The following is a 133,878-nucleotide window of genomic DNA, read 5'->3' on the forward strand; positions in this document are numbered from 1 at the left end:
GTGAAGATCATTTCTGCCTTCCCTTTCCCTGCACTGCTTACCTTTTCACCATGACCACTCTCATTGAGGATTTCAGAGAAATGAGAAAAGAAGGCATAGGAGCTAGTAGTTGATGTGTTCTTGATCACCTTTTTTATGGGGGGTGGAGGTGGGGGCATTATTACTAGCTTTTCCAAGTATTTTGGAATCTATAATGCTTTGAAAATTGATCCTCAAAAGCCCTTAAAATTGTATCACCTTCTAGAATGAAATTCTTTAATAGTTAATTGGCCAGGTTCATCTGTGCAGTCCAACTTTCTTATATAGTATATGTGTGTGTGTATATACACCTGTATATATACATATACCTGTATATATACATATATATACTTGTATATACATATACCTGTATATATACATATATGTATATATCTCCTTCCCACACAAAAACTCCACCATGATGTTTCTCTATAGTATGGAGTTGACTTAGGGTTCTCAAAATACATGCCAATATAGTACATACTTTGGCATGTTCTACCAGGCTGAGAAAGATTTAAAGTATGGTTCCAATAGTAGATTATAACTGGGCTGAGGATGAGACTAAGTGTGGCTAGGCTTATTGCCAAAAGGTTGGCTCCCAGGTGATAAAGTTTTTGGTCATTGTGACTCAGAAAAGACATAAAACATACGACAGAGCCATTAGAACAGCACCGTTCCCTTCTGCTTTGGTAGTGATGGTGGCAGAAGGACAGAAGCAGAAGAGAGAGCAGGGGGTTCAAAGTATCACAGTTTTTAGACCATCTACGAACTTATTTAGCCAATGGTACAATAAATATGAGATCTTTGTTCAGTAATCAGTAACTTCTGGTGGAACTGACATTTGGTATATAAATGACACCAGAAGATAGAAAGTGTAGGACAGCCCCACACAAAGTTTGCAGTGATATCAAACATTGCTGCAGTTCCCCAAAGTGTTCTAAAAATACACATTTTCTTTGCTGGCTCTTAATCATGGGGTTGTAGAATGTTAGAACTGGAAGGTGACCATTAAGAGAAACTGAGGCCCAGAGATAGGAAGTGACTTGCCCAAGGTCTCCTTTGGTAGAGATGGTTTGGTCTTTGATATTTCTGAGCAAAATCTCCAGTTTGAAAGCCTGTATTTCTACTTTATTTCCTTCCCAGACCCTGCATGCTGATTTAGGTCATCCTCTTGATGCTGTTTGGCATATTAGAGTTTCTCAGGCCCATGTGGCTGATCTTTGCAGCAAGGAATAAATGCTTCAGTGAAGAATTATTGACCTACTGACACCTATGTTCCATACACCATTAAGATGAAATGAAAATATCTTATTAAAAGGCAAGTCCTTCATTTAAGAGGTTGAGTAAAATATTACTTAAAAATAATTCCGGCTGGTTAAATTTAGGGTGCTGAAAAAGTCCAGTCCAAGGGCTTGTCCAAGTCCAATCCAAGTCTGTATGCCTTGGCTTTGGGCTCAGAGTATTTTTATGTGACAGTGAATTAAATTGATTTTTTATTCATGTTGACTTCTTCTCAGTATTTGATTCTGAGATAGGCCAATATTGATGGACTTAATCATATTGGTTTCCCATCCCAAATACTCTCTTTCTGCAGGATTATTGATATGAAAAGACCTAATATTGTTGACATTTTCAATGTGAAACACCAGATCTTCCATCTTCTTTTCAATATTTTTGTGTCTGTCTCTTCTTCTTTTTTTTTTTTCTAGGCAGTTGGGGCTAAGTGACTTGCCCAGGGTCACACAGCTAGTAAGTGTCAAGTGTTTGGTCTGAGGCTAGATTTGAACTCAGTTCCTCCTGACTTCAGGGCCAGTGCTCTATCTTGTCTGTTCTTTTCCATTCCCATCGCTTGCATCCTAATGAACATCCTTGCCAACTTATGCCTAGATTTTTCAATTGCCTTCTAATTGTTACCACCAGATACAGTCTTAAAGGAGATTCAGACAAATCTTTGCCAGCTTCTCAGGAGCAGGGCAGTACCTCCCTGCTTTCTTTTCCAGAGCTCCGGGTTAACTTGTATGGTCTGGATCTGCTTTCCTGGAGGAAGACAGGAGTGGACTGGAATATGGAAAGGGAGCTACTGTATTACTCTGCATCTCACAAGACTCAGTGAGAGGTACTGAAACAAGTGGGGGGTCATACTGCCTGGGCTACTGGGGGAAGTAGGAGATGAATGGGATGGATTAATCTTAACTTGGAGAAGAATGGGAAACAAAGACTTGATTGAGTAGAATGAGAAGTATCAGAAGAGGGCCTTTGTTTATAAGGTAGGGGGACCTGCTATAAAAGAACAAAATGAGTCAATAGCTGAAAATCATTCTGGCCTTGGAAGTATGAAATTGTCAGCTGGGATGCCAGGCAATTTGCTTGCTAAGCAGGGTTGAGCCCAGCACTACTGATGAGGAGGACCATAATGCTGTTTGGGGGTGGGGAGCCATGACAGGTAAGGTGGAGTGCTGGATGCCTGCCAAGAGTGGAGGTGTCATAGTGAGCAATAGGAGGTACAACCTTAGCCTCTCCTCCAGTGAAGCTTGGTCCAAGGCAGCACTATGAGCTGTATCAACTGTACAGATTTCTGGGATGGGGGAAAGGGATCACCTTGCAGAGGAGGAAAGGGCTCTGACTTTGGTACAAACTTGGGTGTGAGTTTTATGTCCTTTCCTGTGCAAGGGTATCTGATGACTGACCACCTTTGGCCTTTACTTTGGTGGGGGCAAAGGAACTAAAGAAATTCAGAGGTCCCCAAAGTATACCTGGATCCTTCTGTCAGTTGTTGTTATTCAGTCATTTTTCAGTTGTGCCTCTTTGTGACCTCATTTGGAGTTTTCTTTTCTTTCTTTCTTTTTTTTAAGGCAGTTGGGGTTAAGTGACTTGCCTAGGGTCTCACTAGCTGTGTCACATGTTTGGTCGGAGGCTGGATTTGAACTCAGGTCCTCCTGACTCCAGAGCCGGTACTCTACCCACTGCGCCACCTACCTGCCCCAATTTGGGATTTTCTTAGCAAAGATACTGGAATGGTTCGCCATTTCCTTCTCTAGCTCATTTCTGCAGATGAGGAAACTGAGGCAAACAGGGTTAAGTGACTTGTCCAGAGCTATACAGCTACTAAGTGTCTGAGGCCAGATTTAAATTCAGGAAGATGAGTCTTTCTGCCTCCAGGCCCCAGGCTCTCTATTCACTGTGCTGTCTGGCTGCCTTCAACTTTAATTGTTCAAGAAAATATGCTTGTTTTTCAGTTATTCAGTCGTGTCTAACTCTTCATGACCCCATATGGGGTTTACTTGGCAAAGATGTTGGAGTAGTTTGCTATTTCCTTCTCCAGTGGATGAAGGCAAACAGTGGTTAAATGACTTGCCCAGGGTCACATAGCTAGTAAATATCTGTGGCTGGATTTAACTCAGGTCTTCCTGACTCCAGGCCACGCACTCCACTGTATATCCGCTGCTCTACCTTTGCTACCCCATATTGTCAATGCCTCTGACATAAGGGTTACATGTGCTTTTGTCTAGCGTCTTTAATGATCATCCTGGGCTCTCTAAAGCCACTGTAGGAGGTAAGGTCTTTGAAAATTCTGTCCCTTCTCTGAGCTTAGTATTTAGTGTAAGATTTATTTTTCTGGGTCGCAGGTTTGCTAAGTTCTTCTATTTGAAGTGTTCAAAATACAAAATCCAATGGGAGCTACTTTTTTTTCCTCCAGATCCACAGTTATAGTACAAAAATATTCTTGAATGTTGACTTAAAGTTGGGGGTGGTAATAAGAGAAAATAATTTTGTAGTAATTTCCATATAGTTTAGATACATTCCTGTAAAGTGGTAATAGTTGAAGGAGCCCTAGACTAGAAATAATAGCTACAGACTAATAGATTAATAATTATATATGCATAAGTGCACTTATGTATATATGCATGCATATGTATTTATCATATGTGTGATGTGTATGATATATATTTATAACTACAGAATGATTCCTGCAGATGAGGAGTCAGGAATTTTGAGTTCTGATTCCTCTTCAGCTACTTACAGTATGGTGTGGCAATGTCTCCTGCCTCTCTCTGGTCTTCTGTTACCTCATTTTTGAAGTAGGGATACCATCTGGTACTGGGCCCCTAAATCAAGAGATTCAGAGATCAGAGATCTCAGAGATCCCTCCCAGGGTCCTTAATTGCTGCTTCTTTCCTCCTAGGGGAAGGCTGGCTAGGGATAGTGATTTCTGGGGTCAGTGATTGCTGGCCTTGGCTGGGTGCCTAGTTAGGAGCAGTGGGGTGGAAGCAGCAGACAGGCCGTTGGAGCACTTTTCTGGCTGCCCAAGCCCTGGAGCACTGGTAGCCAGATCTGCTTTCATGCAGCTTTGGGCTGTGCTTCTACTTCTCCTCTTCATTGCCCATTTTACCTCGGGAGAAAAGGGAGCTTATATCTTTCAGAGAAGGAGCTCTTGCTGTTGTTGTTCATTCATTTAGTTATATCCCACTCTTTGTGACCCCATTTGGGGTTTTCTTGGCAAAGATACAGGAGTGGTTTGCCATTTCCTTCTCCAGCTCATTTTACAGATGAGGAAGCTGAGGCAAACAGGGTGAAGTGACTTGCCCAGGGTTTAGTGAGTGTCTGACACTATATTTGAACTCAGGTATTCCTTACTCCAGGTCTGGCACTCTATCCACTGAGCCACCTAGCTGCAGGAATTTTTCCCACATACAAATCTCTCCAGGGCTGTGCAGGCTTCTTGCTGTCAGGTAAGCACAAACACCATTTGGTTTCTTTTAATTGAGTGGTGACAGGATGTTGGTTTGGAATCAAAATGACCTTTTGGGATCCCAAAGAATGATCTCTTGGTAGCTGCCTGGGGACAGGGTTGCCAAAGGCAATAGAATTGTGAGGTGAACAGTTGCTCTTCCCAGGGAAATAGCAAGATTTGTGTTTCTCTTGCACTAGGGATTAAAGACCAGCAAGATAAACAGTGTGATTTCCTTTGGGATTAGGGGAAAGAGCAAATAAACAGAGGTTGGTAGGTTTGAGGGAGTTGCTCTGTGTGTGTGTGTGTGTGTGTGTGTGTGTGTGTGTGTGTGTTGGGGTGGAGTAAATTTGGCTACTTTACAGAGGTGAAATGTACTTCCTTAGGTCCAGGCTATGGCTACTGTCTTCTTGCTTCTACCTAGAGGTACTAACAACAGAAACAAAAATCCAAAGACCCCCTGCTTTCCATTGCTCTCTCAGGGGAGCCAGAGCTTGCTGAACTGTGGCTTCCAATACGGCATTCTTAGGTCTCTGAACCGACCTTGGCCTTATAGTTTTGTCAGGAGAGAAGAGAGAAAGTCATTAGACAGACCTGCTCCCAACTTAGCCCGATGGGCAATTTACTCTTGTAGAATGCAGAGCAATTCTGGGAATCCCAGTGTGCTGACTCTTACTAGCACTGACCCTTGACAAAAGAAGCAAACTTGATTTTTGCCACCCCTCCTCCCTTCAGATTCCCCATGCCCTCATGAAGCTTGGGTCTCCCCAGTTGTTGGAGAAAAGCGGATGATATGGAGAAGGCTAAAAGCTCGTGATAATAGAGGAATTTCAGGCACTGTGGTGCCTGGGGGAGGGAAGCATATGTAGCCCCCTTAAATCATGTCATACGGTGCACGACTACTCTTTATTCGACCTGTTCTCCAGGTTGGGCAGTCTTTCTGGTTGCAGTGCCAACTTTGCTCCAGCCTCCAGTTTCTTCCTGGAGAGATGGCTCAGTTGGAACAAAGAGAGGAAGAGCAGCTATCTGAAAGTCACAGGGGACCTGAGAGAATGGAGAGACAGGGCCAGGTACTTACTCTTCTCCAGGAGGGAAGAGAGCCAGAGGGAAGCACCAAGAGGAGGATCAGCCGCTTGCAAGTTGAGGGTGCAGGTATGTTGACTGTCTTGCTGGGGATGCTAAATAAAAAGGGGTCCTTTTAAAACTAGCCTTGCCCGTGAGAAGGGTAGAACTTGCCCAGTCTCTACTCCATGAAGTTTGCTGTTGCTCTAGTTGAAGGCCTGTTGTTAGAAAGCATACCCAAGTATTTAACCTGAGGATAATTTGCATCTCATTATGCATGTTTTAGTGTATAAACTTAATTGTAACAGCCAAATAAATTATATTCCTTAGCCTCTGTTCTTTCTCTATTAATCTGCCTTATATCCATTCTAACTGTTGCTGCATCAGTGGGGTCCAGCCCAGCCTGGGAAAATGCTGCACTGATCTTTGCCCTGCTGTCCTCTTCTTCTAATGGTCCGTGGCCCTAGACTGGCTTCCTTTGATGGGGTGGGGTGAGATCTGGAGTATTCTGTTCAGGTGTGGGCAGCATGGTGCATGAATGAAAGAGCCCTTGCTGTGCTGTGCGCCCCGAGCCCCAGGGGTACACGAAGAAGTGAGACCACCTCCGGGTTTGGGAAGGACCGGGATAACCTGGAGACTGTACGGAGGAGGATAGTTAGGGTGGCGAAGGGCCTTGAAGCTGCATCATGGGAGAATTGGTTAGAAGAACTGAGAATCTTTAGCCTGGAGAAGGCTCGGGGATGCGACGGCTGTCTGTAAGTATTTCAAGGGCTGTCATGTAGAGGGGGGAGTCAGACTTGTGCTGTTGGACCTCAGAGGGAGAACTGGGAGCAGCGGGTAGAAGTGGTAAAGAGGCAGATTTAAGCTTGATGTTAGGAAAAACTCCTTGACAATGAGAGCTGGGCAAAAGGGGAATGTCCACAGTCACACTGAAAAAGAGTTCTTGAATCTTTTTTTTTTTGGGGGGGGCTGGGCAATGGGATTAAGTGACTTTCCCAGGGTCACACAGCTAAAAAGTGTTATGTGTCTGGGGCTGGATTTGAACTCAGGTCCTCCTGAATCCAGGGCCAGTGCTCTATCCACTGTACCACCTAGCTGACCTCGAGTTCAAATCCTACCTCAGGCACTTAGCATCAGTATGGCCCTGGGCAAGTCATTTAACCTTCATGTGGGTTAATTTCCTCATTTGTAAAGTAGAGATAATAATAGCATCTGCCTCACAGTATTATTGTGAGGAGAAAATGATTTAATTTATGTAAAGTGCTTTGCAAATCTTAAAGCACTACATACATACTACCTATTACTATTGTTATTAATTTTCATATAATTTAGGTAGTTTCCTACATATGGTGGTATGTAGTGTAGTGGCATGAGTACTGGACTAGAAGTAATAGCTATGGACTAATTATACACACACACAGTGGCTATAGAATAATTCTTATAGAAAAGGAAATAAGAATCTTGGGTTCTAATTTCTTATACTTACTAGCTGTGTGGCCATGGGAACATGACCTATACCTCTCTGATCTTATTACCTCTTTAAATGGAGGGTCTGGGATATTCAGAGAGGACTAGCACCTCTGGTGTGAGGGCTTATCGAGCCCTTTTCAGGGCTGCTCAACCACCTTTGGTAGCACAAAACTCTCACCTGTGGTTCCAAGAACCTGTAGCATGCACAGCAGCCACTCCCCAGTAAAATTGTCTTGGCAGATAAATGAAACCAGGCTGAGGGTAACTGATGGGCCTCAAACCCATGGGTGAATTAGGGGGGTGTCTACCCCAACCATATGAAGACTTCCCCTGCCAGAAGGGGCGGATGAGAACAGGTTGTTCCAAATGCCATGAAGGATGCTGAAGCAGGTACTGTGGAGCGCTTTGAAGCTTGGTCCTATTTGAAAATGGAGGACAAACAACAGCCTTTTTAAATGAGGATACTAACATCTGGTAGTAAGCAGCTAGATCAGCTGATTGCTTGATAACCCTTCCAGATTATGTGATACTTAATGCCAAAATTTAGTGAAATACCCTAATCTCTGCTTCTTTCCCCTTGTTAAGAAAGGCTCATGATCTGTGGCCTTTATTTTTTACAGTGCCATGTTGGGCTTATTTGGTTTTGAAAACTTGGTCTGTCTTAAGAGATGGTGGATCCCTCCTCCTTGGAGGGAGCTGGATAACTGCTAGTCAGGAATGTTCTAGTAGGGATACCATTCATGTGCGGGTTGGACTAGATGGTCCCTAAGAGCCCTTCCAACTCTTAAATTCTGTAATTGTAAGTCTCCACTTTCCTGCTGCTTGGGACTTTTTCTTCAGAGGAATTCTTCTGGGACCCATCTCAAAGGAGAGGCATTTGTCAGTTACATTTAGGGAACAGGATGCCTGGGATCCTCAGAGGGCAAGCCTTTGTTTTTTTTCAGCAATCTCTAATAACTTGAAGTTTGATGATCATTGCTTCTTGGAGTTATGGTAGCTCAAGTGTTTATTCACAAAGGGCATGTCCTTCTCATTTTAGTTTCTTCACTCCCAGTAATGGGGGAAAGAGGGTGTTTTCATTGCGCTCCACTCCTCTGCTTCAATTGTAAGTCTTTGTTGTTGTCACATGCTTAGGGTACCTGCTAAAGGGTGCTCTAGATATTAAAAACCCCTCTCATTTTCTAAAAGGAGCCGCTCTTTGTTATCATTTTGTAAGAATTTATCAGAGTGGGAATTGATGAGGTTCAGAGAGGGTCACTGTGCATTGTGAGAATTTTTTAAATCCAGACTTGATAACTATTTCCATAAACCTCACTTTTAGAGAAGTTCATTCTTTTCTTCCTTCATCTTTCCTTTTTAGTGTCAGGCCTAATTATATGTCTGAGCTTCAAAGAATATCATAACCATTAGCTAATTGCTCACCATCCAGCAGAGGTGTGGAGCTTCCACAATATGTGTTTTGCTTTAATACAGAGGAAGGAATGAACGTCTTGAAGAAGGAGGAAATCTTCCTAGCAATATCACTGTGGCCACTTCACTCTACTGACATTCCCAGTTCCCTGGACATAGGAAAGATTGACCTAGTTAATGAGCAGGGAAAGCCAGCTGTAGAGGGTTTCTGCAGTTTCAGCCCCTGGGTGCGGCCTTTTCACAGGTGCTGTGCTCTGAACAGGTGCCTTGAGGGGAGGGAGCAGCATATTTGTGCAGTTCAGAGGGGGCATGGCTCCTCCCCCTCCTCTTTGGGCTGGGTGGAAACTTGTTTTCTCAGTCAGGTAGAAATCATCACTATTCAAACAACGTCATGGCCAATCACATTTAGGGCCCCTTGTACCCCGTTCAAATGAATGGCGGTTACAGCTGCCCTGCCTTCCCCAGAAACACTGCTGTGTGTATGCCGGGGTTGGTGGTGGAGGGAGTGATTTAACGGCTGCTTAGGTTACTGGAGAGCAACACAGAGGACTCCAATTACAGACTCCTTAGGAGGAGGAAGGAACAACCATGGAGCCAGACAACATACATCGAGTCTCCCTCTGTAGTAGAGATGCCCACTGGGACTCATCTTTCTACCTCACAAGCTTTGGTGAGTGCTTTCCCGAGTCTGGGGTACCCACATTGGCTCTCAGAAGGGAGCAGTCAGGATCCTGAGTCCGAGTCCCATAGGCCTATACACTCATGAAAGTGAACCTTTTTCCATTTCTCATCCCCAAGCCTCCAGATAGGTGGCTTGCTCCGGATTTTATTAGCAGCACTCTCTAGTTCACTCCCTCTCAATTGCTCCTGAGCTTCTTCCCTTGGAAAGGGGCTCAGAATTGTACACACCCAGGCATTCTGAACTGTTGAAAATCAACTGCTAAGGCCCTTTCATTAGCACCAAATCTGGTTGGTTCCGCCTCACTTGGCTGGAATAATGCACAATGTTCAGTCTTTCAGAGTTCAGAATTGCTATACAGAATGTTCTTTATTAGCTGGCAGTTCATGGAAAGTTTACGGTTAAAAAAGATGAAAAAACACAGGGTTTCCTGACTCAATTGGGGGATTTCTTGCCATTCCCTAAATTAGAGGGAATAAATGGCTAGGGAGGCAGTCTGCTGACTCTGTCTTGGAAGCTATAGCTCACCGGTGGAGGAGGAGGTCTTTGTTTCTGTACAGCTGGTTTAGGGACCATCCCAGATGGGGGAAGGAGCGGGCTGAGGCCAGGGAAAAAAGTCTGTCTCTGAAGGTAGATTGAGATTGGTAGGGTACTGAGGTGCCTTTCCACCACTGTCCATAGGGCTTGGAGCTAAAACAAAAGCCCCAAAACAATTAGGGGCAACAGTCAGTTGAAAAAACTTCATGGAAGCTAGCAGTAGTGCTGAATTCCTTTAGAGGGCAACTGGACATTTGTGGGGAGGTTGTAGGGATAAGCTGTCCCTTTTCCATCTGTCCAGTGGTGACAGAGGAAAGAAACAACACAGATAGACATGTGCAGAGCTTCAGAGTTGGAAGGGACCTTGGGAGCCAGTACCAGAAAAGGAAACTCCTCTACCTCGTCCTCAACAAGCCTGGGGAGTGAGGGACTCCTTGCCTCCTGAGGCAGCCCATCCCATTTATAGATAGTTCTTATTGCTAATAAGTTTTTCCTTATGTTAAGCCTAAATTTCTCTCTGCAATTCAAATCATTACTCCCAGTTCTATTCTCAGTGACCAAGTAGAACAAATTTAATCCTCTTCAAATTCCTGAAGTCAGTTCACATGCTCCTCCTACATCTTCTCCAGGCTAAACTTGCTCTTTTTCTTCAATTAGATCTCATAGAGAACTTGAGGCCCTTCACAATTCCTCAACAGAGGGCTAAGCCCCTGGGACTGATCAATGGCTTGATTTTTTGGAGTTTTTAGTAGCCAGCGTTGTGAGGAGCATTCAACCCTATTAAGCAATCATAGATTCGGGAGGTGGAGGACATAGATGAGCGTGAGGGATTCTGAGTCCTCAGCATCTAACTCTAGCCCTGCTAGTCTCTGCGTAGAGCCAGTTTTGCTTCCTAGGGATGTAGTGGCCTTGTCAGAAGCACCAGAGTGAAGTATATTGATGGATGCTGAAAAGGGGGAGGTGCTTCCTCTTTGATATCTGAGTTTGAAATACCCTGAAAAGTGGCCTTGGGCATCATTTTCATGGAGGTACTTTTCACTATCAGTGGCTTGTCCTGAAGCAGAGGGTTTGGGACTAATAATACATTTGGAAGGTGGTTGAAAGGTACATGTGCTGATTTCTCCTTCTGGACCTAGAGAATTAGTGTGCTCTCAGATTGAACAGTTTCCCCAGTTTAGTGTAGGGCAGCAATTAGTTCTCAAAGTGTGGTCCCCTTTCAAGGGGTCTGAAAGGTCAAAATATTTGTGTAATAAGACTAAGATATTTTAATCTTTAACATGGTAAATATAAATAAAAGCTTTGTGGGGTCCTCAACTAGTTTTTAATAGTATAAAGGGATCTTGAGGCCAAAAAGTAGTTTGAGAACCACTGGTGTAGGGCATAAACTGATTGTTGGAGGTAGGCAAAGACTGCACATTGCCTGGCACATAGCAAATGCATAATATAATGACTGACTGAACATAGGATTGTACATTATTGAAATAGGCTTACCAGTGGGATTGACTTCATCTAGAAGCTTTAATTGTCCTAGTGGGATAGAGCAGAGCCTGAGGGTCATTTTCCATTTAGTCAGAAACCATACTACCTTTCGTAGTAACCCAGCTCTGAGGGTCTCTAAAAGGCACATATCCTGAGCAAATGTACATTGATGACCCTAGTGGGCAAAAGACCCTGAAAAACTCCTGCCCTTCCTGCCCTGTTTCAACCTGGATGGTTCTGGACTTCTTTGGCACAGCCATTGTGCCCTTCTTGATCTAACACACTATTAAGTATGTTTTTCTTTTAAATTGAATCTATGGGTTTATCTGTGTAGGACATTTTTAGATACTTTCTCTTGCCGGTGCAAATTGACACCTTCTTTGCCAGTTATATAGAAAGTTATCTGGGGGCACTGAGAAGCTCAGGGTCTCACAGTCAGTTTGTGTCAAAGGTAAAACTCGAGCTCAGGTCTTCCTCACTCTGTGGTTGGTTATCTATTAGTTATACCATACTGCCTCTCATCAAGTGCATATAAGCATTTGATAAGTTCTTTTTGATGATGAGATTTTTAGTAGGCCTAGATTAACCCTTTCACATTATAATGAATGGAGGGGCAGCTAGGTGGCACAGTGGATAGAGCACCAGCCCTGGAGTCAGGAGGACCTGAGTTCAAATCCGGCCTCAGACACTTCAGACACTTAACACTTACTAGCTGTGGGACCTTGGGCAAATCACTTAACCCCATTGCCTAGCCAAAAAAACCAAACCAAACCAAACACAATATAATGAATGGTAGACTTTGTTCCCCCCGAAATGTCAATTTTTATAGCAAAAATAAATAAGTAAATAGTAACAAAATAGTTAATTTCTTCATTGTATATTTATTGAAATGATTGTATTTGCCATGTGACATTGATTTTCTTTGAAAAATATATTTAATAGTGGAAAAATAATCATTTTCAAAGTGAGGTTCTTTCTAATGAATTGCATAATATCATCATTAAACATGTGACAGGTCAAAATCATTATAATATATAGGGTTTTAAAATATAAAATTACTATTGCCATAATTTGTAAAATGCTCCTAAACTGCCAATTTTGGAGCAAAAACTAGAGAACTCTGAGCTCCTCTGTTAGATTGTAAGCTCCTTGAGAGCAGAGAATTATAGTGTTATTATCATCCCTGTTGAAGCCTCCTGTTTATTCTGCTTTTATTAGAGAAGGGATTCAAATGTTGAATTCCTATCTCCCAAAATAAGTCTTTACACTTGTCAAATTTGGTAGCAGTTGTTGGGAAAACTGGAAGACAGTGTGGCAGAAACTGAGCATAGACCAGTATCTTATATCATTTACCAAGATAATGTTAAAATGGATATATGACCTAGATATATAGAGAGCTATTACAAGAAAATTAGAAAAACATGGAACATATTACCTATTAGACTTATGGTAGGTGAACAACTTATGAATAAACAAGAGATAGGAAAATTAGGTATAAAATGGATAATTTAGATTATATCAAATTAAGAGGATTTTGTACAAATAAAACAAACGTAGCCAACATCAGGAGAGCAGAAAATTGGGAAAAAAATTTTATGGGCAGTTTCTCAGATAAAAGTCTCATATCTCAACTATATAAAGAACTTTGTCAAATCTATGAGAATGAGTCATTCCCCAGTTGATAAGTGGTCAAGGCATATGAATAGGTAGTTTTCCAATGAAGAAATCAAAACAAAATATGATTGGAGAAATACAAATTAAAACAACTTTGAAATATTTTGTACCTACTAGATTGGCTAAAATGATTGAGGGGGATGGTGACAAGTGTTAGAGGGGATGTGTAAAAATTGAGACCCTAATTGTTAGTGGAATTGCAAACTGATCCAGCCATTTTGGAGAGTGGTCTGGAATTATGGCCAAAGAGTTGTTAAGCTGTCTATACCATTTGGCCCAGCAATACCACTACCAGGTGTGGAATGATTGGGTAGAGGGGCGATAGTAGCATCAGGTGCAATTGGGGAGGCATTGAATAAAATTAAAGGGGAAGCATAAGGAAAGAGAAGAGAAGAAAACTTAAAAAAAATGTACATGTTTCATCTGTTATGTAATAGTTAAAATCATCGTGATTACATTATTTTCCAAATAAACACACAAAATGCAAGTTATAACTGATCAGTGGTCAAGTCTGCTGACAAGTCTTAACAAGAAAGTGTTGGCAGGTAAGCATGTTGCATGTGGTTCAGAAGTCTAGCACATATTGGCAGGAATATGTGTGTGTAATGAATTTTTTTTTTTTGGCTAGGCAGTGGGGTTAAGTGAGTTGCCCAGGGTCACATAGCTAGTAAGTGTCAAGTGTCTGAGGCTGGATTTGAACTCAGGTCCTCCTGACTCCAGGGAGTCAGGTGCTGTACCACTTACTATCAGGGATGTACCACCTACTATCAGCCTTCAGTGACAACTAAAATCTTCAACAATAAAGGACTTTTTTTTTTTCCTAGACATGTAATAATATTCCTGGAAAGATGTTCTGTAGGTAAGACTGATCTGGAATTTGGAGTGTGTAACTTTGGACTAACTTAGCTGCATCAAGAGATTAATGATAGAACTTGTTCATCAAAGAACCCAGCAAGTCAGCAAGCCTTTTAGCTCCTAAGCAAAGATATATTGAACCTTTTAAAAGAAATGAAACAACTACATCCTTTTCATAGAAGGCAGCTTCAAAATGCTAGTTAAAAATTTCCACATTTATCTTCTGAAAACATGCCATAGCAATTAAATTGGATGTTATCAATTTTTGAAAAGCCAACGGGGTTCAAATTTTCCATTTCTTTCAGCAAGTTAAATTTTTTTTTTCAAAGAAAAAAAAAAGCTAGGGCAGCAGCTGTGTTTCCCATGGCCATGGATCTGTGATTATCTAGAGCCAGAGGTGTTAAACGTGTGGCCCATAGGTTACATTTGGCCCACAATACTCCAGAGTATGTCCTGAACCAGATTAAAATGCAGTTCCTATCTGGCTTTGGTGTGTTGATAGAGTAATAAAAAATATAAACATGTGTGGTTTTCTAAGTCAGTATCAGCCTACAGGGGTCCTTATGTATGGGTTTAGTGGCCCCTATTTCTGTTTCTCAGAAATAACTATTGTTAGGTGCTAATTATTAATCTGACTAAATGGTTTCTCTGACTTTGGACATTTAGATGTGTTCCAGCCAGGACTGGGTTTATATTGCTAATGTTTTGGGACAATTTCCTTATACTGGAGAAGGCTATGAGAGGTCTAAAGAGATCCAATTGATGACTTCTAAAAATACATTGCTTTTCATAAACACATGAAACATTTTTGGGGGAGAAGAGTTTTTCTCAGCAAGCTTATGAACTTTTCAGGAAGTTTCTGTGAGGGTATTTCATAGATGGATACTAGATATCTTGGATTACTCTTACCCTTATTTTTTGATTGTATCTATTTTTTTTTTCTGACAAAATCTATGCTCAGAACCTCTGGTAAGTTGTAATGTTTGGAGTTAAATGAATGATTTTAACAAAGTACCAGATCAACATGAAACCTTTTGGGTTGGGGAGCAGAGAGGAATACCATGGCAATATACTGGTCTTGTTGGGCGTTTAACATGGGACCTTCCTTGGGCAATTAGACATTTGCCTGGTGGCCTGCCTGTAACTATACCTTTTCATTAGGGACAATGTGAGGGAGAATGGACAAATTATGACCTGCCACCCTTGGAAATGCTGTCTGAGGCCCTGGCATGGTGGAGCTTTATCTCATTTGCTTTGGTGAGGGCATCCTGTGTGAGGCAATAAAAGTATCTAATTGAGGTATTCTTATGTTGCTGGGATGTTGCTCATTGTATGTCATTACTTGTCAGGCATCAGTAACTAAGTAAGTGGGCAGGGTAGGAAGCTAGTCAATGAGCGTGTTTTAAGTGTAGAACATAACATCATAGCTCTTCAATGCTGTAGCTACTACAATCAATGAGAATCAGCTTCTTTCTCTTTTCTTGCCCCCTGCCCTGTCATTTCCCACCAGTTAACCATAGGTCCACCCTTGGATGGTGAGGATGATGTTGAAGGGATAAAAGGCATAAGTGTCCCCCATTCTTGTAGCTCAGAATGTTAAGGATAGTAAGCATAATACCTTTACCATTTTGTGTTTTTGCTGTGTCCTTGTTCAGTAACTGAAGGGTCTTGGCTGTGGGAAGTAGTAATTGCCTATACCTTCAGATAATAACACCGTGGACTTTTGTGATACCTTTCATCCAAATAGCTTAGAGTACCCTTTAGTATTATCTGATTAATCCCCTGGGGGTAAAGTAACCAGTATTATTATGTCTATTACATACCAATGGAAATTGAGGGCCAGAGAGGAGGAAGTGGTTGGACCAGTAAGTGGGTGAGTAGTGGAGTCCTTGGGACTGCTCCTTGACATTCATCCTAGGGCCAGTACTGAGACCAGAGATGCTTTGGATCATTCTGGCCCTGGATTGTCATGGGCAGGAGGGAAATTAGATTGATTTGAGAGCTGAATAGGTTTGTTATGTTCAGAATGTGCTAGGACTGTAGTTTGAAATCATAGATGCATCCATTTGTTCACTCAACATTTATCAGCCGTCGACCATAGGAATGTACTTTATTCTTCAAATGGGAGATGTATCTAACATGGAGGGGTCAAGAGGCCATCGGGGGCCTTGGCTTAGATTCCAAGGGGTTCCAGGCTCATTGAGTTTTATCAGTTGCAAAAAACCTTTGTTTTTGGCTGTGATTTTTGCACTCAAATCCTGCAGTAGAAGATGATACTGTCTTCATTGTATAGAAAATAGAGAATTTAGAATCTGAGCATTTTTCAGGGGGATATAGGAAGGACAGACTGGAACCTGACCCATGGAATCAAGGTGCAGAAAGGACTTGATTCCCATAGCTAGTTGATGCGCTGTTCTGCAACACTGTTTCCTTCTATTCTTCTCTCTCTGGTTGTGAGATCGAGGTTCTTCTTTGATTTTGCCTTATTATTGCTATCCCTTGGTGGAAGTCTTCAGCGGGAACTGCTTAGGAAGTCATATGTGGGTCTTGATTCCTTGGATGCATTATGCTTTGGAACTGTTTGATAAAAACAAATCACATCTATTACTAGCCATTTGATTTTTGGATTATACGTGGGATAAAATAGATTGCTTGTGTTTTCTCCTTAGGTCAGTTGAAACTGTCAATAGATAAACAAGACCGAGTTTTGCTTCTTCACAGTAAGTATGTTTTCACACATCTCATCCAGTAAGGGCTAGGCAAATCACTTCCATTGCTTGCAAACAATTACCCTTTTCTTTGCAGAGTGTTCTGTTGGTTTTTAACAAGTGTGGCTTTTACGTGAGACCTTTTGTAAGGCATTTTCTCTGCTTCTGTCTCGTATATGTATTCGGCTCCTATTCCAGGCCATTTTGCTCAGATAGGGCAGCTTTACACCCCGTAGGGCAGTGTTCTCTGCCTGCAATATTCTAGAATGCCTTAAAGCAAGCATACATTGGAAGGGCCTCTCCTAGCCCTCTTCTTCTTGCTCTTTATTTCTTGACTTTCTGCTTACGAGTGTTCTCAAGGACCAGGGGAAAGAGTTTTTTCAGTCACAGACCCCACTCTGACTGTGCAAACAATTTTTTAAAAAATTGACAGCATAAGTCCCTTTATTTGTATTGGAATTTTTTTCTTTGGCTCCACCTATGTTTCCACATGTGTTTCTGTCCTTCATGGTCATTCCTTCTCCTTTATGGTCATTCTCTCTCCTTTGTCTTGCTTTGTAGGGCCTTAGGCTAAGAATACAAGGCCCAGCCTGCAATAAACTCATGCAGAGTTTGCCTTCATCCTCCAGCTGAAACCCAATAGAGAGTGGAAATGAACAGCAAAATGGATTCTGGTTACTCGAGGCTTACTATTGGATTTCTTTTAGGCTTTTGCTACAAAAGCCAGGGCTTGGTTCCATGACTGCCTCTGTCTCTCCAGATACTCTTCTTCAGATTCATACGTGGTTACCTGACAGGGTTAGCCTTATCTGCTTGATCTAGTTTGTGCTTCTTCATTTCATCATGATTTGGCGTGGGTGGTGCCAGGGAAGGGGAAGGAGGGCTGTGACAGATTTGAGGAAAAGGATAATATCTCAAAGGAAAGGAGGGAATCTTGCAGATAAAGGGGCATAAGCATTTTCCATTATTAATCCTTTTATCAACTATGTACTTTTCTTTAGTCATAGAAGCCAGAGATCTCATGACCAAAGACTCTCGACCTTGTGATGCTTATGTGAAGGTATGTAATGGTGGGGGTAGGTGAGAAGGATGCCATCTAACATGACTCCCCTATTTCAGTGCTCTTAGGGCATTTAGAAATAGAATCTATTTCCGGGCTTTGGCTGTTAGGGTTTAGTCAGCACAAGTATTTATTTGAGTACCTACTGTATATCATACCCTGTGCTAGAATATCTCCATTTCCTTCATCTTGACTGGTTGCCATTCCATTATGTCAGCAGACATAGCTCACATGTACATAGTACTTTGTATAGTTAGAGAATGTTTTTACATCCATTATTTCATTTCATCAGTTCATAGCTTAGAGTTATAACCATCTCTCAGTAACACTAATGAATGATAGAACACGGATATTTAAAATTCACATAAAATTGGGGCAGCTAGGTGGCACAGTGGATAGAGCACCGGCCCTGAAGTCAGGAGGACCTGCATTCAAATCCGGCCTCAGACCAAACACTTGACATTTACTAGCTGTGTGACCCTGGGCAAGTCACTTAACCCCAATTGCCTAAAAAAAAAATTCACATAAAATCCAAGACTATTTTTTTTTAGTAGCAGCTTCAGTTATCTTTAACTAGAATCTTTAACTAGAATTATCAATTCAAACTGGCTAAAATTTAGGTAGTAGGAGAGAAGAGGAGAATTCTAAGGCCTGTTTAATCAGCCTTTAGATTAGTGGTCTCCAAACTGAGAATATGGCCTGACCCAAAGGAGTACATACTCCAGTTAGAGGGTGGAAAGATGGGTTACATTCCACTTTCCCTGTGACAGCCACCTGGGAAATTTGTCTCCAACACAAGCATACCTACAATTGCCCTCCAACAGTCCTTAAATCATCCCCCTCCCTTTGCTATTCGAGTTCCCATCCTCTTCCTTCTGAAGTGAAACTCAACTGTGAATACCTGGGCATTCACAGCAGCAGCTGTATAGATGCCATTGGGAAAGTTACCTTCTCCTGCAGGATACCTACCTCATGCTTGTGGCAGGTGCCCCTCCAGTGATGGCTCTATGATCCAGATTAGTGATTGGTGAGTAAGAGCGCCAGTTCTAATTTTTGTTTTTGAATGGGACAGTAAGTTGCCCAGAATGAGTAAGTGTGAGTAGATAGATTTCTTTACGTTATCTTTCCCTTCGAACCCATTACTTTCAAGGGCACCACCGTCCTTACGGTTTCAGGTTTACAATTTCAGTGTTATCTTTGACTCTTCACTCTTATTTCTCTCTTCACAATGTTTCTTGCATCTGTCCCCTCCTTTCTACTCACATAGCCACCACTTTAGTTCAGGCCTTTATCACCTTTTGCCTGAACTACTATGTTGTGCTCCATCTCTGGCACATAACTCCCTCTTAACTTTTGCCTCACAGAGTCCCTTTTCTTCCTTCAAGATGAAACTTATTTTGTATATGCTTAAATATGTCCTTGTTGTCTCCCTATTAGAAAAGCTCTTTGTGAGTAGGGATTCTTGCATGTATTGGATTTATATCCCTTGTGCCTGACAGAGGCACAACATAGTAGTTGAATAATAAATTGCTTGTCTCTGTCTCAACATTCTCTTCTTCAATCCCCTCTCTCAATTGATCAAATGATCAAGGATTTGTTTAGTACCTACTGTGTGCCAGGCACTGTTTTAGGTAGTGGGGGATACAATACAAAGAATTAATCCTATTCTGAGCAAACTTACGTTTGAATGAGGGTACATTTAATTTAAAATAAACGAAGTACCTTTTCTTGTACTTCATTAAATTAATATAACATTGTAGAACATTGATATAAAGTTAATAAATACAAATATATTCAAAATGGTTACATATAAGCTAGTTTGGGAGGGAGGAGGGCATTATCATTTGGCAGGTTCAAGAAAGGTTTCATGCAGAAGATGGTGCTTCAACTGTATCTTGAAGAAAGAAAGGGACTATTAGGCAGAGGTAATTAGAGAGTGCATTCCAGGCATGGGGTATGGCCAGTGCAGGGCATAGAGACAGAAGATGGAGTGTTATATGTGTGAGGAAAGAAGAGAAGGCTAGTTGAGCTGGATGGTAGAATGTGGAAGTGAAGTAATGTCTAGTGAATAGTGGAAATGGGTTTGGGGCCAGGTTGTGTAGGACTTTAAAAACTGAACAGAGATGTTTATAGTTTGTCTTAGTGGCAATAAGAAGTCACTGTGGTTGGTTGAGGAGGAAAGTCACCATCAGATCTGCACTTAAGGAAAATTACTTTGGCAGCAGTTTGTAGGATGGCCTAGAGTGGAGAGAGACTTGAGTCAGGGAGAACAAATAAAAGTCTCTTGCAACAATCTAGGTGAGAGATGATGAGGACCTCACCTAAGGTCCTAGTTGTGTGGGGTCTTATATGGGAGATGTTGTAAAGGTAGATATGGAAAGATTTCGCAACTACTTGGATGTGGAGATTGAGGGAGAGTAAAGAGTCCAGTATAAAGTCTGAGGAGTGGAAGGATGATGGTGCCTTTGACAGAAACAGGGAAATTTGGAAGAGGAGTGATTAGGAGGAAAGATAATGAATTTCACTTTAGACTTATTGAGTTTAAGCTGTTTCTAGGACATACAGTTTGGGATGTCCAATAGGCAACTGGTGATGTGGGACTGAAGTTCAGGGGGAAACACTCACGTTGGATAGATAGATCTTGGGCTCATCTGTAAGCAATGATAATTAAACTCATGGGAGTTGGAGTTAGCAAGAGAAAGGATATAGAGGACCTAGGACAGAATCTTAAGGAACAAACTAAAGGAGATGTGAGATGGATGGTGGGTCAGCAAAGGAGACTTTGCTCAGACAAACAGGAGGCAAACCAGAAGAGAGGAGTGTAACAAAAACCTAGAGGGGAGATATCCAAATGGGGGGGGTCAACAGTGGCAAATGCAGCTGATTAAGGATGAAGACTGAGAAAAAGGAGCACCAGGTGTGACAATTAAGAGATCATTAGTCACTTTGGAGAGAGCAGTTTCAGGTAAATGATGAGGTTGCAACCTGGACTACAAAGAATTAAGGAGTGAGAAGAGAGGAAATGAAGTTGGTGAGTACATACAACTCTTTCAAGGAATCTGGCTGAGAAAGGGAGGAGAAAATTTAAGGGGGTGTTAGATTCTAGTGAATTTTTTTTTTAAGAATTGGAAAATTGTGTGTTTAAAAGGAAGGAGCCAGTTAATAGAGAGAAGTTGAAGATTCAAGAAAAGGAAATGATTAAGTATGTAATCTTAGGGAGAAGATAGGATCAAATGTACATGGAGAAAGGTTGGTTTTGGCAAGAAGAAAGACCACTTCTTTGTCAGAGTGTAGAGCAAAGGAGGAGAGAGTGGGAGATAATGTCAAGGGGTTTTGATGAAAAGAGAGGAAGAGAATAGGAGCAGAGGCACTCATCAGATGGCCTCAATTATTTGAGGTGGATTGAAGGAGTATGTAATGAGACTCAAGGTGGTTGAAACATATTTGCATAAGTAGGAAAGCCCTGTATTAGGGAGTAGAGGCAGACAGTAAGCTGGGTGCTGGACTTCATGAGAAAGAACATAATTTTGATTGAGTGGGAAATTTTGATGGAGTGGACTTGAAAGGAGGAAGAGTGAAGGAGGTAAAGTGAGGGTCTGGAAGTGACAATGGGGAGGAAGAAATATTTTGATCTCTACTTATAAGACGAATGTGACAGTAGATGTGAGAAGGTACAGTCAGCTGGAGATGATAGCTAGGTAAGGATATTATGTCATCAGGAGGGACCCAGGTCTTGGTGAGGTCTAACACATGGAAAGAGTGTGATACAAAGAGGGCCAGGATAAAGAGGAGTTTGTTCTTTATGGAATAAGAATTCCAGAGGGTACAATGTAAAGGGTTGGTAAAGTTTGGATGGGACATGGGTGGGGAAGAATTGAGGGGAATGGGGATGAAATAACATGAGGAAGTGGCTGGGGACATTTTTCTCCTAAATGGCTCTTACAAGGATAGGGAAAGAAACAACAGAAGCCATAGGGGAAATAGTGGGCCATTGGGTAAGATAGCTCAGTCTCCAAGGGATGTTGGAGAAGGAGCTGGGTTGGGCATGGGTCTGATCCTTCACCTGGGTGGCTGGTAGAGGGGAGCAGAGAGCATTGAGGAGGAGGAGGGTAGGCAGTGGTTCCTGCTAGCTGATGAACTTAGGTGGGGTCTGCCAGATGCAGGTGCTTGCCTTTTCCAGGATGGCTAGTGGTAGGAAGTAAGAAGATCCCCTTTCCTCTTTTCCCATTGGAGACCTTGTCCATTACACGTGATGCAGAGGTGACTTTAGGTCTTGAAGCCTGTACCACAGGAGGACAAACCTTCTAGGTCCTGCCAGGGAATGTAAACTCTTACAGGTCCTACAAAGCTAGAAATGCTTTGAATCTGGGTCTAGCAATGATCTGTCAGCCTAACAAAGTTCAAAGTCTCATCACCAGGAAGTTGACTATCTGATGATGAATGTTTTGGTTATTGTAACTCATGAATTGTCTACTGAGGGATGGAGAGATTGTGATCTGGGTTGGTAAAATGAGTACCCATAATAGTAAAGATTAAAAAGAGTATTAAATTAGTTCATACCTGAGTCATGAGTCTGGACTCAGGAACAGAGTAGAGGTGTGGTCCTTGAACTAGGCATCAGACAGAATGGTGATAGATACTTCTGTGCTTTCTGACTGTTCACTGTCGCTCTGGACAGTTGTAAAAGTTCAGGGGTGAATTCCTTGTTGGAAGATCTGGAGAACAAATTAAGAACTTCATTTTTCCTGGTTTGGTTAAGAAGACTAAAAAGTAGAATTTGAACTAAGAGTCAAGGCCATCCTGACTCATCTCAGGCTTCTCTTTGACTTGAAACCTTTTGAGGAGCCATCTTGAGTTATGTATTCCTCTAATTGAGTGGTTATAAATAGTGAAAATAGATAATTGTATTTTTTTTTTAAAAAGTCAATTTTGCCTGAAGGCCTAACCAGGAGTCTAGAAGTCTTGTCCATTCTTTGGGAACAATTGTTTCTAGCATCGTCTGGGTCTGTCTTCTCTATAACATCCTAAGGCCCTGCACTGGCTTTTCTGAGAGCTACCTTTAACTTTAAGAAGTGATACCTTTATGTACCTTTTGATCAGTTTGATGGCGGGAGTCACTCTTGAAAGAGATAAGAGATACCACTGGGAAGGCTTTTAATATTTGGCTGCTGTTTGAATTTTTTGTTTTGCAACTTAGAGCTGGTGAGCAAAGCTGATTAATGATAATTGCAGTGGTTGGTAACAAGCTGCATCTGATTTGAGAGTGGGTACGATTAGCTAATACAAGTTTGTCTCCATTTCAAGGTGTCTGTGGTACCTGATAATGATCGAAAACGGAGACAGAAAACTCAGACCATCCCAGACTGTAAAAATCCAGCTTTCCATGAACATTTTTTCTTGTAAGTAAATCTATTGTAGTATAACTCAGTCCCATCCTGCCCTTCATTTCTTTGGTGGAAAAGCAAAATGGTAATTTAAGCAATCCAACTGAAAACATGCTTATTTCCAAAGGCCATCTATGTTTTTTCCATGCTTTTTTCCTTGTAGATCTGGCACAATACCTGATATATGGCAGTAGAATCAGTGTGCTAGATGTGATTTAGCTATTACTCATAATTGAAATGCCTTAGACTTAGGACTAGAACTGGAAGCTTAGCCACCTTTAGCCTCTGGAGAGAGTGAGTTTTAGGTGCAGAATGAGAGCTCTTCTAGGTCAAGTGGGATGATATAAAGGCCTCAGTATAAAATTTTGCTTGAAGGAACACTGGCCTAAGCATTGCTGAAGCAATTACTGAAGTTAACCATGAAGGAATCTTTCAAGCTAAGATATTCGTTGGTGGGCCTTTTGGCATATAAAAAGTATTTAGAATGAGATCTCTTTTCCCTCTGTTCTGATTTCTGGGCCCTTGTCGTTAGGTGAAAGAAGTCTTGGGTGCTCTGTTTTGTGATGGAACATCCTTCTCAGACAAACAGGAGAGTGTATATATACCTTTAGACTTGATTTCCCTTCCATGGGTCTCTGCATTTTTTCTCCCAAGTTAGGCTTGGTCACGGTGCTTTGGTAGCGTAGCCCATGTCGGTTTTATAACTCTTTGAGGTTTTTTAACCGTACGAGTTAATTTACCAGTACTTTATTCAGGTAGAACTTCTCCCCTTTCTGGGGGTCTATCCTTTGCTGAAATCTTTATCTCTGGGGTTTGAGTTTAACAAGCTAAGAGGAGTGGCCAGGGCTTCCTCTCTAAGCTTATATAGCACAGATAACTTGGGAAGAAAAGTTTTTTGTGTAGTGGCTGGTTTCCAAAGACAAAGGAGTTTTACCTAGAGCTCCTCAGCAGATGGTTGCAATTGGACAATGTGTATAAAGATGACTTAATGGTAATAATATTTATTTGATTCATCCTGGGGTCCTGTGTCAACTATGAAGGCTCTTGATGCCTTTGACTTACTTTACAGTCCCATCCAAGAGGCAGATGAGCAGAAGAGGCTTCTGGTTGCTGTGTGGAACAGAGAGAGAGACCATAGGTAAGAAGAGTTTCCTGGGTAGAAATGTGTTCCCCTACTGGGCCTTTGGGTAGAAATTAGGAGGGACATCTGCTGTTGCCCAAAATGCCATTCCTTTGGTGATTTCCAAACAGCAGAGGTCAGGGCTCCCCACCTACCCGCCTACCTTGTTCTTGGGTGCTGTCCTCTCTCACCTCAGTGACTGTAATGTTGATGCCTACAAGTCACTCATTCTAACCTAGTACTGGAGATGCAAAGAGGTTGAGGTCATAGGGTTCTGCCTTTAAAGAGCTTACAGTTTAGTTGGGGCAAGAGATTCCCTCCTCACCTTCATTTCCTCATATCCATCTTGCAAAATCCCTAGCTTCCTTTAAGGCTAAGCCACTTTCAACACCACCCCTTTCCCCGACCTCCCTGGCTGCTAGTGCATTTCAGGTCCAATTTACCGTGTATCTTTTTTGTATGTACCTATATGTACACATTATATTCCCTGCTAGGTGGTCAGCTCTTTTTGCTTGTGTTTTTGTATCCCTAGCACCTAACACGGAGGCTGGCACATAGAGAGTGGGATGGAATGGAAAAACATTTGTTAAATGCTGACTGCGTACCCAAGTACTGTGTTTAGTGTTGTAGATACAGATAGAAAACTGAGGCAGTTCTTGTTCTTACAGAGCTTAGATTCCGATTGGGCAAGACACTCTATAAAAGAGGGTTTGGTTTTGTGGCAGATGGAAAGATCAGGCACTGTTTAGGGGTTCTGGTGGGTAGAGTTGTAAGGCAGATGGAGAGGCCTAATGGACCTTGGCAGGTGCTTACTAAATGCTCATTGTTTGATATATTGATTGACACATAAAGCTAAGGGACAGTAATGGGGTGTATATGATAAACGTCAAAGTTGTATTTATTGCCTGCTGGAATTCAGGGGAGGGAAGGAACTTTGTGGGCTAGTGTTTTCAAGGAAGCCTTCCTAGAGAGGTGGGACTTGATTTGATTTGGGTTCTGAAGTAATGGGAAGGTTTGGAGAAATGGGAGGGAGAGCATTCTAGACAGGGAAAATGAGATGATAAATATATAAAGGCAAAAGCACACAGAAACATTAAATAGTGGAACAGTTTTAGGTAGAGTGGGAGGTTACCTTTCAGGGCTTCTTAAACTTTTTCCACTCTTGACCCACAGTTTAAAAAGTGCTAAATAAGGAGCTAGCTGTGAAAGGTAATCTGGAATGTTCTATGTAAAGATGTAGGCCATAGCAGCAACAGCAATATCCCAAGCACAGGGTTAACCTTATAGTGGTGGGGGCAGAGTAGCAGGGAGTGAGATGAGGCATACATTGGCAAGTTAAGAAGCTTCCATGGAAGCTGGCTACTGAGAAAAGAGGGTAGTTCTGTGAGGGAGAGAGTAAAATGAACGAAAAAAAAGAAAAGTCCACCAAATTGACAAAGAGGCAAAAAAGTATAGGAATTATTTCTTATCATTAGTATTGAAAATATGTCAGTAAGAGGCTCCTTCCATCTTTTTGAACTCACTGACACTTGACTCCCCATCCAGATGGCATAACATCCCTGTCCACCCATTTCAGCACTGGTTGCCCCTTCATTACCATGCCACTTCCCTACCCTCCCCCCTCCTTGATGTTTGTAGTGTGGGGAGTAGAAATACTTCTTGTTTCCCACTGTCACTTTCAAGCTCTACCACTATTGCCATCACTCAGTAACCTCTACTCCTTTGAGATTCACTAAATCCGTATCTACCATCCAAGCAAAATTCTGACTTCAGGAAACTGACCTTCCTTCCTCAGTGAGTACAGTGTCTGCCTCAGTCTTTCTCTATTCTCTAACTCCTGCCCTCATACTACAGGAATTTCACCATACTCCCTCAAATACCCTAACTTCCCGGTTCCTCAATTTACTTATTTCCCATAAGCTACTCTACCCTATCTCAGCTGCCCTTGATCTTGCCATTAACCACAACTGTTCTCTTTGAATCAAATTCCTTTATCTCATCATCATCTTTTATCATTTTCTCTTTCCCTCTGCCTTACAATTTATAACCGTGTTCTTGCTTCTCACTGTGACCTCTAGTCCCTCCAGTTATTTCTCAAGCCATCTTTCGTCTTTTGGTTACACTCTTTTCCCTTCCCCATCTTGATCCCTTGTCGAACCACTTCAACTCTACATTAATTTCTTCTATCAGGTTCTGTGCCTTCTATCAGGTTCCACTCATGCCATGCCAAATCCCATCGTGGTTTGCATGTTGTCTCCTCTATTAGAATGCTAGCAGAGACTGCTTTTGCTTTTCTTCATATCCCTAGCACTTAGCAGGGTGCCTGGCACATAATAAGTGCTTAACAAATGAGTGTTGACTGTTGTAACTGTTCTTGTACTCTCCTCTATTGATCAGTTGGCACTCCAGGACACCAAAACCTTGCAGGACTCCTGGAATGTCTGGACCTTTCAGAGCTCACAATGTCATCACAAGTCCAAGACATATCCACCATGGGATACTCATTTGCTTAAGATCAGGGAAGAACAAATGAAAAAGAAGCAGAGGTTACCATGTGCTCATGGCCACATGGAAGCTAAGTGGGAGACAGGGCAGCCACCTTCTCCCTAACCTGCCTCTTAGGACTAGCTTGAAATAGTCCACATGTTTCGCAGTGGGGCAAAAAAAGGAAAAGAGAGTTGGATATCTTAGTAATTCCCTTTTGTGTATTCCTTGATTTATCAATTCTTCAGGCTGAGGAGCCATTTAAGGGACTTTTCATCATCAAACAGTACAAGCCAGAAGTAGGTTTCCCCCCTTCCGCCTTCTCCCCACCAGCTTCCACATGGTGGACTGGAACAAGACAAGGAATATCTGTACGTGCTTCAAGGAATAGCTGCTATAGGCCAGTTTGCCCATGTTGCAGACACTTACTCTCACTTAGAGGCAGCTAGCGGCATAGTGGATAGAACACTTGGCCTGGAGTTAGGAAGACCTGAGTTGATATCTGAACTCCAGCACTTGACTAGCTGTGTGACCATGGACAAGTCACATCACTTCTGTCTGTCTCAGTTTTCCCAACTGTCAGCTGGAGATACTAGTAACACCTACCTCCCAGGGTTATAGTGAAAACAAAATGAGAGGGTGTTTATAAAGCACTTAGCGCAGTATCTGGCACATAGTAGGCACTTAATAAATTCTTCCTTCTCTTACTATATCCTTCCTTCTTCGAACCAAATAACTAGTAGGCAAGAGTGTAATATGAATGTAGATTTATCTCATTTACTATCAGATGAAAATATGTAGGCTTAGAGCCAGGGAATCACCCTGGATTAGATTTTTTTTTTGTATCCTAGGTTAACAAATTGGAATGCTTTTAAAAGTAGCATCTTCTTCAACATTTTGCCTCAAAATAGAAAATCTGTATGTCATCATAGTGGTATAAAATGGTGCCCTGGTGTTAACTTTCTTCTGTAGGCTGCTTGTTCAGTATATGCTTAACATTTTATTAGAGAGAGCATTTGTTCAGAGCAAGTTGGATGCAGAGATGTGTATTGAGTAGAGGAGCATTTAAGCTATAAAATTATTTTACTGTACTGGTTGCTCTATGATGAAAACACTTGGAGGTGCAGTTACTCACCTCTCTGTTTTACAACTAGAATTTCAGGACAGTAGAATAAATTAAGCAAAGTACAGTTTAAGAATGAGTGAGTAATGTTAATTCAAACTATTGGCAAAGAAAGGCATAGTAATGTTGGAGCGAATGAGTCAGCATCAAGTTGAAGCAATACAACAATGTACTGGGGGATGTTTCTTACATTCTTGCCTATTTTGGGAAAGTATGATTCCCTATTCAAAAAATCCATAATAGGCAGTCCAAATGAAAAAGCATACAAAGGAAGAGACACATATATTACTTTCTCAAATGGCTTTGAATTGTATTATCGACAGCCTTGCTAAAAAGCCATCAAGAGTTGTTGTTAATAAAGAGCACATCATCAGTGTTCGTTGGCATGACTGAAGGTATTGAACACAACCTTGGTGAATAATACTGAAGCATGTTACTGATCTGTCTAAGAGAAAAAGCCTTTATAGCTACATAATACATGAAAGGAAAATACTGTGAAAAATGCTACCCAGATTGATGCGTGTGTTCTTAAATCAAAGAGCATTTTTCTTAAGTATGGTCATCAGTCAATTTGAAAAGAAAATTTAATGAATTTACATCATGATTTTAAAAGAATACAGCTTTTTGGTCATTTTTGATAGCCTCTTGCAGCAGCCATGCTGTTTTTTCTAATTGTGCCTTGTATAGACTTACCTCTTTTTTGTCTGTACACTCTTGGGGTTCTAGAGTCTCCCTAAAAGTTTTTTCCCAGAAGCCACCCTGTCTGTAGTCTCCACTTCTCTGTTTATCTGAATTTTGCCTGTCCTCCAGGGTCTGGCCCAAACCCACCCTCCACCTTGAGCCCTCTCTTACTTTCTAGTGCTGCAGTGATCTTTCCTCAGATTGCTTTAGCTAATATGGTCTGTTCTGCTTTTTGGTACTTAATCAGGTACTTGCCTTGTAAGATTTGAAACCACAGACTTGGAGCAGGAGGTGAACATAGAATATTAGAAAATAGATTGTTACAACTGGAAGGAACCTTGGAGATCATGTAGTTTAACCTCCCTTATTTTATAAATGAGAAGACTTGTGACAGAGCTTAATTACAGGCAGAACTGAGGCTAGAACTTCTGTATCTTCTTTTCCAGTTTTGTCCTCTTTTTACCATGCCATATGACTTCTGTGGTATCATCTTGAACCACTTGAAAAATTATTGTATTGTTACTTTTCAAGTGTTTCTCCTATTTCACTGACACTTGTAATGAACTTGAAGAATTATATCTTTTATTTGTTGTGCACAGTAGAAACACAGTTTGTGAATTAAGTATAAACCAGGGATGGGGAACCTGTGACCTCAAGGCCACATGTGGCCCTCTAGGTCCTCAAGTGCAGCCCTTTGACTGAATCTAAACTTCACAGAACAAATCCCCCACCCCTGGTATAAACTTTTGAGTAGTATGTTTGGCATTATTTATCGACCTATAAACTGAGCTATACTCAGATTACCTATAAAAGAATTTTTAATAGCTTTAAGTGCAATAAGTAAGAAGTAGTCAGTTATAGAACACTTAAGAGATTTCTCCTTATGAGTGTTAATTGTGACAATTTACTGTACCTGAATGAATGTGAAATCACTGGCGCCTGAGTAGGAAGCAAAGCTGTGGGGAAGTTATTAACAATTTAGTACTTTTAGTTCATTTGGGAATGTGAATTCAATTTACCAAAGAATATTACAGAAGCCATATTCTTTAGGTCAAGGGAATGTGATTGTAGAAATATAGAAGTGTAAAATTTATAATCCCATAGCATATATTTAGTATACCAAGATTCAAACAGTACAGTGGAATACTTTGTGAATCCAAATATCAGATAGATTTCTTTTGGATGGGTTGCCATTTGGTGTTAAACAGGTATATAAGACCTTCACAGAGGCTGTATGGTTTTCTGGAGTAACATCTTAGGTCAGCCTTACAGATGTTATGATGGCCACTTTAACTTCTACAATGGCAAAAACTCTGTAGCATCCAGGGCAGCTTTCACATCAGGCCCCACAAAAGCTACCCCAGGTTCAACACACTCTGTGTCAGCTTTCATTTAAAACCATTGCTCATGAGCACCTACCAGTATGTTTGCTTTTACTAGTAAGCCAGAGGACACAATTAGTTGAAAGCAAAGGCATTTAATGAAATTTTGTAATAAGAAAAGGACCACCCTAACATTTTCTTCCATAAATCTAGACATGGTCTCTTACACGCCATCAGTGGGAAGAGAGTGGACATGCTTAGGGAACATATATGGCGAGGTGTGGCTAGGGAACACTTGTAGAGAAGTATACACACAAGAAACATTTATTCATTCATGAATAAAGAAATGTTTATTAAGCACTTACTGTGTGTCAGCACTGTGTTAATGCTGGAGATGCAAATAGAAGCAAGCATTTGGCATCAAGGAGCTCATTTTCTAATTGGGGAGGAAGACACATGAAGGAGAGCTAGGGTTACTTAGGGGGTTGTGCAGGTAGAGGAGGGGCAGCATGGTTTGAAATGGCCAGGAACTGGTGTGGTGGTTTGGTCTGAGGCAAGATAAAGTGAAAGCTCTCCTCTAAGAACCCAGGAGCCTTGAGCAAAGTCTGCATTCTGATGGGAGGAGGTAGAAGGCCAGAACACAGGCGGGCATGGCTTAGAAATGGCCAAACGGGTAATGCCTATCTCTGAGAGCATAAGCCAGATGCTAGTGGAGGGTTGCTGATGTCATCCAGTAGTGCTGTTGGACTGCTTCTGCTGGGCCTGTTCCTTGCTGGTGTTGTATGCTGTGGAGTCTCCACCAAATGGAACTTTGCTGGTTTTATAATCTCTGCCAAGAAATGGCTTAGTTGGACATATAGTTGTGTAGCCTCTCTTTGCTTTCAGGTTCTGACTTCAGCTGGGGTCTTTGTCTGAGCTGTTACCTCTTCTTCATTAGAGGATGAGTGGGCTACTTTCTCTTTTTCAGCTTAGAGCCTAGAAGCTTAGCTGTTAGCTTTTTTTTTTTTTTGGTGCCTCCTCCACCCTCCTGCGGCATGCTTTCCTGCTTGGCATGCAAATAGATTTGTACTAGAACAAAAACTAAGCCAATGAAGAGAGTTCATTGTCCTCCGAGCAAGTGGCCAATCGCTTTTCTGACTTTAAGCCTTCTAGGCTTTGAACCTCTGGTCTATCTATACCTCTCTGTATAGCCTCTCTGTCTATCTATGCCTCAAGAATGGTATGTATTTTTGGCTATAGATTCCGGAAATTGGACATTTAATATTTTAGGAATTCAGAATATTTGCAAATGTGAATAGATTATTGGTATGGTCATGTATTTGGGGAATTGAGCAATGAAGCAGGGACAGTAGGTGAAACTGAGGGTAAGGAACATTTATTAGGAGAACAGGAGAAAGTGGAAAAACATAATCAAGGTGTGGAGGATAAAGGGAGTAGGAAGGGTGTGTGTGTGTGTGTGTGTGTGTGTGTGTGTGTGTGTGTGTTTAAGAGCAATGACCTTAAAAGTAATTGTCCTTTGTGGTAGAGTTGTTATTGGCTCTTCTGGTGTATTGGTACACATGCAAAAAGAGCATAGCTATTGCTCTTTAACCAAAAAAAAGAACCTTAAATTAAAAAAAAATTTTTCCGCTCTGAATTCTCTCTCTCCTTCTACTCCTCCCCCACCTATTAAGAAGGCAAGAAATATAAACCCAGTTGACATAATCAGATTGAAATAGATCCTATTTACAGTTAATTGATTTTTGTCTTGTAACTGCCCAAGTCATGTTTCTTTGTCTCTGAACTTAGTTCAGAAATTCAGCTGTCCCGTAATGAGTCAAATTTAGAAATCCAGTTCTCTTTTAAATCACTGTTCTATTCTTGTGTGAAGGAAATTTGTTACCCTTGAAAGAGTCAAGTAGACACTAGGGAGTCTTGTCTAGAATCTTTACACCACCAAGCTATCCTTCAAGGATGTCTGGTTTGTTATCCAAAGCAGTCTGGTCCACTATCTCTAACTTTGCAGGTGGACTTAAACGATGAACATTTATTAGTCACAGGAGAGGAGAGGGTTGTTATTAGCCTGTTATTCCTAATTTCCAGCCTATCGTGTTGTCCCCACCCCATGATGCTGTCTACTCTGTAAACAATAGCATTTTTTCCCCATTTCCCCAACTCTGTTCTTTGTTCTCTTGTGCTTCCCAAAACTAAATGAAGGTTAGTAAGCTCTCGTCATTGAAAGAGGCCACTGACCCAGTTTACTGGTTCTGCTAGCCTAACTGATAAATTGATTATGCTTAGACCACTGTCTCTCAGTTTACCTTAATTTTCCCACATTGCACCACTGTACATATGAAGTCGTGCAAAACATTTTTACATGAGCCATGTTTTGAAGAACCCAAGAAAAATAAAGTGAAAAAAGTATGTTTCAGTCTTCACTCAGAGTTCATCAGTTCTCTCTCTGGAGGTGGATAGAATTTTTACATTGTGTATCCTTTGTTGTTGTTTGTCAGTGACATCAGTAAGACTTGCAAATGAATTGGATTTAAATGAGGGAGGGCTGTATAAAGTCACCAGCCTCATCCTCTTCTCCAGATTATCGTATTCATCAGAATAAACAAGTATTTCACAGTTTATTATTAAAATGCTACTGTTACTGTGTATAATAGTCTCTTGGTTCTTCTGACTCCTTTTGTGTCAGTTCATATAAATCTTCCCAGGTTTTTCTGAAACCACTTCCCTCCTAATTTCTCATAGCACAGTAGTATTACATCACCATCATATACTACAACTTGTTCAGCCATTTCCAAATTGATAGGCATCCCCTCAATTTCTAGTTCTTTGCTACATCAAAAAGTTGCTATAAATCTTTTTGTACATATGGGTCCTTTTCTTTTTCTTTGATCTCTTTGAGATATAGACTTGGTAGTGATATTGTAAAAGTGAGAGTATGCAGTTTTATAGACTTTTGGGCAAGTTTCAAATTATTCTCCAGAATAGTTGGACTAATTCACAGATAGTTAGTGTTCTTGACACTTTACCTCTTGGTTGGTATCAAGAAACTGCCTGAATGCACCTGCTTCTCACCTCTGAAGAGGGAAGGGAGCCTTTGCCAGTGCAAATTAGCATTTTGCTCTGGATTGCTAGATTGAGAGCTACCATACCTGAAAGAAAGTCCTAAATGCATGGTAGATAGGAGGATCTTTAATAAATTTTGAATACTTCTTATTCAGGATGAGTCAGATGTTCCCTGCTAGTTCTTAAATTTTATATTGCCCATCTTGACACTGCAGCACCAGTGTTATTCACCAAATGATGATGATGATAACTAGCATTCATATCATGCTACCATGCGCCAGGCACTGTGTTAAGTGCTTTACAAATATCTCATTTGAGTCTTAATAATAATCCTGAGAGGTGCTATTATTATCCCCATTTTACAGTTGAGGAAATGAAGGCAAATGGGTTAAGTGACTTACCTGAGGTCACACGGCTTTTAAGTGTCTGAGGCTGAATTTGAATTTGGTCTTCCTGGTGCTAGTAGGCCTGGCACTCTATCTACTGCTCTAACTGTCTATGCAGTTGATTCCACAGGCTGTATTTTTCTTTGTTGACCTTTATATTTCCATGATTGATTTATATCTTGGTAATCCAAAAGTGTTTCTATGATGCTTGTCACTGTTGAGAACTTGCATGTTGAGCCTGTGGCTGATCACTTTTCTCCATGTTCTGTCATTACTACTGACACAGGTGTTGACATCCTTCATGTTGATCTACTTGGAAGATACTGATTGACAGTAGAACTGTACAGGGTTTCTTTTGTTACTCTCATTGCTCTAGTTACAAGCGCAAAGAGTGCAGTGCTCTGACATAGAAGAGCTGTAAGACCTCCAGCAAGCCATTTCAGTTTTTATGCCTTAGTCACTTCATCTATAAAACAGGAGGAGCAGTACCCACCTTGTCTACTGTACAGGAAAGCTGTAAGGGTGAAATGAGGATGTGGATGGGAAAAGATCTTGAATGTTAAAAGCTGTAACAGTGCACAGTGATCTCATCATATCTTCATTTCCACTATGGGGCTCTGTAACTGAAGAGAGGGCCTAAGGGAGTATGGGGAAGATAATGGAGGAGTTGGAAAATGGCCAGTTCAGACATTTTTGGTTATGGGACCAATAATTCCATTTTCTTCCTACTAACTGCAGTTCCAGTGTTCATATCTTACTGGTTATAGATTATCTCTGGGATAATTGGCCAGATATCCCCCCTGAATAAGTAGAGCTTCATAACAAGCAATTTCAGTCCATCCTGGATTTTCTTTGTTATGTGGATTTGACTCCAAATCTATCTCCTACTTACTTAAAGTCTCTCAAAAGGCTAGTGAGTCCATTTTTTTTTTCTTTTTAGCCAGGGTACTGAGCTTTTGGAAAGGTTTTAATATCAAGTTCCATTATTCCTCCAGACAGAGTCAACTTATCGGCTGCATGAGCTTTGGGGTGAAGTCTCTGCTGGACCCTGACAAGGTAGGTCCCTAGGAGAGGCCTGGTGACATCATTACCTTGAGGGTGATGCAGGCCTGGGCAACTTTCTCTGGAAACTTTGCAGGGGGGAGGCAACTAAGTTCCTACCTGTCCAACAAAGAGACACAGTGGACAGAGTATTAAACTTGGAGTCAGAAGATCCGAATTCAAATGATACCCTAAATACTTACTAGCTTTGTGACCCTGGGCAAGTTATTTAGTCCTTCTCAATCTTGGTTCTTCATCTATAAACTGGGGTAATAGTAACACTTCCCTTACAGGGCTGTTGTGAGAATCAAATGAGATGACATAGGTAAAGCACTTTACAAACATTGAAGCACTATATATAAATATTATTATTATTTGCAGTGGAGTCAGTGGAATGAAGATATATCCGTTGCCAAGTCTGATTGAGCTAGAGCCAACCCCTTCTCCTTATCTAAATCCACTGGCCCAGAACTCTTCCAAAAGGAGCAGAATTTGGGAAAGAGATATTGTGTAAAAAGGAGAACTTTGGTGCATAGAAAGAACTAGGATATAAAATTACTGTCTTTCCTTGTGCTGGTTGATATGAGGTGGGTCGTGCAGATATTATTGCTCCTATTTTGCAGATGAAGAAATCAAGGCTTAATTGACTTTCCTAAGGTCATATTCCAGGTATTATTCACATTTATCCTGACTCTAGGTCCAGGATTAGAGTAAGCTCCTGTCCTTGGCTACCGTTTGCTTCTTTAGGATTTCTTGTAAGGTGGACTGACTAGAACAAGATTCAGCAAATTTTGATCTGTGAGTGAACAGACCAGTGTACTAGGGGACCTCTTCAAGATCTAAGGCAGGGGGAAAGGATAGGGAAAAGTAATAACAAAAATAACTCACATTTCTATATAGTTTGTTTTTTGGTGAGGCAATTGGGGTTAAGTGACTTGCTTAGAGTCACACAGCTAGTGAGTGTTATGTATCTGAGGGTGGATTTGAATTCAGGCCCTCTTGACTTCAGGGCCAACGCTTTATCCACTGAGCCACCTAGCTGCCCCTAGTTTTTGAGATTTATAAAGGAATATACCTGTTATCTCATTTGATCCTCACAGTAATTCTATTCCTATTTTATAGATGTAGGAAACTGAGGCTTGTCCAAAGGCACCACAGCTAGCAGGTTCCGGAGCTGGGATTAGAACCCAGACCCCTGGCTACCAGTTCAGCACTCTATATATACACTGCCTTAAGCCTTCTCTGTTCTGGAACCACCCTATTTGAATGCTATATGGCTGCTATCTGCCTATGGCTAAGTGGTGATGTGGCTTTCAGATTGTTTTTGTGAGGGTAAGAAGACACACTTTCCCTTGTGGCAGTTGCTAAATTCTCTTACTTGTTCTTGAAATGCTATCTAAATGTGGGTTGTTGTTATTATTTGATTTCCATTGCTGAGCCCCAGATCCCATGCTGCCTTCTGCTTTTCTCAACTTTCCACCTCTCATCTGCCTTAGTTAGGGGAGGCCTCACAGAAAAGGTGAAGTCTGAACTAGACTTTGAAACACGAGCAATACTTCACCAGGTGGAGATAAGAGTAGAGAAATAGGAAAGCATGGAATGTCTTTAAAGAAGGGCAAGTAGGCCCCTTTAAAGGGCTGGAGATAGGATGTGTGAAGGGGTAGCGGGATTTAAGGCTGACCAGGTACACATGGGCTAGACTGACCTTGAGGAAGCCCTTAAGTGCCAGTCTGTTGACCTTGTCCCATAGGCAATGGGAAGCCACCAGAGGCTTTTAAAGTAAAGGAATAATGTGATCTGTGTCGTGAGTCATTAATGTGGCAGTGTGTACACCACGGTTTAGGAGGGACCAGATTTCATGAGCTTTGTTATCCTGAACTGGAAGTGAAACTTAAAAGTCAACTCAACCAAAATTTATTAAACACTTACTGTGTGTATGATACCGTGCTCGGCACTGGGCATAGACAAAAGTGAAACCATTTCTGCCTTCAAGGAGCTTACATTCTACTTATCTGTAGTGTTGGAGAAGCAGAGGTGAGACTTTTTTTAAACTGGGTTCAAAATGTCTGAAGAACTCCAGAGAATGTGGAGGGGGCTGCTTCTTGTGCAGCTTATTTGGCTTCTCACTTCTCAGTGGAACCTGGGAGGGCAGGAGGACAACTTCTAGTTGTTCCAGAGGGATGTTGCTGCTCTTGAAACTGGGGATGTTTTCTTTATTTGAGGAGCCTCGTATCCATTTCTTCTCTTTCAGCCTCAGTAGCAGTAGCAGCAGCACCAGCAACCTCCTCAGTGCTTTCTCTGTGAGAGAACTGTCCAAACAGCCCAAGTCTCTCAGTGTCTTAACGGTGCATAGTACATCTTAGATACTCAGTAATGGTGGCCAGATCTGATAATGGCGTCTTTGCCATGCTGCTCCTTCCAAGTGATTTTGTTTCCTAACTCCAAACATGACCCCACTTCCTTACTGTTATTAATGCTTTTCCTGCCATAGGAGATCAGTGGCTGGTATTTTCTTCTGGGACGGGACCTGGGCCGCACAAAGCATCTTAAGGTGGCCACTCGGCGGTTGAAGCAGAGCAGAGGTATGTTTTCCACAGTTTTAGTCCCTAGTCTGGATCTTGACACAAAGTTATAAAGGAGTTTTATTTGGAGACCACTCTAATGACATTTCCTCCAGTACCTCTCCTGCCCCCACCTCCTTCCAGACATCTAGACAGTTCTGTCCCTGTGTTTGTATTAGACACTGTTAACCCTATATTTTGATTAAAGTGAATAGTATCTAGGGTCAGCCTCTCTCTTGACTGATGTGGTATTATTCCCGTGACAGGCAGATGGGCAGCTTTCCTAGGCAGTGAGGCTGTGAGGCCTTTAATTCTCTTGATTGAGTTTCCTTTTGGAGAGGAGGATGTTATTGGTTATGTGCTTTATAAGCTTAGGGGCAGGAGTGCACCATGCAGCCACACTAAGAAAATAATTCCCTAGGGAGCTTTTCTTGCAGTCCATCCCTTTGAGCAGACTGCTTAAATGATCTAGGGCTAGACAGTAACTTGAAACTAGTTGCATGTCCCTGTTGATGACTTGCTTCTCTTGGTTGCCTTTTAGATCTATTACTGAGAAAGCCTGAGCTAGCACTGAAACATGTGGACACAGAAAACATGCAGTTATTCAAGGTGGGTGAGTGGGAGACTTGTGTACCAACTGATAATGAGAAAAGCTGTCAGCCATCAGAACCCTTCTCAGGGCTTCATTATCTGTAGCTTGCTGGACAACCATTAATCCAAAAGTCAACTAGGAAATCTGTAATTCGCATAATTTTGGCTCTTTGTTACTAAAGTACCATGTCTAGTACTTGAAACGGAGCTCTATGGAGCTCAGTAAAGTAGGTGTTTTAGATACCTGGTGGGTTCCAGCCATCTAAGGATTAGGAGTCAATATGTGGAATCAAGTGAGACTTTGCTCAGAAACCTTTTTCTAGATTTGGGACCAGGGGTAACATTTGGGGCCTAGATAGATTCACTTCCCAGGAGGAGCGGAAACTCCAAATAGTCCTGTCCTGAGACAGCATGATATACTTAAAAGAACACTAGACTTCATTTTAGAGGATTGTTTATGGAGTTTCAAGCAACTCTCCGCGATCTCTGTCTGTGTTCCATTGACTAAATCATAGATTCTTAAAGTATTAATTAAAAGTACTTTTGGGGCCCAAGGACTTTTTTGAGAACCTTTGTCTACTGCCCAACCCCTAAGCCTTTCAACCTTACTATTGCTCTCACTAGAATCCCTAAGTTGCCAGCCACATCCTCTCTTCCCCTTGCCCAAGTTGCCTCTAACTTATCTATCCCTGCCAAGTCTGTGACGCCAGCTGCCACTTGAAGCTTGCTGGTGAGAGAGAATGCTGGAGACATGGAAGATTTCTAGTGCAAAGGGACGGATTTGTAACCGAGGATTCTGCCTCTGTGTTCTCTGCCTCTGAGCTAACTCTGTACCGGGTGCTTCCCCAAGTTGCTTTTTGGGGGAATGATCCATGCATTGGTGGAAATAGTCAAGTTCCACTCTGGAAATTCTCAAAGTTCTTAATGCAATGAATGCTATGTATCAAAAACATGGCTTGTGGTAATGCAAGAAAGACATTGATCACACATCTTGGAGAGGTAACTTGGTTTTATTACAGCCCTGGATTTAATAGGGATAGGGGTAAAGTCTTAGGGGCAGCGAGGTGGCACAGGGGATAGAGCACTGGGCTTCGAGTCTGGAAGACTCATCTTCCTAAGTTCAAATCTAGCCTCAGGTACTTACTAGCTGTGTGACCCTGGGCAAGGCTCTTAACCCCAATTGCCTAAAAAATTAAAAAAAAAGAAAGAAAGGCATAAATAACTTTGAGAAGTAAGGAGGTGATAGTCCTGCTGAATCTGTGGTAGTTAGACTGCATTTGAAATGTTCATGTTCAGTCCTCGGCATCATATCTGAGGAAGGACGTTGAAGAGCTGGAAGGAGAGCTTCCAGAGTTGTCAGGTGGAAGCAGTAAGCATTTATTAAGCTCCTACTATTGTCACATGTGGCACTAAGCGCTGGGAATCCAGATGAAAGCCAAAAGACAATTCTTCCCCTCAAGGAGTTTACATTCTAATGGAGGAACACAACATATATAGAGAAGCTGAAAAAGGGAGTTGGGAGTGTCAGCGGGTGATGAGCCCTGGCAGGACAGAAAGCAGCTGTGGAGGCAGCTCAAACTCTCTCTTGCTAGCTGTGTCTTATTTTAGGGGAAGGCAAATAGAACAGTGAAGGACCTTTGAGTACCTGCTGTCTGAATTATCCCACAAGCATTTATTAAGTATTTCTGTGGGTCAGAAATTGGGGTTACAAAGTCAAAAATGAAGAGTTTCTGCTTTTGAGGAAAGCAGCAGGAAGAATAACAGTAAAGACAAATAAGATACGAAGTAAATAGGTGGCAGCAGCGAGGTGGTGCAGTGGAGAGAGCACTGGCCCTGGAGTCAGGAGGATCTGAGTTCAAATCTGGCCTCAGACACTTGACACTTAACTGGCTGTGTGACCTTGGGCAAGTCACTTAATCCCATAGCCTAGCCAACAACAACAAAAAAGATATGAAGTAAATATAAGGTAATTTCAGGTGAGAGACCCTTGACCCTAGAAAAGGGATAGTGGATCAGAAAAGGCACTCCTTAAGAAGTGGCCAATTAGGAGGCTCTTGCATAGTCCAGGCTAGAGGGAAGGAGGGTCTGAATTAGGGTAATAGCTGAGTGAATAAACAGAAGGAGACAGAGCTGAGAAATGGTGTGGAAGGGAGAATCAGCAAGACTTGGCAACTGATTAGATATGATAGACAAAGGAGAACGAAGAGTTGAAGCTAACTCTTAGTTTGGGAGTGCTGAAATCCAGTTCACATGTAAGTTAAGACATCGCCCCATGATGTCACCAGTCCCCTTTGAAAACAAAGTACAACAGTAACAGAAATACGGAAGTTAACCCCAGTTAGCTGAAGATTGGCTGAGGGAACTGGGAATGTTTAGCCTGGAGGCTGGACATGGTAGCCATCATCAAACACTTGAAAGGCTTTGTTGGAGAAGAGAGATTAGTCTTGTTCTCGATTAGCCCGGAGCATAAAATTAGGACTAATGGGTAGAAATTTCAGAGGCATATCAGTTAGAATTATCCAAAAAAACAAAACAAGTTGCCACAGACATAGTGGGTTCTACCTGTCTTGGAGGCCTTTGGGCGAAGGTTGGATGAACACTGTGCTCGTGCGTGTGTGTGTGCGTGCGCGCGTGCGCAGCTGGTATGTGGGTGTGTTGTAGGAGGGATTTGTTTTTTATAGGCATAGATCTGACTAAGTGGCTTCTTGTAAGTGTGTGATTTGGTGATTCTGAAAGTTAGAGAAGCTGATTTTGAATCCCGGCTCTGCTATTCACTGATCATCTGTGGGCCTCGATTTCCTCCTTTGTAATGTGGGAGGTTTGGACTGGATGATTTCTCAGTGCCCTTCCAGCTCCAAAGGCCATGAAGCTGTGATTTCATTCTTCCACAGGACAACATGATTGGTGGTGACTCAGCAAGTAGCAGCTTCCTGAGTTTAAGTTGCTTATTATTTCTTGCCTTGACTGTAAGCCCTTCCCTATGAGCTAAGTGCTTTTCTCCCGTTTTTCAGCCTTTCTTCCTCCCAGTCAGTGCCTTAGTTCAACACTAAGGGAATGGGGAAAGACACAGCCCTAGCTTGTGAGGGAGGACCTTGTCTTGCTGATCTATGTGACCCTGGGAACCTTCCCTTCCCCCCCCATGGGCTCCCCCCCCCCCCCCCCCCCCCCCCCCGCACACTCTGCTTCATACAGTGGCTGAATGTAACCCATCATTCCACTGGTCAGTTTGGTGTAATATCTTAGGATGTTGGCAGCTGCTGATTTTTTGCTCCTAGCTCTGAGACTGGATAGTTAGGTGTATAGAAGCCCACCTAGGGGACATGGGGATTTGGGGAGAATTTCAGAAATTCTGTCTTTTTCTTGAATGGTATGTTATTAGAAGCATAGTAGCTAGTAGGTCATTAGTGAGGCTTTGCTTGTGCTCAGCACTGTGCTTGACATTACTAGAAGCACAAAGGAAGTATAGGCCTACCAGGAACTTTTATAGTCTAGTCAGGAAATTAAGCCAAAAGTAATTGTGGGAATAAGAGCACATATAGGGTGTCCCAAAAGTCTTGGTGGAGTTATAAGCTCTTAAAGTTTAAAAGTACACTGAGACTTTTGGGATAGCCTGTATAATAAAGTAGTAAGTATATAATAAAAATGAGTGCATTTGGAGTCATAAAAGGGAAAGCAACACCTTTCACTTCAGATATAAATATTTCCTCTCTACTGAATAATGAGACAAGCCTCTCACCCACTGCCCGTTTGGATGAATAGGGTGAGCTAGCACATGTGCTGCTCCTCTTTGGTCCTGTTACCAGAGTGAATGGACTGGTGTGGAAAGCATGAGAGCCACAACTTACACTCGTCAATATTAGAGTAAGGAGAGAGATTTTAAAGATGATCCGGTTTAATCGTTCATCCTGTGTATGCCATCCTGGTGTACTCATTTTAGAGATGAGGCTGCTGAGGCCAGAGAAATTAAATGACTTGGACAAGGTCATACAACTTTTTCTCTTATTGTAAAGATTTCTATTCTGTAGTGTTGGCATTGGCATTACAAACCATGGGTTCTTGATATCTCTTCTTTAGCTCACAGAGACCTTAGGCCTCTTCAGCCAAGTTCTAAAGGCTGACTGGTTGGATAGAAGTAGAGACATCAGGCCCTGAACTTGACATCGTATGAGCCCTTCCGTGGTATATGCAGGGTCAGGCTTTGTGTTGCCCCAGGGCAGATCTGCCTGGCCACAATCCAGTGCCCCAGCTGGATGTGACCCACATCGGGCTGGCAGCCATATCTTTTGAGTCTGTTCTCAGGCTAAAGGAGATGCCCCACAGGGTAGTTGCAATGCAAAAATTTAGCCTGGGCGCCAGTCCTGAAAACTGTATTTCCTCCCTGCAAAGAATTCTGAATGAATAGGGATACTGATTTGTAACTTTGGAGAGCTGTTTAAGTAGAATAAGGAGCTGTCTGTTCTATAGCTATGTAAGGCTAAGGAAAGGGTTGGCTCTTCTGATTTGAATATCTCTTCTATTAAGAGGTGCTGCTGTCTGCCCTCAGGTGGGAGCAGCCTGGAATTTGGAGTTGTGTCCTCTGACATAGGTCACCTCTCCTTGATTTGAATGATCAATGTAGATAGGGAACAGCCACACAACACTGGGCCCCAGTAGGAAGTCAGACTCAACGAGGCTGGTGATTTATCAGCATTCAATTCCGTTTGGCTGCTTTCCTTTGGCTACAATTTTACTCATTTATTTGAAACTGTAGGATTTTGCTGGACAAACAAACCCAAGGTCTATTCTCCCCTCCCTTCCTTTCGCACAGTCAAAACTGGCTCTGAAAGCTCCCAGGGTAGCCAGTTTGGGCTTGTGTGGAGTGTTACCCAGAGAGCAGCATGAAAGCAGGAGCGACTCTTTATACTCCTTCTAACGGGACATCTGCAAGGGCCCTCTTTCCCTGGACACTCGGGCAGAAATTTGGGCATAAGAGAGAAAGGAGTTATTGGGATCTTATTTGTGCTAAAGCTTCCAATATTGACTAACTATGGCCAGCTGGAATTCCAGCACATAGAAGGAGTTATCCTTCAAGCTAGCCTCCACAGTTCTGCCTTTTCTACCCTGCATGCAGAAGAGGGAGGCTTCAGTTTTTTTTAGCGAAGCGTGAAGTTAAATTTGGTCTTCTGAGAGGGGAAGGCTTTGGGGATGGTGTAGGTGACTTAAGGAGGCAAGAAAAGCTTTGAAACACAATTTAGGGAATGAGATAGGGAGTCATTTATGGAAGAAGTAAAGTATTTGGTGTGTAGCTTTAGGGCTTAGTTGAAATTGCACAACATAAATTTATAGTGGTCCCAGCCAACACATTTTGGATTGGGAGCTAAAAGATCTGACTTTTACTTCTGTCTTGGGTTGAGCACAGCTAGTTAGTGACAAAGCCAGCAAAAGTGACAAAGTTGATGACTTCTTGTAGTGGGATCTTTAGGTAGATTATAATACTGGCCCATGTCCCCAGGTTTTAATGGAAATGGAATTGGCTCTGTGCCTTTTCTCAATTTCCTTTCATTTTGGTTCCTCTGGGACTATATCTGGGTGGGAGACACCAAGTCTATTTGCAGTTTGGAGATGCTTGTGTTTCAGAAGTGGGAGGATCCACTCGGATGGCCATTCCTCCCTCGTCTGCCTGAGCGGCAATCAGGGGCACAGGCTTAGGTTACTACTGCTACCATTGTCTCTCTGGCTTCCAGTGATGGCATTGACCTGTATCTCCCAGAGAGACATGATGGTGTGGGGTGGAAAGAATTCTGGCCTGAAAGTCAGAGGATTTATACTCTGACCTTGGCTTTGCCACTAACTGGCTGTGCGACTTCCCTTCTTTACGCCCTCCCTTTCTATTTCTGTAAAAAGAGAGGGTTGCCCTTATCTGAAATGGTATTTTCAGCTATGATGCTGTGATTAGGATGGTCCAATTCAGCAAACATTTATTAATTGCCTATTATTTGAAAGGATATTTAAAGCCCTATCCAGCTTTAAATGCTGACTTTATGATTCAGGTACTCATGGTAGCAGGACTTCAGAGGCTAAGCCATACTTTTCTATTGCTCTGCCCATAAATGCCTCTCCTGCATCCTGTGAGTAGCATGGCTAACAGTCCAATAGGGTGAAGTAGCTTTCTCCTTGGCTTTGAGTCTTTAGTGCTGCTGCCTTTGTGATGACAATCCCAGACTCCAGCTCAGGTATATTTCTTTAGGCTAATGGGATGAGGACTAGGAGAGCTAAGGTGCTCAGGGAACTTTGGGAAAGATGATCAGGGCCAATGCCAAGCAGCAAAACTTACTCGTGTTAGAAACAGCTTATCAAGTCTTTAGTAGCTCAGATGTCCTTTGTTTAGATGGACTGGGCCCTAAAACCTTTTCTCCAATTTTGATGGAGGGATTGTACAGAAAAATTTTTCCTTTCTCCATCCTAACCTAACACAAGGATGAACATGACTAGAGGTTGTCTTTGAAAATTTGTGTGCATTATACAGAAATAGATCTGGTTTCTTCCTGGCTTGATAAAGACTTGGGGCTTTAGTGGCAAGCCCACCAGTCTCATTTGTCTTGCCTTTATTTTGGTCCATTAGAATTGTCCCTAGGAAAACTGTGTTGATGGTATGACTGCCTAGGGTTGGTGGTCTCTGAACAGCTTTGGGACTTGGAAACTGGAGCTCTGTCAGGCCTAGGAAAAAGAGACTCCAAAAGCTAGTGTTAAGTCATCATATCATAATGACTAGAATGAATTCCTACTTATGTAGTACCTTACAAAGTGTTATACTTACAACAGCCCTGCAAAAGAAGTAGTATAAAGATCACAGACATTTTTGGAAGTTCAGAGTCTGGTTGCACAGATGAAGAAGCTAATGCTTAGAGAAGGGAATTTGTTTGCCTAAAGTCACACACCTATTATGGTAGAGCCTAACTCCCCTTACTCCAAGCCCAGGGTTCTTTCTACTACATTGGGTATGCCTTCCTGATAAGCTTCCCAATCCCTTTCCTTACCCATCCCTCAAATTTGCATGTTGCCCTTTGGTGACTATTGTCTTTATTCCTATTCTAAGCTGCCCTGAATGTTCATTTTGAGCAAATTTCACACCAATAGAAACGTTGGGGTTAGGAAGGCACATATTATTATTTGTTTTGGATCCGGGGGGGGGGTAGCCCCTTTGCACATTTGTATTTTGTGCTTAACACAAACAGGATGGGATGTCATGATACAAACAACTGTAGGTCCTTCTTGGATTCCCCCAAACCAACTCTTCCTCCTTATCCCAGACTGGGCTGCCTCTGTACTAAATTGAAGGGAGGGGGAGTAGTTGCAATAGAGGAGAACTGTGTTTTCTGCCTGGGCTTCCCATCTAGGCAGTGTTTGTGAGAACACTGCAATAACAAAGTGCTCCATGCTCAAGAATGCAGCCAGAACAAAAGCAGCATCAATAGCGCAGGGGCTAGGGAATACTAAATAGTTGACAGGAATTTTCATATAAAAACTCTCTCTTCCTTGTCGTTCAGAGGTTTCAGGAAGCTCTCTGGCTTATCGTAAAGAGGCATACAGCTCAGACAGGGGCTGGGGAGGTGAAAGGTGATTTCCTGCCATTCTTCTGTGGAGCTGGGTTCCCATGGGCGGTCATGCCAGTTTCACTGTGGCTCAGTCCAAGCTGTCGTGCTCCAGGGTGACGAGGACTCCTACTGCTTTGGGGAATTGAGTTTTCATGGGGCAACAGCTGAGTTGGGACCTGTAGCTATGAATCGCTTCAATGGGCTCTGCAAAGTGTGCTCGGAGAGGCGTTATCGACAGGTGGGTGGAAACCCAGTTTCTGGAAATGTAAGAGTGTGGGGGTGGGGTGGGGGTGGTGGTTTGTTTGGAACTCAGTCTTACTGTGTTACCCCTTCACTCATTCTGCGTCCTGACTTCATCTTCTACACCTGCTTGGCAAATTTCTCTTTGACCTCAGCTCAGGGCAGTAGAGGAAGAAGGGGGAACTTGGGGCATAGGTTGGGGATCCTCCTAGGAAGCCAAGGGATTCAAAGGATCTCACTTCTTCTGTTCTCCTCTCCCTACTGTTAAGGTAACCTGTCTTATCTTGAAAATCCACATCTGATTCTAACAGTTGAGTAGGTTTTCCTTTTTAAAAACCACAATTTTATTCTCCTTTTTTTCCTGATCCTTTAAAGTTATTTTAAAATAATTTTTCATGAAGAGCAACTCCAGGTCTGAGAGTGACACAGGGCAGTATAGTGGAAAGAAAACTGAGCTTGGAGTGAGGACTGACCTGGTCTCAAATCCTGCCTCTGGCATTCCTAACTTGGTGACCCTGGACTTAACCACTGTAAGCCTCAGTTTCCTCATCTGCCAAGAGGCAGGAGATACTAATAATAGCTGTAGTTCTTACCTCACTGGGTTGTTGTGAGACTTTGTGGAAATAATGCTTTGCAAACTTTAAAGGCCTATGTAAATGACAGCTTTTATTATTAAGAAGAAAGGAGGAAGTTTAGGATAATAGGCTTTAGAATTAGAAGGGATTTTACTTCTGCCTTTGTCCGTTTTCCTCATTTTGCATATGGGGAAAGCTGAGGCCTAGAGAAATAAGGCAACTTAACCCTTGCCCAAGGTAGTAAGAAGGAGAGGCATCCTTTTCCCTCCTCCAACAGAATTGTTTTGGGATGGACCAAGATACTACAAGATTGTTGATGGACCTTGGAGCTTTTCTGACTGAGAGACAGCTCTTTAAATTCCAGGGTTAGAAGGCAGATATGACCTAGATAGACTCCTGAAATTAAGGGGATAGGTATTTGGATCTGGGCCGGGGGAAAGGAAGAGAAACAGAATGAAGTTTTTGTTTGTTTGTTTGTTCTTTTTTGGTAAAAAGAAGGCAGTGACAATATGAAAGCAAGGAGTATCTCTCTGAACCTAGGTAAAGCAACTTCTCCCTGAGGCAGCCTTGATTTGCTCCTCATGTTCTTTGACTCCTCTGTGACTTCTTTGGCAGGGGGCTAAACTGGTGACAGCACTTCCAGTTGTTGTGTATGGGCTCTGGGCTGGAGGGTGTCCATGGCCTTTAATGTAGCTTGTGCTTTTAGCATCTGAGCAGAAATTTAAAGCATAGTGCTCCCACCTCTTCTGCATCACCTCTTTGACCAATAGTTTTTGGCTTTTTGCTCTGTTTCCCACTCTCATTCACCCCCTTCTTCTGGCCCCTATCTTGGAGCTGTGTGAGTCAGCTGTTTGGACAATCAACACGGCTAGAAGTGTCTGTACTGTTGGGTGGCTATAGGGTATAGTGGGCACAATATTAGATCAGGAATTGATTTATTGTTTGGGGATTGGGGGCAGGAGTGAATCACAGAGATAGGGTGGGATGCTGGAACCAGGAAAACTTGGGCACACTTGAAGCTGGGAATGGGTATACCTGGTGAGTGCTCCAAAGCTGAGATCAGACATTGGCCTGGGAAGCCAAAGCAAGGAAACTAAATGGTAACAAACAAAACAAAATAGGAAACAGTAGAAATGAGGCATCATTGAGATCTTGAACTCAGTCATGAAGATGTTCACGTTTTCTGCTGGGGGTAGAAGTTTTGCCCAAGCCATGCTGTCCTGTAGGCAGTTCTATCATGACTCTTCCTGTGGTCTTGGGCCAGGCCATTTACCTTTTTGGGCCTTAGTTTTGGATTCTATGATCTTAAATATTCTTTCCATCTCTGGATCTAGAGTCTGTTGGTGGGAGTAGCTAAATCCCATTAGGGAGATGGTAAGTACATTAAGATGGTTGGAATGTGGTGTGAGAGATAAGGTCTCTTATCTCTCTGTATCTCACTTTGCCCATCTGCAAAATATGAATGAATAATAGATATAAATGTGCTTAGAAACCAAACTACTATATGAGTATTAATATAAATATATCATTATTTTTTACTTGGGAATTTTTAATGATCAGTATTCCCTAGACACTGAAAATAATTCTTTTGGATTTTAACATTTTCAGGATACAGCAAGAGAAACATAATAAGACCTAATGCCTTCTGCTTGTACCTTTATAGCTTAATGTATGGTAGAATAGAGTACTACTGTTATTAGACTCTGCTGCTGGTGTGCAGATCCTAGTGAAAACCAATTGACTCCTGCCTTTTTTTTTCTTCCACTCCCCTCATCCCTATCAATATCAGGATGTGTTTGTCCTCTGGTGCAGTGCATAGCTTCCGGAATCTACTGGGGCTAGCCTTTGGAGCTTGGACATGGGCAATGTCTGGTGTGTGTATGTGTGTGTGTGTTCTTTGCTGAAGTTTGTTTTTCTTTTTCTTTCCTTTTTTTTTTCTTCCTGCCTTGGCTTTGTATTTTCCCAGAATTCTTATGGGACTATGGTTCCCCATCGTACCACCCCTCCCTTCTTGTCTGTCAGATTTCCTGTTTTATAAACTTGCTTTGAATTGAGTTCCAGGGATGGTAGGAAACAGAACCTCCTGAGCTGCTGCAGCAGGGCCAATCAGTGAACTTCCCCACAGGTCTTGGGAACTCAGGGCAGCTAGTTTCTTTGAGATGTCCTGATCTAGTCTGGCCCTTGCAGTAGTCTCTGTGCAAATGCAAAACTTTCACCCAGGGTAAAGATCAACATTTTCTTTGTGTGACTCTGCCTCACATTTAAGGCCCTCCACAATTTGGCCCCTAGCCAACTTCACCTCTAACATACACCTTATGCTTCAGGCAGGCCAGTTTTCTCAACTTGCCTAGAATGCTCTAACCAGTTCTTCTGTGTCTGTCTGGAACCAACCCATTTTACTTCTCTACTTTTCTTTGTTTTTTACTTCTCTGCTTCTTTATGGAGCCTTCCCTAACCTCCAGTCTGTGCTGATTTTTCCTTTCGTTTAATTTCAATAGGTTGTGTTGGTATTGCTCACTTGGCATTTAATGCTATACATTAATTCTATAATTGCTATTTAACCATTTGTGTGTGACATCAAGTAAACATTTATTAAATGACTGCTAGGTGCCAGGCACTGTGCTAAGTGCTTCGGTTACTAGTATGAAAAAGAAAAACAGACCCTGCTCTAGAGGAGCTTGCAGTCTATTGGGGGAGACCACATGTAAAAGGAAGCTGAAAGGAGACGGCACTTGGCTCAGCACCCTGAGAAGAATAGAAAATGACTGGCTGTGGCCAGGGCCACCCTCTGTTCATGGGGCTCTTCCCTCCAACAAGGAGCAGAGGGCACTGACGAGACGTGGGTGCTGAGGCTGGGAAGTTCCTGATGATTGATGAGATTGTGGAGGGCTGTAGGGAGAAATGTAGTACAACTGGGTGGTAAATGAAAGAAGTTAGTGTGTGTATGTGTGCCCCTGTGTGTGTGTGTGTGTGTGTATTTTGTTTCCACAGCTAGGTTTTAAGCTTTCTGAGACCAAGAACTGTATCTACTTCTTTTATATCTCCTAGCATAGGGGCAGGCACATAAAGGGGTGTTCAATAAAGATTTTTTGTATTGGCTCCCTTTGTGTATTGACACATGCTTTCTTGTTGGTGAGGGCTTCTTGTAAGGGATGCCATTTAAGTCTTTGTTAGCGTTTTGAGCCCCAGTCCATGCCTGGGGTTTCTGGGTGGGGAGGCAGAGTTAAGGAGGTTAGCTCCTTCACTCTGTCAAAGAACCTGGGTTATGGAAAGAGGATGGGAGGGGCAGGATATGTTACAGGTAGGGAGGGATAGTTGGTCTACTAGCTTTGTCCTGCCAACCAAATTGTGGTTCTCTTGACCCGTAAACCATGTTCAGAAGTGTTAGCCAAGTGCTACAATTCATCAGCCTGGAGAATTTACTAATTGCTTTGTACAACTTGTAGGAATACTGGGAGATCACATAGGCTGAGAGCTGGTTGGCAAATTGAGTTCTCCCTGACATTGTACAACTTTGTCTGGCATTCAAGACCCTTTCTCTGTAAAGCTGGGGCTGCTCTTTAGCTTGTCTAGGGGTTGTAAGCTCCTTGATCCCCTTTCCCCAGGGAATGAAATTAAGGGAGCCTTCTGTTAAGGCTTCTGGCAATAACTGGCTGTGGGCATATGTTGTAGATCACCATCCCAAGGGGAAGGGACGGCTTTGGTTTCACCATCTGCTGTGACTCTCCAGTTCGAGTTCAAGCAGTAGATTCTGGTAAGTAAATGATTGATTCTGATGCAGCTTTTTGGTTCTAAGTTTTCAGGTCCAAGCTTTCTCTTCCACAGATTTGTTGCCTTGTGTAGATTGCAGATAGGGACTTGAATAGTGAAACAAAAACTAAAACATTGTACTGATTTTTAAAACCCTGAACCAAACATTAACTAAAAAAAGAACTGCACACAAAGCTGAAAACTTTTTTCTTAGAAAAAAATCAGTAACCAATTTGAACTAAAACTCAACATATTTAGTTTATAAAAAATATTCTCAGGGGCAGCTAGGTGGTGCAATAGATAGAGCTCCGGCCTTGGAGTCAGGACCTGAGTTCAAATCAAATCTGGCCTCAGACACATGACACTTACTAACTGTGTGACCCTGGGCAAGTCACTTGATTCTGATTGCCTCACCAAAAAGCAAAACAAACAAACAAATAAATAAATAAACATTCTCAGAATTTAACATCATCAAAATTCAATTTGTTTACAACCTCTAATGAACACAGAGATGAATGGATGAATTAGAGGATGTTAGAGCTTGAAGGTACTTCAGTGACCATCTAGCTTAGCATCTTCATTTTATAACAGAGGAAAACAAGGCCCAGAGAGGTTAAATAACTTGCCTGGGATTCCACAGCAAGTTGTTGGTAAAGCCAGACCTGTCCTCTTTCCCCGTATAATTGTTGCATTTTCTCTGAGGAAATAGATGGGGAAAGCAGGCAATAAAGTAGAGATGTCAAGGCATCTGTGAGAAGGAGTGAGGGAGAAGTAGAGGTCGCAGGGAAATGAGGGTGCCTCGAGAGGCAGGAATGGTTGGGGAGTGAGGGAGTCCAAGTTAGTGTTGAGTGACATTGGCGGTAGACACTTGTCTTTACCTGACAGTCCCAGAGAAGGGAGAGGGGAAACTTGGGTCATAACACTGAGTTCGGGTGAGGTGATAAGATAGCTCAGGGGATCTAGAGCTGGAAGGAATCATAGAGGGCATCTAGACCATTCCTCATTTTACATGCAAGAAATGAAAGAGTGCTTAAGTGACTTGCCGCAGGCCATCCATGTATTTGGCCCTGTGCCTGACCAGAGTGATGTGGGGCTTATGATGGTTTCCTTGAGGTAACCGAGTGGTGGTGGTCTCTCCTGCAGGCGGCCCCGCAGAGCGGGCAGGGCTGCAGCAGCTAGACACGGTGCTACAGTTGAACGAGCAGCCTGTGGAGCACTGGAAATGTGTGGAGCTGGCACATGAGATCAGGTGACTGGGGGGCAAGGGGACAGGGCCCCCCCAGGTTCACAGAACCTCTCCTTTGCTGAACCCTTTACGCTCTCTGAAGTTGCCATATCTTCCCAACCCCACTACCTTCCACTGTGCCCCCAAATGCTTCTGCACCTCCATTTGGGTTATCAGCAAACCTCTCCAAAGCTAATTGGTGTCTTCTCTCTCTCCCTTGTCTCCTTAACACTCTTTTAGGAACTGCCCTGGTGAGATCATCTTGCTGGTGTGGCGCATTATCCCTCAGATCAAACCTGGGCCCGATGGTGGTGTCCTACGCAGGGCCTCCTGCAAGTCAGCCCATGACCTCCAGTCCCCCCCAAATAAACGGGAGAAGAACAGCATCCTGGGTACCAGGCCTGAGCAGCGCCGCAGCTGTCACCTGGTGTGTGACAGCTCTGATGGGCTACTTGTGGGTGGCTGGGAGCGCTACAGTGAAATGGGGAAACGGACCCAGCACACTTTGCCCCCGTTGTCCCGGGCTTCAGCTCCCACTGACCCCAACTACATCATCTTGGCTCCTTTGAACCCCGGGAGCCAGGTGAGAATTTGTACTCTGCTTCTGTGATTATGAGGGCGGGAAGAAGTGTCTGAAGACGTGTGTCTTTTACCTGATGGGGATGTTATGTCCCAGAGAACAGCTCAGCTGTGGAGTTTGTGCAAGGTTATGGGGTAGATCTAGAGCTGGAAGGGGCCCCAGAGGGCATCTAGACTAATTCTTCATCTTACATGCAGGAAATTGAGGCTCAGGATGTGTAAGTGACTTGCTGCAGACCACATAGGTACCTAGAGGCAGGATTTGAACCCTGGCCCTCTGTTCTGGAGTCAGTGTTCTCTCCCTATTCCATGGTTATGTAATGAGATCTACCTGGGATCCCAACTCATGATTATTTGACCTATCTCACTTCTCTTCCCTTGACCGAGTCATTTGGTATTTTAGTGGGGTGTCTTTTTTTCTTTGAAGCTTTTACCCTAGGCTACGGAATCTCCTCTCAAGACCCTTGCCACTTTTCTCTTCATTCCTTAATTTATTCCACAGACATTTATTAAGTGCCTATTGTGTGCAGATAGTTGTGTTAAGTTCTAGCTTAGAAAAGACTTGGGTTCCTATTCTTGTGAAATTTAGAATTTAATAGATACATAGATAATTATAATACATATTACATGATAAGTGAGTTAGACAAATACAATGCAAAGTGCTATGTAGGGTCTATGGAGGAAGGTCTTTACTGACTGAAGGCATCCAAGGAGGTCCACCTAGATGCGATAGCATCTGGTTTGTGCTTAAAAGGATGGGTAGGAATTCAATAGGTGAGGAGGGGGGAAAGTGTGAACCAAGGCATGGAAGCTGGAGGGCCGGGAGAATGTTAAAGGGCAGTAGTGTCTGGCTCTAACTGATAGTACTTGGAAGGGAATCATATGAGAGAATGCTGGAAAGGCAGCAAGGTGGGTGACAAATGGTGTAGGGTCTTCGATGTCTGGCTAAAGAGTTTGAATTTTACTCAGCTAACAATAGTCCCTGAAGCCTTGTTTCTTTTTTAAAGCCCCAAAGTGCCATGATCCTATGCATAAGAAAGATTTCCTGGCAGTGATATGAAGAACAGAAGGGAGTAGTCAGGGTTGGGGTGGGTGGAAAGAAAACTGGGAGTTCAGAACACCTGTGGGGGCAGCCAGGTGGTGCAGTAGATAGAACACCGGCCCTGAAGTCAGGAAGACCCGAATTCAAATCTGGCCTCAGACCAAACACTTGACACTTACTAGCTGTGTGACCCTGGGCAAGTCACTTCACCTCAATTGCCTGGAAAAAAAAAAGGGAACACCTGTGAAAAGTGATTGCAGTAGGCCAGAGAAAGTGATGTTGAAGGCTGGGGGAAGAGAGGAGAGAAGGGATGGAGAAGATGTTGGAGTGAAGTAGACCCAAGAGGGACTTGCTTCAGTAGTTAAGCTAATGGTTCTGTGCTTTGTTTTGCTTTCCCCCCATAGCTTCTGAGGCCCTTGTATCAAGAGGACAGCATCCCAGAGGGTAAGTGTTGTCTGCCAATTTCTACCACCATAAAGGTTCTGGGGTTAGTCACTTCCCCTCTATGATTCTTAGGTTCCAGTTCATTATGGTGTGGAGAGCAAAATCATCTGGGACCTTCCCTTCTCTTACACCAACCTCTAATGGACCAACCATGGGTGAATGAAGGTAACAAAAGCATTGTCCAGGCAGTTACTAAATTTCTGTTGTTTCTTTGTAAATTCTCCCCGTCATATCGAAACAGACATCTCCACACATACACATGGTTTTTTTCTCCTCAAACAGAGGAGGCTTCCACCTCAACCCTTTCTTGGAGCAGCAGTTAAGATGACAGCAAGGGTGAGCCTCTCAAGAGGTTGCATCTTCAAGGTTTGAAATATTGCAGATTGAAGGCATTTGCTCTCCTTCATATCAGATCGCTCTTTTACTACCTTTGGGTGCTGTTGTGCTCTACAGTGTCAAACACTTTGCATCTCTGCTCTGTGTAGTGAGTGGAGAACCAGGACTATGCTGGAGTGATTGAAGTCTTGGATTTAGTGCTGGTTTGTTGAAGCAGCTGCTTCCGGGAAGCCGGGAGTCACTCCCAGTTAGTGTCTTCAAGTTCGGTCTCTGGAACTGTTGATTTCTCAAGTGCCATTTGCCTGGCCATTGTTGAGTGTGCAGGTCCCTCTGAGAAGTGTTGGAGTCTTTCTGTTTCCATGTGAACAAGCACAGGGCAAGAACAGAGAGTGTCAGGCTGATCCCAGGACTAGAGGCTGCTTCAGGGAACTGGTCAAATTAATGGCTTCAGTTGGAGCTGGGTGAACTCCCATGACTCTGCAGGTCATGACATGGCAAGGTACTGTGGTGTGGATAGAGCACCAGAGGAGGAGGGAGACACCTGGGTTTAGCTCTGACTCTGTTGCTAAGAAGCAATATGGCCTTCTAGAAGCTGCTATAATATCTCTGGGCTTCCATTTCCCTGTTGCAGAGGTTGGGCTAGGTGATCGCTAAAGGTCCCTTCCAGCTCTGACTTTATGAGGTTCTTTGATGAAAACAGTGCGCACAGCTTGACCTCAGATTTCCCCATAACTGCCTAGATTCTGCAACCCCTGATGAGGTTTGCTTTTGGTTAGGGAATGTCAAGGGGCCTTGATGGATACTTGGCTCTTTTTCCTGCTTACTCAGCAGACTTCATTCCCAACTCAAGAAAATATGGGTCCTTTCCATACTGGTGAAGAGGAGTCTGGTTCTTCTCAAGGTTATTCTAATCTCCTGAAACTGGGAGGAAGTAAGAGAGCAGATCGTTGAGCCCTCTCTCAGACTCTTCTTTGTGCTTAATATAGCAAGAATATGAGCAGAGTGTGTGTGTGTGTGTGTGTGTGTGTGTGTGTATGCATGCTGCTGACAGGAACTTGACAGAGAAGGTGAACCATGTGGTCCCTTATCCAGGTCTCCAGTGGGTTAGGTATTACAGTAACTATCAAGCCCCTTCTGGCCAACTTCAGGAAGTCAGGAAGCAGAGCAGAAATCTATCTGCTTCTTTGCTAGTTACTCTTTCTGACTTCTAGTCTTGCATTCTCTCTATTACACCGTGCTGCCTCTTACCTCAAGTTCGAAGTCCTGTTGTGATATGTCGTGCTGGGAAATCACATCATCTCTGCAAAGAGATTGTTTGACAAGCACTTTTAAGAGAGTAATTATCTTTCGCTTTTCCTGGGTGTTTGGCTACTAGCTGAGGATCTTTTAAAATTGTGCTGTCTGTTCCCCACCATAGAAATAGAACTAGGGCCTCCTGGCATCATGTTACTTACTGAGCTGGAGCCAAAGGGACAAATTTGGACTTGTTTTCTGTGTTCTGAAAACAATTGCTTTTTCCAGGAAGTCTAGGATATCAGTTCTTATATGGTGGAGAATTTGGCTAAGCTCAGGTCCAGGGATTCCAGCAGGGGTCATTGACTTATAGCCTCTTGTGTCTTTGGGAGAGAAAGTTGGCCTTTCCTTATATTGCTTTGGGAAGGGAGTCCTTAGATACAGTAGAAAGTACCTGGAATTTGGAGATAATCCCTACAAAATGAGCAGAGTGCCTAACTTCTTGGTTTGAAATGTTGAAGGCTTCTCAGAATGACCTTTGTCCTTCTTCAGAGCTGCCTTTGTCTTGTCTGTCACTGTTACTTGTCTTTTTCTCTCCCATGTATAAAATGAGGACAGTACTTCTTTCTAGATAACAGTTGGAAAATCTTTTCCAACTTATGGATGAAAGGTGTTAGGTCAATACAGAGTTGATCTCTAGTCTGCTATCAGCTGGTATTGTTCTATTCTTTTTCTTCTCCTGTCACCATCTGTTGAAAGACCCAATCAGTGAGGGCAGGAACCAGCTTCTGAACTCAAACCCCATAGGAGACCAAATGGGAAGAGTCCAGTTTGATTTGGTTCAGTTCAGAAAGCAAAAACTACCTTGGCTCACAGGGCATGAAAATTGGTAATAGTAGCCATTGTCTGCCCTTGGGCCACTTCCTTCTAAGATGGTGCCACTGTGCGCCTGAATCTAAGAGAAGTGAATTTTTGCTGGGTGTAGGAGGAGTAAAATATATATTTTGAAATGAAGAGATTAAAAAGTTTTGAGTAGCAAATTCAGTTCATCAGAAATTCAAATACCTAATATGTACAAAGCCCATGCTAGGCCCTGGGATGAAGCAGTCTCTTCCTTCAAGGAGCTTACATTCTACCAGAAAGGGAAAAGGATCTTGGTTGGGAGTTGAACAAAGCAAGAGAAGAGTTGTCTTCTCCCATCAGCAAAATAAGTTCTTTGTGCTGTGGTAGTGACTAATGCGATGCTTGTCTTGTGGCTTGTTGATGTGAGATAGAGGTGGGGCAGTTGCTGAAGAGCTCCAGAGTAAGATCCCCATTGCTCAGAGACATTTTCCCACCAACCTTTCCTAGCCACATAAATCTCTTTAGGAGACTGCCAACATCCAGCTCACCATGATTTGATTCCCTCCTGAAGATAAGGTACCTAATTAACTGCAAAATAATAAATATGATTCAAGTATTGGGGAGGAAGCTATCTATATGTTGAATTGCAATTGAGATGAGGACTCCTGGGTTCTAGTTCTGGTTTGGCTATTAGCTGACAACTTGGTGGCCACAGCTAGGTTACTTCCTTTCCCTGGCTTGCCTGGAAAATGAAACACAATCCTTGCCTTGGGAATAATGCTAAGTATCATAGAAGAATGGAAATAATTTATTGATATTGTTGCTAGTGGCTGAAGCAAAAGCCCCTGGATCTTAACTCTTATTGCTAGGAGCAGACTGTGATTGTTTGATAGTTCATTCACATTCACTCTGAAACTGGGGGTTGGAGTGGGACAGGAATCCCAAATCTTCTGGCCAGGTCAGCCCATGGTTAGATGAGAAGTATAGTGGACAGTCCAGGGCACTGGACTAGGAAATCCCAAATCCACCACTAAGTTGTGTATGATGTTGGACAAGTTGATTTATATCCTTTGGCCACAGTTTCTTCTGAAAAGTGAGAGAAGCTGGACTAGATAATCTTTAAGATCCTTTTTAGCTTTTGTCAGCGTCTAATATGTTGGAAAGGTTTTAGGTACAGAATGAATCTGAGTATTTGAGGACTAATTTGGCTTTGTGCACAGAGGCTTGTCACTAGAAGGCTGATCACAAAGTGATGACTTCTTTGGACCTGGCAGTACATGAAACAAAATAAGAAATGAACCTCAGTCATGTGTGGCTTCCTTGTGCTCCTGTGGGAAAGGGGTGGAATGGTGGAAAAGAAAGCAGAGAGTACTGAGAATCACATAGTTTTTAGACTGCTTGTAAATGTCTTAACAGGAGGTACCTTAAATGTGATATTTTTGTTTAGTGACATCTGTTGCAGAGGGTGAAGGCAAAGAGAAATCTATGAAGAACTTGATAAGATCACTTAACAGCTTGGTAAATCAAGCCAATATATACGTTGATACTCAGAGACCTTAATATGAAGGTGGGCACAGGGAGAGAATGGTGAAAGGTATGTTGGAAAACATAGTAGAGGTTTGGAAAAAAAAATAAGAGGCCAAAGGATTGTAGAAATACTTAGAGGCTTCATAACTTTGTCTAATTAATTCTTTCTTTTAGAAGAGACTTGGAAGGTGCTGGACCTTAATGAACCCAAAGCAGTATGGCAAAAGTGAAACTGATTCCATCTTAACAGATAGAAAATGATGAGTTACTGATAAGCAAGCCGTATAAAAAATAAGTCTTCTGTATTCAATCATATCATCAACTAATTAGAGTAAAGGGCAAAATCAGCATCAAACTTTACAAACTTATTTGTAAAACACTATAGAAGTAGATGGTAGAAGATTATAAGCATTATCTTCTTATGAACAGCAAAAAGCAGTGGAAACAAAAACAGATTCATAGAAAAGTTGGCTTGAAATCCAACTGAGCCACATCATTGGAAGAGCATTCGTAGATGAAATTGGCAGGAGAATAATAAATGGAACAAAGTTGTCAGTGTTTCTAAAACAATCTGTTTTCTCAGCAGTTACAGTAGAGCTATCAGAACACCTTAGTTCTTAATGTAGCTTACAAGAAAGTAGAAAGTAGGGGGCAGCTGGATGTTGCAGTGGATAGAGCACCAGCCCTGGAGTCAGGAGGACCTGAGTTCAAATGTGACCTCAGACTCATAATACTTCCTATCCATGTGACTCTGGGCAAGTCACTTAACCCCAATGGCCTCACTTAAAAAAAAAAAGTAGATGAAGTAGATGAAGTTGGGAAGAGCAGTGAGTGAGAAGTGGGACCAGCCTAAGTACACACTAAAGAAATCTGGGCCAGAGGTGCTACAGTTTTTTTTTTAATGAATTTTTTTTTTTTTAGTTTTCAACATTCACTTCCATAAGATTTTGAGTTTTAAATTTTTTTCCCCTTCCTCCTTTTCCGCCTCCCCAAGATGATGTTCGATCTGATATAGGCTCTACATATATATTCATATTAAACTTATTTTCACAGTCATATTGTAAAGAAGAATTAGAACCAATGGGAGGAACCAAAGAAGAAACAAAACAAAACAATAAAAAAAAAAAAGAGAGAGCAAATAGTATGCTTCCATCTGTATTCAGACTCCAAAGTTCTTTCTCTGGATGTGGATAGCATTTTCCATTTTGGAGTTGTCTTAGATACTTGCATTGCTGAGAAGAGCTAAATCTATCAAAATCATCACAGATTGTGGCTGTTACTGTATATGATGTTCTCCTGGTTCTGCTCATTGGTGATATCGTTTTGAAAGCATCGAGGGATCATTTTACAAGATGTCTTGGGAGAGGGGAAGATACCAAAGGAATGGAAAAAAAAAATCTGACATAATTGCCAACCCATATGCCTGCTTATATTATTTTTATGAGAATGACTTGACAAAAATAGGAGAAGACAGGCTTTTGCAATCAATTCACAACAGCTGATCACATTTCTATACTTGCAATTGGTTGAAAGGTTCAGAGAATACAAGACCCTGTTCTATTTATTGCTTATTGCCTGCCAAAAGAGATTTGAATTAGTAGAGCAAAATGGAATTTTAAAGCCTGCATTGCAACAAAGAGTCTGTCACGCACATGTTAGGACCATTAATGAGATTCCTTGATAAATACAACCATTCTATTCAGCAACCTTTTGAGTGTTGTCAGGTGAGGCATGTATCAGGGAAATGTGTGCTCAGCACTCTTGTGGAGGATGTCCTGTGAAAGATCCAAATGAAAGAGGAATTCCCTTCCAGATAGCATCTTCCAGATACTAATGTTTATGGATGATATTGTTCTGATTGCATCAAGTCCCAGAACATTTCAGGGTCCCCCCCACAATGAGATCTATTATTGCTAAGAGGTGATTGGCTTATCATTCTGTATAGGAAAAACTAAATGGACGAAAATTGTCTATTGTTTACATTATGAAGAATAGTTGGACAGTTGCTCCATTGAGTTGGTACTCCAGCACAGATATCTGGGAGAGGCACTGCAGATGAGTAATGAGTTGAGTCCAAAATTGAACAGGAGAAGATTGAGGAGGATTTCACTTTGGAAACTTCACATGTGAATCTTGGAGTAGCATAGTCCCTTAGGCGAGTCTTTTCTCTTCTCTGGTCCTTAGTTTTCTTGTCCATAAAACAAGAGGGCTGTGTCCCTTCTCCTTCTAAATCTATGTTTAAATGATCTGAAGAATCAAAGTTACTAGTGACCCAAAAGGACATGGAGTGATGCAGGGTAGTCACAAACTGGCTATAGCATGTATCCAGTGATGATGCAAGTACAAGTAGTGGCGTAAAGGCTATTGGGGAAATGTTTGACTGGAAAAAGAGAATGAGAGTGAGCAGAAACAGGAGAACGTTGTACATAGTAACAGCCACGTTATGCAAAGACTAATGTTGATAGACTTAACCCTTCTCAGCAATGCAAGGATCTAAGACATCTCCAAAGGCCTCGTGATGGTAAATGCTATCCACATCCAAACAAAGAACTATGGAGTTTGAATGCAGATCGAAGCAGACTATTGGCTAGTTTTTTTTCTTCTGTTAAGTTTTGTTTCCTCTTTCTGGTGGTTCCTCCTATTGGTTCTAATTCTTCCTTACAACATCACTAATGCGAAAATATGTTTAATAGGAATGTGTATGTATAGCTATTATGTGCTGTCTTAGAGAGAGGGAAGAGGGAGGGGGAGAAAAATTTTGAAACTTAAAAGCTTATGGAAGTGGCTATTGATAAATCAAAATAAATTAATAAAAAAAGAAAAAAAGAGAATGGGGCATGACATGTCCGACCTGAGAGTTTCCCCTGAAACCCAGAAAATTCAGAAAGGTCTAGAAGAAGGTTTCCAGCATCTTGAGTAATCCTTTATGAAGAATCTGTGGGAGAACATGGACAATAATCACAGAGGATGAGAGCACAGGGATCTTCCCTGACTGCGTCTCCACAGCAATGTGGTCACAGATTTCCTGAAGTTTGCAAGTTTGCTGAATCTGTAGTCAGAAGACTCGGGAGTGAATCCTAGTTGTGCTTACCGTCTGCCTGATCCAGGGGCAGTCATATAATCTCTCTGGGCCTATGTCTTCTTATCTAAGATGAGGTTGTTGGGCCATGTGATTTCTGGGGCCCCTTTCAACTCGAAATCTATGATTAGTTCCTTTAAGGGGACCTTTGTAGCCAAGGAACCAGTCCCTTCCCTGTCTATATACCTGTTATTTATATGAGCATCTTCAGGGCATTTGACAGATTTGATCTTGCTAATAATACAGAACCCTGAGGAGGGACAGTTTTGCCCTTGATTCATTTTATAGATTGTGGAAAGCTGAGGCACAGAATTTGAAAGTGGGCCTAAGTACTCCACTGTGAGGCTTGAACTGATAAATAGGCTCCTGAAAGCTAGATCCTCAATCTTCCAACTGGGTCATACCACATTCTTATGAATGTTAATTTAGGATACAGTATTGAGAGAGTCTTTGGGATGAACAGAGTCCCAAATTGTTCCATGGCACATGGACAGCATGCTGTTTGGCCATATTTCCTGGGCAGGGGAGGGAGAAGGGCAGCAGCATGCCCTCAGCATTGTCTGCTGACCTGAAAATGCCAGGTTTTAGGCTACCAACAATTGATTTAAGTATTGCTGCCAGGGTCAGACTCAGAAGCAGCAGGAGAGAAGTGTAATTACCGTGCATGGCCAGTGGAGCAGGTGGCGGGAAAGAAAGCCTTTTTGTAATCTGGGCTTTAAGGGAAGAGGAAGAGATTTCTAGAGTGAAAAGAGAACAAGCAGGAGCTGAATGAGCTAAGCTGTAAAGGCCGGATAGCTGTAGTTGAAAGTGACACACACAGACACAGACAAAATCAAACTTCAAACCCACAGTTTTAGAGCTTTGTATGCATGTGGCTCTTGGTTTAGGTGTATGCCAAGACTTAAAAATGGTGCTGTTTTGCGGGATAAATGGATGCCATCCTCCTTCCTCCTCTCCACAACTTGGACTCTTTATTCACTGGGTGACCTTTATGAAATTATTGAGCCTGTTTGGACTTAAGGTACTTCATCTGTAAAATGAGAATGAGAAAAGTTATCCTTCCTGAAGATGGGGGATTGGCTTACATGATTTCTCAAGGCTTTTTCCAGCCAGGAGGTAGCAGAGAAAAGGAATGTTTTTCCTTGGAATCAGGGAATTGAAGGCACTGACCCAAACTCTTTTTATTCATTCAACTATTAGCCAATCAGCACTTATTAAGCACCTACTACTATGTGCCAGGAACTGGGATAGCTGCTAGGAATACAAAGACAAAAATGAAAGAGGCTCTAATCTTAAGAAGATCCCATTATATAGAGAAAGACAGCACATACATAGTCAATTAAAAATGTATACAAAGTCATTTTGGGGAGGGGGTAGGACACTAGCAACTAAGAAGAACAAGATAGACTTCCTGATCTGAGCTTTGGAGGAAGTAAGGGATTCTTTGAGATGGTAGTAAGGAGGAGGGAGTGCGTACCAGACATGGGGGAACATCTTTCATGAAGGCACAGGGATGGGAGATATTGTTGTGTATGGGGAATGGAAAACAGGTCTGTTGGACCAGCTCTTAGAGTATGTGTAGTAAACCTGAAATGGCAGGCTGGAGTATGATTTAAAGGATTTTAGTAGCCAAAAGAAGGTGTTTCCATTTTGTCCTAGCAGCAAGAGAGAGCTACTGGAGCTACGTGATCAGACTTGTACACACCTTAGTAGCTGCATGAGAAGGGTGGATTAGAGAGGGGAGAGGAGAGGGAGAGAGACCAATTAGGAGGCTATTACAGTAGAACCAAGTGAGGAATGGTGAGGGCTGGAACCTAGGGCAGTGGTCGCAAAAATGGAGAGGAAGGCACGGATTTGAGATATGCCGTGGTGGAAGAATTGGCAAAATGACCGCTGATTGAAAATGAGGGATTAAGGTAATAATAATGATGAATTGGCATTTATATGGCACTTCAACGTTTGCAAAGTAGTTTACAAATATCTCATTTTATCCTCACAACAATGCTGTAAGGTAGGTGCTAGTACTATCCTCATTTTACAGATAAGGAAACTGAGGCAAGCAGAGGTTTAGTGATGTGCCCAGGGTCACAGCTAGTAAATATCTTAGGCCAAATTTGGACAAAGTCTTCCTGACTGACTCAATCCACAGTCCTACTTAGCTGCCTGTAGAGTTGACCATGACTCTGAAGTTGGGAACCTAGGTAGCTGGGAAATTTGTGGTAACTTCAACAGAAATAGGAAGTTGGGAAGATGATTTTGGGGAAAAACTAATGAATTAAATTTTGGAAATTATAAGTTTCAAATGCCTCTGGGACATTCAGTTGTAGACTGGTGTGTGTGTGTGTGTGTGTGTATAGAGAGGTGATAGTTGGACCAACAAAGGAAGTTGACAAGATAAGAGTACGCACAGGGAGGAGGGGGCACTAGGGTCAAATACAGCAGAGAAGTCCGTTTTGAGATCATTGATAGCTTTGGGAGTGCTGATAAGTAGAGTTGCCCTTTTGTCTTTCCAGCAAATGCACCATGGGTCTCTTTGTGGATCGTAATCAGTGGTTTTGGATTCTCTAGACTATATTCTCCCGGTTTAGAACAGACTCTTTCTTGTAGGATCTGGCTCTATGAGGAGATAATGCAGGTACAGTGTAATTTCAGAGATGCCCAGGGATTGACTGCCTCCAAATACTTTTCCTTTATCCCTTTCTGATCATGTAGTCAATGTAAGGAGCAGGAGAATGGGAATCTGAAGACTTAGGTTCTAGTCCTGCTTCTCCCACTGTCTGTTTGTGACTGGCCAAGTCGTTTCTTTCTAGGCTTCATTTCCTCCTCTTCAAAATGAAGAAATTGGGGGCAGCTCGGTGGCGCAGTGGATAGAGTACCAGCCCTGGAGTCAGGAGGACCTGAGTTCAAATCCGGCCTCAGACCAAACACTTGACATTTACTAGCTGTGTGACCCTGGGCAAGTCACTTAACCCCAATTGCCTAACAAAACAAAAAACAAAAAAACAAAAACAAAAAAAAACAACCCCCCCCCAAATACAAAATGAAATCATACTAGAGGATCTCAATGGTCCTTTCAAGTACAATGTTAGGATCTATGATTCTAGCTAAGTGAGTCCTAAATAGGTAAAAATACATCGGCATGGGGGCATTTCAGTTGGGGGTAGAGGGGAATGATGGTCAGAGATGCTGAGTTGCCAGTACTCTCTCTGGAGGGCTGCATTCTCTGGAGGGTAGCACTCTAGGGAAGGGCAAGACCAGGGGAATGGTGTATCCAAGAGCAGGCTTTGCTGGGGGAGAAGGGCAGAGAAGAGAGACTCCTAATAGACAAGTGCCCTTCACTCTTTCCTCTCCTCAATAACATTTTCTTTGTTGTTCTCATAGCTCCTTGTTGAAGATATGCAGGATGTGTTTTTTAAAATTGACTTTTATTAATGATTTCAATATTGTGCCTAGCCACACCTATCATAATTACTGGTCAGTTTTGGAGGGAAGCCAACTGTGTTTCTTAGCCAAACAATTTCCCCACCTCTGTGAGATGCGGCAGGATGGGTAAAGTAAGCAAACACAAAATCTTGTGTTTTGTAGTTAGGTTTCTCCCTCCAGGGTGTCGGGTGACAGTTTTGGTAGAGAACCACATTGTGATGCCTTAATGTCTCTGTTTCTTAGACGATAAACAAGCAGTGTGGGATATCTGGCCCTGCTTAGGGTTCAGGGGAAGAGAGAAGCAGCAACACGAGGCCAGGCTCCTAGCCTCAGAGGCCCACTGTGTGGTTTCAGTTCACATTGTTGAATGACTTACTAGCAGCAGCTAAAAGGCCTGTGGAAACCTTTTTGCGACACTTTGCCTTATATATGTGACCTGACTTTCTACTGAGTTGCATTGCTGTCTGTTATAGACCAATACTTGTCACTTTGCCGCAGTGATCTACCTGGTTAGTAGTCTCCACTGATATCTGAGCAGATGAAGGCAATAATACATAGTCAGGATTTCACCCCATGAGAATTCACTTCAGATATGGTGTCCAGGAACAAATTGGGTCTAAAAGTGGGGATCACCTGTATGTCTAAACAAAACTCAAAAATCACAGGACAGCCTATGGAATGAGAGAACATTCCTATCTCATAGTCACAAATAGTCAGTGAGATCTAGCATTTATTAAGCACTTACTATGTGCAAAGCCCTCTGGTAAGTGCTCAGGGTACAAATAGAAAAGTAAGACAGTCCCTGCTCTCAAGGAATTCACATTCTAATGGAGGAGACAACATATTGCAATGTTTCATCTGTAAGTTGGCAAGAAAGAAAGTCAGCAGGGTCCTTAGGGTGTGGCAGCAAAGCAGACAGCAGTGTCTCTTGTTTAATGTCATTATTTAATGTCACTTTTCCTAGAACTTTTGGGTTCAGCATCTGTCTCCATCAAGGTCTGAGGGAAGATGGTAGTCAAGTTGTTGGTGGTGGTTTGACTTGCCTGGCACATGCTGTCTCCTGTCTTTCCCTTAGGCTGCCTTGCTGCTCCATCTAGGTTGGCTTACCCTTCCCTGTGTGTTGGTTGGCAGTTGGTGGGATGGCTGACTCTTTCTTTGCTTCCATGGATGATGGCCATGAGGGCTGGGTCAGAAGCAGGAATGGTGGTCAGAGGTGGGAGGTACTGCCATTCCCAATGTTTCTGTGTCCATCTTCCTGTTGTTGGCAGTTGGTCAGCAATTGTTGCTGGTGGTGATGAAGAAGATGGGCCCCCTCTCCACAGTGATTTCTCTCCTTAATTATGGCTGTGGGCTATGAGCTAGGAGCAGGTCTAGTGTTTTGGGGAATGCTGCTATTCTCAAGACACTTGAGTTCAGGACCTTGGGCTATCCCCATTAGGCTCTGAAGGGAGATGGTGGTCAAGGTGGTGGTTGATGGTGATTTGACTTTTCTGGCATATGCTGCCTCCTATCTTTCCCTCAGGGTGCTCTGTTTCTTCAGTTAGGCTGTCTTACCTGCTTGGTGTGTAGCAGTTGGTGGAGGGATTGGCCTCTTCTTCACAAGAGTTGCTTCCACAGAAGATGACTATGAGGGCTTCTATGCTTGTACGCCTGTTAGTGGCGGTTGGTGAGCAGTTTGTACAACTACAGACTTGAGGTTTCTTCCTAAGAAATTCCTGGCCTGTTTTTTCTGGCTTATATTGCTTTTTTCTTACTTGATGGTGTGGGAAGTTACTCTTAGGATTATGGAATTTCTAAATCTTGAAAGGACCTCAGAGGTCATGTAGTTAAGTCTCTCATTTTATAGGTGAAGAAGTTGAGGCCCAGAGAGGTGAAATTACTGGGTCAAAGTCATTTAGACAGTAAGAGGCAGAGGCAGGTTTCAAACCCACTTTGTATTCAGATTCGAAATTCAGTTCTTTTGGCAGAACTGGAACAAGCAGTAACTACGACTTCATTCTGAACAGTAATTCAAGTGAATTCTACTGTACTACTGGAAAGTTATTTTAGTCTGTTTTTTAATATTTAGGTCTCTCTGTGACTCTTTTTTAGAGAGAATGCCATTGAAAAATGATAGTTATGAGGAAGAGAACACAGAGTTTTAAATTGAAAGGAATCTGACACTAAATAGTATGACCCATATCTGAACAAAAATCCCATTCATCATGTCCTCAAGTCATCATTTAGCTTTTGCTTAAATATCTGTAGTGAAGAGACTTCTGCAGTACCCGAGACAGCCCATTCCGTGTTTAGATGGCCCTAATGGTTAGGAAGTTTTTCCTTACATCAAATCTAATTTTGCTTCTTTGTAACTTCCACTCTCTGATCCTAATTCTGTTCTCTGGCAGCCAAGCAGAATGAGCCTAATCTCTCTTCTATCATGTCCCTCCCACCTCCTACCCCCAAGACATTAAAAAATAGATCAATAATCCAGTCCAATTACACAGACATTTATTAAACACCTACTAGGGGTCAAGAATACAAAGACAAATAGTTTCAGCTGTTAAGGAGTTTATACTGAGACATGGAATAGGTGGGTGCAATACAGCATGTCCCCAGATACGTAAGTACAAAGTAATTTGAGGAGGAAGAGAATATTAAAAACTGAGGGGTTAAGAAAAGTCTTTGCATAGGAGGTAGCACTGGAGCTGAACCTCAAGGGAAGCTAAGGATTCCAAGAGGTGGATGTAAGAAGGGAGGGCATTCTGGGCGTGGGGAACTGTCTGTGCAAAACCCTGGTGGTGGGAGATGGCACTGTCTTCCACCAGTTCTCCTATGAGTTCCAAATTCTCGCCCTTCTTCCCTCCCCCCATTGAGAAGATAAGCAGTTCGATATAGGTTATACATGTGTAATCATGCAAAACATTTCCATATTAGTCATGTTGTGAAAGAAGACACAGACACAAAGGAAAAAAAATACAAAAAACATAAAAAAAACCCCACAGAAAGTAAAAAATAGTATGCTTTGATCTGCATTCAGACTCCATCAATTCTTTCTCTGGAGGTGGATAGCATTTTTCATCATGAGTCCTTTGAAATTGTCTTGGATCATTGTATTGCCAAGAATAACTAAGGCATTCACAGTTGATCATCATACAATATTTCTCCTGTTTCTGTTCAATTCACTTTGCATCAGTTCATGTAAGTTTCTCCAGGTGTTTCTGAAACCAGCCTGCTCATCATTTCTTATAGCACAGTAATATTCCATTACAATCATATACCACAAGTTCTCACAAGTCTATCTTTTTAACATACAAAGCTAATTCACTCCCCTTACTTGTATCTATCCTTTTCCTTTTGAATAAGACATACCACCTTTCCAGAGTCATATTGCTATCATGGTTCTCGTGGTACCAGGTCTTACCAAGACCTGTGGAGTTAAATTTGCCTTGTGTTATGACCTCTAGTTTGCTTTGTTAGTTATCCACACTTTTCGAATTTGTGTATAGAATTTTAGGTTTCAGGTCGTTCTCATTCCTTCCCTCTTTGTTCCTACAGATACAGGGAACACTAGCAAAGGGAAATCCCACACGGGCCTGGGGAAGAAATCCAGACTGATGAAGACAGTGCAGACTGTGAAAGGCTATGGTAACTACCAGAACTGTACCATCATGAAGGCCCACAGCCCACACTCAAGCTATGGCACCTATGTGACACTGGCTCCCAAAGTCTTGGTGTTTCCCATTTTTGTGCAGGTGAGATGGTGGCTCTGAGTGGAATGGTGTGGTCATCCTGGGAGCTTGGTTTGGATTGTCCCTGAGAATTCCATTTTGAAAAGGATGAAATCATGGCTTAAGGCTGTAACAACTAGTGAGTGAGGATTCAGCACTGGACTGAGTGCTTCCATCCAAATATGTGAAATGTAATTTCAGATTTCAAGTAACTTACGGGAATTAAACGAGGTTTTCTTTATTGAAGTACTCATTATTGGGTGTGGGGACAGTCAGGCAAGAGCTATCAGGCAGGGAAAGTAGGACCTTGAATGGCTAAGGGGAGACTAAGGGAGGGTACTCCCTACTTTTGTCTGTCTGTTTCTGTCTCTTTTTTTTAAGGCTAGATATCCCTATCTCAACTACTTTGGAAATGCAGTTGCTACTGATGTGCTGAACCCTACCGCTGATCAGCATGGGGGCTTTATCCTTCTTAATTTCTGACCTGGGCCAGTTCATTACTCCCTAGGCAGCCTGGTGGCCCCTGCGCCTGAGAGTTCATCATCTTGGTGCCAGACTTATGCAGACACCTGATCAGCTCAGCCCACTATAGCTTAGGACTTTTGATCTCAAGCCATTCACCAGGCTCAGCCTTAGCAGGGATTGCAGGTGTGCACCACTGTGCCTGTCCCCTACTCCTCTCCTCTGGGGATTTTTATTTTTGTCCAGCAATTGTATTTTAAAGGTAAAGGGGCAAGCAGAGTATGATTTTATGCTTGTTTGGGAGCCAGTTCTTTGATATGTTTCTCATTGTAAATGTAAAAATCTCTCATTCCTCTGGCTTCCGTGCTGAACACAAGTAGTTTGCCTTTTAGAAATTCCTGATTAGGAGCCTTGACATCTTCATAATGTGATTGTTGCTCTGCTCTTCTCATCTGATCTGAATGCCCTGGCTTCCCCACATGTATTATTGTAAATTTGTCTTACTTGGGGTTTAGCCATTTTCCTTAGACTTTCTTAGGTTGTTGTCGAATTTCCCCCTTACCTCTGACTGAGGTGAGGTTGCTCCAGGCCCATTGGTTATCTATTTTGGAGCCAGTACCATCCAACATGCCTTACAAAACAACATGTTTTGCTGGCATATAGTTTATATCTGTCCATTGAACTTTGTCAGCCTCGAATATACATCTTTATATATATATATATATATATATATCTGAATGATCTTATTTTTTCATTTCTACGTGTCTGTCTTAGCATTAACTGTTTAGAGTGGAAGGTATAAATGTGGCTTTCTTTAAGAATATCACCCAGTGCTAAGCACCTGTCAATAAATCTCAATAAATATTGGTATGTGAGTATAAGTACACATTGTCCCTGTCTTATACAGCTCCATTTGGGCTGGATGAAAAGAGAACTTCAGAGGAGATATGGTGGAAGAAACTGGTAGGGGTTGCTTAGTGCTGGGATGCATTGGCCTAGAATACTATGGGAACTCCTGTGAGAATCAATCAGTTTGATCAAGAAAGTTTAGTGAAGGCAATAAAGGGCTTGTTGGAAGGCTTTGAACATGTCTTGGATCAAAGCCAGTAGCTAGTTGAGTATGAATCTGTTGGTTTGTGATCAGGGGATGTGAGGATAAAAGAACACAATAGGGATTACATACTGCCAGTCAGCCAGTGGAAGGAGCTAATCTGATTCCCAGAAAGATTCTCATTCTGACTCTCACTGTATGGGGTGAAAAGGTGTAGGAATGTATGTGGCATTAGGCCATTGATGGTGAGGGCAAAGAAGCAAGCAGGGTATGGGGGTGGGCCCAGAAAAGGGCTGAACTGTGTGGTTTTGCTTCCTGCCGAGAAAAAGCAGCCTCATCACCGTTGGCTCTTGGCTGTCTGTTAGGTTGAAGCAGTGTTATCTGCAGCAGCTTCACACAAGGACAGTGGCTGTTTTTTTCCCTCTTTTTTGAGGCTGTGGGACTGTGTAAGTGTTGAGCGCAAGAGGGTGGTTTCTCTCCTCTTCCGTTCTAGCCAACCAGTCAGCAACCTGTCCTCCACTGAGAGAGTTGTGTTCCCAGCTGGTTCAGCTAGCTCATATCTTCTCTAGGCTCCAGGGGGGCCAGCTCTGATCCTGGGCTTCTCTTCTCTCCCTCACCCCCGTCAGGATTCTTCATCCTAACCTGTGAGTTCAAGCTGTGCTTTGTTTTCAGCCCCTAGATCTCTGTAACACAGCTCGGACTCTGTTGCTGGCTGAAGAACTTATGCTTTATGAAGGGAGAAACAAAACCTCCAAGGTAAGATACTTCAGTGGGTTCTTAATTCCTCTTGTAAATTATCCAGGCACCTGACTCTTCCCCTCATTGCTAGACTTGGAGCTATTTTGTTGCTCTTTTATACCTTCAGAGACAGAGAAAAGAGGACAAACTAAGACCAACTCTGTTGAGAGGTTCAGGAGGAGGGAGAAATTGAAGTGATTGATTGATTGGGAGATTTTAGTTATCTAGGTACCTCCTGCCACATTAGCACAACTCTAAAATCTATTCTATACTTCTAGGCTCTGACTTCTGTTGGCCTCCGGTTCTGCCAAGTTAAGATTTATGACACTCTGTCTTGTGACTGTGTCCATCTCATCCTTTGTAGCTGAGCAGTTATTTCCATTTATTCTACACAATTTTCAGAATTGCTTCCATCTTCCATCTACCACAATTAGTGATACCTCTCTAAAAGGGAAATCCCTAGAATGCTGTTGGGCAAATGCCCCAGTGAGTTTCATCCTCAGTCCCATTTTCCGGGGCCCCAGCTTGTTCCACTTCAATCTCAACTGTCTGGCTTGATCTTGGCTACTAGAACAGAGCCTTTCTGGGAGCTGTAGATTTTGTGTCTACTTCACAGCGAACCTGGGAATCATCTGCCTTGGAGCCACTGTGGACTCACTACATGCTGGACTAACTGGATTTTCACCCCTGGAATTAGAGATGAAATTTAACCATACTTTCTTTTGTGGAGAGAACCTATTGTTCTGTATATTTCCTTTGGTGCCATTCAGGTAGAAATGGATTAAGAAAAACAAAACAAAGCAAAACCCAACAATCAGTCCATTCATCCAAATGAATTCAGTTCAAACTAGCCACTTTGGGAGGATAAACAAACATTTATCTCAATGATGAATTTCATCAAAACGTTTTGGACACTTTTCTTTAGAATGGCCTTTATGGTCTGTACAACACTGTTGTGAATACCTTTCATGAAAGAAAACCTCTGACTGTGGACTTGATTTTTGGAAATGACCATGAGCCAAGGCATTTAGTCTCTAGGCTTCAGTTTTCTCATTTTTAAAATGATGAAACTGGGCACTGGACTAGATAATCTCTAAGATACTCACCACCTCTAATATTCTGTGGTTTTATTATTCATTTGGACCTGGCTTTAGTGAATAGGATCAGATTGAGTTGTAGTATCTTAGTTTTTAAAAAACAGTATTTTTTTTTTCAATTACATGTAGAGACAATTTTCAGCATTCGTTTTTTTATAAGATTTTGAATTCCAAATTTTTCTCCCTCCCTCCTCTTCCCGCTCCCTAAGATGGCAAATGATCTGTATTATCTTAGTTTTTACAGTGAGCTGTGACAGGCTTATGATGTCCAAAGCAGGAGCACAGAAACATTTGGAAAAAGTGGCAGCATCTTTGTAATAAGCTCCTGTCTTCTCTCCAAGCCCCAAAGTGGCTATTTTGAAGGACAGCATTCATTTGAATGTGTAAGTTGTGTAGAATCAGTGGATAAAGAGCTGGCCTTGAAGTTAGGAAGATCTGAGTTCAAGTCCCACCCCTCACACATAACTAGCTGTCTGTGTGACCCCGAGCAACTCACTTAACTTCTCAGTGCTCTAGGCCAGTGGTGTCAAACTCCAATAGAAACCAGGGCTGCCAAGCCCCGCATGGAGAATCCCAGCTTGCTTATTTTATTAAGTGTCTCCCAATTACATTTTAGTCTGGTCTGGGGAGCGCTTGTGTCGGACGCCTCTGCTCTAGGCACCCAAGGCCGTGTTACAGAGAAGGTGCTGACTTGCATTGAAAAGGTAGTTCCTTAGGCCAATAAAATCATTGGCCTAATCAGTCATTTAGTTTGTCAGCTAGCATTTATTAAATTCTTAACACATACCAGGCATTGTCCTGGTACAAAGGGAAGCAGAAAGTCTGCTCTGGAGGAGCTTATGTTCTCTTGGGGCAGACAGCACATAAAACACTAGGTACCTATCAGATGTATGTCGAGTGGATGGACGGCGGCCTTAGAGGAGAAGGCACTAGTAGCTTGGGAGAGCAGGAAGGGCCTCTTGCAGAAGGCCAGGGGAACTGAGAGGCTGAGGTGGGGAAGGAGAGCTTTCTGGTCCTGGAGGACAGCCTGTGCAGAGGCACAGAGACGGGCAGATGAGATGGCTCGTCCTGTGGGAAGAGGGAAGTGGAGCCAAAGAAGATGGAGGAGTTAGGAAGTGTGTTAAATGCTAAACAGGAGAATTTATCTTTGCTCCTGGAAGTGACAGGGAGCTACTGGAGCTCACCAAGGAGGGAGGCGACGTGGTCATCTGGAAGGTTACCTGGGCAGCTGAGTGAGGATGGCCTGGAGAGGGGAGAGACTAGAGACAGGCAGACCCACCAGCAGGCTGTTTGCAGTAGTCCAGGCTTGAGGTGATGAGGACCTGCACCAGAGTGATGAGAGTGTCAGAAGAGAAAAGGGTATTTATATAAAAAGATGTTCTGTAAGTAGAAACAACAAGATTTGGCAATGAATTGACTATGAGGGGGTGAGAGTCAAGGATGACATTAAAGTTATGAGCCTGGGGGACTAGAAGGATGGTGGTGCCCTTGACAGGCATGGGTCCCCATCCTTGTCCCTCTCTCTCTTGAATCAGAGCTTTTTATTGTTGGAAGATATGTCAGAAATCAAGTCTAGCCTTCTCATTTTTTTTGGTGTCTTTTTTTTTATTAATTTATTTTGAATTGTCAACAATCACTTCCATAAGCTTTTGAGTTTAAAATTTTTCTCCCCCTGCCTCCCCAAGACAGCACTCAATCTGATATAGGCTCTACATATACATTCCTATTAAACATATTTTCACATTAGTGATGTTATAAGTAAGAATTAGAACTAATAGGAGGAACCACCAGAAAGAGGAAACAAAACACAATAGAAGAAAATAATAGCAAATAGTATGCTTTGATCTGCATTCAAGCTCCATAGTTCTTTCTTTGGATGTGGATGTGGATAGCATTTTCCATCATAAGACTTTTGGAGATGTCTTAGATCCTTGTATTGCGGAGAAGAGCTAAGTCTATCAATATTAGTCATTGCACAGTGTGGCTGTTACTGTGTACAACATTCTCCTGGTTCTGCTCACTTCACTCAGCATCAGTTCATACAAGTGTTTCCAGGTTTTTCTGAAATCTGCCTGTTCATCATTTCTTATAGCACAATAGTATTCCATTACATTCGTATACCACAACTTGTGTAGCCATTCCCGAATTGATGGTCATCCTCTCAATCTCCAATTCTTTGCCGCCAACAAAAAGAGCTGCTATAAATATTTTTGTACACATGTGGGTCCTTTTCCCATTTGTATGATCTTTTTGGGGTATAGCTCTAGAAGTGCTATTGCTGGGTCAAAGGGTACGCACATTTTTATAGCCCTTTGGGCATAGTTCCAAATTGCTCTCCAAAATGGTTGGATCATTTCACAACTCCACCAATAATGCGTTAATGTCCCAATTTTCCCACATCTTCTCCAACATTTATCATTTTCCTGTTTTGTCATGTTGGCCAATCTGTTAGGTGTGATGTGGTACCTCAGAGTTTGTTTTGATTTGCATTTCTCTAATCAGTAGTGATTTAGAGCAATTTTTCATATGACTAAAGATTAGCCTTCTCATTTTACAGATGTAGAAATTGAGCCCCAGAGAAGGGAAATGAATTATCCATGGTTATACAGTGAACTAATGTTAGAGATGAGAACCTAGGTCTTCTGGTTCTCATGTCAATAGTTTTCTGACTACACTACCAATCTCATTACTTTATGGTAGTTCCTTTGGTAAGGACTCCCATCAACTTGATGCACTCTCAGACTGTGGATGTACCCAGAACTTCTCTCTGCGTTGGGGAAATTCTTTTTATAGTTGTTATTTAAAAAGAAAACACAGCATAATTAATCATCAGAGTTGTTGAATTAGTAAGTCCCCCATAAAGCTTAAATAAAATGTAAAGGAAAAATGTATACATTTAAAATTAGGGAATAGGAAATACATGTGCTTATTACTTGGAGAGGTTGCAAAAGCCCAAAATAAAAACAGCTTTGGGAAGACTTAAGATAAATTTCTTGATGATAGATTTGGAGCAGGATGTCGAGGAGAAAGTTGGGATGTTCTGGGTGTATCCTTAGGCTTTGAGAGGATTTTCTATACAAAATTGTAGTTGTTTAGGTCAACAGATGTTTTCTTGATGTAAGGGTGGTGAGGGAAAAGCAGATATTCTAGCTCATTGTGATCCTTGGAAAAGGCAGCCATGTTAAGACTTATTTAAACGTTGAGACCTTGCAGTGTTGTGTTCCTTATTCTTCCTTAGAGGTGGGTACTGGGGTTTGTTTTGTCCCTTCCTGAATCTTTTCTCAGAGGCCTTTTGGTGGGGTTCCAACTAAGACCAGCCGGATGAAAGTGAGATTAAGGGCCTGTCTGGACTCCACTTCTACCGTTTCACCCTCTGTCACCATCTCCAGACTTTTGCCAGCTCTGTCCTTTTCCCTGACCTGACCTTTGGGGAAATTCTTTATTCAGTCCTTAATCACTTCCTGTCTAGACTGCACTGTGATTCCTGTTTTAACAGTTTTCTTAAAACTATGCTTTTCCAGTTTTGAGATTCTGGAGAGTTAATAAACTAACTTTGAGCTCTTTTTATCTCCCTGATGTCTTTCCCCCATTTGTTGTCCACTTCTACACCTCTGTGACTTTTTTGGCTTGCAGACATTGTTTTAATCCTGTCCACCACCCTGTGCTGCCTGTTGGTGACTTGGGTTGAGAGAAGGGGAAAGGAAAATCTGAGGCAATTTTTTTTTATGTAGGATTTTCTTTTTCTTTTTCTTTTTTTTTTAAGCTACTCTAGCCTCTAAAGTAATTTTCCCTTATCTCTATCCCAGTTCTCATCCTAAATCGTTTTTTGTATTCATGTGGGTTGTCTTGTCTTTTCATACTCTTCTTTCACTAATGGTGTTCTTGTCCTTTCTTCACTTCCTCTGACCCCATCTTGCCACCTTCTTAGCCTTTACAAGTTCCTCAGAAGGCTATAATTATGTGACACTTTTGCTGCCAGGTCATACATAGGTAGAGTGGTATAGGTGTAAACTCATTAGACTAGGAAACCTGAATCCTAGCTCTGTCATTCAGTAGTAAAGAGAGCTATAGATCAGAAGGTTTTAACCTCAGGTCCAAGGTCCAGAGCACTTGTGAATAGGTTAATAGTGGGTCTGTGAACTTAAATGGGGAAAAAAATGACATTTTAATTTTCACTAGCCTCTACCTGAAACTTAGCATTTCCTCCAATTATGAATGTAGGCAATGAGCATTATTCTGAGAAGGGCCCATAGGCATCATTAATCTGCCTAAGGGGACCATGACTCAAAAAAGATTAAGAACTAAATATTAGAGAACTAAGATGTTAGAGAAAATGATCAGGACAAACAGAAGGGCCCTCATACCACAGAACAGCCAAGAGTCAAATGTCCTGTGGTCTAGATCTAGATCTACTATTGACTCTCTGTGTGACCCTGGGCAGCCACTTACCCTCCTCAAGCTCAGTTTCCCCATCTTTAAATTAGGGATGATAACGTCGACCTCAGGGTAATTGCAGAAGATCCACTATTATACTATAAATGATAAAACATAAAACATTATATACATGTTCAAGGTATTAATACCACTAGCTCATGTGTATTAATTAATATAGTATAATGAATTAACAAGTGATAACAATGAAAGTAAGTTCTACAATTTTTAAGACTCCCACTCAAAAAGGTCCATTGCTAGAGGGGAAGAAAGGGTGTCAGCAAAAATGTATCCACACGGTGACATGTAATGGTTTCATTTGAGGATCTTAGATTAGTTACATTTTGTTGCTTTTGAGATTTGCTGCCATGAGATTTCCAAAGAAAAGGTTATGTGCAGTCTAATCCTGAGTGTGGCAGGTTAGAGTGACTTTCAGAATGCAGAAATATGGAAATTAACCATTTCAAGAATGATTAATAAGAACCACCAGATAAACACATTGCCGAGTCAGTTTAATTGTGATATGAGAGTGCTGATTTTTGAAGTGAACAATACAAAAAGAGACTATGTAAGTAACTTGCATGCTTTTGTCAGATAGTAAATAATTGAAATGGCAACCAGAGATCGGGTGGAGTGGGAAGAAACACTGCACCAGTTCTGGGTTCTAGTCTCAGGAGTTCTACTTCTGTGGCGTCCCTGCTGTGCGACCTCCCTGAGCTTCAGTTTCATTGTCTGTAAAAAATAGGGCTAATACCATCTCTTCTGCCTTCCTCTCATAGGGTTATGAGAAAATCAAATGAGATGATGTACATGAAAGTGTGTTGTAGATTGAAAAGTGCTACACCATATAATAGATGAAAATCATTGCCCTTCTAGAAGTGTTCTTAAATGAATGCTAATTAAAGTTGTCACTGAGAGACTTTCTGGCTTACCTCTAGATGCATAGGTCAAAATAAAAGATAATAGGAAGGATCCTCTAGCTCAGGGGCCCTTTTGATACTTTGTAACTGAGCTGGAGGAGTTTGATGTTAACCACCTTGATCATGGCAATGAGCATTGTTATCAGAGCAGAAGAAAGGGTCTGGTAAGCACTGTCTGGCATCAGGGGAAGTTTCCGTGTTTCATGCTTTAAGGAATTAGAGGAACCAGATACCTGTAATTTGCCCCTGGTTTTATAATTAGTGGGCCAGGGATTGAGAGGGAGACAGTGAACTCCTAACACTAATTATTGTTAGCCTTGGCCATATCAGTGGCTTGTAACTGCTTTAGGCAACAATGCTGAAGATGTTGTACCAGGCTTACTTGTTCAGTCATTTGGAACAAGTCTGGTAAGTCAGATTATAACTTCATTCATTCATTCATTCAGCAAGTTAACAGTTCATTCAGCCCACGTTAAGCATTTACTATGTTCAGAGTACTGATGAGATGCTGAGAGTGTACAAAGTTTAGATAAGACTCAGTCCCTGTCCTTATGACTGATAGGCCTTCTGAGATTTTGCTTATTGGCTATACTATTCACTGTTCTGTGGTGAAAAAGCTGGTTGTATTTTATCCTGTGTGGTTCTTTCCCTGCCCAGGTGACATTGTTTGTGTACTCTGACCTGTTGCTCTTCACCAAGGAGGATGAGCCAGGACGATGTGATGTCCTGAGGAACCCACTCTACCTCCAGAGTGTAAAACTGCAGGAAGGTAAGTGTTGGAGAAGCTCTTCTCTGCTGAGTTGGACCTATGAATACAAAGCTTAGTTTGGGTCACTTAGGTCTGTCTTCCTAGTGTGCACTGGTAACTCTCAATGGTGCAGTTTACAATTCTCAAACTGGACAGCTCAACATTTCATTTTGTTCTAGGCAAACTTCCTTGCATACCTACCCATCTACCAAAGTGGTTGAGTGATTTCTAATGACAGAGGTGTGGATATAGGAGTGAAGAGGAGAGGAAAAAGAAGCTGTGGCTTGTTCTCTCATAGGTGTCTCCCAAGATCCATAGGAGAAAGAAGGGAGGGAAAAGGGGGAGGAAGAGGAGGAGCAGACAGATGGGGAGGGAGAAAAAGAGAGAGATGAAGATGGGGAGGATGTGGGGGTGTGAAATGGGTTTCAAGTCCAAACTTTCCATCATATCCCCCTATACTCCAGGAACTTGGATCCAGCTGGGAATATCTGTTCTGAGTTTAGTTTGGCGCCTGAGGTCTCTGCTGTAAAAGAGGCTTGATTTCCTCTTTCAGATTATTAAAAAAAAAAACAACACCCAAAAACAACAAACTTGTTTGAGTAAGAGTGGCAAGAGATGGGAGGAAAATATTACGAAGTTAAAAAATTGTGTTTTGATGGCTGTTGCTACAGAAAAACTTCCTGGCTATTTGTTAGCCCATCCTGCGTAGTTAGTTCATTGGTTGTTTTTGTTCCTTAGACATAGTCAATGTGTGAAACTCTACTCTTGCTTCTTTGGAGGAAAGTAATCTTTCTTCCTGCCTGGACTTTCTTCTGCCAACTGGCCCAGGCATCTAGGCAGCATCTATCACTGCTTTTGTAGTTTCCTGAAGGATATAATATAATTCTCTGTTAGTCTCTGAGATTTAACTGAGGGTAAAGTTGCATTGTATTTGGAATAGACACTTCCTTCTTTCTTGGCCACAATTCCTATCACTTCACTCAATCCCACAAATTCTAAATAACCAAAGATAGGTATCGTATTGCCAGAGAACTTTAGCTTTGTTAATTTCTAGGACATAGGTTCACCTTGGCATGCAGCTTAGGAAGAACAGACACTTTTTCCTTAATATATTTGAATACTTTGTAAAGTACCATGACACCATGGAGATGTTCAGTAAATATTTGTTCACTAATTGTAAGAACCTTTCATAGAGTCTTCTCAATTATTTAGAAACTAATTATCTAAGGCAAGGGTTTTTTAAACCTGTAGTCCATGGGCCCCTAAAAGGTATGTGAATTGATTTCAAGGGGTCATTGAAATCTTTAGTGAACTAAACCTTTAACTGAAATTTACCATTTGCTTCAATTGTGAATGAAGACAACAACTCACAGTAGTAGTATTCGGCTTCATCAGACTGCCAAAGTGTGGGGGGGTCTATAACACAAAAAGGGTTAGTAACTCTATCTAAGAAGTGTGGGGGAATCATTTGGAGTAATGATTCTCCCTTGCTGGAAGACGGGTCATTGAAGTGAAGTGAAGTCCAAGCTAGTTAATTGCAGGCTTGTACACATACTGCCCATGGGCCACTTGGGGCCTGCCAAAGGATTTTGGGCAAAAAATGTGGGGTTGCCACTGCACACTCTGTCCTGTTTGTCGTGTGACCCATGGCAACCAACCATTATCAGTTTGTCCATAGTCTAACCTATTTGCTGCCTGAAGAAATTTACAAGTTATGCAGGTCTGTTAATTGGAAGGGTAGTGCAATGTAATAGAGGCTAGAAGTGGAAGTCAAAAGACCTCTATTCTCACCTTAACTCTGCCATCACTTAAACCTCTCTGGGCCTCAGTTTCTTCATTTATAAGATGAAGAAGCTAGACTAAGTTTGATCCTGTGATCCTCTCCTGTTCTAACATTCATAGATAATTGAGTCTCTTCTCTTGGCAAAGTTTTTTATGCAGTTTCTGTATCTTTCCCCTTCCCCATCCCATTCTCTTCTTGGGGAAATCAATTTCTTTTCTGGTCTCTACATTAAGAAGAAGGAAACTGTGACACAAATAGTTTCCTAAGTTACGATAGGACTAGAAATGAGTCTTTGGCTTCCCATTTAGGATCATTATTTAATTTAGACACAGTATAATTGTTTTTTTAAATTGTTTTTATTTTTTGTTACATTTTGAGTTCTTAGTTGTCTCCCTCCAACCCCACATTAGAGAAAACCAATGTTTGATATAGATATATATATATATGTGAAGCCATATAATATGTACTTCCATATATCAGTTCTTCCTTTGGAGGTGGATAACATTTTCCTTCATAAGCCCTTCATAGTTGATTTGAATAATCATGTCATTCTCAAAGTATGATAAAAAGTGATGGTACTCGAAACAGCTTAGTCATTCACAGTTACTCTTTGAACAATATTACTGTAACTGTATGCAGCATTCTCTTGGTTCTGCTCATTTCACTCTGCATTATTTCATGCAAGTCTTTCTATATTTTTCTAAAACCAACCTGCTTGTCATTTCTTACAGTGCAGTAGTATTCCATCACAATTGTATACTAGCACTTATTCGGCCATTCCCCAATTGATGATCCCTTCAATTCCAGTTCTTTGCTACCACAAAGAGAGCTGCTATAAATATTTTAAAACATGTAGGTTCTTTTCCATTTTCCCTCATCACCTTGGGGAACAGACCTAAGAGTTATATTTCTGGGTCAAAGTTTATACAGTTTTATAACTCTGGGCATAATTCCAAATTGCTCTCCAAAGTAGTTGGATCAGTTCACAATTCCACCAATGGTGTATTAGTATTACAATTTTTCTATATCCCCTCCAGCATCTGTCATTTTAGACAGTCTTATAGGTGTAAGATGGTACCTCAGAGTTGTTTTAATTTTTTTAATTTGCATTAATTTGCATTAATCAATAATGATTTTGAACATTTAAAAACTACAACTATATATAGCTTTGATTTCTTCTTCCAAAAGCTGCTTGTTTATATCCTTCGACTATTTATCAGTTGGGGAATGACTCATATTCTTATAAATTTGACAAAGTTCTCTGTGTATTTGAAATACGAGACCTTTATCTGAGAAACTGACTATAAGTTGCCCCCCTCCCAATTTTCTGCTTTCCTTCTAATCTTGGCTACATTGGTTTTATTTGTATAAAATCTTATTAATTTAATGTAATCAAAATTATTCATTTTTACATCCTTCAATGCTCTTTATCTTCTGTTTATTCATAAATTTTCCTCTTTTCCAGAAGTTTGATAGGTCATAGATTCTGTGCTCTTCTCATTTACTTAAGATATCTCGCTTTATGTGTAGCTCATGTGTCCATTTTGACCTTATCTTGGTAAATAGTATAAGATATTGGTCTATACTTAATTTCTGCCGGACTGCTTTCCAGTTTTCCCAGCATTTTTTTTTTACCAAATAGTGAGTTCTTATCCCCCAAACTTAGATCTTTGCATTTACCAAACATGAGGTTACTACAATCATTTACTATTATATATTGTAAACCATTCTGTTTCTTAGCCAGTAACAGATAGTTTTGATAATTAACTGCCTTATAAATATAGTTTAAGACCTCCTTCCTTTACATTTTTTTCATCAATTCCTTTAATATTAATAAATTCCTTTTACTCTTCCAATTGAATTTTGTTATTTTTTTTCTAGCTCAATAAAATTATTTTTTGGTACTTTTATTGGGGATGGCAATGAATAAGTAGATTAGTTTAAGTAGAATTGTTATTTTTATTATATTTTCTTGTCTTATCCATGAGCAATTAATATTTATCCAATTATTTGAATCTAGCCTTACTATTTTAGTATTTAGTACTAATTTAGTATTTTATAATTATGTTCAAATAGTTCCTGGGTTTGTCTTGGCAGATATACACCCAGGTATTTTATATTGTCTATGATTATTTTTAAATGAAATATCTCTTACTATTTCTTCTGGCAGGGCTTTGTTTGTGATACAGAGAAATGCTGATGATTTATGTGGGTTTAATTTATATCCTGCTACTTTGCTCAAATTAATTGTTTCAGCTAATTTTTTAGTTGAATCTCTAAGTATTTTCCAAGTATACCATCATATTGCCTGCAAAAAGAGATGATTTTATTACCTTATTGCTTATTCTGATTCCTTCAATTTCTTTTTTCTTCTCTTAATGCTATTGCTAGCATTTCTGGTACAATACTGATTAATATTGGTGATAATGGGCATCCTTGTTTCACTCCTGATCTTATTGGGAAGGCTTCTAACTTTATCCGTTATAGATGTTGGCTGATGGTTTTAGATAGATGCTTCTTATTATTTTAAGGAAAAATCCACTTGTACCTATGTTTTCAAGTGTTTTTAGTAGGAATGAGTGTTGTATTTTGTCAAAAGCCTTTTCTGCATCTATTGATATAATCACATGGTTTTTGTTGATTTTGTTAATAATATAATAAATTATGTGAATAGTTTTCCTTATGTTGAACCAGCTCTGCATTCCTGGTCTAAATCCCCCTTGGTCACAATGTATAATCTTTGTGATATATTGATGTAGACTCCTTGCTAGTATTTTATTTAGGATTTTTGCCATCAATATACATTAGTAAAATTGGTCTGTAGTTTTCTTTCTCTGTTTTTTTGCTTTTCCTGGTTTAGGTGTCAGCATCATATTTGTTTCATTAAAGGAGTGTGGTAGAATTCCTTCTTTGCTTATTATTCCAGATGACTTATTTAATAATGGAATGAGTTGATCTTTAAATCTGTGGTAGAATTCACTTGTAAATCCATCTGATCCTGATGTTTTTTTCTTACTGTCACAGTCTAAGGGTGCTGGGAACCCTGAAATTCAAGGGCAAAAGACACAGGTCCTGCCTCGAATGAATTCAATGCCTTCTTTCAGTCAGAGACAAGGTTTTTTTTTTTTTTTGGCTAGGCAGTGGGGTTAAGTGACTTGCCCAGGGTCACACAGCTAGTACGTGTTATGTCTGAGGCTGGATTTGAACTCAGGTCGTCCTGAATCCAGGGCCGGTGCCCTATCCACTGCGCCATCTAGCTGTGCCGACAAGGTTTTTTAAAACACTAATTGAGGTGGACAAGATTTTAAGAAACTGAGCGTTTGTGACGCTTGTATTGACAACAGGGCCAGACTCTTAAGGAATCTGAACAATTTAATGGAGAGCAAGATGTACCTTATATACAGAAAGACTGTGAGAAGATCTGGATGTGATCAAGGAGTGACCAATAGCTTGGGTGACTCGGAGGTAACAGAGAAGGACTTGGAAGGGCTGGGTGCCCCAGGCGAACACCAGGTATCGGGGCCATGTGGAAGAGATCTAGATGGAATTAAGGGTAGGAAGTAGCCAGGGGTGATCCAGAGGTAACAGACAATGAAGGGCTGGGGTAGGTTAGAGGTAACAGAGAATTGGAGATTGGAGCAGGGTCAAAGCCACAATGCAAGGACATTTGAAAGGATTACTAATTGGGAAGAGCCAGGGTGCCAGGGACCTGGGCCACGTGGGATAGTCCAGGGCCTTTTAGGGGTCTATCTTTAGTGCCTCATCATTAGGGATCTCGCTTCTGGCCTATTCAATTTCTTTTTCTAAAATAGGTTTATTTAGATATTTGTTTTCCTCTTCTGTTAATCTGGGCAGTTTATATTTTTGTAAGTATTCTTCCATTTCACTTAAAATGTTAAATTTATTGTCATATAATTGGGAAAAATAGCTCTAATAATTGCTTTAATTTCATCTTTGTTAGTAGTGTATCCACCCTTTTTGTTTTTGATATAATAATTGTTTATTAAGTAGACATTGAATTGGAATTGCAATATAGGGCAATCATCAGTTGTCTTAGTAGTTTGTAGTTAGTCGTTGATCCTTGCTGCAGAGTAAGATTTGGATATCATAAGACAGAATAGCAACCTGTTGTTGATCTGCCATGGACATCCCAGAGCTGATGAGGAACTGGGTTAACCACTGTAAAGATGCAGAGAACTTTCCAATCTCAGACCTTTTAACCCCTTCTTTTGGAGTCAGAGTAGTCCTAAGTGGAGAAGAGAAGAAAGGAATTGGAGTTTCTATTACTAAGGCTTTTGTACTGGTAACTGAATTGGTGAGGCATTTTGGGCATACTGTAGTTGAGGGAGCAAGAAATAACCACTGTGGGAGCTTGTGAGTAGAAGTATGATAATTGTTAATCTCAGGAAACTGAGTCATACAACTGGGATTCTCCACTTCTAGATTCCAAGAATGTACCATAATGGGATAGGTTTTGTTTGTAGGTTACAGAGCAGAACCTATTTGACAATCTTTATCTCTCAGCCCTAATGCCCTCCTTTTAGCCTGATAGCATCTAGGAATGGAATTATTTAGAAATTGGTAAGACCCACCACTAGGACAGTGGTGGAAGTTGTAGATGGGAGTTACAGCTTGATTCATCTCTATGACCAATTTGTCTTAAAAATGGACTTTTTTTTACCCTGAGTGGGCCAGAGGTAGCTGTTTAAGGTTCTTTTTAGTCATTAGGGCTAAAATTGGGTTCCGGCTACATATGGAGGTGGGAGGTTATAAATACATTATCAATGGAATATTTGGTAATTATGTAAGACCATAAGTGTTTGGGGAGAAGGGTGGTGAGAGGGAAGAGGGTTTCACACATTTCATGATGGAAGAAACACTTTCTGAGGGAGGAGAGGTTCCATTTCCTTCAATATATTCTAAACAAATTCAAGTGACCTTTGCATATGAAACTTCTTTCTTTGGTTAGAGACCACTTCCTTTTCCTATAGATGGGGGTAGGCAGAGGTAGGGTTTGGGGGGCTGCTCACCTCAGAGACCAGTTTGTTAATCTGTAGTGTGGGGCTAGAGGAAGTAACTGCTGTGGCCAGCAGAGTATTTTAGAGCATGAAGTAAGTGTGAGTGTGTGTGTGTGTGTGTGTGTGTGTGTGTGTGTGTGTGTGTATGTGTGTATGTATGTGTGCATGCACTTGCAAGCACATTAGATTTGATTTTAACATGGTTTTGTGTGGACAAAGAGCCTTGCCCCACTTTAGTTATTTCATTTAGCAAACACTAGAAAAGTGCCTCTTAGAGGGGATAGGGAGCAGTTGAAAACTGAGGAAATGACTTGATAATACTAAACATTTAGGCAGCACTTTATATTTATATTTCTCATATTGCTGTTCAGCCATTGGTCAGTATCATTACCTCTCTCCTCCTCTACATCTCCTGAGACTAGTGCAGTAAATCCAGAGGCACTAGGAGATTCACTCGCCCCATCCCCTGAAAATCCAGTAGGAGAATCAGGAATCAGGCCCTTGAGTTCAACTATCCTCCTTCTTCTTGCTCCATTCTGCCATTTTACACTTGCAGACACTTTTTAGGAGATAGATTTCCCAACTCAGAGCCACTGGGGTGTTGGCAGGCGAAACATCAATTGGCAGATTCGTCCCTGGATTTGGTAATTGCTCAAAACTAGACTTTTTCCTTCATCTCTTTTTTCAGTTCAGTTCATTTTAAAAAAATATTTTATTTTGCACTTAATAAACACCAAATAAAATGGGCATTTGCATATATGTGGTAGAATAGAAAGAAGAGGATTGTACTTGAAATTGCAGATATTTATTTCACACCCCTTGTTTTTCTTTATGCTTTCTGGCCTTCTTTCCATTCTTTGCATTTTTTTTTAAAGATGCCTCAAAGACCCTCTTTTCTTATTTTTGCTACTCTGTCCCCATTCCCTTTTAACTTCCCTGGCCCCTCTTCTCCCTTAAAAAAGAAAAAGAAAGCCCTTGTAACAAATATGCATTGTCAAACAAAACATTCCCACTTTGGCTATGTCTTACTTGGCATCTTGAGTCTATCAAGTTAGTTAGCAAACTCGGTCATCTGTCCTTGGGAATTGTGGTTGATCATTGCATTGATCTTCCAGAGTTGCTTTTCTTTCAAATGTTGTTACTATATAAATTGTTCTCCTGATTCTTCACTTTGCCTTAGTTCATTTTAAATTCAGTTCAACAAATATTCATTAAGCCTCTATTATGTGCCGGGCACCAAGTTCAGAGCTCAGGATACAAACATAAGAGGAAATGTTCTTGCCCTCCTAGTCATTTCCCAATATATTTCCCTCCATAGAATCCTCTTTTGTAACAAAGAAAAACAGTTAAGCAAAACAACTGCTATGGGTAGCAAATACAACATGTAGTTCCTGAGCCTCTTTCCCAAGACCGGGAAAGTGTGTTCCAGTCGCTGTTCTTTGGGTTTCAGGACTGGTCTTTGCAACAAATCTGAGTTTGACTGTCTTGTATCATTTAGATTTCATTGTGTACATTCTACTGGTTCTATTTATTTTGCTCTTCATCACTTCATACATACATGTTTTTCTGTTTCTTTTGATATTCTCACGTTCGTGATTTCTTCCTGTGCAATAGGATTCTACTACATTTGTATGCCACAATTTGTTCAGCCGTTCCCCAGTCAGTGGGCACCACAGTGCTGCTCCTATCTTAGTTTATATGGGGGCTTTTCTTTCTTTTACCTCCTTGGAGTGTTAGCCCAGTAGTGGGATTACAAGGTCGAATTGTTCATCTCTTTTAAAAACACTTCTCCAAAGCTCCATTCTATACAGTGAAGATGATAAATGAGTAACCACACCCAGTCTCCTTGCTGGTAAGATGGAGCTGTTCTTTCTTCTGGAAGGGAGGGGTGAGAAGGAAAGGAAATCCAGTGACTGAATGTTTTAGTGGAGATATTTGTCTAATTGTTTTTCTCTTACGTACACTTAGCCCTGCTGGCTATCTGGAGGCTTTTGCTCTTTCTAATCAACTACTTTAAGGGGGAATCTGGAAGAGTTAAAAGCACCTGGGGCACGGTTGACCTTTCAACCATTTATTACTTTAGTCTTCAGAGTTGGACAGTAGCATTAGTCCAACCTGTCTATCTCACTTGGCAAGCACTTTCTCCTGGACTTCGGAGTGACTGAGCAGTACTGTAATGGGAACAGGCAGAGGACTGGCTCTAACAATTGAGACATCTCCGGTTCTCAGAGAGCCATTGTGACGTTTCCTGTCTCTGCAGTGCTCTACACCAGTTGCTGCGGCAAATCTGTCTTACAATGCACTGTGTTCCTGTCTCTAAGGCCTGACTGAGCTGATCCATGTTTCCCTGCCCCCACTTTTTCTGTTCCCCCTCCCCCAGTGCTTCTTCCTTGAATGGGGCCTCTATTCTCTTAGGAGAGGGCTGGGAAATTTCCAGCTGTTTATTTGGGGCTCCACCCATCCCAGGGGGGAGTGTGTGAGTTTGAGGGGGGGAAGGGGCTCAAGCCTGGGTACTTGGCTCAAGTTCCAACCTGTGGGAATCTCTGAGGTAGTACCTATCATTTACCCATCTCTCTCTCTCTACTTCCAAGGTCAGGACTTCCAGAGGATAGATGAGGACCACCTCCTTGGGTTGCATCCTGGGTTGAGGGTTGCAGACAGCAAGTTATCCTTCTCAATATGCTTTTTAAAATCTTTTTATCCAACTGTTGTATAATGCTTATATGCAACTCACATTTAGATAGCACCTTTAAGATTTAAAAAATAATGTTTCCCTTACAACTGTTTGCAAGTATTATTGTCTTTGTTTTACAGAAGAAGAAAATAAAGTCCTGAGAGGTTGTGATTTGCATATGGTCATATAGTTAGTAAGTGTCTGAGGTGGTGTTTGAACACAGATCTCTTGACTAAAAGCTAGTGCTCTTTCCGTTATACCATACTTCCTCTCCCTGTGTTAGCTTCTAGTGATAAAAGGAAAGACAAGACATAGTCCTGCCTTCATGCTGACTTCAGTCTGGTTGTATCCAGTTGTAGGCATAAGGCAAACGCATGTTAAAATAGCTGTAATATAGGGAAGTTTATGTGTCAGATAAAAGGGTCTAGATAGTAAGTGCCGTGGTATTTTACAAGAGAGATCATGTGGTGGGCAAGGTGATTAGGGAAGGCTTCACAGAGGAAGTGAGATTTGAGTTGGGCCTTGAGGGGTGATTAGATTTTGATAGATGGAGAAGAGACAGCATGCAAAGAAAAGGTGGAAGGCAGGAAGACAGAAAGACTCTTCCAGGGATAGAGAGGAGAGTAGTCTGTATGGAATTAGAGTTCCTGTAAGGAAGTAGTAGGAGAGGAAAGGCAGATTGGGACCAGATTATAAAGGGCCTTGAATGCCAGGGTAGGGAATTTGCATCCAATATATTCTGTGCTCAGTAGGGACTTATTAAAGGTCTTTGAACCAGAAAGCTAATTCACTAATTTACAGTTGGATATACCTCTACAGATTGTGACTAATGTTCTGCATAAGACGCATTCACCTCAGTGGGTCAGCACATTCAGGAAACCTGAATGACAGTTCAAAAAGTTGTTTAGTGAAAACTGAATCAGAATGAAAGGAATTGGATGTTCTCAAATGGTATTTTAATGCTGCTCTGATAATTTATGTACCTCCATTCTCTAGAGTTATTTTTGTCAAAAGAAGAGGTCTCTTTTTTTGAGTCCGGAACACCCTGTCTCCCTTGGCCAGGCCTGCTGCCACCTTGATGTATTTTGATGTGCCAGCTCTCCTTTTCTTGGATTCCATTTTAACTCTGTACTCCTAATGGCTAGTCTCAAGTGTGGTAGGTGTGTTCCTGTGGCCTCCAAAGACTCCCTTTGTGATCTTCAGTTTATCTTGCCTCCCATTTAATTTTTAAGTCAGACACTTACACTGGGATATCTTAGCCATCCTCTGCTCTCTACCGTTGTCTGCTTTGTTTTGTTTTTTCCTTTCCTACCTGTCATATCTTTGTCTTCCCTTTGGTCTCTTCTTTGGCCTAATTATGTCATTTTAGCTTTTGTAGACATATGTTATACATGTTGTTGTCTAGGGTTGTGGTTGGTCATTTGGCGCATATAGTACTGTTCCTCTAGAGAGCTGGGTAGCTGGAAGTTGTGTACCCCATAGGCAAATAGGGAACACTCTGCCTGTTGTAGGCTTTAGGAAGTTCTTGCCTTTAGGAAAAATAGTGGCATCCTTGGGTGGCATCTAATGTTAGTGTTTTTCTCTTTTTTTCCTTGAAGGTTTGTCAGAAGACTTGAAATTCTGTGTGCTCTATTTGGCAGAGGTGAGTACTTTGTATTTGGGGTCATCCTCTTGAGCAGCAGGGCACAGCGGTGGTGCCTTTTGCTCTTCAGTGAGGGGTGGGAGGGGTGGGCCGAGCCTTTGGCTTACAGGGCCTGTAGTCCAGGCCCTTCCCATTTGTGAGGCAGTATGGTTCAGTGGAAAGGCGGCTGAATGTGGAATCAAGAGATAATGAGTTTGAATCCTGGCTGTGACCCTAGCTTTGTAGCAGTTACAGACAAGTCTCTTCCCTTCTTGGAGCCTTCATTTTTTCACTTGCAAAGTTGGGATAATAATGCTTGCACTAACTCACAGGGCTGGGTGAAGAGCACTTTGGAAACCTAAAAAGAGCTGTAGAAATGTGAAATGTGGGCTTACCTATGCTGTTTAATCTCTGTGGGCCTTGGTTTTTTTATTTTTTAAGAGAGGCATAATAATTATCTTTGTCTCCCTAACAGAAGTGATAAGAGGATTAAAATGATAATAGATGTGAAATTGTTTCAAAAATGTAATGCTGTTCAAATATAAGGTCATCACAGTGCCAAGTACATAGTAGGTACTTAATAAATACTTGGGACTTGATTTATTTTGTTCCCAATTTTCAGTGAATTGGATAGCTCTGGCTTCTGTCAAGCATGTGTGACTGAGCAAATAGCTTCTCTTCTCTTGCCTTCAGTTTCTGCTTCTGTAAAAGAAAGGGGCTTCAACCAGATGGTCTCCAAGGTCCCTTTAATGATGATGATGATGATGATGATTATACGTAATACCTTGTGGTTTACAAAACATTTCACATATATTATTTCATTTGATTCTGACAACCCTATCAGGTAGGTGCTGTTATTATCCTTCTCTTACAGATAAGGAAACTGAGGCTGAGAGAGGTTAAATGACTTGTCAAGGGTCACACAGCTAGTATTTGAGGCAGGATTTTAACTCGGGTCTTCCTGATTCCCAGTCCAGTGGCACTCTCTGTACTATACTTCTTAGTTCTAACTGCACCTTGAGCTTTAACATCTGTGTTTCTAAGAAGAAATGGTCCCAAATTAAAGGAGGAGAGATTTGAGTTATATATAAGGAAGAACTTGTTTAGTGGGTAGGTAATAGCATTAGAACAGAACAATGAGCGAGGCTATGGAATCTCTTTCCTGGGAGAGCTTCAAGATAGCCATTCTTCTAGGTGGTGCAGTGAATAGAGCTCTGGCCTTGGGAGTCAGGAGGACCTGAGTTCAAATCTTGCCTCAGACACTTAACACTTACTAGCTGTGTGACTCTGGGCAAGTCACTTAACCCTAATCACCTCACCAAAAAGCAAAAAAAAAAAAAAGATGATGGCCGTTCTTCCTGGGTGGTTTAGAGAATCACTTTCTTTGAAGTCAGTAGATTTGACTAGATGACTTCTCAAGGTTCCTTCCAGCTCTATGATTCTGTGATTCTAATTCCCCTGGGTGGCATCTGCACAGAGACCCTGAATTTCTTTAATGGTCAGCAAAATTCCATTTTGCTGGGCTCAATTTGTTTTTCACAAAGAAAAACGCTTTTCCTTGGGTCATTGATCTCTAGGGGCCTGTAGCCTGCCACTCTGCTAATGATTGATGAGTACATATTGATTTTGGGCCTTTCCCTTCACTGATGTACAGAGATCATCTCTGCTAATCTGATGCAGAGGCATTTAGGGATAGAAATTTTGTAGTGACCAAAGAATAATCTCTTTTTCTCTTAATGGAATAGTAATTATAATGAAGGGGAAGGATAGAATGATGAGGAGAGGAGGGAAAAGGAAAGGAGAGAAAGAAGAGGAGAGAGGTTAGAGTAGGGGAGGGAGAGAGGGAAGGGAGAGAGAGAGAGAGAGACTGAATATTTTCTTTTATATGAGTGGCTCAGGATTTTCCAGGAAGAGTTTCTATAAATGAATTATATTGAGAGTCCAGAAACCCATAGTTTAGCCTATATAGTAGTTTCAAATGGCCAGACATATTATCAGAATGGCTATCAAGGAGTTTCCTTTCTTTTCTCTACGCTCTGGCAGAAAATAGGTTGCCAATACCTTCCCCTCTAAGGTTACCTTGTATCTACTTTGTATGTATTTTCTGTGTGCGTATACATTATATACAATATATTATAAAATATTATATATAATATGCTAGTTATACTGTATGTTATTAATATGCTATTCCATATATTACTAACACAATTGATATTGTTAATTATATTAATACATATTATGTACACATTTTCTTCCCTGTTAGAATGTAAGGTTCTTGAGGATAGAAATTTTTTGGAATCCCTGTCACTTAGCATAGTGCCTGGCACATAGTAGGCACTTAATAAATGCTTATTTATTTATTATATGTAGGAAAAACTAGAGATTTTATCTGTCAAACAGATAAAATTATATGTTTTTCATTATCTGGAATAAAATATTAGATGTTGGTGTGAGGCAAAGCTGCAGTTGTTACCTAATCAAGAAATTGTGTGTTGAAGTCTCTTGAATATGCCTTTGGTACCTGTGTCTTGACCTTTTGGGGAAGTATTGTTTAGCCATCATAGGCCCAGGAGATAGGTAAAATTCTATGCCCCGCGTTAGCATGCCATAATACATAAACATTCATTGAAGTTGGCCAGGGAAGCTGTGTTTGAATTTTGGGTTCCAACTCGTGGTAAGGTTAGTGCTTTCTTTTAATTTACCACCACCTGGTGACCTGCAGAGTCATGGCAGCAAGATAGTAAAAAGCAAAAAAAAAAAAGCAACAACCCACCTCCCCCCAAAACAAACAAAAACAAAAAAACAGAACCTGGCAGTGCTTCAGACTGCAGGAAGGTTGAAAGAGGATTTTGGTCTCTGACAAGACCAGCCTGATGGGACAGTGTACTATGATCAGCATTGTTGTTCTGGTTTAAAACATACGAGGGCATTGTCTCATTTGCATAGTATTAAAAATGGGTCACTCTTAAGCAATTATGGAAAGAACCCATGAGGTTTAGGATCTGTTAGAAAGACTGTTGAAAAGCAAGGGCTAGGAAACAATATTTCTGCTTTCTTTTATTAAAATTCTGTGTTCAGTTCTGGTTACCACAAAAACATTCAGAAAATAAACAAAGTCCAGAGAAAGAAGAAAACTAAAAAAGATCAGGACAATGAAAGGCAGCCTTTCTATGAGGAGAGATTGGGGAAACAGAGAGGGGTCTTCCTTGTCTGAGAGGAAAGCTAAGGGGTCACTTGATGAGTGGATTGTAGTAGATGTGTGGTTTCAGTGAGGGGAGGAGGGATGGTATAGGGGGAAAAAGAAGCACATTGAACATTGGAGTCAGAAGACCTGAGCTGGGCTCTGCCCACTTAATATTGGGGTGACCTTGGTGTTACTTCCCCTCTGTGGGCCTCAGTTTCTTCACTGGTAAAATGAGAGCATTAGACTGGATGCCCTCTGAGGTCCCTTCAGTCTGAACTTGTTTGATTGTGTAGAATACTAAAGAGCTATTCTCTATGTTCTCAGTCTCAGTGTTTTTTTTTCCCCATGGAAGAGAGAACAAGAGAGAATTAGCCGAAATTAAAGGGCAGCTAGGTGGTGCAATGGATAGAGCACTGGGCCTGAAGTCAGGAAGTCTCATCTTTACAAATTCAAATCTGGCCTCAGACACCTACTGGCTGTGTGACCCTGGGCAGGTCACTTAACCCTGTTTGCCTCAGTTTCCTCACCTGTAAAATGACCTGGAGAAGGAAATGACAAGCCACTCCCCGAAAGCAGTTACAAAGAGTCTGAAATGACTGTACAACAACAACTATGATATAACTCCTTAAGAGACTGTCTTTGTGGCAGTTAGGTGGCCCAGTGGATATGGCTTGGAGTCAAGAAAACCTGAGTTCAAATCCAGCTTTAGTCACTTACTAGGTGTGTGACCCTGGGCTAGTCACTTATTTGATAAACCATGCTTTCTTTTTGAAAAAAGATATTTATTTCATTAAATATTTCCCAATTGCTTAATTTTTAAAAAAATATTCTTCTTCCTTTTTTTTTTTTTTTGGCAAGGCAATTGACGTTAATTCACTTGTCCAGGGTCATACAACTAATAAGTGTCAAGTGTCTAAATCCAGATTTGAACTTAGGGCCAGTGCTCTATTCACTGTGCCACCTAACTGCCTCTAACATTCATTTTTAAAAATTTTGATTTCCAGTTGTCTCCTTCCCTCTTGTCCCTCCTCCCTGCCCTTTGAGAATGGAAGTGATATTATATCACTTATGCATGTGAAGTCATGTAAAACATATTTCCATATTAGACATGCTGCAAAAGAAAACTTATGAAAAAAAAGAAAAGGAAAGAAAGTGAAAAAAGTATATTTCAATCCATGCTGCAAAAGAAAACTTATGAAAAAAAGAAAAGGAAAGAAAGTGAAAAAAGTATATTTCAATCTGTACTCAGAGTTCATCAGTTCTCTCTCTGGAGGTGGATAACATTTTTTAAATTATCTTGGATCATTGTCTTGGTCAGGGTAGCTAAGTCTTTCACAGTTGATCATCATTACAATAATACTGTTACTGTGTATAATGTTCTCCTGGTTCTGCTCACTTCACTTTGCATCAGTTTACATAAGACTTCTAGGCTTTCCTAAAACCATCCTGCTAAAGTTGTTAGTTGTTTCAACTAGATTTTTAATCAATTCTTTAGGGTTCTCTAAGTATACTATCATATATACATCATAGTCTTATTGCTATAGCAAGCATTTCTAATATAATATTAAATAATAGCAGTGATAATGGACTTCCTTGCTTTACCTCTGATCTTATTGGGAAGGCTTCTAGGAAAACATGTTTTTCAAAGAAGTGCAAATAGTCCAAGTATAGAGCACCTGGCAAAAATACTTGTGACTGACCATTTTATCTGATGGTAAATGGCTAATGTCCCCTTAGCACCATCTGCATCCTCCTCTTCAGTATTTGCTAATCACAACTTGATTGTTTCTTTACCCATACTGGCAACCAAAGCTGTAGCCGCCATCAGAGTTCCAAACAATAGAAGCTGGAGAGACGGCATCGGGCCCAGCAAAATGTTTTCTTTCTTATCAGAGTGTTCCTCTTTTGCCAAGGAGATGACTTGGGAAAGTTTTGCATTCACCAGAGTATCATGATGTTGACTTTGGATAAGGTTACAGTTTATCTGGATTGTGAACAGGTTTTTCTTTAAATTTATTACCAGCTTATTTGTTAGTGATGATTACTTTGAAGAGAAGGGACTCTTTCTCCCACCTCAGCCCTGAGGAGGCACAGCTCTTTAGATGTATTCATCTTATTTCTCTGTAGACTCTCAGATGCTAGCAGAGTGTGTGTGTGTGTGTGTGTGTGTGTGTGTGTGAGAGAGAGAGAGAGAGAGAGAGAGAGAGAGAGAGAGAGAGAGAGAGAGAGAGAGAGCGAGAGCGAGCTAATGATATCTGTCTTTTTCCCATTTGATTCTCAGATACTGCATTGAGAACAACTGTTTGCAGAATTATGATGCCATATTCAATTATTGTAAAATTAAAGAATGAATTCACATTTTTTTACAAACTACTTAGCATGAATTTACTTTTACCTATTTACAAGACTTAAATTAGTATTTCAGTTAAAAAAAGAACCAATTTTACTTGTGTGGAATAAAGCCAAGAAAAAGGAATGAAATATGAAGTTAGAGACCTAGGTTAAATTTCGGTTATGGGCTTCGGTAGGCAGGTATGATAATTATTATGGAAGAATTCTTTTTCTTTTTAAAAATGTCTTCTTTTTCACAGCATATAAATTTTTTAAGCATTAGTAGGACAAATTGATCAACATAAAATATTGCAAAGAACCATTTCTTCTTGTATCTTGTACCAGGGTATTGGTCACTGCTTGAACTTGTGTCAAATGATATGTACAAAAATATCTTTTCTCTAGGTATCATGTCTTTTTTCTTTGTAACCTGTCAAAGAAGTCTCTGAGATTCATTTATATCCTGAGCAACTTTATATATCCATCAACTGTCACCTTTTCTAATTGTTTTGACCTTGGCATTGGTAATCTGTGTCATTTAGCCTCGTATTCTAGAGTTAAAAGCACATTTTTTTTTCAGTAGACCCATGGAACACTTAATTTGACCATTTCTTCTTTCAAACTCTTTACATGTTCAAAAAATTCTACTAGTCCTTTCCTACACAAAGAAGTGAGAAGTAATTTTTGTTGGTATAGAGGTGTGTTTTTTTTTTAATGTGTTTTTGTTCAACAAACTGACAAGAAATTAAGGAGCATTTCTTAAGTTCCCCCTCTATGTCAGGCCCTTGGTTAGACATGGGAGATACAAAGGCAAAAGTACAACAGTCTCAGTCCTCAAAGAATTTCTATTGAATAGGGAGATGATATTACCCATAAAAATACAGACCATATACATATAGAATAGCCCTGGTTAAGGGGGAAGGCACTAATATTGAGGAGGCCTGGAAAGGCTGTGTGTAATAGATGGCACTTGAGTAGGTTTTTGAAGGAAGCCTGGGATTCCAAGAGGAAGAAATGGGGAGGGAGTTCCTATCAGGCATGGGAGATGGTAAGTGCAGTTATAGAGATAAGGGATAAGGAGTGAGAGAAACAGGAAGGTCAACTTGGCTTCACCAGAGAGTACAGGAAGTGATTGTAAATAGCTTTAAATGTCAGAAAGAGGACCTCTTTGATGCTGGAGGTAATAAGGAACTATTGAAGTTTATTAAATTGGAAAGACGGAGGATATGAAATAGAATTGTACTTGAGGAAAATCTCTTTGGCAGCTCTGTGGAGAATGGATGGGAATAAGGAGAGATTGGAAGCAGGAATACTAAATAGAGAGGCCATTGCAATAGTCCAGGTGAGAGATGCTGAGGGCCTAAATCAGAGTGATTGCTATGTGAACAGAAAGAAGGGGGATGGATGTCAGTGTAACACTTCCTTTGGGACTAATTCTCTAATACTCACTCTCATTGGTGAGCCAGATCCTCAGGCTGACTATATTTCCTTTTGGGTTCTAGGGATAACCAACCCTAATTATCTAGGGTTTCTAGTATTGCTGCTCACAGGCCTCCACTTGTGTGCTTCTTTATTGATTATCAGCTAGTAGCTTCAGTTAGCTTTAAGAAAGGATATTTGCTGAGAGGATAGAGGAAGACTAATAATTACAAAACACCCCCTTTCAAATGAGGGGCTTACTTTCCTTCTGTACACACAAGAAGACCCTGGAAGAGTGACTTAATCTTAGCGTACAGTGGTAGTGATGCATATGTGTAGAGACACCTGTCGTCAAAGGTTAAACTTGAACTCCTGGTTGCCAGAGGTCCTTTTCTTTCTTTATGTAGTCTTCATGAAGTTGTCCATAGGGATTGCTCTCTGCCAGCTTTCAAGGATTTGTACCTTGGAAAGGTATAACTATATCAAGGTTGCTGCTTGGTCACCTCCCAACTTCTATGGTTATTACTACTAGCTCTGATAGATTCTGTTACATACTCTGGTTGCCAGTGGTACCTCTGAAAGGACCTAAGGATCTCCCAAACTAACATGGTCACCCAGGGGGTGGGAGATGAGAGTAGGGGGAGAAACTCTTTCTTTCTCTCAAGCAATTCTGTCTCAGGGGCTTGACAATGGTGGCTGCTCCATCAAGAAACACTGGTGTGACTCTTAACCGGTTTACTATTTTATACATAGGTTGAGAGATGTATTTGGTTCCTCCAGCCACTCACAAGGTATATTTGGTTTGGTGTAATTTATTTTCACCCAATAATCAAGGAACTCTCTTCCCTTCAAATTAATCAAGTAATTGTTCACATCTGATTTATGCTTTTGATTGATTAGTTCAATCATTAGGCTTGGTCTCTGTGATTATATTAACTTTGGTGGAAGTCCCCAATCTGACACAGAAATGTTGTGGAGGTTAGAAATGGCAGATTTGGAAACTGATTAGATATGTGAGATAAGGGGAAATGAAGAGTCAAAGATGACACCAAGGTTGCAAGACCAGGTGACTGAAAGGATACTGGTGGTACCCTCAATGGAAATAGGGAAGTTCAGAAGAGGAGTTGATTTTGGAAGAAAAGGACCAAGTGTATTATTTAACTTTTCTCCTCTGATGGTATGATTTCAAGCCTATTTTTAAGGATCTTGGTAAATTATATTTGATTATAATGATACATCAGAAGAAATTAGTTCTTGAGAGTAGATTTAAACTCATATTCCCCCCTGCCAGGTTTTGCAACCAAATATCACTTGTTCCATTTTTTCTGGGGTGGAGGTCTCCCTGTGGGCGGAGATGTGGGGGGTTTGGAGACTATTCAGACTTTTATAACTTCCCTTTTCTAACCAACGAGTGAGCCAGTTATGACTGGCAGTGCTTGAAGGACCCATGTATTGGGATGGACGCTTAAGGTTTCATTAAAACTCAAAATGCAGCTGCTGCTCCTGAGCCAGAGAAAATTCAAGAGTTTTCTCTTGTTTCTGAAGGGAAGTGGACCATGTTTCTTTCTTTCTTTCTTTCTTTCTTTCTTTCTTTCTTTCTTTCTTTCTTTCTTTCTTTCTTTCTTTCTTTCTTTCGTGAGGCAATTGGGGTTAAGTGACTTGCCCAGAGTCACACAGCTAGTAAGTGTTATGTGTCTGAGACTGGATTTGAACTCAGGTCCTCTTGACTCCCGGGGCCGGTGCTCTATCCACTGTGCCACCTAGCTGCCCTGATCATGTTTTTTCTAAATTGCCAGATTCAAAGGGAGAAAGGTCAATCCTTTGCAAATGTTCTTAGGAATACAGGGGAGCCCCTTTACAAAGCTGGTGTCAGTGACAGGATTAAGGTTGTAGGCTAACTGTGCATTTATGCGTTTATGATTTGGTCAGTATTATTTATCAAAACCAATGTAACAGTGAACTGTATTGTATTGGAATTTTTTTGAATTAGAGACATCACTTAATTCAATTAGTGCTCTAGGTTTGACATTCCCAGAAGAAATAGCATTTTCTGTGGTGAACCTGGAAGGTGGGGTCATTAAAAGGTCAGGAGCCCACATTAACATAATACTGAGTTATTAGTAGTTCAATTTCCTAGAATTAATAGTTTACAAGTATTTGAAGATCCATTTTGCTTAAGGATAAGAGAATGGATAAAACTCTTGAGGGTTTTGCATTAAGTTTTGAGGAAAGATTCATCATTCTTATTGTGAGAGACCAGGCAGTTTATCTAGTAGCATCCCTGAAAAAGGAACTGCCAAGTACTTGTTGCTAGAGGGCAGTTGTGCATGAAACTATCAGCGGCCCACCAGGTGACTGCGCTTGCTCTTAAGCCTATTGGATCCCAATTGATTTTTCTTTTAAATGATTTGAGCTCCTGCTACCTTTAGGGTCTACTCTGTAAGGAACATCAGTACTGCCCAGTAAATGATGCTGCTCCCTCTGCTTCAGAAACCTTAATGGATTTTGAAGAGTTGCATGAAATCCTGGCAGGTAAATTTCTCCCAAGAGAGAAATGGGGGAGGTCAGGTGTTAGGTCACATCCATTCAACAGAGGATACCACAGAAGGCAGGAAGGATCTGTCCTTTTCGCTAGTTCCCAGTCTCCTTCACTGGGATCTACGCTGTAGATTTCAAAAGCTTTCCTCCCAATGAGTTGCCATCAAAATGATCCCCTTTCCTAGCAGGGGAGGATATCACAATTGACATTAGAGCTTAACTGATACCAGCATTTTGCTAGTCTTTTACACTGGGGGAAGTATAAGAAACTAAAGATATACACAGTTCCCTAAATCTGGATAAAGAGATTTTCTTCTCTCTTTCTTTTGTTCTTTGAAAAAAATTATTATTGCTTAGAATATGACTGAATGTTTTTTGATGTGAAGTGAATGGTACATTTGGAAAGACTAACACTGGGTGTTATCATCTTCTAATGTGTTGGATTACTCAGGGTGTTGATGTTGACTATTGAACCACCTTAGATTTCTCTCTCTCTCTTTTTTCAAAAAGAATCTGTTGTTTATTGTGGGCCCAAAATGGCAGGACTGGAGAAGACATTAAGATGTCATCTAGACTTTTCCTGCTGCTTCCACTCAAGTGTAGTTTTAGCCTAACTTTTTGAATAGCCATCTGATTTCATGGTACAGGTAGAAAAAATGCTTGAGGACATGGGATCAGATCCTGACTCTGCTACTTACTGTGTGGCCTTGGGTAAGTCTCTTAACTACTCTGGGCCTAAGTTTCCTCATCTATAAAGTGAAGAGATTGGACTAGATGACATCTTACATCCCTTTCAGCTCTGAATCTTTGCTTATGAAATCATAGCCCTGTAATGTTAATGACTTAATTCAGGCTTTGTGGGGAAGGACACTTGTGATCTATGACAGTGTCTGTGATTCTGATATTGGCTCTTCCAAAGACTTTAAACATGTTTTTTTTTTTTTTATCAAATATCACATGAATATACTCAGGAGTAGTAGGGCTCACCCAGCCCTCACATCTGGATTTAATCTTACGTCCAAAGTCCCTATCAGTCATTACCAAATACTGAGTAGCTGCTCTGTGCTTAGCATTGTGCTGTGGGGCATACAAAGAAGTATACAACTTGTGAAAAGTATAATAAAAATATAGATATTAATTAGCAATTTGCCAGCAACATGTAGGAGGTACAAGATGAACCATAACTTTACTTGAAGAGTGCCTTTACAGTTTACAAAATACTTTCATGTAGGTCTCATTTATTCTTTACAACAACCTGTGAGTTAGATTATATTATCTGTGTTAAGGGTGAGGAAATGAATACTCCAGTAGGTTCAGTGATTTTCCTAAGGTCACACAGATAGTTGGGCAAGCTGAGATAGAATCCTTGCTTTCTGGCTTCTGATCTTGAACTTTCCACTGTAGCAGGCTTCCAGCGAGCTACATAGACAATAAATGCCCTTAGAGTTCAGAACCAAGAAAGGTCACTGTTGAGCTGGGGTGGGGCTAGCCTTTCATGACACTGGTACGAAACACCCAAGCACTTTCCTTCTTCAGATTTTGCTCCAGCAGCCTTCTCCATTGTGCTGCCTGTCACATGGTATGACCTCACTGACATTTGCTCTCTACCTCATTACACTGCTTTACTCTCTGGGGAACTGAAAAGCCCTCATTGCCCCCTTCTCCCCTCCCCCAGCCCAGCCTTTCCTAGGGTGCTTGCCAGCTGGCCTCTGAATCAGTGAGCTTCCCAACTCCTCTTCCCAGATTAATGTGCATTTGTGGCTTTTAACAGACACTTGCTGCTCTCTCTCAGAGATGGGTGCAGGGTCTAGGATACTTAGAACTAAACAGCAACGGGACATTGGTGATGATTTTCTTTCTGTTTTCCTTGACGTCAGAAGGCGGAGTGCTTATTAACTTTGGAAGCATACTCACAAGAGCAGAAGAAGAGGGTGTGTTGGTGCCTGTCTGAGAACATTGCCAAGCAGCAGCAGCCAGCAGCCGCGCCACCAGAGAACAAGGTAAGGATGCCTGACTGCACTTTTCCGGAGCTGTCTCGCCTTTCACAGGGCAGTGCTAGGGTCTTGGTCACAGACTGATAAGTACTTGATCTGACTGTGAAGTCCTTTGAACCCAGGGCATTGAATTTGTGGGAGAACTGATCAGAATCTTTGGGATTTATTTACATCTGCCAGACCAGTCTCTGGCATAGATGTTTTCATTGTTTTTTCCCCTAAGTGTTTATTAGACAGCTGAAGGGGATTAACTATGCTCACACAAGAAGTTTGAACCCACTACTCCCTAGTGGGCCCAAAGTGGTAGGGGCAGTGTAGAAACAGTAGAACAGTTCTCTGTTCATCTCTTATAGATTATCTGGGGAAGAGTTTAAACTGGGCTGATTCCCTTCCTTCCCACTCCTCCACCTCTCCCCCCCAAAAAAAGCATATGTCTTCTCTCTGCCATCAGGTATTGCATGCTCATTCATCCAACAGATATTTATGAGGATCCTTAGAGAGACATATTTTAATGTGATTTGGAGAATTAATCTGTGGCAAAATAAATCACATGATGTAGGTCAAAGATAAGCAAGGAAAAAAATGTAAGGATTAATGGTTGTTTTGGATCGTCCTGGTTCACTTGATGATATGGATAATTACGGTTGCATAGTAGACCAGATTTTTTTCAGGACATTTGACTTGGAAAGGACAGGATGCTGGGCCAGGGCCTGAATACTATAGGAGATATTAATCTTGAAATATAGCCTCTAGCAAGTCTGTCCATGGTGTAATGAGTCTCTATCTCCTTTGGAGCAGCATCCCTTCCTCCTAAGAGGAGCATAGCACTCCTCTTCTCTATCTGATAGTATTTTACAGTGCTACCTTTTCAGTAAGACCTGTATCTTAACACGGTTTGAAGCCTTAAAAGGATGAAGTTTTAATGTAGGGATTTTATGCACCAGCTAGTGGGTGGTGGATGTTTTTTGTTTTTAACAGGAGTGTTCTGTGACAAGTTAGGAAACCAGAGCCCTTAAGTTCTAATACAGTTTGTGCCTCAGATTTTTCTGCCAGTCCTGGCTTTTATGTCTATATCTGCAAAAAGAAAAAAATGACCATAGGAGGACACTTTTCTTTTGCTTTTTTGGTGAGGCGGTCGGGGTTAAGTGACTTGCCCAGGGTCACACAGCTAGTAAGTGTCATGTGTCTGAGACTGGATTTGAACTCACATCTTCCTGACTCCAAGGCCAAAGCTCTAAACACTGCCACCTAGCTGTCCCAGAGGATACTTTTTTAGGCTGGGGAAAAGTATCATCTTAACTGACATACCTCAAAGACTAGGGAGTGCTTTCCCCCTTCTCCTAAATCAGCCTTTTCTTATCTCTTTCAAAATATGGCAACTAATTTTTAACTTGTCTTGTGCTGTTCAGAAAGTGGCATTCCACTTAAGCTAGGATGGCAAATGGACAGCAGAATTCAATTGTGTGAAGCAAGAGACAAGATGGGTAAATCACCCAAGAGTTCCACTGCCTCCCTTTTTCCATCCCCTTATCAATCCTTATTGCCCCAGTCCTAACAGGTTGTCCTTCTGGCCCCATTCTAAGCTGTTAGAGGCATGTGACAACAGAACTGTGGTAAGCAAATGGGGGTATGATAATGAAGACATGGCTGCCTGGCAGGAGGCCTTGCCTAGAGGTGACTAGGGTTAGAGCTAGCAGGTGGTAGAAAGAACTATTCTTCAACTTCCTTGAGAGTTTCTTTTATGGAATATAAAATCATAAAATCTCAACATTGGAAGGAACCTAAAGGCCAGCTGGCTAGGTAAGGAGTTAGGAGATTTATATTCTCATCTCAGTTGTGCCACTATGACCTTAGGTAAGTCACTTTGCTTCTGTGGTCTTAGTTTCTTCATAGATAACATGAGGGAGTTGAATTAGACAATTTCTAAGGCCAGTTTGGTTGAATTGTGGAGTACAGGAAAAGGAACATATGTAAAGGCAGCTAGGTGGTGCAGTGGATAGAGTGCTAGGTCTGGAATCAGGAAGAACTCAGTTCAAATCCAACCTCAAACACTTACTAGCTGTGTGACTCTGGGCAGGTCACTTAAACCAGTTTATCTCAGTTTCTTCATCTGTAAAATGAGCTGGAAGAGGAAATGGCAAACCACTTCAGTGTTTTTGCCAAGAAAACCCCAAATGGGGTCATGAAGAGTCAGACATGACTGAAACAACTGAACAGCAACATATGTAATGAAGTTGGAAAGATAGGTTGGGGCCAGGTCGTAAAGAACTTCAGTTGCCAAATAGAGGAAGTTATATTTTATCCTGAAGGCCATAGATAGCCACTGGAGTTATTGAGTAGAGGGGTGACATGTTGGATCTTAAGGAAAATCTCTTTGGCAGCAATGTGGAAGATGTTTGAATAGAGGAGAAATGAGACAGGGAAACCAATTATGAAGCCATTGCAATGATTCAGGAGAGAGACGATGAAGGCCTGAGTTAAGGTGGTGGCTCTCTGAGCAAAGAGAAAAGGGTGTTGGGGGTTGTTAGGTGGTGCAGTGGATAGAGCACTGGCCCTGGAGTCAGGAGGACCTGAGTTAAAATCTGGCCTCAGACAACGTAACACTCACTAGCTGTGTAACTCTGCCTCACCAAATAAATAAATAAATATATATATTTGATCGATGTTACATATAATTTGAGTGATGTTATTATATATGTGTATGTATCTGTATATCTATATATCTATATCTATATCTATATATAGAGAAAGGGCTGTATGTGAGAAATATTATGGAAGTAGGAATGGCAAGATTTAGCAACTGATTGGATATTTGGTGTAAGGGAGGAGTAAGGATAATGTTGAGATTGTGAATGTGGGAGCCTGGAAGAATGGTGGTGCTTTAAATAGAAACTGGAAATTTGATAGAGGAGTGGGGTTGAGGGGGTGGATAATAAGTTCTATTTTGGAACTATTGAGTTTGAGATGGCTCTAATTTGAAATGTCTAAAGGACAGTTAATGAAGTGAAATTGGAGCTCAGGCAATAGAGAAGGGACTGGATGCATAGATCTTTGAAGCATCTGCACAAAGATGAGTTTTGAACTCAAACTAGCTTTTGAGCTGGGTGGTGCAGGGATAGAGTGCTGGGCCTGCAGTCAGGAAGACTCATCTTCTTGAGTTCAAATCTGGCCTCAGACACTTATTAGCTGTGTGACCCCAAACGAGTCACCTAACCCTGTTTGCTTCAGTTTCCTCATTTGTAAAATGCGATGGAGAAGGCCTAAACCAGGAAAACCCGAAATGGGCTCATGAAGAGTTATATGTGGCTGAAATGATCCAACAACAACAACAAACCTTTGCAAGCTGATGAAGTCAACAAGAAAGTGTAGAGAGAGGAGGGTCCTGGAGAGAGCCTTGGGGAACGTCTGACACAGATGATGATCCAGCAGAGGAGATGGAGGAGAAACAGGAAAAAGTAGTGTCCCAAAACACTCAGAGAAGAGAGAATATCCAGAATGGTGACAGCAGTGTCAGGTGTTGCAGAGAGGTCAGTAAGGATGAGAGGGGTGGGAAGAGACCATCAGATTTGGCAATAAAAAGATTCATGGTAACTTTAAGGGGAGCACTTTCAGGTGAGCGATTAGGTCAGAAGCCAGATTGTAAAGGGTTGATGAAGGGAAATGGAAATAGTGAGTGAAGACAGCTTTATCTAAGAGTTTAATTGAGAAAGGGAGGAATGGTATGGATTTTTGAGAGCTTGAAGGGATGATAGATTTAATGCAAGTTCTTTTTGTATGGGGGTCATTTGGGCATGTTTGAAGACAGGAGGAAGTGAACTAGTAGATAGGGAGTTTGAAAATTGGAGGTGGGAGGTGATTGAATTTGCATTCTGGTGGAGGAGACAGGAGGGAGAGGATCAAGAGCCCTTGTAGAGGGGTTGACCTTATGGAGAAGGAGGAGGAGGAGGAGGAGGATTGCTTCATTGTTAGAGACTGGAGGAAAGAACAAGTGATAATGTCAAGGGGATTGGGGATGAAGAAAAAGAGAGAAGAGGAAACTTCTAGCCAATGGTCTCAATTTTCTTAGTAAAATTAAGAGTCAGGGTCCTCAGCTGATAGGGTGACAGGCTTGGGGAAAGAAGGGAGGATTTATAACCCTTGTTATATTATATGTTTATAATAGCTTGTAGGGAGTAGGATAAGGAATCAGGGAGGAATACAAAGATACCATGCTGCATGTAGTGAGGGCTCAGTTGAGGTTTGATAACATTACTTTGTAGTATATCCAGTCAGTTGAGATTCAGCTCTGCTCAAGAAAACATAAGGAAGAGCAGAGGAGTTGGATAGTAGGGGTAATCTAGGATTGGGGTTTGGCAAGGAATGAATGGTAGACAGGACAAGAGGGGGAAAGAATTTGAGAGCAGAGGATTGGTTAATTGTAGTGTAGTGTTATCTAGGGAAGCCAGATAGAAGCAAGTAGATGGAAGGAGTGAAAGGATGCAGTCTAGAATGGGTGTATTCATTATGAAATGGGAATTCCAAAGGACACTGTGGAAGGAGTGGGCAGAGTTGGAAAAGGACAAGGAAGGGTAAGGATTGAAGAAAATGGGGTTGAGATTAGAGGATGGAGGTTGGGGGTTGTTTGCTCCTAGGTTGCTGGTAATTAACATAGGGATAGGAAGATTAACAGATGGTGGGAATTTGCTAGTTATCAAGGTAGCAGTGGATGGCAGATAAATTAGGAGTTCTGCCTTAAGGTCTTGGTGGTTCCTTCTCCCCTCCATTTCCCATCTTCCTTTTTTCTCTATTTGTGGCTGAACTTCAATATTTGAAACTGACCAAGATGACAGAGTAGAAGGAAGCAGTAGAGCTCAGCTCTATCTCACCACTAAACAACTTGATTACCAAGCAACTCATTCCTGCTTTAGACAAGTGGTAAATGTGGTCCCTAATACCCTAAGGAGCAAATGTGAAAGGCTTCATGTGAGGAGAAGAGAAAGGCCTCCTGATCAGTATCCCAAAGGGAAAAAAATGAAAGTGAAAGACTTCAGTTAAGGTAAAAACAAACAAACAAACAAAAATCCCCAAACCTCTTACCATACTAAGACAAAAAGCTCCCTCAGTTTGAGAGAGGAAAAACCCCTCTGTGCCACATGCTTTTAGAGAGGGGAAAAAAGGTGGGGGTCGGGGAGGGAGGTCCTTAGTGTGTCGTGGAGGAAAAGGACCTTAATATGTACCAAGGTAAATAAAAATAAAAAGTCCCTACTCCTTCTCCTTTCCTCTCATGGAAAAGGCCTCAACTAGGTTATTCCGCCAGAGGAGGGCAACCTTGGATTTAACTGAGGATTAAAGAAAAGGCCTCTCCTTCCTCTCTCTCTCCTCATCTAAAGGGCGTCAGCTAAGGCTGATCACAGCAGAGGAGAACTTTGTTATCCTTGTAAAGGAAAAGACATGGGTTGAAATCCTACCCTGAAGAAAGGGAGAGTCTGGCCTAAAGAAAGACCCCTGGGCAAAGGAAAGATCCTCAGCTTGATTTGATCCCCACAAAGGGAGACCTAGAACTAAATTCCTGAGGCCTCAGCACCAAAAATGAGCAAAGAAAAAAATAAGAAAGGACTTTTATGATGCCAGAGACAAACCTGGAAGAGAATAATTCCAAAACACCTATAATTAAAACCTCAAAGGAAAAGGAAAAAAAAGCTTGTCTGTAAGAAAAATTGGAATTTTTAAAAGAAATGATTCAAGAGTTTAAAAAAATATATTGTAAAAGAAATGAGGTATGGAGGAGTGACTTAGAAAAAGGATCAACAGCTTAATAGAAGAGATACAAAACTTTATTCTGGTAACAAACTCCCTAAAAATAAGAATGGACCAAATAGAAATAAATGATTCCAGGAGACAAGAATTCTTAAAACAGAATCAAAAGAATGAGAAAATAGAGGAAAATGTAAGATATTTCATATAAAATACAATTGACCTGGAAAACAAATCAAGAAGAAATTACTTAAGAATCATAGGACTACTATGACTAAAAAACCCTCCATGGATATCATATTTCAAGAAATGATTAAAGAAAATTGACAGGCATTTTAGAATAATATGTGAAAATAGAAAGAAACCACTAATTATCTCCTAAAAGAAACACCAAAATGAAAACTCCCAGGAATTTTATTGCCCAAATCCAGAGCTTCCAAACAAAAGAAAAAAATACTGTAAGCAGCCAGAAAAAAAGAATTCAAATATTAAAGAACCACAGTCAAGATCACACAAGATTTTGTAGCTATCCCTGTAAAGAAGCAGAGAACATGGAGTGAGAGTGCCTTTCCAAAAGGCAAAAAGACAGAAGTCTACAACCAAAAATAATTTACCCAATGAAGTAGTCCTACAAGGAAAAAATAGTGAAACAGCGGACTTTCAAATATTCCTGATGAAAAAATGATGAAAAGGAACACATTGAAGTATAAATACAAGAGTTAAGAGAAAAATAAAAATAAAATAACACAAGTGAACAATCAGAAAGGACTTTATAAGAATGAACTGTTAATGTTCTAATTTAGGGGGGATTTTAAATGGGTTCTTTTGGAATCCTAATGTCACAAGAGATCATAGAGGTGGCCAATTGAATCAGAAGACCTATAAATATTTTTATTCTGTTCTGAAGATGCTGTAAGAAAAAAAATGAAATGAGGGGAGAAGGATACAGTGAAAAAATGAGAAAAAAGATGGAGTAACTTATTAACACATAATATATAGTGAATTGCACAAATAGAACTATATATGAACATGGAAGGAATTGGGGGAACAGGCATCACTTGAACTTTAATATAAACAGGTCAAAAGAGGGCAGAACACTCACAAAGTTTACTTTAGAAAAATGTTCGTTCAGCAGAGCTACAGGGATGCAGATGGGAACAAAAAGATAAAAGAAGAGTAGAAAAGGGAAGAAAGATTCAGGGAGAGATAAGTCAAAAGAATAACAGATGACATGATTAAAATGAATTGATTTCAATGCTTAACATACATATTCCAAGTAGCATAGCTTCTAAATACTGAAAGAAAAATTAAACTAATTATAAGGAGAAACAGTAGAATTATATTGGGAACCTAAACATATCCCTATTAGCCCTAGAAAAATCTAACCAAAAGTAAATAAGAATTTAAAGGCTTAAATAAGATTTTAGAAAAAATGTGTAGACCTCAGGAAAAGAGTATAACGTACATATTCTTAGCTATGTGTGGCACCTTTTCAAAAATTGGCATGTTAGGACATAAAAACCTTACAAATGAAGAAAAGTAGAAATGTTATACACATCCTTTACTGACCACAGTGCAATAAAAACTATATTAAATAAAGGGCCACTGAAGAAGCAATTAAAATCAATGAGAGAGTAAATAACTTACTATTAAAGAATGAGTGAGTTAAAGAACTAATCATAGGAACAATTTCATTAAAAATAATGAAGTCTATGAGACAACATACAGAAACTTTGGTGATGAAAAAGAAAAATTTATCATACCTTGCTTATATTAAGAATATAATGTAATATAGTAATAGCTGACATATAACATAATACTATATTTATATAATAATATTAAATATTATATTAAGAGAAAGAACAGGTCAATGAATTGGGAATATAACTAAAAATGTTAGAAAATTAATAAATGTAAAAACCTCAAAATAGAAATACTGAAAATCAAAGAAGAGATTAACAAAAAAAAATTCATAGATTAAAACTAGGACTTTAAAAAAGCAATAAAATTGATAAATTAGCTAATTTAATTAAAAAGAAGAAAACCAAATTACCAGTATCAAAAATGAAAAAGGAGAATTCACAATAAATGAAGAAAAATAAAAGGTATTAGAAACTATTTTGCCCAAATATATGCTAATAAAGCCAATAATTTAATGAAATAATAAAATTTTTCCAAAATATAAAATGCACAAATTAACAGTACACAAAATAGAAAATTGAACCCAGTTTTAGAGGAAGAAAATGAACAAGTCATAAATGAACTTCCAAAAAAAAAGAACTCTGAGACTAGATGAATTCACAAGTGAATTATATCAAACATTCAAGGAACAATTTCAACATTACACACACTGTTTGCAGAAAAAGAGATAATGTCAAATTCCTTTATGACACAGATGCAATCTTGATACATAAAACAGGGACAGACAAAACTGAAAAAAACTACCAATTTCCCTAATGAACATTTATATAAAAATTTAAAATAAAATGTTAGTAAAGAGGCTAACAAAATATCACAAAACTTATACACCATAACCAGGAATACAGAGATGGTTTAATATTAGGAAAACTATAAATTTAGCTATGTTAGTGATAAAAATAAATAAAAGTCATATGATTATATCAATAGATAAAGAAATAGTTTTTAATAAAATTTAGCTTCAATGTTTTCTAGTTAATCCTGCTAGACTGCAGAATAGGCAGAGGCTTTTCAGTTTTTAATATATACTTCAATTCCAGATTTTGACTGGTGTGTTTTGGGCCACTAAACGAAGCTGAATGAAGTTTCTGAATGCATTTAGGTCTGAGAAAGCCCCCTGGGTGTGTTAACCTGGCCACTTGTATTTTGCTGACTTTACTAAGCCCTCAGTTGTGCCTTTCTTATTCAACTTGATACTGTTTTCCGTTCCTTTGCTAAATACCAAGCCTGCTGGACCAAATAACAAATGTGATTGGGAACGACCTCATAGCCATTTCCACTAATTTGAAAATGTTCCCCAGATTCGCTCAGCAAAAAGGAAAGAGTTTGAGGAGTAGAGAAATATAGGCCAGGATGGGAGACGAAGACCTTGCTACTTTACTACAAAAAAGTGGCCTCCCTAATTTACTCCTGCTTAGGAAAACTGATTTTGAATACTTTTTAAAGTTAAATATGTACCAATCTAAAACATTTCAACCAAGGGTGGGTAGGTGGGGAGGGGGAGATGTCACAGAATCATAATCAAAGGGAGGCAGGAAAGTTCATGGAAAGAGCAGTGTAGTCAGTGTCATGAGATCTGGGTTCTGGTCACAACTTTCCATATTGTAAACATCTGTAAAAAGAAGAGATTGAATTAGATGGTCTCAGGGGGCTCTTCTAGATATCTAAGATTCCAGCAATGACTCTAAAATTAGGCTAACAGGGTCTCCATAAATGTTTAGAGTCAACTGCCTTCAGAGTTTTTTTTTGTTTTTGTTTTTTTTTTGGCGATAGGGGTTAAGTGACTTGCCCAGGGTCACACAGCTAGTAAATGTCAAGTGCTTGGCCTGAGGTTGGATTTGAACTCAGGTTCTCCTGACTTCAGGGTCCTCACTGTATCCACTCCACCACCTAGCTGACCCTACTGCCTCAGAGTTTTAACAAATGGTAATAAAATACATTGCCCTTAGAAATGCTTAAAAATAATTGATTTGATGATATGGCCAAGCATATCGTCTAGGGAGGCTGCAAGAGAGGAAGGCCAGAGGAGGGCTCTGCCCTGTGCTCGTTTCCTGTTGGCTATAAGGCATCCTTCTTTCGATAGGCTTTTGTGCTGCTGTGATACGGGGGCCCTAGTTATGGCAACAGAGGTTTTTGGTTGTGGTGGAGAGAGTGTTGGCAGGACTAGGTAGCTCTGGGACTCTTCTCTCAGGAGGCTTTTAATTTCTTTTCTCCTGTTCCTACTTAGCACTTTGTTAAGAAGTTGTTGTGTCTGCTTAATAGTTTGGGGTAAATTTTATTTTTTCTTTGTTGTTTTTTTTCTTCTGTTCCTTAACCCCTTCTCTTATACCTTTCTCTTTATGCCTCTGTATTCTTACCCTTTTACCTTTTTATAAGGAAATTACTTTTCTTTCTCTTCCTAGTATAACTTTTATAAAACTCCCATATGTTCATGGTACTTTGGTGTATATTCCCTAGAACAGAAATGTGAAACACGAACCTTATCACACTCCTGAATGTGGCGTGAATCACACTAAAGTGTAGTTCTTTTTGGAGTTTATGAAAAATGAAATATATAAACATGTATGGTTTTCCGAGTCAATATGTGACCTGTGAGGTTCCTTTTGTCCTTATGTTGCTTATGATTTAGTGGCCCCTGTTTCTATTTGAGTTTGATATCACTGCTCTGGAGTACCTTGCACAAAAAATTTCCTGCCCTTCATCAGTTTAAGATCCAAGGTTACGTGAACATAGAAAAAAAATTGTTGTTTTGAATGGTCACCAGGTGTTTATTGTGTTACTCTGCATGCTATATAAGGTACTATATATTGTGGGAATTGCAAAAGAAATATAACTTGGATTCTGCATTTAAGAACTTTACAGTCTAGGGAGGTGACATGTTACATGCAAAGATAACTAATGAGATAAAGCTGTATATAATAAGCATCAAATAGATTGGGAAGGTTATTGAATGCTTTAAAAGCTAGAAAGGGGAAAAAAAATCAGAGATGGCCTTAGAGAGGAAGTAGAATATGAGCTGAACTGGAAGGATAGGCCAGGATTTAGACAGGCAGAAAGAAGGGGAAGAGGCCATTCTAGAAGGGGAGAATGGCCTGGATAACAGGAGGCAATGACTAGGCAAAATCCAATTTAGCTGAAATAGAAAATGTGTACATAGAAGTACTAGGAAATAGATATTGCTGGAAAGGTGGGTCATGACCAGATTATTGAGCCTGGAATGACAGGCAAAAGAGTTTGGGCTTGCTCTTAGAGGCAGCAGGGAGTCTTTGAGAATTTTTGAGCATTTGAGAGTGGTGTTATAGGAAGATAAGTTTGGGGGATGACTTTTGTGGTGAAGGCTGAACCATACAGAGCAGGAATAAAAGGACAGCTCCATGTTTTTCCTGTTGCACTGCATCACTGTCCTGGAGCTTCCAAAAGTGGGGACACTGAGGCTACATGATATCAAAACAGGACACTGAGCTACATAGAATACTAGGACTTGATATAGTCTGACCATGAGGCAGTTATTATCTTGACATTCCACTGTGACAGCTAGGGAAGGCAAAATTGAGAATGTTAACTAATATGTAGCTACCCAGCTGCTTCTGCTTGCTATCTAGTAGTGTGACTTGTTATAAATATATAGATAATAGAATTCAGCAACAAAGGCAAATTCAGATGGGTTGAAGTGAACTCACTGAAATAGACAGAAAGCTAATTCCAGTTCTATCTGGTTCCACAGAAACTCCACCCTCACAGCTCTTTCCAGCAGGAGGCAGCGCCAGCCAACTCAACCTGTGAAACTCAGCATAGAAGCTTTACATCATCAGGACAAACTCTCATTGGATGATCAAACCCAAGGGCAGGACTCTGCTTCTAACAACTTGACCTTTTCTTGGGTGTCCTCCACTTGAGTATCCTCCATTTCACAGTAACTTCACCTCAATGTGGAGGACTAAGATGGTGGCCTCGATGGCATGCAGGGCTGTCCCAAGAGAGGGCCTCCAAGGGAGCATGCGGATTGGTACCTGATTGTCCACAACAGAGGAGACTTAGAGGAAACTCCACGGAGTTCTTCCTGATGAGGAAGAAATGAATAAAATCTCATCTGTCCTTCCTCATTCCCTGTAATACCTCTTTCTCCCTTGGAAGGGCAGAAAAATGGCTAGAGGGGCGTTATAATCCAGAGTAGAGTTAGCTTCTAGGAAGCCTTCCATTTTCAGAAGGCCTGGACTTAGGTTTATGGAAAAAATGATGTAACCATTGAAGATTGTAGGCTCAGGAATGAGGGAGCTAGGTTTCTGGATGGGAAGAGATTAAGAGATATCTCTCCCAGTTCCCATCAGTACAATCAGCAGATGGGCCAAGAGGATTTTTGGATTTTTCCTTGAACCTTCCATGCTTTGCCAAAGAATATGGTCAGTGCCGTGGGAGGTAGGAAATATACTGAGTTATGTCATTCAAGCACATTTAGGTTCTCTGAACTGAGTCAACAGGTTTAATCTGTTCATATCCAAGAGAGTGTGACATATCCTCAGGCCTTAGCAGGAAGTTATTTTTTTTTCTTGCTGCCTTAAAAGTGTTTTTTGAAGCAATAAACTCAAGTTATCCCATTGTGCTTAAAGTGAATTTCAGAGAGAAAAACAAATGGCAGCATTTGTAGAGTAGTTGAGGTCAGGAGATACATTTGGGGAACTCTTTGTTTGCTTCCTGTTGGATTAAGAGGTGGGCTCATCTTTAGCACTGCACAGATTGTAGATGCCCTGCTATAGACCTTAGTTTTTAACATTTGAGTTTAAAGGATGACTTACCATATAGGTGTATTTTAAGAAGAGTATTCTTCCAAAATGACCCCTGCCACCTCGCCTGCTGCTGTCATTTATCTTATTCAAAATGATGATGAAAGCTGGGGGAGCTGTTTATTGTTTGTATCTCATCAGAATTATCTCGCCAGATCTCAGAGGGAAGCCAGAGAGAAAATCTCAGGGACTCAAGCACACAAACCATCTGACTAGGGTCATAAAGCCTTAAATTTCAGAGCAAATAAAGTGATTTGCCTGCATGTCGTTTTGTTATCCCATTACATTATCCCTGGCCCACTCTGTATGATGCAGCACAACACTGGAACTGTGTTGTCTGTTCTTTCGTGGGATTCTACTTAGCTTATTGCGTGATGTATTTTTAAACTCTGGCCTGCTTTGTTCATATGAATTTGTGTAACGGGTGTATCAGTTGGAACCCCAGTCACAGTGGAGAAAAGATTGAGCCCCTGGGAAAGAGCAAAGTGAATTGTACTAAGGATCTTGCTCTGTCCTTACCTGGGGGGCTAGGGCCAGAGGCAAGGTGGATCAATGGTCTCAGGGAAGAGATTGAGGCCAGCTCAGCCAGTGACCAGCCATTCAGGGTCAATGCTGAGCTGCCCCAGGTGAATGACAGGTTGAACAGCTGGAACCTCTAAAGATGTATTGTCAGGATCTGCACAGACAGTAAGATGCCCTTTGATTTCATTTGATTCTGCTCAGAAATGACATTAAAGGGAGTGAGAGAGTGAGACTGAGGAGAATTACATTTCCGGGAAAGCAGCGAGCAGGCTGCCTCACTGTGACTCCTCCTCGATTCTCAGTGGAGGCGTCCTGGGAATTCTTCATAAGCATCGAGCATAGGGCTTAGTCAGTGAGAGAAATAAGGGAAAATATTCCAGGACTCCTAGATTTGGTGTTCTCCTTCCTGGCCAGTTAGATCAGAGCATCATAGATTAAGAGTGGGAAGGCATCTTGGAGGCCAGTGCAATTCTAGTGTGACTCCCTCATTTTTCAGATGAGGCGCATGGAGCCCAGTGAGTCTAAGTGACTGCCCAAAAGTCAAATGGGGAAGAAGTAGCAGAGGTGAGATTTGAACTTGAGTCTTCTCCAAATCCATTGGTTATTCCACTGTCCCATGCTGGGTGACCAGAGGGAACATGAGAGGCTTCCTGTTAAAGCAGATGTTTAGTTGTTAAGTCCAAACATCCATTTCTATCAGAGCCTCAATTTACTTGCTGTTGACTATGGTGAGCTACTGGGACCATCACTGTTCCCTCTCAAAAATCAGTGAACCAGTTAATCTTGCTTCATTTGCTGTGGAGGAGGAAGTATGACTTGGTATCCTTTGCTGTTCATCATTTCAGTCTATCACAAGTGTCCATACATGATATGTAATCTATTGAAGTGGATTGCATTTACAATTCATAATCATAACAAAGAGTCAGCCCTCTCTCTTCTCCATTAATCACTTTAAAGGCTCCATAGTGGCTTCTTTACTAGTTGGCCAATTGTCTTAGTTTGGTGTCTTAAATCCCAGTAGTTAAGATGAAGAGAATGTAACCGTTTGTTGTTGAGGAGGTTATTTGTGCTATTTGAATACAAAGTGATTATTTTAGGCCCTGGTACTCTGATAAGCACTTTATCTTTACAAGGTTTTCATGTATGACCAGATCCCAGGCCTTTCATGATGTTACTTCTTCTGTAGATAGTACTGACTGGGTTATTTGTTGTTCTGTGTTTGCTCTGATCTGAGTATGGGGAGAACATTTAACTTGTGTTTTATGATGTCATTTATTTGTTTGTGTCTTTGTGGGTGTTTTTTTAAAAAGAAAGTCCTGCCATCAGAGTTCCTATGGCACATATGCAGAGAGGCGGTAGCGCTAGAGGGATGGCCTGGCCCTTGGAGTGAAGACCACCTGGGTTCCAGTCCTGCCTCTGACACATGCTGGCTTTGGAATCTTGGGAAAGTCTTTACCTTCTCAGTGCCTCAGACAGCTCCCTAAGGCTGTGAGTTTCAGAGTGGGTGCTGATCTGCATTAGCAGAGGGACTCTGCTCACCTGGAAACCCCTACACCAATGAAATCACAAGCCTGGACCTTTAAAAAAAAAAGACTCTGCAGCAGAAACGGAGGATGTCATTTGTGGTAAATAAATCAGGACTTTTTATTCTGAAAGGACAATCGCAAAGAACAGATTGATTAATTAATCAACAAATATTTTATGAGCCCATGAAGGGAATGGAGGGGAAACTTCTTCAAGACTCGCCAGATGCTGGGACGTAAGAAGGGAAAAACCTCCCTTGAACCTTGAAATAAATGAAGTTAGGAAAAATAAAAGAAAGAGTAATCTAGAAGTCCTAATTCCAAGAAGTAATACAAGTTCAAAATAAAAATAACTTTTGGAAAAGTTGAGAGAAATTTGTGGATGACAGCGCCATAGTGGGATCTTCAAGAACACTAGAATGTTTGCGGTTACTGTTACAGAAGACAAGCATGCCCTTCTCTCTATGTCTCTATAGGAAAGAGGCCCTGGACTAGATGGGCAGGATTCTGATATTCTGATATTGGTTAGAAGTAGAAAAAAATCGGTTCTTACCTTTATGTGTATATGGCACTTAGCAGAAATCTTATTAAGAGGCCTTTTAAGTAGAGCCTCATTCTACTTAAGGTCCTCTGCTCTGCCTGTTCTTTGTGCTTAGATTTCTCGTCAGGCATGGTTAAGGCTAGAATTCTCAGAAGTATTGCTAAATGACCAAGCAAATGTCAATTTAATCAAACTGAATTTCAGATTTCCATCTAAGGAAGCAGAAATGTTTTCCTAAAAAGCATAGGGTTGCAGACAGAAAGTAAGGAGCTAGAAGTATCTAAAGGTCTTTTGTTCTGCCAAACTTAGCTCCCTTCTGGACTGCTCCAGCTTCACTCCTTTCCCATCTCCGTGCATAAAGAAGAAGAATGAATTTGTGGAATTTGGGGTCAATTACAGATTAGTTTGGTAGAGATTGTTGATCCTGCCCTCAATTGCAGATATCTTGCTGCTTTCTTTGCAGTTCTAGAAAGAGAAACCTCTTCTTTTCCCCAGCCCTGTCCTTAGTTCCTCTCCCATCACTTTTCCATGTTCAATGGAAGTTCTAGCTCCTAAAACATTCCTGTAGATCTAGAACTCCTAAATTGGTGGAGTCTAGGGCAGGAGTCTTCAGATGGCTCATCTCAAAACACACTTGGATACTGTGAGGCAGTAGCCACAGCCTTTCCATCCTCCTAATCCCCTACAGGCATTTCTGATGTTGGGGTTGGGGTACAGCCAAAAGCCGTCCCTGTAGTCCTTCCCTATGATTATGGGGGAATTCCTCATTTCCTTATAGATTTCTGTAAGCATTTCCTTGCTATTCCCTACTTACCTAATGACACTGAGACTTTGGGAAAATAAAAGTTAGCTCCTTTCCATAAAAATTTAGAGACCCTTCTTCTAGGATAGAATTTGGTCCAGTTTCTTCATCAAGATCATCAGTAACAAATATTTGAGGATTTCTCCTCATAGTTATATATGTGTTATAAAGAATCTTAGAGGATAGACTAGACTCAAGCTCTCTGACAGCATTCTTAAAAAAACTCAACAAATAACATCTCAGTGTTGACATGGGTATAGGAAGATTTGTCAGGGGGCAGGGACTAAACCACACAAATAATTCTGTAGCCTCAGTGTGTATCCATAACCTGTTTGTGTACATTAATACTCACAAAACAGGTTGCCCTGATCAGCAATATGCAATTGACATTATTAATACAATATTACTAAATGCCACTATATAATCACTAAACACAGCTGTAACATTATTTGAAATTATCACCACTTTAAAGTATTGTTCCTATGGAACTACTTGTAATATTATTTCATTTAACATGATATTTTTTCCGAAGTAAGGTTGTTTTATTTTGTGGTACTCAGGGAATAGCTGAATAAAGTTCTCTTTATTATTATTCTAAACTGAATAACCATCAACAAAAACAAACATTCAAATAAAATTGAACCCTGGATTGTAAACTTTTGAATTCATGCACATTTCATATGTATAAAAGATAACTTTACACACTGCCTGCCCCTAATGACAATCAGCCTTTGGACAATAGTTGAGTGGTCCTGAACTGTTGAGATCACTAAATAGTCAACTCAGAGCTTTCAATCCTAGGGCTCTTTCCTCCCATTTTCTTTCTTCCTTTTCAAGACACTACATGCATGCTATTCTTCCCTCCTCTCCCAATCCTTTTCTTCTTTCACTAATCACAGCTCAATAATTCTTATGTTAATTTCTCTCTCATACATACATATACATTATGTTTGTATTTCTTCTCCCTCACCCCCATCTCTTCTACCTCTTCTTGAAGGAAAATCTTTCGTGAACAGTCTTTCTCCTCCTTTGTTCCATTTGTGATCCTTCTTCCTCCAGACCACCCTAATTCTTTTTTTTTTGGCTAGGCAGTGGGGTTAAGTGACTTGCTCAGGGTCACACAGCTAGTAAGTATCAAGTGTCTGAGGCCGGATTTGAACTCGGGTCCTCCTGACCTCAGGGCTGGTGCTCTATCCACTGCGCCACCTAGCTGCCCCCCCACCCCAATTCTGACTGATATGAATGAATGGTGTTAGATGCTTATGGTAAGGAAAAGCAAAGTCATTCGTTTTGTGGGTAAAAGTAGATGTTCAGTTAATTCAGCAAACATTAGGTATGTACTAGAGGTGTTCAGTGTTAGGGATGCAAAGATGAAATATTATATATAGACCTTGTCCTTGAGCAGCGTCCAGTTTAGTAGAGAAGATGTGGATGCAACTACGGTAAAGGCAGAATATATTAAGTGTGTTTTAGAAAATTATGTTGTCCACAAACAAGTAAAAGAAGGAAATTTGAGGAGGGAAGAGAATATGAACAATCACTAGATTGGATCAGGGACACTTCAAGGAAGAGGTGGCACCTGAATGGATTCTCAAAGGAAAATAGGGATTCTGAAAGATAGAGCTAAGAAAGAAGTACTTTGAAGACATGGGGTGTGGCCTATGGGAAGTTTGGCTGGAATGAAAGGAAATGATATGAAATAAAGGTGGAAAGGTAGTCTGGAGTTAGATTGGGGGTGGGCTGGCTTATATGATATAGGAGGATCTGTTGTGTCCCAGAAGCAATAGAGACACTGAAGGTTTGGGAGCATAGAGGAATAACATAGCCAGACTGGTGCCTGAGGAAGATTGCTTTGGCAACCATGAGAAGGCTGGATTGGAGAAAGGAGAGACTAGAAACAAGAAGACCAATTAGGAGACTCTTCTAGTATTTTAATGAGAGGGGTGGGAGGTCTGAAGTACAGTGGTGGTCTTGTGAATGGAGAGTAACAGTATGAATCTGAGAGATGTGGAGAGAGTTGATTAGTTTTGGCAAACCAACTGTATCTGCAATTAAGCTGAGGGAATAGTTAAAGATGATACTCCAAGGTTATGAAACCTGGGTGATTGTAAGGATACCAGTACCTTTAACAAAAACAAGAAAGCTTGGAGGAGTAGCAGATTTAGATAAGATAATTGTTTCTGTTACAGATATCATGATTGTGGGATAGTGACAAAGCATCTAGGTGGCCATTGCAAGTTGGTGATAATCTCTCTTCAAGAGAGAGATTAGAACTGGAGTTAAGATTTGGGAGATGGTAATTAAACTCCATAGAAGCTTGATGTGATTATCAAAGGAGAGAATATGTAGACCAAAGAGCTCAGGACACATCCTTGGGGGATACCCATACTTTTGGAAATGGCAGCAAAAGTCTAAAAAGGAATAGTTAAAACAGGTAGTAGGTATGCCAGGAGAAAGCACTGTCTAGGAGATCAATAATATCCAAAAAGTGAAGAGAAGTCAAGAAGGATAAAGACTAGGAAAAGGCCATGAGAGACCTCTGATAACCTTGGAAAGAATAGTTTCAATTAAGTGATGATGTTGGGACCCAGAATTGCCAGGGGTTAAGAAGTGGATGGTGAAGAAGTATAAACAGATATCAGATGGAAGGATGAGAGAGACATGGGCATGTTTTTAGGTAGTAAGGAAGAAGCCGGTAGTTAAGGAGAGATTAAAAATGAGAGAGAATTTGAATGATCCATGGGTCCAGCTTCTTGAGGAGATGGGAGTGGGGTGAGGGGAATCTGCTCAAAGATGCAGATAGATATATTGGACTTGACAAGGAGAAAGGTCATATCTTCTTCAAAGACTGGAGCAAAGAAAGACAGATAGGTGAAGATATAGAAGGGATTTGAATTGTGGGGTAGTGGGGATATAAGAGAGCTTGATTTTCTGTGGGAAAGCATGTTCCAAATTTCAAATAACTAACATAAACTTTTGAAATATAATTCATTTCTAGGTTAGGGACTGACTTGTATACATAGATGGATAATGTGTGTGTGAGTGTGTGTATTTAGGGCAAGTGACTACACAAGGCAAGTGAGTACTATGTCATAGTAATTGAAATTAAAGGAGTTGGGAGGCCAGAGTGTTTGAGTGAACATTTTTATCTATGTAGAAGTCCTGTAGGTTCAGAACAGGGATTAGGATAGAGAAGAAATAATAAATTCCTTGAGAAAGAATGGCCTGTAAAATTCTTGGTCAGGGGAGACTTCACAGAGGAGGTCAGATTTAGAGATTATGTAGTGCACACAGGAAAAACTAAATGGATGAAGAATATTTATTGTTTAGACTATTATATGCAGTTAGATGAACAACTTATAGAACTTGTCTGTAAGGATATATCCCTTAGATGGTCGTTGTAAAGGGACAATGAGTTAGACCTAAAATTAGGTAAGAGAAGAAGAATCAGCTGGATTTCCTATTAAAAATTGCAGAGCTCCTTTAATAACTTCTTCCTGAAAGGAAAGTCCATCTTTTTAATACCAATGTTTGATCATTGTTGGAAAGAGAAAGTATAGGGAGAGAAGAAGATACAGGATGACCTTAGAAGAACACCCAGGGTTAGGGAGTGGGACATAGATGATGATCCAGGAAGGGGTACTGATGTGGCATGGCTGGACAGGTAGGCTATCATAAGAGAGCAGTACCACAAAAAAACTGGAGAAGAGCAAGTATCTAGAAGAAGGTGGTCAACAGTGTCAGATCCTACAGAGAGGATGAAGCAAAGAGGATGATGTCTGAGAAAAAAAGCCAGTGGATTTAACAAGATTTAACAACTTTGGAGAGCAGTTTCAGTTGAGTGACGAAGTCAGAAGCCAGATTGCAAAGGGCTGAGAAGTGAATGAGAGGAAAAAGAAGTGGTGGCAATGACTGTACATAGTTTTTCTAGGAATTTGGCTGTGAAAAGAAGTAGAGATATATAATGTTAGCTTGAGGGGATGGTAATATCAGGTGAAGGGGTTTTAAGGATAGAGGAAAGCTGGAAATATTTATAGGCAGAAGGAAGGAGCAAGTAGATAGGGAGAGATTGAAGATAAGAGGGAGAGGATAGGGTTGGTCATAGGGACAATCCACTGGAGAAGTTGAGAGAGAAAGAGATCAAAGATGCAAGTAGAGGGATTGGTCTTGGCAATGAGAAGGGCTTGCCTTTTCATCAGAGACTAGAATAAAAGTGGAGAGAATAGTGATGAGGAGCTTATGGTGAATGGCCTCTTGTTTTTTCAGTTAAGTCAGAGATAAAATCCTCTTCTAAAAGGGTGGGGGAAGATATTGATATGGAAGAATGGAGGAAAGAAGAGAATGTTTGGAACAGCTGCTGTGGAAAATATAATAGAGAATTAGGGAGGAGTAAAATAATTGCCCAGTTGAGAGAGCATAAACTTATAGGAGACCCAGTCAGCCCAATGGCATGACTTCTTTCAGTTCCATTCAGTGACATATGAGTAGACGTGGAGAAGAAAGTTGGAGGAAATGATCTAGGGATGAGGTTTGGTGAAGTATGAGTGAGGATAGGACAAAAGGGTGAGGGATATGAAAGAAGAGGGATAGCATGAAGTTGAACTGGTTAATTAACTATGGGGTGACAATTGTGAAGGGAGGAAAGTAAAGCCAGAATAGACAGAATGCTGGGCTTGGGAGAGTACGGAGGAGTAGAGAGATTAGAGGTCATGGTGAGGACAAATAGGTTTTGGGGGAGTAAAACATGGAGAGATGGAATGATGGAAGGTTATGGTAGGAAGAATTTCAAAATTCTTGATCATGGTGAGACACTTATAGGTGATGGTGAGATCAATATTGTGACTATCCTATATATGACTGAGATGGAGTGAAAGAATATGTCATAGTAATTAAAATTAAAGGAGTTGGGAGGCCAGAGTGTTTGAGTGAACATTTTTGTCTATGTAGAAGTCCTGTAGGTTCAGAGCAGGGATTAGGATAGAGGGGAAATAATAAATTTCTTGAGAAAGAATGGCCAGTGACTTAGAGGGCCATTAGATAACTGCCATCAGGATCTGGATAGGGTGATGTCTCTAAATAGGATGAACCTCAAAGGAGAAGAGGTTGTTGACTAGTGGTGGCAGAGGGAGAATGTGGAAGTGGCATGAGGGGCATCTCCAGCAATCCTGCAGGAGTGGGAAGGGGTATGAGAAAAGGTGCTTCTATTACCAGAAAGGATAGAGGGATGCAGTATCTTTGGGGAACACCAGGTCCCTGTGACTGCCAGAAGATGGTAGGAGCACAAGAGGAAGAGGTTTAAGATGGAGGGAAGTTTGTTAACGATAGAACGTTTTTGGGGGCACAATGAAAGAGGAAAGCAAAACTGGATTAGGATTTGGGAGGGGTAGGGCTGAGATGAATGGGAAGTGGTAATGGCAGAGGGGGTGGTTTTTATCATTGCACAGTGCTTTGCATGTAGTAAGTGCTTAATAAATGCCGCTTTCTTTCATTCATTCCCCAATACCTTTTGGGGAGGTGGTGGGGAGATGGGGGAGTGTAATGTATATTTATGGAATTTTAGAACTGGAAGGAACCTTAGAGAATGTTTGGTCTAATGCCATGATTTTACAGTTGCTGAAGACCTGGGGCAGGGAATGACTTACTTGACAAGTTCACACAACTGGGCATACAGCAGAGCTGCAGCTATATAATTCAGGTTTTTTGATTCTTGTACCATTCCCAGTATGCTTTCTGCTATACCTCATTGCCTCTCTGTGCCTGATAATTTTTGAAAACTTTGCCAGGGAGGGTGGAAGGGACAAATGACATCAGATATGTTTTTTACTTTCCCGTCTCAGCAGTCCAGTATGTTGTCCTTGGGAAATTTAAGTTACCACTTCAGGCTGTAATGGAAATAGCAAGAAATCAGCTAACGAATTTGGAAGAATTGGCCTAGCTGACTGACTTGCCTATAAATTCCTGGCTGCTTTTGCTGGAGCAGAATGAATGGGGCCCTGATGAATCACCTGGACCTTGAAAAACATGGGACTAGGGAAGAAGCACCCTGTGAAGTCTGCCCTAAAAATAGCTTTCAAGCATACAACAGTTCTAAGGAGGAGTTGGGTCCCTGCCTGGGAGGAGCAGTGGCTTCTCAACACCTTCCTGTAACTTTTGCTTAGGTCATGGTTAGAGTACCCATAAGCTTGGCTGGAGAATCACTTTAGCTGAACTGTAACCTATCCCTCTGTACCCCAACACTGTCCAGAAAGGGCCTGGCAGGATGAAGGGAAGAATTAGTCTTTTTTTTTTTTTTGAACATAGGTCTATTTTTTTTCCCTGTTGTTTCATTATGGTGAGTGCAGGCTCCTCTGTGGGTCCCTTATTGACCCTGGGCAAAAACAGAGCCTGGGAATTCCAGGGGGCCGGATGGGAAGACACTTCCTTTGAGTCGCCTTTCAGACTCCTAGTCCTCTGGCTAGTGTCCTTTTGGCCTTGACTTCTGCTCGATTCCTCCTTCCCGCTCTGCCCACTTCCTTTTGGAAACATTACACCTTCCTAGATGAGCCTTGGTTCATCTCTCTAGGCTTTAGGGTCAGGAGAGGGGGGAAGGAGATTAGTGTTTGATGGGACTAATGTCTGATGAGAACTCGGGGAGAAATCTGGTGGCCTTTCTTAGGCTTAAGAACTTCCTTTCCAACTCTTTGTCGCATGTTGGCCTTTAGTGGGAAAAAGGTCATCTGGGGAAGGGGAATGAAAAAACCTTTCTCTATTTCCTTCTGCTGCTTAAATAGGGAAAATGGCATTATATAACAAAATTGAGATGAAGTTAGGGTTTGGAAAAGAGGTCAGACCTTGAAATTTGTGCTTGGATCAACACTGGTATCTCTTTGGCATATTCTAGTCGCACCTGTGGGAGGCTTTCTCTTCTAGGTCCCACAATAGGAAATCTCAGGTTTGGATTAACTGAAGAATGTCAGTTTTTTGTGGTTCATAGAGAGAGACCTCTGGCATCTAATAGCTTCCCTCTTCCATCCCTACTTCCTTCTATAGCTGGACCCATATAGTCCTTGCTGTTGAACTTAATTCCCACGGAAAGATAGGAATTCTAATGTCGTATCAGGCAACTGTAAGCTGTAAAATCCTAAATGTTCAAACCATGAGCAAATCTGAACTGTTTTAATAAGGTGCCTAAGAATTTTTCAGGTGTTTAATACTAGGGTCAGTCTTTGCAGAAGTAAGAATGATTTGATTTGCTGAGCGCCTCAAGACTTTGATGCAAATCAGCCCTTTGGGAGCTGGAGTAAGCTTGGGACACATCCATCCATATCAGAACAATATGATAAGTTAATAATGAGCAGCTGAGGTTTTCTCACCCACAAGCAGAATGTAGGCTCCTTCAGGACAATAATGGTACTTTTCTTCTTTGAATCTCCCATGGCCTACTATAGTGCTTCATAGGGCATCATAGACTGTTAGAGCTGGAAGGAACTTTAGTGATCTAGTCAAATTCTCTTATTTCACAGGAAACTGAGCCTAGAGAGACTTGGATTTACCTGAACTCATATTATAAATAGGCATTCCATGAGTAATTGTTGATTGATTGAGAGCTATATAGGAAAACAAAACCATTGGTAGCAGCTTGGAGGCACATTTCCCGTTAATTTAGTATGGTACAGGTTGGGACAGATAGGAGCCCTGGGACAGAATTAAAGGAAAACTCAAGCTGATTATCTGGCACATTTTCCTGGTGGTGATGAAGACAATTGGATTATGAAATGGGCTCCCCAGGGACCAGGGTGGAAATCTCATTAATTAGGAATTGAACACTAGCCCAGACTCTGCTGCAGAAGGTATTCTGTTGAAGCTGTGGAATTCTCTTCCCCAGAGCTGCATCAGGGTCAGCTTTCCTAAGGACCTGCTCTTATTGACTTAAAGTAGACTATTGGGTTTCATAGCCATGAAGAGCTTTCACCTTCTTCATTCTTATCCTCACACATTTGGGTATATGAGGGCAGTTTTTATTCTGCTAGGTTGACATTCTTCCCTTTTATCCTTTTGCCCCAGTGGAGCACGCTCCACTTATTTATTAAGATAAGCTAAATCAAAGGAAACTTCCTTGATGGCATTTGGAGGAAAATTATAGTTGCATAGTGGAGGCAAGATGGTGGAGTAGCAGGAAGGACAGCTGAACTCTTTCCACAATACAGCTCCTTCACAAAGATCTAGAAAACATGCCATCTCAAGTCCTGATAGAGAAATTGAAATAAAAAAGAATCATGATTCATATTTCTAACCTAGGTCAGCATAAGGAGCCAGAGTGTTCTATGGACACTGAGGAGGGGATCTGTCTAGAAGTGTCCTGTACTTCAGTGTTTACATATTCACATTCTATCCCATGGGAACTAAAAGAGGACCAAGGCTGTGCACCAGGCCAAAAAGAGGTTATAGACCTATTTGGTGAGGGGAAGAGAGGGGACCCTGACCTTGTGCGGGATGTGGGAACAGGTCCCAGCTGGTAATTTTGTTATTTACTACCCCAGTCTGGGTTACAGATTCAGGGTGGACTGAGACCACCTGTGCCCAGTAGATGGTTTTCCAGGGTGAGGTGTAGTGACTATTTTTTTTACTGCACTGCCGGTTATATGCTGAGCAAGAAGCAAGTTCAAAAACAAATAGAAGTGGTATAGCTATGACCCCAAGAATGGAGCAGGGTCTCTGTTCCAGCTTCTAGCCCAGCCTGAAGCATGTAGTAGAATAATTGAGCAGGAATTCCAGACCAAAAAGGAGCTTAAGGAGCTATTACTGTGAACCAGAAGAGCTTTGTAGCTGCTTTCTACACAGGGACTAAGCTAGCAGAAGTCTACTGGAACTTCCAACCAGGAGCAAGCCAACAAGAGTGTTGTGCAGGCCCAGGTCAGGAATTTGTAGAGCTCAGGTCAGGAGGGCAGCAATTGGATTTTGCTCTGATCATACCACTTTGGGAGCACTGAAAGCCTGAGCTGTCCCTGAGATCTTGGAGTAACACAACACTCAGTACTCTCAGAAAGCAGTAGAAGAACCCAAGATGACAAAAGCTCAACTTAGACATTCTTCTCAGAAGTATCTAGAGCCTGAATCTAACAAAAAGTCTGAAGCCAGAAGTAGGCTGGAAGAATGAATAAGCAAAACTACAATTCCTCCATAAATAGCTATTATAGTGAAAGGGAAACTTAAGACACAAACTTAGAAGAAGAGAATAACTTCAAAGAAAAGCTTCAAAGAAAAACAAAGCTTGGACACAAATCCAACCAGAATTCCTGGAAAAAATAAAGCAAGAATTTTGAAAAAGAGTTTAAAAAAATTTAAAATTATTTTAAAAACCAACTGAAAGCACTAGAGAAAAAAGTGGGAAAAGAAATGAGAGCTATGGAAGAATAATTTGGAAAGGAAATTAACAGCCTGGAATAAGAGGTAACAAGAGGCCTTACCTAGGGGGGAAAAACTCCCTGAAAATTAGAATTGACCAAACAGAAGCTAATGACTCCATTAGGCAAAAAATAAAGAAAACTGCCCATATCTCTTACAACCAGAGGGCAGAATAGAAATATAAAGGATCCATTAGTCACTCCAGAAAGAAACTCCAAAATGAAAACTTCCAGGAATATTATAGCCAAAATCTAGACCTCCCAGAAGAAAAATAACTGCAAGCAGCCAGAAAGAAAGCATTCAGATACTGAGGAGCTAGCCACAGTCAAATTTAAAAGCCACTCCACTATAGAGGAGCAGAGAGCTAATACAGTATTCCAGAAGGCAAAGAATATATAGGCTTACAGCCAAGAAAACTTTATCCAGAAAAACTAAATATAAATACTATGGGGAGGGGATGGGAGAGAGAGGAAGAGAGGGAATGATCTTTAATGAAACAATGTACTTCTGAGAATTCCTAATGAAAAGACCACAGCTGAGTAGAAACTTTGAAATATAAATGCAGAATTCAAGAGAGATATAAAAAGGAAAACATGAATGGGCAAATTATAAAGGACTAAATAAGCAGAAACTGTTTACATTCTAACATGAGAAGATGATACTTGTATCCCCTCAGAATATCATCAGGTATCAGAAAGAGAATCAAATTAGACCCAGGGCTTGAGAGTGGTTCTGTTATGTTTTGATGGTCTTAAAAGAAGAATTGAAAGGAAGGGGAAGAGGGGGAGGGGAGAGCAAAGATAGGGGAAATTATTTCATTTGATTTGGTTGCTCAAGTAGAAGGCTGTACAAACAAGGAGGAAGGGGTAGAAGGAATGGGCAACACTTGAACCTCACTTTCATATGAATTGATCAAAGAGGGGAAGAATATACACAGAGTTGTGTACAAAAATGCATTTCAACAGAGAAACAAGAAGGAAAGAGAAATAGGGAGAAGTGGGAAGAAAAAGTAGGGTAGATTAAAAGAGGGATTTATCTAAGCAAAACAAACTCTAAGGAGGTTGAATTTCAAAGAAGGATTTGGATAATGGAAGGATAAGTACTAGTTATTGGGCTCTGGATGAGGGAAAGAGAAGAGGAGCAGGATCACAGAAGCAGATTACACTAAACCTAGAGCACTTGTGCTGAGTTTACCCCTCTTTCACCACCCTTTTATTCTTTGTAAAGAGGCGGGGAAAAAAAGAGAAGGAGAAGTGTAAAAGAATATGGTAGAGGGGAACACAAAATTAATAATCATAACCATGAATGTGAATGGTCTGAACTCACCTGTAAAATGGAAGAGGATAGCAGAATTGATTAGAAAGCATAATCCAACAATATATTGTTTACAAAAAAAACTTGAAATAGCAGGATGTCCACACAGTTAAAATTACTGGTATCAAAAATTAAGGTAAATTCACAACCAATAAAGGAGAAATTAAAGAAATTATTAGTAACTATTTTTCCTAATTATACACCACTCTAAATGAAATAGATATTTATAAAAATATAAAATATTAATAGAACATGAAATAGAGAACTTAACCCAATCTCAGAAAAATAAATTGAACAAGCCATAAAATAACTGCCAAAGGAAAAAAAAATCCCAAGATCAAATGGATTTACAAGTAAAATTTATGAAACATTTAAAGAACAGTTCTAATATTACATAAACTGAAAAAAAATGGAAAATAAGATATCCTAAGGAATTTCTCCTATGATTACAAATGTAGTTTTGATGCCAAAACCAAGGATAGTCAAAAGTAAGAGAAAAAATTATGGACCAAATATCCCTAATGAATATTGATACAAAAATTTTGATCAAAAGATTAGTAAAGAGACTTCAGTAACATATAAGCAGGATGGATTTATACCAGGATGCAGAATTGGTTCAATATTAGGAAAACTATAAGTATAATTGGCCATAGTAAGAACAACAAAAATCATCTGCCAATATTCAGAAAGGCTTTTGCTGATATACAACACCCATTCCTATTAAAAACACTAGAAAGCATAGGAATAAATAAATATTTCCTGAATGCAAAAAGTGGTATCTTCCTAAAACCAAGAACCAATTCTTATCTGTAATGGGAATAAATTAGAGTGCTTTCCATAAAGATTAATGATAAAGCAAGGGTGTCCATTGTCAGATATGATGCTAGTAATGCCAGCTATAGCAATAAGATGAGGGAATAAGCATAGGAAAGAGGAAACAATTATTACTTTTTGCAGATGATAGGATAGTTTACCCAGAGAACTGTAGGGAGTCAATTAAAAACTAATTGAAACAACACCTTCAGCAGAGTTACAGGATATAAAATAAATTTACACAAATCATCAGCATTGTATGTGACAAAAAAATTCCATCAGGGATAGAGAAATCCCGTTTTTAAAAACTATAGAAAATATAAAATAGTTGGGAGTCAACTGCAAAGTCATACACATAGAAACTACAGAAAACAATTACAGAATACTCTGTGCACAAATAAAGATCTGTATCACTGGAGAAATATTATCTGTTCATAGGCAGGCATAGCCAATGTAATAAAAATGACAATACTACTGCCTAAATCAACTTACTTATTCAAAACCATACCTGTCAAACTACCAAAAGATCACTTTATAGAGCTATAAAAACCCCAACCAAACAAAATTCATCTGGAGGAATGAAAGGTCAAGAATCTCAAGGGAATTAATGAAAAAAGTGGAAAGGAAAAGGGATTAGCAATACCAGATCTTAAATTATACTAGAAGATAGAAATTATCAAAAAATATGTATACTAGTTAAGAAATAGAGAAGTTAATCAGTGGAACAGGTTAGGTACACAATATACAGAAGCAAATGAGCACAGTAGCTTACTGTTAGATAAACCCAAAGATATTAGCTACTAAGGTAAGAGCTCACTATTCAACAAAAACTGAAAGTAGTCAGAAAAACCAGTGTCTCACACTCTGTGCTAAGATAAGCTAATGAGTACATGACTGACATAAAGGTTGACGTCATAAACAAATCAGAGCAAGGGAGAAATTACCTGTCAGGTCAATGGATAGGGGAAGAGTTCATAATCAAACACAAGATTAGGAAGGTCGCAGTAAGTCAAATGAACAATTTTTTTTTTTTTAGGCAATTGGGGTTAAGTGACTTGCCCAGGGTCACACAGCTAGTAAGTGTCAAGTGTTTGGTCTGAGGCCGGATTTGAACTCAGGTACTCCTGACTTCAGGGCTGGTGTTCTATCCACTGCGCCACCTAGCTGCCTTGAACAATTTTGATAATATAAAATTTAAATGTTTTTGCACAAGCAAAACTAATGCAGCTGAAATAAGAGAAGCAACTACATGAGAAAAGATCTTTGGAGCAAGTTTCTCTGATTAAGGTCTCATTTCACAGATATATAGGGAACTGATTCATATTTGTAGAAATAAGAGCCATTTACTAATTGATAAATAGCCAAAGGATATGAACAGGTAGTTTTCAGAGGAAAAAAAAAGCTATCAGTAACCATATTTTAAAAATGCTTGAAATTACTAATAATTATGTAAACACAAATTAAAATAACTCTGAGGTGCTTCCTCATATCCCCCCCCACTGGCAAAGTTGATCAAAAAAAAGAAAATGACAAATACTGGAGGGGCTGGGGGAAAACAGGTACATTGTTTCATGTTGGTAGAGTGTCAACTGGTCTAGCTATTCTGGAGAGCAATTTGGAGTTATGCTCAAAAAACTATTAAGCTGTGTATGCCCTTTGACCTAGTGATGCCACTACTAGGTTTGTACCCCCAAAGAGATCAGAGAAAGAGGAAAAGGACCCATATGTACAAAAATATTTATGACAACTCTGTGGTAGCAAAGAATTGGAAACTAAGTCAGTATCTGTCAATTGGGAGATGGCTAAGCAAGTTATGGTATAGAAATGTGATGGAATACTGTTGTGCTATTGGAACTAATGAAGGTGGGGATCAGTTTCAGAGAAATTTGGGAAGACTTATATGAACTGATGCAGAGTGAGAATAATTTATACAATGGCAACAATATCGTAAAGACAATCACCTTTGGAAGTCTTGGGAACTCTGATCAACACAATGACCAACCACAATTCCAGAAGACTCAATGGATACCAATCTCCTGATAGAGAGATGTTGAACTTAGTTCATATTGAGAAATATTGTTTTGGACATGGCCAATGCAGGATTTTTTTTTTTTGCTTGACGATACATGTTTGTAATGGGGGAACTTTGTTTTTCTTGCTTCCTTAATGGGCTATGGGAAGAGGAGACAAGGCAAATATTTGTTTGGAAAAAAAATAAAATTTAATTAATTAAAAAAAAAGAAAGTTGTAATAGCATTCTATCTAACCAAGGTACATACTTGATTTCTGAAGAGTCTAAGTAAGCACAAAGATTTATTTAGGCTGGCAGGCATTAGACATTGCTACAATCCCACCTCAGAATTCTTTCCAGAGAACTAGGGGAAAATTTGGCCAAGAGCTATAAGTTTTCTAAGCATCTTCAGTCCAGCAGAATTATAGTCAGCAGTTTGGTGGTTGCCTCTGTACTGAAGCTGTACATTGAGTCCTTGGTCTTTCTGACATTGACATCCTAGGTTTGTTCCAAGGAGCTTTTTGGCTCCTAAGCCTGGGATGGGAAGGCCATATCCTTCCCCATCCCTGATACATTTGTTTTTTCCTTTCCCTTAGCCAGATAGTGGGTTACTGGCTCTTTAGTGGAGACCAGGCACTTAATGCCCCATCCACCATCCCTGACTCATTCTTTGGCAGCAACACCAGCTTCAGTATAAACAGACATGGACTGAACTTTTGGTGGGTGTGATGGGGGGGGTAGTTTGAAATAAGTAGATGTGATTCCTGTCCTTGAGAAGCTTACAGGAAGATGGGCTGTGCAAATGGACCCTGCAATAGTTCCATTTGGGGCTGGCTTTCTTACTTACCAGAAGACTGGTCACCCTATCCTACAATCAATAAGGAGTTTTTGAGTGACTGTGTGTCTAGTACTAACTCTTGTAGTTACAATCATTCTGATAGGTGATGTTGGAAAGAATATCTTTGTCTATGGAAATGGTCCCATTTATAATTATTTGGAGTTGTATCTCTAGTAATGGGGATGGATTTTATACCAGTCATCAAATATTTATTGAATACTTGTGATGGTAATTGGCACTGGACCATGCACATTGTAACCTATCCCCCTTTTTGCCTGTTATCCTTTATGTGACCATTAGCGTAGCTGTGCAAGACCACCACTAGGGGTTGGGGTGCAACTGAAGCCATAGAAGAGTCCTGTGGTGTGTAGGAAGTGAAATTGTCTGGTTCTGATTCTGAGCTAAACCACATTAGGCTAAGCAGGTGACTGCAGTGCACTCCTTGGATCTAAAGTGGGGAAGTGTTGGTCATGCAGTAGCCAAGCCTTGGCTTTAGTTTCTGAGGAACCCACACCCAGAGCTTCTGAATTGGGATTTGTCATGAGCTCTTACCAGTAATCTGAGTTGTCAGAATTATTATACTCATTTGGAATCATGACAATAATATTTATTCAGTTATTTTCTCCAGTGACCCTGAAATCTCTCTGCAAATGCTTTCTAAGCTGGGCTGGGGCCCAGAAAATGAAGCAGATTGTGACTTCTGCCTGTTTTACATTACCTTTGTTTATGTCCAGTTTGAAGTGACGTAGAACACATGTTCTGAGGTAATGGGGGCATATATGATAGAGATTCATACAATCACAGAATCTCAGAGTTAGGAGGGACCTCAGAGGCTATTTGGTCCTGAATACAAATCCTCTGTAATAGCATGCATGCCACATAGTTATCAAGCCTTTGCTTGAAGACCTCTAGGGAAAAGGACCCATTGACTTCTCAGCAGCCCATTTTGTGGAACTGTTAAGAAATTTTTCTCATCAAATATCTCTCCTTCTCTTCATCTCTCTCCCTCCTTCCTCCCTCTTCCTTCTCTTGCTCTCTCCTATCTCTCCTTCCTTTTCTTTTCTCTTTCCCTTCCCTTTCTCAGTCCCTTTCCCCATCTGTCCCTCTGTCTTTTTTCTTCTCTCCTTTTCCTTTCCCCTTCCCTCCTTCCACTGCTCCCCCCCCCCCACCAAACCAGTGCTCATAGTTCTGTCTCCAGGACAAAGTGATATAAAACAGCTATTCTGGCTATACCTTAAATCACCAAGATGGTTCTATTTTATCTTTATATTCTTTGAGGTATAGGCCTAGTAGTGCTATAGATGAATCAAAGGGTATGTTCAGTTTGGTAACTTTCTGGGCATAGTTCCAAATTGCTTTTCAGAAAGCCTGGACCAGAAATTGATTCGTAGTTCCACCCACAGTGCTCTAGTTTAGCTATTTTCCTGCAGCTCCTCCAACATTTGTCACTTTATTCATTACCTTTGCCATCTGATAGGCATGAGGTAGAACCTCACAACTGCCTTCATTTGCATTTCTCTAATTATTAGTGAATTAGAACATATTTGCATGATTGTTAATAGTTTAGATTCCTTTCTTTGAAAACTTCCTGTTCATATCCTTCAACCATATATCCATCTATTGGGGAGAGGCTTTTTGGTTCCTTATGTTTCTTGGAAATGAAGCCTTTATCAGAGAACTTCTTGCAAAGATTTCCCCCCAGTTATGTTTCCCTTCTGATTTTTATTACATTAGATTTGTTTGTGCAAAATGTTTAAAACTTTATATAATTAAAATTGTTGGCTTTATCTTGTATGATCCTCTCTATCCATAGATCTGAATGGTAACTTCTTCCTTACTCTTCTAATTTGTTTATTTATTTATTTTTTTGGAGAGGCAGTTGGGATTAAGTGACTTGCCCAGGGTCAAACAGTTAGTAAGTGTCTAAGGCTGTATTTGAATTCAGGTTCTCCTGACTCCAGGGCCAATGCTTATGTATATATATTTTTTATGATGTGACCTTTTATGTCCAGATCATGAATACATTTGGAGCTTATCTTGGTTTATCGTGCTGAGTAAATTTAATTTCTATTTGATTACTGCCCAGTTTTCTAGCAGTTTTTGTAAAATATAGTGAGATCTTCTAAATAACTGAAGTCTTTAGGTTTATCAAACACTATGCTATGGTGTTTGTGCCAATACATTTCTACCAGGGCACTCTCTGGACCTACTTGCCTGCCCTTTATTTGCTCCGCCTCCTAGGGCTGCCCAGAATCCATCTGGGTTGATTGACTGCTCATGCTGTTTGAATGGGTCAGGATTTCCCAACTCTATTCCTTCCAGGGAAATGGAGGACCACTAGGATTTGTTACCTACCCTGATATCGAATCTTAAGGTTCTGTGGGCCTTATCATCTGTCCCGCTTCTATGCCTTCCAGCCTCCAGGACACTGTCATCTGACCTACTGATGCAACCTGGGTCTTGCTATCCTACCTGCAGCTGAACCTTCGACTATATGGTCTTTCTCCTTAGAGTATGGGTCCCTTGAGAACTAGGGCTGTTTTGCTTTTTCTGTTTACATCCCTAGCACCTAGCTCTGTGTGTAACACATAGTAAGCACTTAATAGATGCTTTTTCATTCATTCATTCTGTTTGACAGCTGAAAAAAATACAAAAGCAAGTGCTTACTAAATATTTCTTGACCTACTAATTGTACCTATATCCAGGACCTGGGGCTGTGAAATAGAAGAAAAGGATTGGGGCACTAGAACTGTAGTGACCAAAAATCTCCTTGTTCTGGGATCATTCACTACTATTGACTTATCACCACTTGTGGCAAATGGCCTCCAAATCCCAAGTACAGAAATATCCAGTTCCTCTTTGTGCCTCTAGGAGAATACTTCCCACCCACTGATTTATAGGAATGTGGGGTGTTCTGGGGAAATTCCAGCCTCCAATGTTAAAATAGAATGCCTAGGAGGGAGGCAAAATTGGAATTCCCCTGAACCAAATTCCTTCCTTCCTATGCCTCACTCTGTGAAATAAGATCCCAGCTTTCATATCAAGTTTTTCATAATCTTGTCTTTCTTCCCTCAATTATTCCCTCTTTGTATTTCTGTATATTTTACAGTGTTGAGCACTTAGCTGTAGGTGCTCCACAAATCAATCAGTCAACATTTATTAAGTGCCTACTATGTGCCAGGTACTGTGCTAAGTACTTGGGATACAAAAAGAGGCAAAAGACAGTTCTTGCCCTCAAAGAATTTACAAGAGACAGCATGTAGACAAGTATACATACTACAAGCTATATACAGCATAAATAAGAAATAGTGAGCAGAAAGAAAGCTTCCTGCGCAATGTTAGATTTTAGTTGGGATTTAAAGGAAGCCAGGGAAATCAGTAGTCAGATCAGAGGAAGGAGAGCATTCCAGGCATGGGAGACAGCCAAAGAAAATGCCCAGAGCCAAGAGATGGAGTGTCTTGTTCATGGAACAACCAGGAGGCCAGTATGTGTTGGGGAATAAGGTGTGAAAAGACTGGAAAGATAGGAGGGGACTAGTTTATGAAGGGCTTTGAATGCCAAACAGAGCATTTTGTATTTGCTTCTGGAGGCAATAGGAAGCCACTGGAGTTTATTAAATGCAGGGTATGTGTGTATATATGTGTGTGTGCATGTGCGTGTGTGTTTATGTGACTTGTGTTTATGATTGGACCTGTGTTTAAGAAAATCACTTTAGTGGCTGAATGGAGTGTAGATTGGAGTGGGGAGAGACTTGAGGCAGGCAGACCCACCAACAGGCTAGTTCAACAGTCCGGGTGTAAGGTGATGAGGGGTGGCAGTGCATTTGAGAGATGTTGCAGAGGTGAAACAATACATTTGTTGAGTGATATAATGAGTTAATTTTAGGTAATGAAGCACAACCTTACATGAAGGTGCGGAACTGATTGGACCAGAGGACCTCCTTGCAGTTAAGATTCAGTGGCAGGACACAATATCCCTACACAGAACTTGATCAGACCCAAGAATCCCACTAGTGGTAAAGAAGCACAAAGGGGTGGAGACAGGACCGGGCCCAGAGCCTATGGTTGATGGTTAGACAGACGTGGGAGTTTCAAAGGCTATTGCAGAATCAGCAGGCTCCACTAGGGGTCAATCCTGTTCCCTTCTATACTTGTTGATGTGGAGCAGAGCCATCAAGGTGGTGTGGGCAGTGTACTGGGGAGGCTACAGTGGAAAGAAGGTTGGATTTGAAGCTTTCTGGGCTTCAGTTTCTTAGGGCTGTAAAATGAAGGTGTTAGTTTGAATGATCTCTGAGGTCCCTTTACACTCTTCATCTATAATCCTATGATTTCCCCATTTCCACTACAGGTCTGAGTTGCCCTAAGGGACTTGATACTAATGAATTAAGAGGTAGAGGGATAGAAAGTATGTAAGGATGCTATGGATCTTACCAGGACAGGGCCTGCTTTAACAGTAACACCATGTAAGAAGATCCAAAGACGTGCCTGGTTAATGTTATCTATTAAGTAAGGAGAAATTGGTGCATGGAAGAGGCTAGAATGGCATTTGGCAGATGCCACTTAGTTTTTTAAGGAGGCTTTGGGAAAGACTACACTTTGTAACACAACCAAGACTGAACAGAGATGGGGAGAAAGAGAACATTGCCTGCTCATTTTCTGATTGATTGTCATCTGGAGCCATGAGGATCATTGGAGTTGGCTGGTTTCTGGCACAGACTTAACTCACTTAATTCACTGTTATTGAATAAAGACTGTAGAATATTGCTTTAGTGCAGGCACTGGGCTTAAGGAACAGCCTCTTCTACCAGTGAGTGGTCCAGCAGGAGCCAGCAGATATGCTGCTTCATCTTCCTCCCATCTCCATCAACCAGATCCCTTCAGAGGACCTTTTCCCCACT

The 133,878-nt window shown here is 41.0% G+C and overlaps 1 protein-coding gene across 3 annotated transcripts; it reads left to right on the forward strand.

Annotated features, from left to right (window-relative positions):
• Nucleotides 1-1,730: 1,730 nt before the first annotated feature.
• On the forward strand, nucleotides 1,731-113,641 carry LOC110193614 (regulator of G-protein signaling 3). Of its 3 annotated transcripts, XM_078150038.1 has the most exons (21): nucleotides 1,731-2,134; nucleotides 4,659-4,748; nucleotides 5,674-5,899; nucleotides 16,583-16,633; nucleotides 17,623-17,681; nucleotides 22,986-23,080; nucleotides 24,135-24,203; nucleotides 34,234-34,294; nucleotides 36,771-36,861; nucleotides 37,382-37,449; nucleotides 49,493-49,574; nucleotides 50,714-50,819; nucleotides 51,036-51,378; nucleotides 52,821-52,860; nucleotides 66,839-67,035; nucleotides 69,197-69,280; nucleotides 76,368-76,479; nucleotides 87,532-87,575; nucleotides 96,918-97,020; nucleotides 98,904-99,026; nucleotides 110,176-110,228. In XM_078150038.1, the coding sequence occupies exons 3-20, from the start codon at nucleotides 5,737-5,739 to the stop codon at nucleotides 98,975-98,977; spliced, it is 1,842 nt and encodes a 613-aa protein (XP_078006164.1). In that variant the 5' UTR covers nucleotides 1,731-2,134; nucleotides 4,659-4,748; nucleotides 5,674-5,736; the 3' UTR covers nucleotides 98,978-99,026; nucleotides 110,176-110,228. The 3 variants fall into 3 exon arrangements, with proteins under 3 accessions (XP_078006164.1, XP_078006163.1, XP_020821150.1); XM_078150037.1 differs by lacking the exon at nucleotides 96,918-97,020 and having other exon boundaries at nucleotides 1,739-2,134; nucleotides 110,176-113,641; XM_020965491.2 differs by lacking the exons at nucleotides 1,731-2,134; nucleotides 4,659-4,748; nucleotides 5,674-5,899; ... (6 more) ...; nucleotides 37,382-37,449; nucleotides 96,918-97,020 and adding an exon at nucleotides 44,996-45,243 and having other exon boundaries at nucleotides 110,176-113,641.
• The last annotated feature ends 20,237 nt before the right edge of the window (nucleotides 113,642-133,878 follow it).

Source organism: Phascolarctos cinereus, unplaced genomic scaffold (assembly GCF_003287225.1).
Source record: "Phascolarctos cinereus isolate Bilbo 61053 unplaced genomic scaffold, phaCin_HiC Scaffold_2;HRSCAF=192, whole genome shotgun sequence".
Taxonomy (NCBI): Eukaryota; Metazoa; Chordata; class Mammalia; order Diprotodontia; family Phascolarctidae; genus Phascolarctos; species Phascolarctos cinereus.

Bases quoted from the DNA above. Each gene is read 5' to 3' on its own strand.
- LOC110193614 (XM_078150037.1), top strand. From the start codon at position 5,737: ATGGCTCAGTTGGAACAAAGAGAGGAAGAGCAGCTATCTGAAAGTCAC. The intron at 5,900-16,582 runs GTATGTTGACTG...TTTTCTCCTTAG, and splicing joins CTTGCAAGTTGAGGGTGCAG to GTCAGTTGAAACTGTCAATA. The intron at 52,861-66,838 runs GTAAGTGTTGTC...TTGTTCCTACAG, and splicing joins AGAGGACAGCATCCCAGAGG to ATACAGGGAACACTAGCAAA.